The 135193-nt window shown below is 52.5% G+C and overlaps 9 protein-coding genes and 1 long non-coding RNA gene across 27 annotated transcripts; 5 read left to right on the plus strand and 5 right to left on the minus strand.

Annotated features, from left to right (window-relative positions):
- Positions 1–6838: 6838 nt before the first annotated feature.
- On the minus strand, positions 6839–32873 carry KIF1C (kinesin family member 1C). Its single transcript, XM_055255768.2, has 23 exons — positions 32592–32873; positions 30779–30899; positions 30395–30527; positions 29889–29965; positions 29335–29514; positions 28614–28679; positions 28093–28271; positions 27892–28003; positions 27053–27130; positions 26826–26891; positions 26667–26742; positions 26088–26166; positions 25732–25877; positions 23655–23824; positions 23396–23475; positions 23196–23271; positions 17958–18037; positions 16856–16950; positions 11834–11917; positions 11198–11384; positions 10997–11069; positions 9160–9777; positions 6839–8077 (listed from the first exon to the last, which is right to left on the minus strand). The coding sequence occupies exons 3-23, from the start codon at positions 30498–30500 to the stop codon at positions 7394–7396; spliced, it is 3312 nt and encodes a 1103-aa protein (XP_055111743.1). The 5' UTR covers positions 30501–30527; positions 30779–30899; positions 32592–32873; the 3' UTR covers positions 6839–7393.
- A 210-nt stretch (positions 32874–33083) lies between these two features.
- INCA1 (inhibitor of CDK, cyclin A1 interacting protein 1) lies at positions 33084–42372 on the plus strand. Of its 4 annotated transcripts, none has more exons than XM_055255802.2 (7): positions 33084–33252; positions 36312–36398; positions 40261–40374; positions 40597–40636; positions 40902–41098; positions 41558–41723; positions 41948–42372. In XM_055255802.2, exons 2-7 carry the CDS (start codon positions 36355–36357, stop codon positions 42095–42097), a joined length of 711 nt encoding a protein of 236 aa, XP_055111777.1. In that variant the 5' UTR covers positions 33084–33252; positions 36312–36354; the 3' UTR covers positions 42098–42372. The 4 variants fall into 4 exon arrangements, with proteins under 4 accessions (XP_055111777.1, XP_055111778.1, XP_055111780.2 ...); XM_055255803.2 differs by having other exon boundaries at positions 33249–33372; XM_055255805.2 differs by lacking the exon at positions 33084–33252 and adding an exon at positions 33388–33763.
- LOC134735278 (uncharacterized) lies at positions 37275–42031 on the minus strand. The gene is made up of 3 exons (XR_010118300.1): positions 41910–42031; positions 40245–41815; positions 37275–38885 (listed from the first exon to the last, which is right to left on the minus strand). It is a non-coding gene; the product is annotated as an uncharacterized lncRNA (long non-coding RNA).
- Positions 42373–43028: 656 nt separating the features above from the next.
- Positions 43029–63892, plus strand: CAMTA2 (calmodulin binding transcription activator 2). 6 transcript variants are annotated; one of them, XM_055255764.2, is made up of 23 exons: positions 43429–43550; positions 44211–44305; positions 44514–44617; positions 48254–48321; positions 48405–48540; positions 49122–49208; positions 49462–49615; positions 49933–50067; positions 50973–51910; positions 52955–53081; positions 54391–54525; positions 57393–57508; positions 58124–58308; positions 58641–58719; positions 58905–59127; positions 59358–59662; positions 61350–61546; positions 61801–61984; positions 62187–62258; positions 62368–62388; positions 62553–62740; positions 62908–62982; positions 63070–63892. In XM_055255764.2, exons 1-23 carry the CDS (start codon positions 43546–43548, stop codon positions 63131–63133), a joined length of 3693 nt encoding a protein of 1230 aa, XP_055111739.1. In that variant the 5' UTR covers positions 43429–43545; the 3' UTR covers positions 63134–63892. The 6 variants fall into 6 exon arrangements, with proteins under 6 accessions (XP_063485638.1, XP_055111739.1, XP_055111740.1 ...); XM_055255765.2 differs by having other exon boundaries at positions 49137–49208; XM_063629568.1 differs by lacking the exon at positions 62368–62388 and having other exon boundaries at positions 43029–43550; positions 49137–49208.
- Positions 63893–63895: 3 nt separating this feature from the next.
- On the plus strand, positions 63896–73514 carry SPAG7 (sperm associated antigen 7). The gene is made up of 7 exons (XM_055255808.2): positions 63896–64170; positions 71553–71620; positions 72192–72280; positions 72421–72505; positions 72628–72717; positions 72823–72979; positions 73096–73514. The coding sequence occupies exons 1-7, from the start codon at positions 64086–64088 to the stop codon at positions 73203–73205; spliced, it is 684 nt and encodes a 227-aa protein (XP_055111783.1). The 5' UTR covers positions 63896–64085; the 3' UTR covers positions 73206–73514.
- Positions 73515–75597: 2083 nt separating this feature from the next.
- Positions 75598–82590, minus strand: ENO3 (enolase 3). Of its 2 annotated transcripts, none has more exons than XM_055257565.2 (12): positions 82040–82590; positions 80717–80803; positions 79720–79815; positions 79501–79559; positions 79273–79342; positions 78769–78902; positions 77320–77542; positions 77013–77210; positions 76584–76785; positions 76046–76154; positions 75838–75896; positions 75598–75749 (listed from the first exon to the last, which is right to left on the minus strand). In XM_055257565.2, the coding sequence occupies exons 1-12, from the start codon at positions 82062–82064 to the stop codon at positions 75680–75682; spliced, it is 1332 nt and encodes a 443-aa protein (XP_055113540.1). In that variant the 5' UTR covers positions 82065–82590; the 3' UTR covers positions 75598–75679. The 2 variants fall into 2 exon arrangements, with proteins under 2 accessions (XP_055113540.1, XP_055113541.1); XM_055257566.2 differs by lacking the exon at positions 82040–82590 and adding an exon at positions 81451–82027.
- Positions 82591–83567: 977 nt separating this feature from the next.
- Positions 83568–86998, plus strand: PFN1 (profilin 1). The gene is made up of 4 exons (XM_055256503.2): positions 83568–83715; positions 84103–84395; positions 85833–86025; positions 86649–86998. The coding sequence occupies exons 1-4, from the start codon at positions 83640–83642 to the stop codon at positions 86744–86746; spliced, it is 660 nt and encodes a 219-aa protein (XP_055112478.2). The 5' UTR covers positions 83568–83639; the 3' UTR covers positions 86747–86998.
- Positions 86999–87424: 426 nt separating this feature from the next.
- RNF167 (ring finger protein 167) lies at positions 87425–92537 on the minus strand. Of its 6 annotated transcripts, none has more exons than XM_063629605.1 (11): positions 92408–92537; positions 91912–92150; positions 91645–91765; positions 91481–91561; positions 90162–90287; positions 89965–90052; positions 89688–89778; positions 89357–89462; positions 89122–89215; positions 88015–88095; positions 87425–87938 (listed from the first exon to the last, which is right to left on the minus strand). In XM_063629605.1, exons 3-11 carry the CDS (start codon positions 91726–91728, stop codon positions 87634–87636), a joined length of 1056 nt encoding a protein of 351 aa, XP_063485675.1. In that variant the 5' UTR covers positions 91729–91765; positions 91912–92150; positions 92408–92537; the 3' UTR covers positions 87425–87633. The 6 variants fall into 6 exon arrangements, with proteins under 6 accessions (XP_063485675.1, XP_063485676.1, XP_055112468.1 ...); XM_063629606.1 differs by lacking the exon at positions 92408–92537 and adding an exon at positions 92277–92372; XM_055256493.2 differs by lacking the exon at positions 92408–92537 and adding an exon at positions 88186–88257 and having other exon boundaries at positions 91912–92044.
- On the plus strand, positions 92020–95340 carry SLC25A11 (solute carrier family 25 member 11). Of its 4 annotated transcripts, none has more exons than XM_055256500.2 (8): positions 92020–92232; positions 93426–93578; positions 93663–93869; positions 94049–94139; positions 94222–94312; positions 94398–94497; positions 94577–94628; positions 94755–95340. In XM_055256500.2, the coding sequence occupies exons 1-8, from the start codon at positions 92201–92203 to the stop codon at positions 94908–94910; spliced, it is 882 nt and encodes a 293-aa protein (XP_055112475.2). In that variant the 5' UTR covers positions 92020–92200; the 3' UTR covers positions 94911–95340. The 4 variants fall into 4 exon arrangements, with proteins under 4 accessions (XP_055112475.2, XP_055112473.1, XP_055112474.1 ...); XM_055256498.2 differs by lacking the exon at positions 92020–92232 and adding an exon at positions 92476–92822; XM_055256499.2 differs by lacking the exon at positions 92020–92232 and adding an exon at positions 92591–92789.
- A 2750-nt stretch (positions 95341–98090) lies between these two features.
- GP1BA (glycoprotein Ib platelet subunit alpha) lies at positions 98091–100181 on the minus strand. Its single transcript, XM_055256492.2, has 2 exons — positions 99009–100181; positions 98091–98906 (listed from the first exon to the last, which is right to left on the minus strand). The coding sequence occupies exons 1-2, from the start codon at positions 100179–100181 to the stop codon at positions 98091–98093; spliced, it is 1989 nt and encodes a 662-aa protein (XP_055112467.2).
- Positions 100182–135193: the final 35012 nt, after the last annotated feature.

Below are 135193 nucleotides of genomic sequence, written 5' to 3' on the forward strand. Positions count from 1 at the left end.
GGATGGGGCTCTGGACTTGGAGAAAGGAGAGCCGCTTCTCTGCAGCTGAAGCAGCTCTGCAAGAAGCCCAGAACAGGCAGGGCGCTGTAGCTCATGCATGTAATCCCTAGCACTTTGGGAGGCTGAGGTGGGAGGATCACTTGAGCCCATAAGGTTGAGATCAACCTTGGCAGCATAGCAAGATCACTGTCTCTACAAAAACAAAACAAAACACGGCCAGAGTCAGGCATGGTGACGTGCACCTGTAGTTCCAGCTACTGGGGAGAGTGAGGCAGAAGAATCCCTTGAGCCTAGGAGTTTGAGGCCTCAGTGAACTATAGACCCATCTCTGCACTCCAGCCTGGGTGACAGAGCAAGACCCTGTCTTTAAGAAACAAAAAACAAAACAAAACAAAACAAAAACAAAAAAACAGAACAGCTTCCCTGGTCATTTGTAAAGAACCTTTAAGGGATTGTACCACAGGGCAAGACTTTCCCAGGTATCTCAAAACATATTCCTTCTCCAGAGATTAAGGTGGGGAGGGCAGGTGGGGGAAGGAATAGGAGGAGTTGCGGTGGAAATTCTCATTGGTGAGGCTGTTGGGGACACAGCAGAGTTTGTTTTTTATTTTTGTTTTTCTTTGAGACCGAGTCTGGCTCTGTCACCCAGGATGGAGTGCAGTAGCACAATCTCGGCTCACTGCAACTTCCGCCTCCCGGGTTCAAGCAATTATCCTGCCTCACTCAGCCTCTCGAGTAGTTGGGATTACAGTCATCTGCCATTATGCCCGACTAATTTTTTTTTTTTTTTTGTATTTTTAGTAGAGATGGGGTTTCACCATGTTAGCCAGGCTCATCTCAAACTCCTAACCTTAAGTGATCCACCTGCCTCGGCCTCTCAAAGTGCTAGGATTACAGGCATGAGCCACTGCACCCGAACTTTTGTTTTTTTTGTTTTTTTGTTTTTTTTTTTTTGAGACTGAGTCTTGCTCTGTCACCCAGGCTGGAGTGCAGTGGCGCCATCTCAGCTCACTGCAACCTCCGCCTCCCAGGTTCAAGCAATTCTGCCTCAGCCTCCTGAGTAGCTGGGATTACAGGTGTGCGCCACTATGCCTAATTTTTATATTTTTAGTAGAGACGGGGGTTTCTCCATGTTGGCCAGGCTGGTCTTGAACTCCTTACCTCAGGTGATCCACCTGCCTTGGCCTCCCAAAGTTCTGGGATTACAGGCATGAGCCACCACGCCCGGCCACTGGGGGCACGGCAGGTTAGTGTCAGCTCCTACAACTGTGAAATTGTTGAGGGATGAGAGAAACAGTTTCTACAACTCACATCTGGTGACCAGGCCTTTAGATGAGACATATTATCCTGATGATGCCACAGTATCCTCCTGCCTTTCAGTAGAGACAGAAGTGGGTAGCAGGAGTGAGAACACTCCTGTACAAGGCAGAGGCTGCTGGCCTTTGACCTGGAGAGATGGACACTAAGCCAACCTTAACTGAGTAGCCAGAGATGTTGAGGCAGCAGAGTACCAGAGGTGCAGGGAGAGCCTGTGAGCCAGATTAAGTAAGATATTTAAAGCCAGCCCGCCTTAGGTAGTGTTTAAAACCCTACTGGTACAGGAAGCAGGACCTTAGTGACATCCAGGGGCCCACAGACTCTGTTTGAAGGAATAAGATGATGGTGCAAGCGTTGTTGTGACTCGTCAGGAGTGGCAACCTTTGGGCATGATGAGTGAAACCTATTTACGGTCCACCTGAACCACAGCATCCAGTAGCTGTGGACCTAACTCTTTAAAAGGGAAAAGAAGGCTACCTTTAGGGCCAGGTGCGGTGGCTCACGCCTGTAATCCTAGCATTTTGGGAGGCCGAGGCGGGTGGATCACGAGGTTAAGAGATCAAGACCATCCTGGTCAACACGGTAAAACCCCACCTCTACTAAAAGTACAAAAATTAGCTGGGCATGGTGGCACGCGCCTGTAATCCCAGCTACTCGGGAGGCTGAGGCAGGAGAATCGCTTGAACCTGGGAGGCAGAGGTTGCAGTCAGCCGAGGTTACACCACTGCACTCCAGCCTGGCGACAGAGTCAGGTTCTGTCTCAAAAATAAAATAAAAATAAATTAATAAAAGGGAAAAGGTTACTGGCTCACGCCTATAATCGCAGCATTTTGGGAGGCAGACATGGATGGACTGCTTGAGCTCCGAAGTTCCAGGTCACCCTGGGCAACATGACAAAACCGTTTCTAGAAAATTACAAAAAATTAGCTGGGCATGGTGGCATGCACCTGCAGTCCCAGCTACTCGGGAAGCTGAGGTGGGAGGATCACTTGAGCCTGGGAGGTCGAGGCTGCAGTGAGCTGTGATGGCACCACTGCACTCCAGCCTGGGTGACAGAGTGAGATTCCTTCTCGAAAATAAATAAAAGTAAAAAAAAAAAAAAAAAAAAAAAGGACCAGGCGTGGTGGCTCATGCCTGTAATCCCAATACTTTGGGAGACTGAGATGGTCGGATCACTTGAGGTCAGGAGTTCGAGACCAGCCTGGCTAACATGCCAAAACCCCATCTCTACTAAAAATACAAGTATTAGTCGGGCATGGTGGCACGTGCCTGTAATCCCAGCTACTCAGGAGGCTGAGGCCGGAGAATCGCTTGAACCCGGGAGGCGGAGGTTGCAGCGAGCGGTGATCATGCCACTGCACTGTAGCCTGGGCGACAAGAGCAGAACTCCATCTCAAAAAAAAAAAAAAAAAAAAGGTTGGGGGGAGAACAATTTCAAACCAAACCAAATTTGAAGCTCTGAATATAGAAAGGTATAAATAAGACTGGTGGAGAAAAAATGTATTTGATCCCCAAATTTATTCAAGATACAAAAGTTCCAGGTGACAACAAAAAAAAATGTCTAAAAGAATAACCAACATATGTCGGTATGGTGTGGGAAGCTAAAAATAAAATAGTAACCAACAAAAGGAAAGAAGCTCCAAAGACAATGAAGAAAAGCAAATTAATTTCCAAGAAAACCAAGGATGATGTTGCAGAAATGTCAAGACTGAGTGAGCTAGAAAACTGAGATCGTTTGGGTGACTTCTCATGATGCCAGAGGAGGCCCACGAAATAGCTGCTCTCACTCACAGGACAACTTGGGCAATTTGAGAGGGAACAGAAACTAGATGCAAATTCATGAAATGCCTGGGAAGATTTAATTTGAGGAGAAGGCCCCATGGTTTCTAGGAGAGGCGATGGTGATGTCTGATGTTCTTTTTATTTATATATATATATATATATATATTTGAGACAAGGTCTCCTGGTGGTGCAATCACAGGTCACTGCAGCCTTGACCTCCCAGGCTCAAGCGATCCTCCCACCTCAGCCTCCCAAGTAGCTACAGGTGTGAGCCACTACACCCAGCTAATTTATGTATTTTTTGTAGAGACAGGGTCTTGCTATGTTGCCCAGGCTGGTCTGAAACTCCTGAGCTCAAACAGTCCTCCCGCCTCCGCCTCCCAAAGTGCTAGGATTACAGACATAAACCACCGCACCCAGCCAATATTTGATGACCTAGAGGGGTGAGATGGGGTTTGGGCTGTAGTTATGTTGACCTGGGTTGGAATCCTAACTTTGCCACTTAAGAACTGTCTGAATTTGGTCAACTCATTAATCTAAACCAACCTCAGTCTTCAGGAGCCAAGCACGGTGGCACATGCTTGCAGTACCAGCTGCTTGGCTTGGGAGGCAGGATTGCTTGAGCCCAGGAGTTCGAGTTCAGCCTGGGCAACATAGCAAGATCTTGATTCTAAAAAAATAAATAGGCTGGGCGTGGTGGCTCACGCCTGTAATCCCAACATTTTGGGAGGCAGAGGTGGGTGGATCACCTGAGGTCAGGAGTTTGAAACCAGCCTGGCCAACATAGTGAAACCCTGTCTCTACTAAAGATACAAAAAATTAGCCGGGCGCCGTGGTGGGGACCTGTAATCCTAGCTACCCAGGAGGCTGAGGCAGGAGAATCGCTTGAACCCAGGAAGCGGAGGTTGTAGTGAGCCAAGATTATGCCATCGCACTCCAGCCTGGGAAACAGAGCGAGACTCCATCTCAAAAAATAAATAAAAATAAACAAAACCTGTCTTCCCATCTGAAAAATGCAGACAAAAGACCTATTTTACAGGGGTACTTTAAGGACTAAATGAAATGCGTATGGAATGCTGGCACATGTAGCACAGATAAAAGATAAATAGGCACTACTCTGAATAAAATCTCAGTAAGCTTGCCCACATTATTATTTTTGATTTTTATTTTTTGTAGAGATGGGAGGGGGTCTTACTGTGTTGCCCAGGCTGGTCTCAAATTCCTGGCCTCAAGTGACGCTCCCACCCGAATATTCCAAAGTGTTGGGATTACGGGCGTGAGCCACTGTGCCTGGCCCATGCACATTATTAAAGACTGACTTGGAAGGCTGGATATGTGGAATTTTTTGGTTTTTTTTTAGAGGGTCCCACTCTTGCCCAGGCCGGAGTGCAGTGGTGCCTTCACGGCTCACTGCAGCCTCAATCTCCATGGGCTCAGGTGATCCTCCTACCTCCCTAGTAGCTGGAACTACAGGTACACACCACCACACCCAACTAGTTTTTGTATGTTTTGTAGATACAGGGTTTCGCTATGTTGGCCAGGCTGGTCTCGAACTCCTGGACTCAACTGATCCTCCTGCCTCAGCCTCCCAAAGTGCTGCGATTACAGGTGTGAGCCTCTGTGCCCAGCCATAAGTGGATTTTTAAAATTATGGATAATATACATTTATATAATGCAAGGTCTTTAGGGAAAAATCATCCATCTTTTTTTTTTTTTTTTTTTTTTGAGACGGAGTCTCGCTCTGTCGCCCAGTCGCCCAGGCTGGAGTGCAGTGGCGCAATCTCGGCTCACTGCAAGCTCCGCCTCCCGGGTTCACGCCATTCTCCTGCCTCAGCCTCTCCGAGTAGCTGGAACTACAGGTGCCCACCACCACGCCCGGCTAATTTTTTTTGTATTTTAGTAGAGACGGGGTTTCACCGTGGTCTCGATCTCCTGACCTCGTGATCCACCCGCCTCGGCCTCCCAAAGTGCTGGGATTACAAGCGTGAGCCACCGCGCCCGGCCAATCATCCATCTTTTAAATTAGCAAGCTATTTTTCTCATCTCAAACCCCACAGCATTCTCTGTAACACTCAGCTCAGCTCCCTCTGACCTCCAGAAAACTTGGTATTCTATCATTTTCTTGCTCACATTGAGTCTCCTGGCCAGATTTTAAACTGCTCAAGCAAACACTGTTGCCAAACCATCCATTACATTCTAGATCTTTTTCTTTTTTTTTTTTTTTACATTCTAGATCTTGAGTCACTGTCAACAGGTCTGTGAAAACCTGGCAGTCAGAGGTGTCAAAATAAAGGCAGGAGCATCAGGGTGTGGAAACCTGGAGTAAACCTAATCGTTCCTTCGCCCAGAGCCGTGGTTTGGCTGCAATTGGGATATCCATGGTTTTGGCTGGAGACTGACCTCAGGAAGCTGTGAAGCAGTAGCTCAGAGCTTCAAGTGGGTCCAAGTGTTTTCCTGAGAACAGGATGAAAATGTGGGGACTCCAGAGTCTGGCAAACCAAAGGCAGTGCTGGAGTAATCTAACCTGCAAAATCCTGGCAATGTGGCATCGTCAAGGGCTCGCTGCCTCAAGCCGGAACATTAAAACAAGCAGGTAAGTCTTTTTTTTTTTTTTTGAAACGTAGTCTCACTCTGTCGCCCAGGCTGGAGTGCAGTGGTGCCATCTCAGCTCACTGCAAGCTCCGCCTCCCGGGTTCACGCCATTCTCCTGCCTCAGCCTCTCAGAGTAGCTGGGACTACAGGCACCCGCCACCACGCCCGGCTAATTTTTTTTTTTTTTTTTTGTATTTTTAGTAGAGAGGGGGTTTCACCGTGTTAGCCAGGATTGTCTCGATCTCCTGACTTCATGATCCACCCGCCTTGGCCTCCCAAAGTGCTGGCATTACAGGCACAACCAGCCAACCGTCTTAACACAAATTAAGTAACGACTGGGAACAATGATGTACCTGCCAGAAGGCAGGTAACACAACCAGGATGAAAATAATCAGGTAAGCACAGTAAGCTTGCCCAACCCATTCACTATCAAGAGAAACTGGCTGCTTGGGAGACCTTTCAAATAATTTAGGTGACTTAAAGCAGAACTCCTCTGTACCCCACAAATCCTTCTGTATCTGTCAGCAACAGCCAGTTAAGCATTGACAGGCTGGCAGTCCCTCTACCTCCCCTCGCATCCCCCCTTCTATGCTTTGTCCATAACAGACAATGGTGTTGCTGGCACAGATTGAGACACTGGGTAAGCAAAAATGAAAGCAGGGGAGGCCGCGCATGGTGGCTCACACCTGTAATCCCACCACTTCGGGAGGCCAAAGTGGGCAGATCACTTGAGGTCAGGAGTTCAAGACCAGCCTGGCCAACATGGTGAAACCTCATCACTACTAAAAATACAATAATGAGCCGGGCATGGTGGCGCATGCCTGTAATCCCAGCTACTCAGGAGGCAGAGGCTGCAGTGAGCCAAGACTGTACCTCCAGCCTGGGCAACAAAGCAAGACCCTGTCTCCCAAAAAACAAAACAAAACAAAAAAAACCAGGGGGAAAAGATCGGGCTGCGCACCCTGAAGGAAGAGACAGGACATTGAAGTTCAGGAAGACAAGATGGAAACATTCTTATATCCAGATCTGGGTGGTGCCTGCACAGTGCACACATATAAAACTTCACTGATAAGTATGCTTAAGACCTGTGCCATTTCCTTATATAACCTACACCTCCATGAAAACCCAAAACAAACAGGCCACAAGCTCCCTGTTTGCTATCCTTTATTAAAGGGCCCACATCCTCATGGGACTCCAGCCAAACCAGTCAGGTCCCCCAAATATAGCAGGAGGCCTGGAAGGGGAGGGGAATGACTTATGATCCTACCATGCCTCCCTAGAAACAGAAACCACCACAGACAGACAGACAGACAGACGGACAAGGGCTGGGGAGAACTTGCCTCACTCTCAGTCCTCTCCCCCTTTCCCCTGCCCAAAAAGAAAGTCAAACACTGGCTACGCAGCCCCCCAGCCCCCCACCCCACCCATAGCAGCGTTTGTGGGACACACTCCCTTGCAAGGGATGGCCCCAAGGCAGCTTCCTATCTCTCTCTTCACTTTGGTTTGCTCCTGGCAGCTCCGTGCCCTCTTCCTTTCCTCAGCCTCCGGCTCGGTCTCCCCCTCGTCTTCTATCACCTACCCAGACCTTCTCTCTCATCTCCTGGGCCTCCCTGCCCCAGCGCTTCTGGGGAAGCAGCGTCTCGGGCGTCTTCCCTTCTCCTAGCAAGGGGCCCCACCAGGCCCTCTACCCAGGATGTGGGACTCACACAGCCGCCCCACTCTCCTTGAGGTCAGGGGCGGAACGCTGCCGTCTCATTCGTGGGGGAGTAGTGTATGGGGGGTAGCGGGGCCCTGGGGGCCGCTGGGCTGGGTAGGGTTGGGGTGGCTGGGGATAAGAGTTGTGCTTTTTGGGCTGGAAGTGCTGGGGTTCAGGCTGTGCAGAACCCGCTCCCCGGGATCGGCCCCCTCCATCCAGGGAGTTCCTGCGGGGATGGTGGGACCTTCGGGGACTCGGAGGCCTGCGGGCAGGGGTGGCTGGAGGGGGAGTGACCTCCTCAGGGGGTTGGGGTGGAGTTGGAGCCTCCCCGCTCCCCATCCCTGGCCAAGACTCCCGGTGCTGGGGGTTGCTCTTGAAGGGGAAGCGTAGCTTGCAGTCGTGAGGGGGCACAAAGCGGGCTGGGGGCCTGCGCAGCCCCCCGCCCCGGCCCCCAGAGCCCTGCAGTCCCTGCAGCCGTAGCTGCTCCTGCTTGAGCCAGCGAAGACGACCACGACGGAAGGCAGGGTCCTCCTCCATGAGCCGTGACACCCGCTCCCAGCTTGACAGTGGTGGCGAGGGGGGCCGGGCTGACGGCATGCGGTCACTGGGGGCTGCCTCCTCTGCTGCCTCTGATCCTTCAGGCGGGGCCCAGGGGACCTCACCACCTTCTTCATGCTCATCCTCATGATCCTGGGAGGGAGGAGTGAGAGAAAAGGGGAAGGGATGTGAGGAGAGCTGAATCCTCAGGACATGTGGATTCAAGAGGGACCTGGAGTGGCTGGATGTCAAAGGGTCCAGAGAAAAGCCTGGAGATAAGGAAGCTCGAAAAATAGTGGTTTAGGGCCGGGCACGGTGGCTCACGCCTGTAATCCCAGCACTTTGGGGAGCTGAGGCGGGCGGAGGTCCAGAGATCAAGGCCATCCTGGCCAACATGGTGAAACCCCGTCTCTACTAAAATACAAAAAAAAAACTTAGCCGGGCGTGGTGGTGCGCGCCTGTAGTCCCAGCTACTCAGGAGGCTGAGGCAGGAGAATCGTTTGAACCTGGGAGGCGGAGGTTGCAGTGAGCCGAGATTATACCACTGCACTCCAGACTGGCAACAGAGCGAGACTCCACCTCAGAAAAAAACAAAACAAAACAAAACAAAATTGCACACTTCATATCAGTGGGTCTTAGACTTCACTGTACTTCAGAAACACCCAGAGCTTATTATAAATACAGATTTGTCCCCAAAGATGGGGATTCAGTAGGTCTGGGGTGGAACCCAGGAATCTGCATTTTTTTTTTTTTTTTTTTTTTTTTTTTTGAGGTGGAGTCTCGCTCTGCTGCCCAGGCTGGAGTGCAGTGGCGCAATCTCGGCTCACTGCAAGCTCCGCCTCCCGGGTTCACGCCATTCTCCTGCCTCAGCCTCTCCGAGTACCTGGGACTACAGGCGCCCGCCACCACGCCCGGCTGATTTTTTTTATATTTTTAGTAGAGACAGGGTTTCACCGTGGTCTTGATCTCCTGACCTCGTGATCCGCCTGCCTCGGCCTCCCAAAGTGCTGGGATTACAAGCGTGAACCACCGCGCCCGGCCGGAATCTGCATTTTTAATTAGCAGCCTGGTGACAGTGAGGCATGTGGTTCATAAACGATATTGAAAAACACTGTGCTATACATCAATGCAATTTTTTCCAGACTTGGGGAAGGTTAGGCTCTGAGATGGAAGGTTCAGACTCCTAAAGGGAAGAGCTGAGGGAGGAGAGAAGGGAGGGAGAAGGCCGGGCCTACCTGGGCCAGGGGGATGACCCTCTCCATGCGGAGCATGCGGTCCCGCAGGGCCTGCAGCTCCCGGTCCTTGCTGCTGTTCTGCAGCTTCACCTCCTGCAGAATCCCCGTCAGCTTGTCGATGTGGGCCCGGAGGTCCTCCACCTCCGCCCCTCGGGCTCCCTCCTCACTGCCACCACCACTGCCAGCTCCACCTCCTTCCTCCTCGCCTACAGTGTCCCAGACATCCCGGGCCACAGCCCTCCAGGCGTCTCCGGGGCCCTCTGGCTTGCCATAGGTGCGACACAGCTCCCGCATCTTGAGGGCGGCCAGGGCCTCAATCTCAGCCCGCCCATGGCGGAAGTCAGCCAGGGCCACCTCGTAGCAGATCTCCTTCACCGCCTGCATCTTCAGGTCAGCCATGGTGGCCCAGCGGGGGTCTTTGCCCTGTAGCCTGCGTCGCTGGGGGATCTGATAAACCCTGCGAGGGGCCCTGCGCTTGCCACTGCTGGGCAGACCACAGCGTTTGACAATGGTCTGGACTGTGGTGGGCGGCAGCTGCTCCCGCAAGGAGGAGATGAGCCTCCAGCTCTCTTCACAAGAGCGCTTGTCAGAGTCATCCCCGCTGTCCGAGTCCGCATACTGGGGCCAGAGAAAGAAAGAGGAAGAGAGGGCTAAAGACATCCAGAGCCCACATGTCTTGGCTCAGTGTGTCCTCAGGACGCTGGAAAGACGCCCATCAGGGAGCCTGGGTTCAAGTCCTGCTCCACCCCAACAGCGCACCCTTGGGCAGACTGCTTAACGCTTCTCCTCTAGACAACAGAGATAATGACGGGATCTACCTCCCAGATCCATTTGGAGTACTTAGAACCATGGCTGGCACCGAGAAAGTTACCGTAAGTATCAGTTGTAGCTAATCAAGTGTGGAACTTTGTGCAAGACTTAAAAGACCATTGAGGGGTGGTGGCTCGTGCTTGCAATCCCAGCAAGTTGGAAGGCCAAGGCAGGAGGATCACTTGAGCCCAGGAGCTGAAGACCAGCCTGGGCAATGTAGTGAGACCCTCATCTCTACAAAAAATAAAAAATGTAGCCAGGCATGGAAGTGCACACCTGTGATCCCAGCTACTCAGGAGGTTGAGGTGGGAGGACTCTTTGAACCCAAGGAGTTCGAGGCTGCAGTGAGCTATGATCAGGCCACTGCACTACAGCCAGGGTGGCAGAGCAAGATCCTTCCTCAAAAACAAAACAGAAAGTCCATGGCCGGGTGAAGTGGCTCATGCCTGTAATCCCAGCATTTTGGGAGACTGAGGCAGGCGGATCACCTCAGGTCAGGAGTTCAAGACCAGCCTGGCCAACATGGCAAAGCCCTGTCTCTACTAAAAATACAATAATTATTAGCCAGGCGTGGTGGCACATGCCTGTAATCCTAGCTACTAGGGAGGCTGAGGCATGAGAATTGCTTGAACTCAGGCGGAGGCTACAGTAAGCCGAGATCATCCCACTGCGTTCCAGCCTGGGTGACAGAAGGAGACTCCGTCTCCAAAAAGAAAAAAAAAAAAAAACACACACACAACAACAATCTTAATACCAACACAGGTGGTACTTGGATATGGTGAAAATCAGAAACTTGGCACGAGAAACTGGAGTATGGGAAGTCCTGTTCAACTGGAGGAATCTTCCTTCCTTCCTCACAATGGATTCCTCCTGTAGTCACATCTCTGTCCTGGCTTTTTCCTCTTGGACCCTTCCCGTTACCCCCATGCCCATTTCCCACTCTGGCTCAGCAGTGAACACTGCACTCAGACTCAGGCTTGCGGCTCATCTGCCCGTCAGCCCATCCCCAGCCCCTGCTGCCCCTCACCAGTCGCTGCTGCTCCAGCAGAAGATCAGCTTCTTCCTTTTCTTTCCGGTACTGATTCTCCAGATCCTGCAGCCTGGGATTGGACAGGGAGGGAAGGAAGAGCAACCTTGGTGAGGTATCTGACAAGAGGAGAACACGGGCCCAGAGGCCTGGGAGGTACGGCCTAGACGGCCATGGGGCATGTGGGTATCCGCCTCGCACCTCTTCTCCATTTCCAGCTTGATGTCGATGCCTTGCTGCTCCAGCAGCTCCTTCTGGGCAAAGTTCCAGTCAACTGGCTCAGAGGGCGGTCCTGGGGGTGGGGGGACCCCTCGTTCCCGTTCCAGCCTCGCCTGCTCCGGGTGGTTGAAGCGGAAAACATGGTTCTTGCCCATCACAATCCTATTCCCTAGAGATGGGAGGAGGGAAAAGTAAACTCACTCCCCAACAGCACCAAACCCATCCCTACACCCAAGGCATAGAGAATCTGGCGCAGGGGCTATGACACCCTCTCCTCCGTCATCCCAAGTCTAGGGCAGTCGGAGCCCATGCTCCCCTGGCAATGTAGTGAGACCTCCATCTCTACAAAAATAAAAAATGACAGGAATAGGACCAACCCCATTCCTGTCAACCAAAGGGAATTGCGAGAGCTTGGCATCCTCTTCCTGCTCCCTGGGGTGGAAGGAGAAACCAAGACCTGACTCCTTGACCTTCACTTCCCAGTTCCTTCTTCATATCCCCGTGCTATTTCTGACATATTTCAGGGTCGTCCTCTAGGATGCACCCAGAAGGCCCTCCCTTGAGACTTCCTACACACAGCCACGCCCCAGAACCCTCACTCTGCGACACATCTTCTACCTGACTTCAGCACCAGCGGCTCCGTCACAAGCTTCCCATTCACGTATGTCTCAGCTCCTTCACACGGCTCCAGAGTGACCACCACTGAACGGAGAGGCAGAGGAAGGGGAAATATTAGACCCTGGAGGAAGGTGGGTCATGGTCACAGATTCCCACCTTGCCTTGCCCCGAAAAACCACACATGCACCACCAGTCCCACCCCCAGTACCTGTGGGGGGTGCCATGGCCCCTCTGGTGGCAGGCAGCACAGGAAAGGAAGAGCAGAAGGAGGGTTAGAGCCCCAACTACAATTCCCAGAAGCCTCTGCAGTGGCTCCTGACTCACCCACCTCTACCTTCCCCAGCAGCAGCTTACAAAACCAGTAATTGGCAAAAGGATTCATTCCTCATGTTTAACTGCTCAGAGGCCCTGTCATTTCTGCCTTCCAGATGTCCATTCCTACCTTTCCCACTGACATTATCCCTGGTGGGGCCTGGGCTCCTCCAGCAGGCTTCTAGCCCATCTCTCTGCCTCATGCATCTTGCAAACTGCCACCTGACTCATCTTCTCAAGCCACAGCTGACATATGACGAGAAAGTCAACCCAACCCAAACATGCATCAAGCTGCTCCTCAGTACAAATCACTGAGCCTGCCAGTTTCTGGGACATGAAGATGCACGAGGCAGCTCCCTGCCCTCGAGGAGCAGTGGCCATTGCCACAGAGGAACCCTGGTATCCCAAAGGCCCAGGCTCTGTAGCTCCTTAGCCAGGGATGCTGAACAAGTCAATTTAACTTCTGTGATATTCTATAAGATGGGATAATGAAGTCTGAATGAAGAGTGGTTAGAAGGCCCAAATAAGTAAACCAAAAAATAACATGCAAACATGTGTTTTATTATTATAATACTTATACTAGAAGTAATAGAGAAACACGGAAACTGGGATGAACTATAATATCAGGCAGGGATGGGGACAACAGATGCTGCTGGGAGAACAAGGAGAGCAGAGGACTCAGCTTAGGAGCAGAGGGAGACAGAAGACCATGGGGAGAGAGGCAGCCAAGGGCATCACGGTGGGTCGGGGAAACGGCAGCAGCAGAAGTGGACAGCGTGGGGGTGCCATCTATCCCCACCTTTTCTTCATTTCCCATCATGCCCCAAAATTCATTTATTGATTCAAATCCAGATATACCACACTCAACTATCTTCCAAACACTATTTTATTAGGTCTCAGAAATACAGTGGTGATATAAAACAAAAAATCCCTGCTCTCATAGAGCTTACTTCTATCTGGTAAGACAGACAATAAACAAGATAATCTAAAGTCATTTAATCGTGATGGATGGCTTTTTTTTTTTTTTTCCTGAGATGGAGTTTCACTCTTGTTGCCCAGGCTGGAGTGCAATGGTGCGATCTCGGCTCACTGCAACCTCTGCCTCCTGGGTTCAAGCAATTCTGCCTCAGCCTCCTGAGTAGCTGGGATTACAGGCATGCGCCACCACACCTGGCTAATTTTGTATTTTTAGTAGAGACGGGGTTTCTCCATGTTGGTCAGGCTGGTCTCGAACTCCTGACCTCAGGTGATCCGCCTGCCTTGGCCTCCCAAAGTGCTGGGATTACAGGCATGAGCCACCATGCCTGGCCAGATGCCATTTATTAAAACTAAAAGAAGAGGGGAAAAAAGGCATTGAATTCTATTAATATTTTTAAAAGCAGATAATCTGAAGTCCTCCTAAAGAAGGGAATAGGGTTGGGCGCAGTGGCTCACGCCTGTAATCCCAGCACTTTGGGAGGCCGAGGCAGGTGGACTGCTTGAGCTCAGGACTTTGAGACCAGCCTGGGCAACACAGTAAAACCCTGTCTGTATGGAAAGTACAAAAATTAGCCAGGTGTGGTGGCACAGGTCTGTAGTCCCAGCTACTCAGGAGGCTGAGGTGGGAGGATCGCTTTAACCTGGGAGGTTGAGGCTGCAGTGAACCATGATCATGCCACTGCACTCTAGCCTGGGTGACAGGGCAAGACCCTGTCTCAAAAAATAAAAATGAAAATAAAAATAAAAAAGGAGGGAATAGGTGTTATGCAGGGAAAGTGGGGCTGGGTGAGAAGGCTGCTCCAGCTTGGCCCAGGCAGCCTTACCCTGAACCCATGATAATCTGACAGTCTAGGGCAAAGCTCACAGCACAGCCCCTGGTGCCTGCCATCCTGTGTCTGAATCCAGTTCTGCCATTTTGTGTGGTCTTTTGCAAATCACCTAACCACCGAGAGCCTCAGTTCTCTCACCTGTGAGCTGTGTGAGAAAATGCGGACGCACGGAGTAGATGGTCAGTAAAAACCATTCTTTTACACCCATACCTGTCTGTGCTGCCCCCGTCCTCTCTGCCTGTCTCTGGCCAGGTCTTAAATCTGCTGTTAAGAACTGAGGCCCAGGCTAGGCACGGTGGCTCATGCCTGTAATCCCAGCACTTTGGGAGGCCGAGGCAGGTGGATCACGAGGTCAGGAGATTGAGACCATCCTGGCTAACACAGAGAAACCCTGTCTCTACTAACAATACAAAAAAATTAGCCGGGCGTGGTGGGGGGCAGCTGTAGTCCCAGCTACTCGGGAGGCTGAGGCAGGAGAATGGCGTGAACCCGGGAGGTGGAGCTTGCAGTGAGTCGAGATTGCGCCACTGCACTCCAGCCTGGGCGACAGAGCAAGACTCCGTCTCAAAAAAAAAAACAAAAAAAAAACCCAAGGCCCACAGGGACTAAACCATCACAATCCCCACCCTTGGCAGCACAGAATCACCGGCTGCCTCTACTGTGACTCATGTCAGTCTTGTACACGGGTGTCATCTCCCCGCACTGTAGCTCCTTGCCCGTGGGCTGGCTCTGCTGAGGTGTATTTTTGGTGGCTTGCATGGCTTTCATATCTCCCCCAGCAAATGGCTTGAGGCAGCCGCATAACAGGAACTTGGCAATAACTCACTGGGCTGAACTGATTCAACAGCTTTCAACCCAAAATGCCGGAAGCATTTGCTGTCACTGAGGACTTGAACCAGACCAGAACAACTGCCTTGATTGGCTGACCCTGAACCACATGGAAACCCAACAGGTATGTCTTTTTTTTTTTTTTGAAACAGAGTCTCGCTCTGTCACCCAGGCTGGAGTGCAGTGGCGCAATCTCAGCTCACTACAACCTCCACTTCCCAGGTTCAAGCAATTCTCCTGTCTCAGACTCCTAAGTAGGTGGGATTACAAGTGTTAGCCACCACGCCCAGCTGATTTCTTTGTACTTTTAGTAGAGACAGGGTTCCACTATGTTGGCCAGGCTGGTTTCAAACTCCTGACCTCAAGTGATCCACCCACCTCAGCCTCCCAAAGTGCTAAGATGACAGGCATGAGCCACCACACCAGCCCCAAGAGGTATGTCTTAAACCTCACTGTAAGACGCACGCGACAGCGTCTTTTGTTATTTTTTAAAACGTGCTGGCCCGGTGCGGTGGCTCACGCCTGTAATCCCAACACTTTGAGAGGCCAAGGCGGGCAGATCACGAGGTCAGGAGATCGAGACCATCCTGGCTAACACGGTGAAACCCCGTCTCTACTAAAAATACAAAAATTAGCCGGGCATGGTGGTGGGCGCCTGTAGTCCCAGCTACTCAGGAGGCTGAGGCAGGAGAATGGCGTGAACCCGGGAGGCGGAGATTGCAGCGAGCCGAGATCGCGCCACTGCACTTCAGCCTGGGTGACAGCGAGACTCCGTCTCAAAAAAAAAAAAAAAAAAGTGCTGACTACACGCCCCACGTCCCTTGTCCCCTGGAAGGTGTTAGGCCAAGCATTCCTAGGTCTCTGAGGCACAACGCACACACCAGATCCAAGCTGACAGACAGCACATGTGTACCATGTCCTTCCTCCCTGCCCAACTCATTTTCATAGAGACTTTGCCTGAGCTTACGTGAACCCAAATCATTCTATCTTTTTTTAAGTGTCAGAACTAAAACAAACTGGTGACCTCAAAAATACACCTCAGCAGGTGCAGTGGCTCACGCCTGTAATCCCAGCACTTTGGGAGGCCAAGGTGGGCGGATCACCTGAGGTCAGGAGTTCAAGACCAGTCTGACCAACATGGTGAAACCCCGTCTCTACTAAAAATACAAAAATTAGCCTGGCGTGGTGGCGCATGCCTGTAATCCCAGCTACTCAGGGAGTTGAGGCAAGAGAATCACTTGAACCTGGGAGGTGGGGGCTGCAGTGAGCCAAGATCATGCCATGCACTCCAGCCTGGGGGAGACAGCGAGACTCCATCTCAAATGAAAAAAAAAAAGGCTGGGGGCAGTGGCTCACGTCTGTAATCCCAGCACTCTGGAAGCCTGAGGCAGGCGGATCACCTGAGGTCAGGAGTTCGAGACCAGCCTGATCAACATGGTGAAACCCCGTCTCTACTAAAAATACAAAAATTAGCCTGGCGTGGTGGCACATGCCTGTAATCCCAGCTACTCGGGAGGCTGAGGCAGGAGAATCGCTTGAACTCGGGAGGTTGAGGCTGCAGTGAGCCCAGATCGCGCCATTGCACTCCAGCCTGGGCGACAAGAGCGAAAACTCCGTCTCAAAAAAAAAAAAAAGAAAAAGAAAAAGAAACCTCGGCAGTCATAGCTGGATAGAAACAGGTTTTCCACAGGGATAAGTTCCAATATTCAAATACAGGTTTTTATTTAAAAAGGACCAGAGTGCTAGTTTTGGTTAACAAGATCAAGAAGGGCAGGGTCTTCTCTTCAGCAAAATCCCACCCTCTGGCTCACCAGTGTCCCATTTCTACCTTAGAACCCTCACCAGTGCCTGACCACACAGTAGTCTGCCTTCTCAGGGTGGGTGCAGAGGGCCAGGCCTGTGGTATTCCTCCATTCATACCCATGAGCCCGAAGCCCCTCTGAGGACAAGGCCACATCCCCTCTTTATATGGCTGCACTCCCTGGTGCCCGACCTAGACCTCTGTGTTCAGTGTGTGGGGTGGAACATGGGGCCTCTCTCCCTGTCTGGCCTCTCTCACCCCCTCAGCCATTACCTTCTCCATCTGGCTGGGGGATGCTCCGGAACAGACAGTGTTGCTCCCGAATGAACTGTCCGGTCAGCTTGATGTCCATATCTACTTGGCCGACCCTGGGGAAGCAATGGCCAACGTCTGTGAGCATGTGCCAGACTTTAACCAAGCCCCTCCTGAACACCAGTTTATCCAACTCAATGAGCCAAGCCAATTACTCCCACTTCACAGATGAGGAAGCAGAGGCTCAGGGAGGTGAAATGGCTTGCCCGGGGTCATTCAGGTGGGCAGTGGTGATGCTGGGATCTGAGCCCAGGTCTGCCTGACTCTGAAGCCATGCTCTTAGTCACCATGCTATACAGCAGGCTCACCAACTTCTCTTGAAGCTGGGAGAGCATGCAGGGCTGTGGAGGCAGCTGTTTAGAGATCCGAGGTATCTCCAGGGACCACCAGGGAAGGAAGCAATGTGGCTAACCCTCAGCAGCCACACCCCAAAAGTAGAGGCTGCCCCCCAGGCCGCTGGGTACATGCTACCTGGGTACATGCAAACCTGGGAGAAACGGGCACCCTCAGCCACAGGCCTCCACCCGTCCTTAGGCTGATGATCCTGAGAGCTCACTCCCTACCCATGATGATTACCAAGGACAGCCACAAATGCCTGTGGTGGGAGGGGAAGGGCACCCTCACCCCTTTAGGGGAGGCACCGAGCCCCCAGGACTTCATAATACCAGCCCAAGGAGCCACATGCCCTTAGCTGCCCCCTCAACCGCACAAACCAGGCTGTGTTTCCCTTCTCGCCCCCCCAAGGAAGGCCCCACCAAGGGAGGCCAAGGCAATGGCATCAGGGTCTAAGAATGCAGGGGGTCTATATTTCCCAACTCTCCTGCCCCAGTAAACAAGGATGTCTCGCCCTAACCAAACTGGCAGGTGGAGGCAAGCCACTGAGCAGGAAGGCTCACCAACTTCTCTTGAAGCTAGGAGAGCATGCAGGGCTGTGGAGGCAGCTGTTTAGAGATCTGAGGTATCTCCAGGGACCACCAGGGAAGGGAGACACCAATGTGGCCAACCCTTGGCAGCCACACCCCAAAAGCAGAGGCTGCCCCCCAGGCCACTGGGTACACGCTACCTGGTGATGCCATCTTTGATGTGGTAGAGCAGACACTCAGACATCAGAGGGTCTTCGTTCAGGTTCACCAGGTGGGGAGTCTAAGCGGGGAGAGAAAGGTGGTCAGGGGAGCCAGCCGGGGGGGCTATGGAAAGGAAGAAAGGGAGCAGTGGGAGGAAACACCCCTCCAGGCCTGGCACTGCCAGCTGTACCCCCTCACTCTGGAGAGCTCTCCTGCCCTCTGTACTCCTCCCATCGTCATCCCTCCACCCTGATGACATTCTTTAGTTCCCACCTCTCACACCAATCGCCTTCGGGACAGCCTGATCCACCCTCTCCTCACACAAGGGGCCTACAAAAATTGCCCCACCCATCCTGCTGCATCCAGGTCAGCAACCCTTCCCAAGGCCTGTCTCTTCAGAAGCACCTCGACCCACCAGGCTCCCTGACCAGAAGCTCCAGACCCCCTGCATTCTCTTCTTCCTCCCTATATTCCTCTGTCTCAGGTCCCATCATTTCTTTCCTCAAAATGTACCTTGCAGCTTCTGGAGAGTTGGGGGAGACTGAGTGAGCAGACTGGTACTCCCCACCTTTCATCAACCTTGAATTTCCTACATACATGAATTACTTTCACAATTTAAACATAAAAAGTGTCACTTCAACTCAAAAGCAAATGGAACAAACATGTTTCTTGAAGCAGACTCCCTGACTCTTCCCCAGTGACTACCCCTCCCTGGGCTGCTTCACCTCAAGACTGGGTCCCTACAGCACCCACCTGGGGCTGTCCCTGCCTAAGGCCCCCGGCCAAGTCCATCCTGAACACCTGAGTGATTGTTAACGCTGCTCTGCGCTGAAAACCCGGCCCATTCCCTTCTCCCAAAGCACCTTCTCCTGACTTGTTTCTGTTACAACAGCCCTGCCCTTGCTGGGCAGTACTCTGGGTGGCGTACAGGCCATGCTGCCTCTGTACCCCCATTCATGCCACTGCTGCCACGCCTGGGGAAGTCTCCCTTCCCGCCAGCTGCTGCCCCACCACACACCTGTCCATCCCTCGGCACCACCCTGCCCCAGGCCCACCTGCCTTCCTGCCACCCCTCAGGTCTCCCAGCTTCCTGCCCACACATTGCTATGGCCATGTCTTTGCTTCTCTGCTGAGACCTCTCCAGCTGGAACCCCAGGCCCACTGGACTTGAGCCTACTTTTTCCCCTGGCATCCCTGGGCCTCCTCCATGTCCTGACTCCAGTCCACCTGTCCAAGCCCCGCTCCCAGGCCTCTCTCCCGGACTCTGTACTTCCACTCAGCGGACCCCTGACCACTCCCTCCGAAGCAGGCCTCCTGTATCCCTGACTGCCAATGTCCCCAGCAACAGCCCCCCTCCCGCCCCGCCCCCACCTGCCAAAATCATTCACTTCCTTCACGTTCCTCCCAGTCTGTCTGAAATGCAACTTCCTCCAGGAAGTTTTCCTAAGCCTTCCATCAGAACACAAGACCCCTGCCTCTGCTGCAGAAGGACTGACTGTGGCCTTTCTACCTCACCCTGGTGAAGCGCTAGGCGGGGTACAGAGATGAGTCAAGCCCAGGCACTGCTGTCCAGTCAGTCAGGAAATGAGAGTCAGTTAGGGGAGGTGAGGCTTGGCGTGGAAACACCATTACAAGTGGGAAACGGATGCCTCATGGAGGAGTTTCTGATTGTCTCATGCCCTTGCTTAAGTTCATTTATTCATTCATTTGTTCCCAGGGGGTTGAGTGCCACTGTGTTCTGGGAGGGACTCACATGCAAAGAGGAACAAAGTGAAGAACTACAGGATTTCAAGGGGATCAGGAGGACTTAACGGAAGGGTAACACGGGAGCCAGCCTTTGAGGATGAGGAGGGCATGGACATGCACAAGGAAGAGCGCTCCGGGTGAAAGCAGCCTGGACAGAAGCACAGAGGCAGAAAGCACAGGGTACAGAAGGGAAACAGCATGGAGTCGAACCTCTATTTCTCTGGGAGCCACCTAACACTCAGAGCCCAAACCTGTGTCCCCAACAGGTGTCTGTGTATCTTGTGCATCTGCCCTTCACCCAAGTGCTCCAAGGATCACTCCTTGAGGGACTTCTCCTGAGGGACTCCCATGCCCCTCCCTACACTGCAGTGTCAGGCCTGCTCTGGGACTGGCAAACACCGATGGGCTCCGGAAGCAGAAAGCAATCTATCCCTGGGGAGAGGGAACACGATTTGAGGCGGTGCTTTTCAACTTTTTCTTCAGCCCTATAACTCTTTGTTCAAAATGAAACCTTCTCTAGGAGCCTAGGACATCAAGCAGATAAGCAAGAAGCGCTCAGGCCCAGGCTGGGGGTGAGAGCCCCAGGGTCTGGTCCTGTCCCTATCCTCAGCCCCTGAGAAGGTAGCTCAGAACCAGGTTTAAATACCACTGATTTAAGCAATCCTTAGCCCCGGCGGTGGGGGTCTTCGCAAGAGGGGGCTCCCTCCAAGACAAACTGTAGTTTTTTCCTCTAGGACCCAACCACTCCGTATTGGAGCTACTCACACCTAACCCATTTCCCCCATGAGTCTAACAGTTCACTCCTCTGGCTTCAGACCACACGGCTTTTAAACATGAGAATAGTTCATCCTCACTACCTTGAGAAAAATGTAAAAGTGAACTACCCTAAGACACCTTCTCACCAATCACACCGGCAAAGAGAAAGTCTTACTAAGCCAGAATGTGGAAAAAGGTGAGGGTAAATGGGCTCTCTTGTATGTTACCCTTGGGAGTATAAATTGGTATGGTTCAAAAAATTAGCCGGGCGTGGCGGTGGGCGCCTGTAGTCCCAGCTACTTGGGAGGCTGAGGCAGGAGAATGGCGTGAACCCAGGAGGCGGAGCTTGCAGTGGGCAGAGATTGCGCCACTGCACTCCAGCCTGGGAGACAGAGCGAGACGCTGTCTCAAAAAATAAATAAATAAAACAAAATAAAAATTAAAATAAATTGGTATGGTTATAATCTTCAGAGGGCACTTTGGCAATATAGATTAACATCTTTTATTTATTTATTTTTTTTGAGATGGAGTCTCGCTCTGTCACCCAGGCTGGAGTGCAGTGACACGATCTCGGCTCACTGCAAGCTCCGCCTCCCAGGTTCACACCATTCTCCTGCCTCAGCCTCCCAAGTAGCTGGGACTACAGGCGCCCACCACCACACCCAGCTAATTTTTTGTATTTTTAGTAGAGACGGGGTTTCACCTTGTTAGCCAGAATGGTCTCGATCTCCTGACCTTGTGATCCCCCCACCTCTGCCTCCCAAAGTGCTGGGATTACAGGCATGAGCCACTGTGCCCGGCCCATTATGAGTTCTTACTATATTCTCCTTGGGCCAGGGGTTGTGGCTCACACCTGTAATCCCGGCACTTTGGGAGGCCGAGGCAGGCAGATCACAAGGTCAGGAGATTGAGACCATCCTGGCTAACACGGTGAAACCCTGTCTCTACTACAAGTACAAAATATTAGCCGGGTGTGGTGATGTGTGCCTGTAATCCCAGCTACTTGGGAGGCTGAGGCAGAAGAATCGTATGAACCCGGGAGGCAGAGGTTGCAGTGAGCCAAGATTGCACCGTTGCACTCCAGCCCAGGTGACAGTACGAGACTCCGTCTCAAAAAAAAAGAACTCATAATGAAGGCTGCCTCTGAGAGGGGAACTTAAGGGTAGGAAGGATGGAGAGTTACTTTTTTTTTTTTCTATAACAAAATGCTGTAAACTGAGAGACATAACTTTTCACTGTACACACCTTTTAGAACTATTAGAGTGTTCTCTCTGGTGTGTATTACCTTTATAAGAACAATTAAAACAAGAACCCCCTCCTTTGGTCTCCAGGCTTTGGCAGGTGGCATCTCTGCAAGCTCTCCAAGGAAGAAACCTCCACCCCACCAGTCTCCCCACTCCTTTCTGCTTTTTCTCCATCCTTGCAACCGTGGTGGAAGCGGCCCAGCTCCAGGTATACAAAGGTGGCTGGAAGCCATGCTGAGGGCATCTGTAGCCCCTCTTTCCACCGAGGTGTGGCTGGGTCCCAGAAGAGTCTGGCTCCCTCAGAAGGACCCCAAAGCCCCAGACAAGACCCCAGACAAGCAGCCTGGCCTGCTGCCCACAGCTCTCTCACTCCCTCACTGTGGCTTGGGCCAGGCAAGACAAAACCCCTCTCCTCTTTTCAGAACAGGGGTTCAGTGATCCCTGCTTGCTTAGTCCCCCAAATGGACCTGACTTTACAAAATAGAGAGAAGCCTTGTTCTGGTAACCCATCACCTCTTCCAGGCAGCCCCCAGTGATCCTGTCTGGCTCAAAGCACAGTGTATCTGACTTAGGGCCTGATCCTCTGCTGCTTCACACCATGGTCCAGACAGGCTGGGCTGGTTCCCTGGTGGAACTGGAAGTTCAGGCTCTGCTCAAACTGGCCTCTGCACCATCTCTTCATTGGTATACACCAGTACAGTGGTACTGGCTCCCTATAGCCAGTGTCCTTTCTGACTGGTCAGTTCCTGTGCCGGATGGTTATTAATATTTGGGGTATCATTTCTGCCTCCACCTGAGCCTGACCTCTCCTGCCCTGCTCCTTCCTTCCTTTCAGCAAAGATTTATTAAGCACCTAAAACCTGGCGGCAGACACGTGTCAGGCACTGGCGTGTCCCACTCACTCCAACACATACCCCAGGCTGTTCAACCTCATGTTGGCCCTACTCCTCCATACCCCCTAAGTCTTGTCCATCTTTCAGGTTCCACTTTCCAAAACACCTTCTCTAGGAAACCGGTTGCGGCATAGCTCCAAGCTACACGGGTGCCTCCATCTATAACCAACCTCTCGCTGCACTGGCAACCACTGTCTTACAATGTAGTGCTCACGCCTCCTCTATTCCCTTTAGTCTTGTCTTCCCAAGTTATCCTTTTGAAAAACAGATTTCTTTAGCTATCTTTTTGAGTATGCACAGAATACAAAACGCAAATGATACAAAAGCATGCACAGTGCCTCAGTCTCTATCCCAACCAACCTCCGATTTCCCAGGTCCTCTCCCTCTCCTGAGGCTGTCAAGTGGCTGGAGGGAGAAGGCAGGGATGACTAGACAACACAGAGAGGAGGTGGCAGCGGAGGGGACAGAAATGATGGAGGGACAAGCCGGGGACCTCAAGGGGAGTGATCAGGGACAGCACTCACTACCCTGCACCTGCTGCCTCTTTTCTAAGCATCCAGGGAGCTCTCTAGGCCTCCTCACCCGATTCCTCACTCACCTTCTTTGGAGAGAAGACGCCCACAGTTCCCCCATCCTCCCGGACAGCCACCCCCATCTCAGCCAGCAATGCTTCTCTGTGGGCAGAGGAGAGGCAAATGTCAGTCTTACCTTCACTGCCCGTGACCTCCTTCCCTGTGGGGCCTGACCTCCCTCGCAGCCTCCAACTCCTCCCAGGACCCCAGCTGTCGGCCCTCACACCTCTCCATCCTCAGGGCTTCTGTCTTGCGTAGCTTCTCCTCCCACGTCTCGTTCAGCTCAGCTATAATCTTCTCTGTCTCCTGGGGGTGTAAGGGTGGGTAGGTTTCAGGATGGTCTGGGACAAGCAGACCCACGGTAGGGACAACCTACCCTGTGGCCATGCTACTCCTAGAATTCCTTCTTTCTCAAGCTTGACTTTGGAGAAGTAAACTCCCAGGAACGCCCAGACCCCCAGCCCTTGCCAGCTCCAGCTTCCCACCTGCAGCCTCTCCATGGCTTCCTCAGGCCCAATCTGGGGCTCCGTGTTGGGGGAGAATGACGGCTCCAGCTCCCCATTATGTGTGGTGGGTGATGAGGGTGAAACTGGAGCCGGGGGAGATGACACAGCTGGCAGGGCGCCTCTGACACTCCCTTCTTCCGTCTTCAGGCCTGGGAGGGAGATAGAGGAAAAAGAATGAGGCTAAGGAAAGGAGCTGATGAGAGACATCCAGGAGACCAAGAGCTTCACAGAGGACCAGTCTATAAGGACTACAGAAGACCGCTGGTCAGCCTCCTACCAGGCAAGGAGCCCTCCTACTACAGCCACGACAAATGGGCACCCAGTCTCTCTGCTTTAATTCCAGGGGTGGAGAGCTCGTTACTGAAGGAGGTGGCCAGTCCTTTCCACTATTAGATGACTTGCACCATCAGAAAATTCTTAGGTGGGGTTAGGTGTAGGGGCTCACATCTGTAATCCCAGCACTTTGGGAGGCCGAGGTGGGGGGGATCACCTGAGGTCAGGAGTTCGAGACCAGCCTGGCCAACATGGTGAAACCCCATCTCTACTAAAATACAAAAATTAGCCTGGTGTGGTGACGGGTGCCTGTAATCCTAGCTACCTGGGAGGCTGAGGCAGGAGAATCGCTTGAACCCAGGAGGCAGAGGTTGCAGTGAGCCGAGACCACGCTATCGCACTCCAGCCTGGGCAACAGAGCATGACTGTCTCAAAAAAAGAAAATTCTTAGCTGGGCCGGACGCAGTGGCTCACACCTGTAATCCCAGCAATTTGGGAGGCCAAGGCAGGCACATCACCTTAGGTCAGGAGTTCAAGACCAGCCTGGCCAGTCTAGAAACCTCTGTGTCGAACTTTTCTTTTTTGAGATGGAGTCTCCCTCTGTCACTCAGGCTGGAGTGCAGTGGTGAGACCTTGGCTCACTGCAACCTCCACCTCCTGGGTTCAAGCGATTCTCCTGCCTCAGCCTCCTGAGTAGCTGGGATTACAGGCGCGTGCCACCACACCTAGCTAATTTTTGTATTTTTAGTAGAGGTTTCACCACGTTGGTCAGGCTGGTCTTGAACTCCTGAACTCAGGTGACCTGTCTGCCTTGGCCTCCCCAAATGCTGGGATTACAGGCATGAGCCACTGTGCCAGGCTAAAACCCCCATCTCTACTAAACATACAAAAATTAGCCAGGTGTGGTAGCGGGCACCTGTAATCCCAGCTATTCGGGAGGCTGAGGCAGCAGAATTGCTTGAACCCAGGAGGCAGAGGTTGCGGTGAGCCAAGATCGAGCCACTGCACTCCAGCCTGGTGACAGAGTGAGACTCCGTCTCAAAAAAAAAAAAAAAAATTCTTAGCTGTGTTGAGCTGAAACTGGCCCCACGTCATGTGTGCTGGTGTTTCTAGTTCTGCCCTCTGAGATAAAAAGTCCTTACTGCTTTCTCTTCTGCAAGAAAATCCCTCAAATGTTGGAAGGCAAACATCCTAGCTACCTTATCCTTCTCTTTCCAAGAACACTCATATTCCCCACACTGTGCCCCTCAGCACCCTATCCTCAATGAGATGATCTCAAGACTGAATGCAGGGTCCATTCCTGACCCAGTCAACATGGATTACACATCCTCTGATTTGGACACTATTTCCATCAGTGAGGCTGAGGCTGACATGCTAGAAAGCACTCCACTGAGATCTGTTAGGCTATGGTCCACTTCGACTCTGACGTTTTGCAAGAACTTCTGTCAAGAAAGTTACCCAGTAGCCTAGCCTCTTCTTAACAATTTACTGTTTGACCTGTAAGTATACATTGCCATTTTTTCCTGTAATGGTCATTTTATTAGTTCCAGGAACCTGACAGGTCCCTCTGGATCCTGATTCTCCCCTAGAAATTAGTCTCTCCCAGCTCTGTAACATCTGAAGACATACGTCCCCTCTGCACATCTGTGTCCACGTCACTGAGCACACGAAGGGTTTCATAGTGCATCGTCCCTCCCTGGCTCCAGGACTGGGCAAAGGCAAGTGAGGAGGGATGGGGTGGGCCAAGGGGCATCCCTGAGCTGCCCCTCCCTGGAACCTCGACCTTCCAGAGCAGAGGCTGACAGTCCCTGAGCCATCAGCAGTTCCCGCAGCCGGGCTACTTCCTCCTGCAGCTCTCTAATCAGCCGGGCATTAGGGTCCTCATTGATGATGGCATTGCAGCGGATCTGCTTGGTGCGGTCAGCATACCTGGGTGACAGAGGAGCAGGGTCGGTGAGGCCTGGGGGCAGGGGACCCTTGGTCTGCTGTTTCTCCTTCTCCCTCTCCCAGGTCTCAAGATATTGTGGCAGGGCTCCGGCATCTCCCCCGTCTCACGAGCAGGGTCCTGAGCAACTCGCATCTGAACTCCTGGCACTTTTCCTATTGCTGCCCCATCCCTGCTAGAGCCAGAAGCCCCACCTGAGGGTGCTGAGAGTCTCCTCGTAATTGATGTCAGCAGGGCTCAGGGCTGCAATCATTGCTGTGCGTGAGTTCCCACCTGTGAATGGAGTGTGGGGAAAAGCTTTAGCTGAGGGAGGGGCTAAGAAAAGTCAGACCAGGTGATGGGGCTGGGGCCCACTGCCCAGGCGGGGGTCTTATAGGGTCATGGTCTGATGTAGGGGAATCTAGGGTGGTGGAACTAACAATGACATCTGGTTATGGGAGGGAATGAGGTCAGGGAGATATATCTGCAGGACAGTCACAGAAGCATGGAAGGGGGATGAAGTCTGCAGTGCAGCAGTGGGTGTAAGATCAGGGATCAGGGATCAGGCAGGGGTCATGAGTAGCCAGGTCAGTGAGACCCTTGGCTTGACAGCAGGGTATGGCCTTGTTCTCAGCATCAGGAAATCTTCAAAGGATGTTCCCTTTGAAGCGTCAGGGGGAGAAGGAAGACAATGGGATTTGGGATTCTCGGCATAGCATGGGGATTTGTCAGACGTATCGAAAGAGTTTGTGGGATGCGTCAGGGTCGGCAGAGAGAGAGGAAGAGGCCCTCACCCAAATTTTCCTTGAGCAGCCAGGTGAGCACAGAGTCCCTGTAGGGGATAAAATCCGACTTCCGCTTCTTTGATTGCTGGGGGATAAAAGGGGGAAGGAGGTTAGGGTGGGTCACCCCCCTTTCCCAAGCCCCTTCTCTTTCCAACACCCAGGTCTCACCATATCTGCAAGGGCCGAGATCACCTTCCCTAGTGTAGTCAGGGACTTATTGATGTTGGCTCCCTCCTGGAAAAGAACGAGGAATGTGGGGATGAGACCCTCCTCTCCCAATCTGATCCACTTTCCCTTCCTACCTCCCCAGTGAGAGTCTCAGGTTCTGACTGGAGACCTCCACACACAGCCCACAACACTGCCCCACAACAAACCACCCTCTGAAGCCCCCTCACCTTCAGGCGCATGCCCCGGGCCCCTGAGGAGTCGGCTCGCTCACTCCCAGCAAGGTCCACCAAACTGATCTTACTGACCTGGGGTCAGAGGAAACAGGCAGGAGATAAGGTGCGGGTGGGGGACGGGGCAGGCAAATCAGGGAAGCACCCAGCAGGAATGTGGGCAGCTGGCAAGGGCTAGAGAGAGCCAGGAGGAGGCGAGGGAGGAGGCCAGGGGAAACAGAATACGTGACAACAGTGAGACGGTGGTTACTCACTCAATTACAAATAGCTACAGGCCCACCGCAGGCATGGACAACGGACACACAGGGGATCCAGGCCCTGTCCTGGGTCTCATAAGAACAGCCGGGTGCGGTGGCTCACGTGTGTAATCCCAGCACTTTGGGAGGCTTAGGCGGGTGGATCACCTGAGGTCAGGAGTTCAGGACCAGCCTGGCCAACACGGCAAAACCTCGTCTCTACTAAAAATACAAAAAAATTAGCCGGGCCTGGTGGCACACGCCTGTAATCCCAGGTACTTGGGAGGCTGAGGCAGGAGAATCACTTGAACTCGGGAGGTGGAGGTTGCAGTGAGCTGAGATCGCACCACTGCACCACTGTACTCCAGCCTGGGTGACAGAGCGAGACTCTCTCTTAAAAAAAAAAAAAAGACAAGCAAACAGTAGACGGGGACAGACTGATCTGATGGAAAAACAGGGTGGGGGTGGGGCGCGGTCACGGAAGTCCTGAGGAGGCACTCAACCCAGCATGGGCAGGGAGGGCCCAAGACCCTTCTACCATGTCACTGTCCCTGTTGTCAGGGGAGGTTGGGTCCGGCGCGGGAGGGGGGGCGATCCCACCTTCTCCGAGTCCAGCCCCGTGAGCTGGTCATGGCAGCGCTGTGTGAAGACGATGGTAAAGACGGCATGGGAACGGCTGCTGGTCTCATTCATGTTGGTGGCAGCCACAGTCCTTAGGGGCAAAGGAAGCAGTCACTGGATCCTGCCTCTCACCTTCCCGACCCTGGCCCCCTTGCCCTCTGCTCCATCAGCCTGCCTCACCGTGCTTTATTTCCACAGTCCATGAGGTCAGCAATGTCTGCGTAGGAGGTCACAGCCAATTTGGACAGGTCCTGCACGTAGGGGCCCAAGATGGGGTGCTCCCGGACCCGCAGAGAACCCCGACTCTTGGGGTTCAAGAGGTCTCGTACCCGCTCACAATAGATCTCCATATAGCTCACCTGAGTGGGAAAAGCAAATGAGAAGTAACAAAACTAGCAACAACAATGACAACGAAACTTAATCTGACTCCATTGGACATGATCCAGGTGACTGCAGCTAATACACAGTGCGAAGCATTTTGCAGATGCTAGCTCAGCGACCTGCCCAACAAGCCAGGATGTGCATCCGATCATTAGCATCTCCCAGATGAACATACGAAGCTGAAGGATAGAATCACTGCCCCAAAGTCACAGTCAGTAACCAGCAGAGCCAGGATTAGATCCCAGGCTGTCTGATTCCCACGACGGCCCTCAGCAGTCTGGACCCCTCTCAGCCTCGCCACCATCGAGACCCAGGCTTACCTCCACAGAGTAGGATAGCTGAGCACTCTGGTTCTCATTAACGCGAGAGAAGAGGTCCTCACAGAGCTGGAGGGGGACACGGAGATACAGAGAAGCTCCTGTTCAGGGCACACCTGAAGTGTCCAGCCACAGGCCAGGGCCAGTCCCAAGTGACCCAATTTAACCCTTGCCACAGCCCTGAGGGAGGGGTTATTCCCATTTCACAGATGGGAAAACAACCTCAGAGAGGTTCCCACTTGCCCAAGATCACAGGCTAGCATTCAGCCAGCCAGGGTGCAAACCCCAGGAGTCCTGACTCCCAAGCCTGTGTGCCAGGTTGCTATGCTGGACAGCCAGGGACAATTATGGTTAACTCTGTTATCCCAATGGGCATTTCTATACTTAACACTCTGCTGGTGGTACACAAGCCTGCAGGAGAGCTATACTCACAAATTATTATGAAACCGAGTAAAATAGTAGTAAGTTGTAAAACTGGCGCTCGAACCCAAGGCTCACTGATGCCAAAGCCTTGCTCTTCTCACTGAGGCTCATTGCCTCTGATAGGGGCAAAGACCCTCCCACCCCAGAGGGTTGTCCAGCTTGCAGTCAACCTCTATCTCCCACCACCAATGGCCTCAGAGCCAGGTCTCTGTTCCATAATCCTTAGACCCTGGGCCTTCCTTCCTCAGACGGCAGCTAAAGATGCTCCTGCCCTGGCTGCCCCACCAGGTCCTAGGCGTACCTGGGGCACGATGCCCTGCTGCCCTGGCTCCTGCCGTCCCATCATGGTATAGGATTTCCCAGCCCCGGTCTGCCCATAGGCAAAGATGCACACGTTGTAGCCTTCAAAGGCGTGGAGCAGCATCTCTTCTCCAATGTCCCGATACACTTGCTGCTGAGATGCAAACTGGGGGTCCTCCGCCTAGGAGAAAGTGGGGGCAGATAAAAACAGAGGAACCCTGGATGTCTTTATCCTTCGTGTCTCTGTCCCAAGGGTCTTGCTTCCATCACTGATGATTCCCCAAAGGACCTGTGTGCCCTCTCACCCTCATCATTGTCCTTATCACCCCAAGGATCCTATCCAGCCCCTGCTAGTCCTAATTACCCCAAGGGATTCTGCCTTCCTGTCGAGGCCTCAATCATAGCCTAAGGGTCCTACCACCCCCCACCCAGGATCATTCTCCCAATTCAGCTTGACTAATTCCCTGAGGGTCCTATTTCTTAACATGTCCCCTCCCCAGGATCTACATCCACTGTCTCTCACTGCCTTGCTCTTCCCCCAGCCCAACAACCCACCGAAGTGTGTGACCAGTAGGAGTAGTCAAAGGTGAAGCTTTTGGGGGCATCCTTGCTCTGCTTAGGGTTGATGATGGCTGAGGGGCAGGAGAGGGTAAAGGAAGGAAAGTCAAGGTCAGGTACTCCCAGTCCCTGTCCATACCCCCACCAGCCCCTGGAATCCAAGCATCCCACTCCTCACCACTGTCCTGAGTCATCTCTCCCCTTTAATATTCCCCACCCCCTCCAGCCACCAAAGCTAATTTTGGCTTCCTAGGACCCGCCCCCACTGAGCTGCCTCCCTGGATTGGGCAATGGAGGGCTCCAGGCCAACATTCCCCCTCCCAGGGACTGGGAACACGGGAAAGGCCAGCCTGCCCCAGCCCCCGCCCTTATGACTAGCACCTGCTCTGTGCCCAGCATAACCCTCCTCTTAGTTTGGCCCAGCAGGACTGGCCTGTGTGGTGGGCCCGGCTGGGCCCGGCCTTCCCTGCCTGTGCCCAGCCAGGCCCCGGGGACTCACTCACAGGTGGTGTTGCCCTGCATGCTGACCACACACTTGGCATCCTGGCTGGTCTCGCGGGCGTTAAAGGGCCGAACCCTCACTGCCACTTTCACTGAGGCACCAGCCATGGCTCCAGACACTCCTGCCCTCCTCAGCTGGAGGACAGAGAAAGGAGTGGTGGGGTCAGAACCACTGCCGGGACCCAAACATTGCCTCCCAGCTTCTTCCCGGAACCAGTCACTTCACATCTCCCCCAGAGCCACCCAGCCTCTCAAGGACCCAGCTCTTATTCCCTTGGCTTTCCTCCCAAATGTCACTGTCTTGAGAGACTCCCAAAGGTATTTCTGCCTCTCTCCCCAGCTATATACCAGCTTGCAGGAACCCGGGCGGTCTCCCCCAGAGTTACCTGGCGTCCTGGCCCCAGACCAGGAGGGATGTATCAGTTCTGGCTGCCACCGGCCCTCGTAGGGGGAGCCCCATTCTACTCCTGGGGCCTGGCCACACCAGCTGGGGCTCTGGGAGATACCCTGGTTGTGGGGGAAGAGTTGTTAGGAGGCACCTGTGGTTCCAGAGACCTGTCTGGGGTTCCCAGGTTGGAGGCCAACGTTATGGGGGGAATAGTAGGAAAAGTACAGACAGCTGACCCTCTGGAGTGGCTGAATGCAATGTGAATCCAAGGGCAGGGACGGTGATATTTTTATTCCTTGTCACTTGCAAATGTACTGAACGTTCAGATAGAGGACAGAGAGAGAAGGAGACTGGACAGAGGGCAATTCAGAGAGAGGGGCACATGGGCAGAGACATGAGGGTGGCGGGAAGAGAGAGAGGGGGGCAGAGTCACAGACACCAAGAAAATTAGAGAAATAAGACAAAAGGCAAGCCTGAGGTCATGCTATGAAAGAAAGAATGGGAGAGGAAAAGAGGAAGACACACAGCACAGCAAACACAAAGTGTTAAAGAGGCAGGATGGGGAACTCCGGGGCCAAAGCATAAACTGGGAGCCCAGAAAAGAGACCAGAGAGGAAACTGCAAATGCAAAACCTGTCCTAAAATTCCCCCACAGGGTCGGCAAGGGAGAATCCAGTTCCCACCTGAGGCCCACAACCTCCATACACCAGGCCGGTAGTGTGGATGGGCAAAGTCCAAGGACTTTAGGTAGGGCCCAGGACTGGGATCCACAGGGCCAGCTGTGCGGGCTCTAAGCCCCTTGCCCAGCCCCCAGCACTTCCTCCTCAGGATCCAGGACAATGGGCAGGGGAGGGTGGGGTCATCCTGTAGCCATCAGACCAACCCTCAGGGCTCCACCCTTGGGGCACCCAGAAATACCTGTGTTTGAGGGTAAAGGGTCCCTGGGGCCTCCCTGGAAGGGAGAAAGAAAAGGAAGCCGGCTGGCTGGTGCCAGCCCCAGCCTGGGGCTAGTGCTATGGCGTCCACTGCCCTGGGGAAGGTGCCAGGCTGGAGCCCAGGAATGTGGGTGATCGGGTGCCCACACCCTGGGAGGAGAGGCTGAGCAGCCCACGCCCACGGACAACAGGGAGGAGGACCGCGAAAAGGGATAAGGGATGCTGAGCCCCCTCCTGTGGCCCCAGTGGGCCCCAAACTCCTGTCACACTGGGCCTCCCCTCATCAGTCTTCCTGGGCAGAGCATGGGAGGGTGAGGGGCTGGTCTGTCCCAGGACAGGAAGGGAGTAGCTGGAATCACAGAAGCTGGCTCAGGAAGAACACCCTGACCCCCTAGACCCTGACCAGGGGAGGGAAGGACACTGGTGGGGACAAGCGATGGTGACGCCGTTGCTGCAGCTAATGGGACAAGGAATGGGGTGGCACGGCTGGGGGCCAGCGGGGTAAGGGAATAGAGGTAGGGACAGGGGTCGGCCGGTGCAGCTGTGAAGCAGCCGTGGGGTACAAGGAGGATACTGGGCGGCTGGGGTGGGGCCAACCGGCCCGAAAGCGGGTCTTGGGCCACCTGCACCTTGCCCACCAGGCGGTTCTCACACAGGTCCCCGCCCGGCCTCTTAGGGCGGCCATGCGGACCCGTCCTCCTGTCCAGCCAGCCGGCGGCCGCCCGGGCCTGGCACCTCTCTGCGCCTCCGCGGAACAAACAGCACATGATCCCAGCTCTTGAGCCTAGATCGCGCCGCCGGACCCCGGCTCCCCGCCCCCCAACCCGGCACATTCCTCCGCGGGCGTCCCTTCCCTCCCCCTTCCCCAGCCCTCACCTCGGCGCGGCGGGGCTCCCGGAGCAGCTCGGCGGAGACGGACAAGCTTTCCGGGAAGCGTGAGGCGGGAGCGGGAAGGATCCGGGGCCGGTTAGGAGCTGCCCCCGCCCCTCGCCGGGTGCCCGGGCGGCGGGCGACGGACTCGCGCCCCGGGGGCGGCAGCAGTAGCAGCGCCAGCGGCCGGCGCCCGCCCGGGCAGCGCGAGCTGGGGCGGGAGCAAGGGGCGGGGGACGCGCGGGCGCGCGCGGAGGGGCGGGTGCGCGCCGTCCCGGGAAGGATCCGGGAACGACCCGGGCTACTCTTGTTAAAGGGGCAACGCTCCCGGCCTGTGGGGCCCAGCGAGCGGGAACGTGGGGACCGAGCTGCGGACGCAGAAGGGCGAGTAGACACCGCAACCCAGGAGGGTTGCAGACGCCTGAGGAACAGGGAAACGTCGGGGCCTGACCCTCGAGGGCACCCAGGCCCCGGCCCAGCGCACGTCGCCGCCGTTGGAGGCGCGTCCAGGGGGCGGAGCCTCCCGTCGAGGCCCGCCCAAAAGGCGGCTCCGCTCAGGCCCCGCCCCCAGGCGAGCACCGCCCGCCGGCTCCTCCCTCGGTTCGAGTCGCCGTCTCTGTGCTCTCCGCCCCGCCGAGTTCTAGATTTCGCCGCGCAGCTGCTTCAGGTGTTGGGGCCAAGTGCGGCCGGCCGTGGCGCGGCTACTCGGGTGCTCTGTCCCCGCCTGGCCCTCAAGTTCGTCCGCTCCGGACGCCGCCTCAGGCCCAAACAACCCCTTCAGGCCCAGGTGCCGCCTAAGGCCGGAGCTACCCTCTCAGACCCGGGACTCCCCTCAGGCCCCAGCCTGCCCCTCAGCCTGGGCCCACCACCTCAGGGCCGCTCTCGAGGGACGCAGCCCCCAGTCGTGCCCTCGGGATGGGCTGCCCGGAAGGTCCGGCCACGCCCGGTCCACCTGTCGAGGGTTCCGGTCGCCCTTTCAGGCGCAGGCCGCGCCCTCCGGCCTGGCGCTTCCCTCCAGCGGGGCTCCAGGCCGCCCCGGGGCTCCAGGCCGCCCCTCAGCCCCAGCCGGACCCTCGGGTCCTCATCCACCCTCGCAGGCCCAGGCCGTGGCTACCCCGAAGTCAACTGTGGAGGATCCTTCCTGGCTTCCTTCAGCTCCATCCTGCTCTTGGATCTAGGTCACCCGCTTGGACCCAACTATCTGAGGCCCGAATGCCCCGCAGCTCCCGCTGCCCCCTTGCGTTCTGCTGACCCCCCTCCGAGTCAGCACATCCCCTGTAGACCCCACTTTAGGCCCTTTCAGCCCAACTCCAACTAGCCCCATCTGCCGCTTCCGCACGGTATACTTCTCTCCGCTTTCGACCTCACCTGCTTTCTCAGCCCATCCCTAGTTCCCTTGGATAAATACTAGTTCACCTCTACAGTTCCAGCTGGCTGCTTCTGTCCTTCGGGAGCCTACGTGCACTCTCTCCTAACTTAGCTAGTATTCTTTTTTTTTTTTTTAGACGGAATCTTGCTCTGTTGCCCAGCCTGGAGTGCAGTGGCGCGACCTTGGCTCACGGCAACCTCCGCCTCCCGGGTGCAAGCGATTCTCCTGCCTCAGCCTCCCGAATAGCTGGGATTGCAGATGCCTGCCACCACACTCGGCTAATTTTTGTATTTTTAGTAGAGACTGGGTTTCGCTGTGTTGGCCAGGCTGGTCCCAAACTCCTGACCTCAAGTGATCCGCCCGCCTTGGCCTCCCAAAATGCTGGGATTACAGTCTTGAGCCACAGCGCCCGGCTTTTTTTTTTTTTTTTTCTTCTTAGAGACACGGTCTCACTCTGAAGCCCAGGCTGGTGTGCAGTGGTGCGATCTTACCTCACTGCAGCCTTGACCTCCCCGGCTCAGATGATACTTCCACCTCAGCCTCTCGCATACAAGCGCACACCACCACGCCTGGCTAAATTTTTTTGTATTTTTGTAAAGAGGGGGTTTTGCCATGTTGCCCAGGCTGGTCTCAAACTCCTGGGCCCAAGCGATCCACCCACTTCCGCCTCCCAAATTGCTGGGAGTACAGGCGTGAGCCACTGTGCCCAGCCTTAACTGCCCTTTCTCCCCACCCCAACTGGCCTTCAGGTCATCTTTGGCTGTCCCTATATGCAACTGACCTCCCTGCTCACCTTCCTATCCACAGGGATTCCCAACTGCCCCCTCCTTCCCTGTCACCAGTTGACCATTATGTCCACACTTCACTTTTTTTAATTTATTTTTTTATTTTTTTTGAGACAGCGTTTCGCTCTTGTTGCACAGGCTGGAGTGCAATGGCGCGATCTCAACTCACTGGAACCTCTGCCTCCCCGGTTCAAGCAATTCTCCTGCCTCAGCCTCCCGAGTAGCTGGGATTACAGGCATGTGCCACCAAGCCCGGCTAATTTTTGTATTTTTTAGTAGAGACAGGGTTTCTCCATGTTGGTCAGACTGGTCTCGAACTCCTGACCTCAGGTGATCCACCTGCCTCAGCCTCCCAAAGTGCTGGTATTACAGGCATGAGCCACCACACCCAGCCAACTTTTTTTTAAAATAGACATGACGTCTCTCCGTGTTGCCCAGGCTGGTCTCCCACTCCTGAGCTCAGGCAATTCTCATGCCCCGGCCCCCCAAAGTGCTGAGATTACAGGTGTGAGCCACCGCACCCGGCCCACACACTTAACTTTCAGTAATCACTCATAGTCGATTCATTGAGAACTCTCAATTCTGTCACTTCTCTTATCCCCAAATGCCTCCGCCCCATCGAGTCTCCATTGTCATCATTTTTCAATTTCATTGTCCCATATTGCCAGTTGTCACTTAACTGCCATCTGTAAATTTCACTTATTCTGCACATTTAGCTTCAGAAGATTTGCTTTCTCCTTTATCTTTTTACCACATCCACTTTTCCTGTGCTCACTGTCTTCAATGTAAATGTTCAATTAATAGTCCAGCACTACAAATACCTTTTTCTTTTTTTTTTTTTTTTTTTTGAGACAGAGTTTCTCTCTGTTGCCAGGCTGGAGCGCAGTGGTGCAATTTCAGCTCACTGCAACTTCCTACTCCCTGGTTCAAGCAATTCTTCTGCCTCAGCTTCCCAAGTAGCTGGGATTACAGGCATGTGCCACCATGCCCAGCTAATTTTGTATTTTTAGTAGAGACAGGGTTTCTCCATGTTGGTCAGACTGGTCTCGAACTCCCAACTGCAGGTGATCTGCCTGCCTCGGCCTCCCAAAGGGCTGGGATTACAGATGTAAGCCACCGCACCTGGCTGCTACAAATACCTTTTAAGCTGTCTCTTTTTTCAGCATCCATACCTTCTTTTTCCAATCTCTAGATCTGCTACTGGTCTCATCCCTACAGACATTATATGAATGAATGCCTTTTTTTTTTTTTTTTTTTTGAGACAGAGTCTTGCTCTGTCGCCCAGGCTGGAGTGCAGTGGCGTGATCTCGGCTCACTGCAACCTCCGCCTCCCGGGTTCAAGCGATTCTTCTGCCTCAGCCTTCTGGGTAGCTGGGACTACAGGCGCGCACCACTACGCCAGACTAATTTTTGCATTTTTAGCAGAGATGGGGTTTCACTGTATTGGCCAGGCTGGTCTGGAACTCCTGACCTCCTGATCCGCCTGCCTTGGCCTCCCAAAGTGCTGGGATTACAGGCGTGAGCCACCATGCCCAGTCCGAATGAATGACTTCTTTTCCATTATCCTCCCAGCACCAAAAAGGAGACTAGCTACCCAGCCCAGTCCAGTCCAGTCATGCAGGTGCAGGATGATGGAGGCAACCTCATCCCCTTTGCCAAGTGAGTCCTCCCACTGGGTGGGGAGCACGGGAATGGGATGGAGGGAATATTGCATGCCTGGGTCCTTCCCTAAGAAGATTAGGAAATAAAGAACAGGAAATGCAATGCCTGGTCTCAGAGGACTGATGATTCATTAATTTATTCAACAAGTAGTTTGAACACTACAGTGTTCCAGGGACTGTATTAGGCACTGGGGATTCAGCATTTAGCAGGATAGGGGTCCTGCTCTTGTAGAGCTTACATTCTAGAGAGGGGAACACAGAATGTGTAAACAAATACAATTTCAGCTAATGATGGGTACTATTTAAAACATAAAACAGGGGGCCAGGTGTGGTGGCTCACTCCTGTAATCCCAGCACTTTGGGAGGCCAAGGCAGGCGGATCACCTGAGATCAGGAGTTCGAGACCAGCCTGGCCAACATGGAAAAACCCCATCTCTACTAGAAATACAAAAATTAGCCAGGCACGGTGGTGCTCGCCTGTAATCCCAGCTACTTGGGAGGCTGAGGCATGAGAATTGCTTGAACCCAGGAGGCAGGGGTTGCAGTGAGCCAAGATTATGCCACTGCACTCCAGCCTGGGTGACAGAACAAGACTCCATCTCAAAAATAAATAAATAAATAAATAAAAAGGCCAGGCGCGGTGGCTCACGCCTGTAATCCCAGCACTTTGGGAGGCCGAGGTGGGCGGATCACCTGAGGTTGGGAGTTTGAGACCAGCCTGACCAACATGGAGAAAACCCCGTCTCTACTAAAAATACAAAATTTGCCAATCGTGGTGGTGCATGCCTGTAATCTCAGCTATTTGGGAGGCTGAGTCAGGAGAATCGCTTGAACCTGGGAGGCAGAGGTTGTGGTGAACCAAGACTGTGCCATTGCACTCCAGCCTGGGCAACAAGAGTGAAACTCCGTCTCAAAAAACAAACAAACAAAAAGACGAGATCAGGTGTGGTGGCTCACACCTGTAATCCCAGCACTTTAGGAAGCCGAGGCGGGTGGATTACCTTAGGTCAGGGGTTCAAGACCAGCCTGGCCAACATGGTGAAACCCCATCTCTACTAAAAATACAAAAATTAGCTGAGTGTGGTGGCAGGTGCCTATAATCCCTGCTACTTGGGAGGCTGAGGCAGGAGAATCACTTGAACATGGGAGGCAGAGGGTACAGTGAGCCGAGACTGTGCCATTGCACTCCAGCCTGGGCAACACGAGTGAAACACCATCTCAAAAAACAAAAACAAAAACAAAAACAAAACACTGCGCTAAGTGTTGTGGCTCATGCTTATAACCCCAGGACTTCGGGAGGCCAAGTTGGGAGGACTGCCTGAGCCTAAGAGTTTGAGTCTACAGTGAGCTATGATTATAGCACTGCACTCCAGCCTGGGCAACAAAGCAAGACCCTGTCTCTAAAAAGAAAGAAGGGAGGCAGGGAGGGAAAGAAGGAGAGAAAGAAAGAGAAAGGAAGAAAGAAAAGGAAAGAGAGGGGAGGGGAGGAGAAGAGAGGACAGGAAGAAGAAAGAAAAAATAAATAAAACAAGTATAGGCCGGGTGTGGTGGCTCACACCTGTAATTACAGCACTTTGGGAGGCCAAGGCAGGAGGATTGCTTGAGCTCAGGAATTGGAGACCAACCTGGGCAACATAGTGAGACCTCATCTCTGATAAACATTTAAAAGAATTAACCAGGCATGGTGGCACACACCTGTAGTCCCAGCACTCAGGAGGCTGAGGCAGGAGGATTGCTTGAGCCCAGGAGTTTGAGGCTGCAGTGAGCTATAATTGGGTCACTGCACTCCAGCCTGGGTGACAGAGTGAGACTGTCTCAAAAAAAAAAGAAGAAAAAAAAAAGTTTGGATTTTATTCAGTGGAAAAATTTTAAGGCAGAGAATAACATGACCGGCCTTTTTTCCTTCAACTTTATTATGGAAAATTTCAAACAAACACAGTAGAGAAAGTAGTATCATGAACCCCATGTACCCTTTTCAGTCAGCTTCAATAATCATCATTATATGGATAATCTTTTCATCTCTATACCCATCTAGCCCCCTACTTCTCAAATTCTTTCGAAGTACATCTTAAACCTTATATTATTTCATATGATCATCTCTCACAGTTCTGTGCAGAATATATTGTTGGGGGATGGGAATGGAAGCAGAGAGAGGGGGAAGAGACTATTGCAACAGTCCAGGAAGGAGAAGATGACCTGAAATATATGGTGGTAGGAGTGGGAATGATGAGGAGTGGTCATATTCAGGTACACGGTATTTTAGATGTAGAACTGACAGGAACTGCTGATGGATTAGATGTGGGAGATGAGGGAAAGTAAGACATACCATGTTTTTGGTCCTAGCAACTGGGCATTTGAGTGCTTTTCATTGAGAGGAGGAAGGTTGGGGAGGAGATGTTGAGTGGAGCCCAGAGAGGAACCAGGGCTGGATATATAGATTTGGGAGTCATCAGCTTATTGACAGCATGGTACTGGGTGAGATCACCTAAGAAGAGATGAAGACAGAGAAGATAAAGGACCCCAGGCCTAAGCCCTAAGATACTCCATTTCTTAGAGATCAGGAGGGCAATCGTCATTCAGCCTGTGGGGTTTGGAAGTGATGAGCACTGTTCTCAAACAGCTCTGCACACTCCTCCCTATTTACAAGGATATTAGTCCTTCTGAGATGGGGAGACAAACGAGGTAAACAGAGGTTTATCTCCCCTGGATCCTTGCACTGACCTAAATGAATCCTATCTGTCATATAACCTGAGTAGCAAAGGCCTTCCGCTGTAACAACTCTGCTTGCTAAATATTAACTTCTCTAACTATGACGTATAAAGCAATCTTGTCCAACCTGCGGCCTAGGATGGCTTTGAAGCAGTCCAACACAAATTCGTAAACTTTCTTAAAACATTATGAGATTACGCTGGGCACAATGGTTCACACCTGTAATCCCAGCACTTTGGGAGGCCGAGGCGGGTGGATCACCTGAGGTCAGGAGTTCAAGACCAGCCTGGCTAACATGGTGAAACCCCGTCTCTACTAAAAATACAAAATTAGCCGGGCATGGTAGTGGGCGCCTGTAATCCCAGCTATTCGGGAGGCTGAGGCAGGAGAATCGCTTGAATCCGGGAGACAGAGGTTGCAGTGAGCCAAGATCGTGCCATTGCACTCCAGCCTGGGCGACAAGAGTGAAACTCTGTCTCAATAAATAAATAAATAAAATAAAATATGAGATTTTTTGCAATTTTTTTTTTTTTTTGAGACGGAGTTTCTCTCGTCGCCCAGGCTGGAGTGCAATGGTGCGATCTCGGCTCACTGCAACCTCCGCCTCCCGGGTTCAAGCAATTCTCCTGCCTCAGCCTCCCGAGTAGCTGGGATTACAGGTGCCCACCACCATGCCTGGCTAATTTTTTGTAGTTTTAGTAGAGACGGGGTTTCAACATGTTGGCCAGGCTGGTCTTGGACTCCAGACCTCAGGTGATCCACCCACATCAGCCTCCCAAAGTGCTGGGATTACAGGTGTGAGCCACCATGCCCGGCCAGTGTTACTTTACTTTATGTGTGTCCCAAGACAATTTTTCTTCTTCCAATGTGGCCCAGGAAGCCAAAAGATTGGATATCCCCGGTATGGAGCTTAGACTCAGTGAGATCTGAGGGTCAAACTATAGCCAATCTCCACCCTCAACCCAGCTTCAATTTCCTTTCAAAGCAGAGGCCTTACCACCTTCTTCAACTAAAGTGGTTAAGAGAGGATGTGGCCCGAGGGAACCCGGGCAGCTTTACAGTCCCACGGAAAGATGGCCCCTGAATCCTTGGGGTGAGTAGATTGCTGTAAGGGAAGAGCTAGACCCCCGCCTACCTTGTCCTCACCTCAGGTGTTCCAGTGTGGTCAGCCGATCTCCACCCCCAAGGTTGCCTTCCCAGAGCCTCAGACCCATGCCCCAGCGTTATGGAGATGTCTTCTGGAAGAACCTTAGTCAAAGGCCCAGGTGAGTAGAGGAGAAAATGGAAACTAACTGGATGTGGTCTTAACTGGATTAAACTACCATAAACCCATATAGCAATAGGCCCTAGTCTGAGGTTAATTTCCCACTGGCTGGTGGATACTGTAGCTCCTAATGACAGAAAGGAGGTTGAGAGAGATTATTAAAGAAGCAATATGGATGGACGTGTCCCCTCTGCACTTATAGCCCACTTTTTGTTCTTCACAGCCCCACTTGGCTGGAGGAGCAGCACATTCCACCCATGCTGGTAAGACAGACCCTCTGCCATTCAACACTTCTCTGTTAAAATTGCACCCACTGCTATCCTGTCGCAAGCTCTCCTTATTACCGCTTCCCTCTGTTATTCCCCAACCAGTGCACTGACCAGGCCTTCCTTTCTATGAATCAGTCATCATGTTTTCGAGATCACAGCCGTCTTCCCAAGACCCCGGACTCCCTACCTAGTTCAATCCAAGCTCCCTTGAGAGAGCCAGTTCTTTTTTCTAGCTCTTTTTCCCCATTCTCTGGCACAGAGAGCCACTGGTTGCTCCCAGCTTGGTCCGTATCCTCCTGAGCAGCTCCCACCCCCTGAAATGCTTTGGAGAAGAAAGAAGAGGAGGCCATGTTTGGAAGGAATGCAGCAGCAGGGGCTTGGGGGAGTCCCCGCCCGGGTGAGGGCTGTCACTTACCACCTGGAGGACCTAAGAAGGCGTCAGAGCATCATCAACAAGTAAGGAAGGGAGACATCTGGGTTCTGGGAGTCATGCAGGATTTGGGGGAAGAACAATTTGAGCTAAGGAAGGGGTTGAGAGCTTTGAGGGGAGGTTGCTTGGGAGGAAGCCGTGGGCTTTGGTGTGATTGAAACAGATTTCTGTAATATGGAAAGAAGGAGGGAACTGCGGTAAGGAGGATGAGCCACATGAGCTAGAAGGAGTGGAAACTAGATCACTGAAGACAGGAAAGCAAACCATAGAACTGGAGGACAGTGGGGAGGCTGGGGTCACCTCTGGGTTCCTAGACAATATGCTTCAGTCTGAGGGGAGCAGAAAATTGGGAGTGGAGAGTTAAAGGTCAAATGACAACTCCCTGGAGTCCCAGCAGGAGGCATTTCAGAACAGAAAGGTGAAGAATGGAGAGACAGGAAGCCTGGCCTCCAGGCACTTCTCTCCTCAGCCTAAAGTCTCCACAGACTGAAGAAGGCCCAGTGGGGCAGCTCTGGAGCTGCATCTGAGCCAGTGGTGCTTGGCGAAGAGGGCTGTGGATTCCCCAGCACCAATGAATACCCTGATCTGGAAGAGAAGAGGGCAACCTATCCACAGGAAGAGAACCGTTTTCTCACTCCTGGCAGGGCCCAGGTATTGTTGGAGTGGAACTGGGTGGAGTGAGGGAGTGATGTGGGTCTCTGGTCTTGCATGGAGATGCAGAAGCTGAGAGCCAGGTTGGAGAGCTGGATTTGAGAGGAACAAAAATAATGTAGGTGAGAACCAGAGACTTCGAGGTACCTAAGCTTGGGTACTAAGAAATCTGGAAAGAAGACCTACTTTTCCTTTCTCTTTTTCAATTTCTCTCATCTTTACAGCTGCTTTGGTCTCCCTGGAGTCCCCTGGGTCAGGAGGAGGCTTGTGCCTCCAGGCAGCTGCACTCTCTGGCCTCCTTCAGCACTGTCACAGCCAGAAGGAACCCCCTTCACAATCCCTGGGGGATGGAGTTGGCAGCGTCTGAAGAGTAAGGAGAAACCACCGATGCCGAGATGCTAGTGGTGCCCCAGGGACCCAAGACTAGTTCCGTCACTAGAGTCACCCCCATTGCTGACATGAAGGCGTTTCCCCTTCCTTAGTCTCTCTAACTGCCTTTCCCATCCTCTGAACTAGGCATTAACAGCCCTCCTGGGCTCCCACCTCAACCCACCGCTCTCCCAGGAGCACGCCAAGTCCTGTTTTCCTCCAGGCCCCGCTCCTGGCCTTGTGTTCTCTCTGCTCTGTTATTAAAAAGCAAGCAAGTACAGCCCGAGTTGTCTTTCTTCTTGGGATGCAGCGATGGAGAGGCCAATGGGGAAGGAGGGCTCCTTTCGCTTTCTCGAGGACTCAGCTACAATGAAGTCGGGCTGGGTCCCCAAACAAGGAGTCTTGTCCGAGGCGAGAAGGGTCCTGCTCCCAGTCCAGCGTTCCTCGCCTGGTCCCTCGGTTTCCAGCACTGGTCGGCTGCCCCCGCCCGGTTCTCTCGAACTGGGAGTCAGTCGGCCGAGCTTCCGCCTCCAGGACCCTGGAATCCTGCCCCTCAGCGCTGCTGCCCTTTTGGGGACTTCCCAGCAGTCTGTCCCTCGACCTGCCTCAGAGCCCTAGAAGCCGAGTCCCTCTGCCCAGCGCCCCACCCAGAACCCCACGTGTGCTGACCCCGGTTCCCTTCCTGACCCTCTTCCCCTTAATTGGGAGGCCCCGCCCCGTGCGCAGTGACGTCGGACGCCGCTGTCAGCCGGCGCTGGGAGGGGGATCGGTGTGGGGTAGAATGGCCGCTGCCGCCGTCACCCGCGGGACCCCGGGAGGTAAGAGCCAGGGCCTCTCGCCCGCCTCTCCGCCCCCGCGCCAGGGGGCGCAGCTCCTCCAGGTCCCGACGCGGAGCGCCGCGCCGGGGACCACCGTCCCTCCTCCCCGTTCGCCCTCACCTCCCGCTTCCGTCCTCCTCCCCCGCGCCAGGGGGCGCCGCTCGCTGCAGGGCCCCACGGCGGACCAGCGCGTGCCGGGGACTGTCCCGGAGACCCCCGCACCGGGCACCTGCACTGTCCCTCGCCCACCGCGTGCCCGCGGACTCTCCTCCCGGCTTTTCCAGAACATCCCTCTATGCGGGCGGGACCCTCCCACCTCGGAGGTTCCCCTGGGACCACCACTCCGCCGGGGGGGCCGCCCAGAGTGCCAAGCGTCCGATCCGGCGCCGCCCAAGTGCAGCCCAAGGACCCGCTCCCGCTCCGCACCCTGGCAGGCTGCCTAGCCGGGACTGCGCACCTGCGCCCTGGGGCGGAGTCCTTACCCCAACCCCAGCTTCACTGCACATAGCCGAGCCCGACGGGCCTCCTCCCATCTCCATCCTGGACACCTGGCGGAGCCCGTGCTGGGAGCCTCCTCCAGCTCCCATCTGTTCCCCGAGGAGGGCGGGGGGCTCAGGCTGGAGCCAGAGCGGTAGATGGGGTAGGCTAGGCCTGGAGGCCAGGGGAGGCAGAGGCGTTTGGGGAGAGGGAGGTAGAGAGGGCTGTCAGCCGAGGGCGGGTTGTCCTGAGGGTGGGAATCTGGGTGTCTGGCCCAGATTCTATCAGGTCCTAACCAACCTGGAGGAGAGAATAGGTTAGGTTCAATTATCAGATCTGCCCTTCCCCTTGGAAAAATCAAATAGAGAAGGAACTCAGGGTGTGTCTTCTAAAGGCCTAGCTTCTACCGCAGGTAGAATCTCCTGCCCTGCCCCCAGGATCCAGGCTCTCTTGCCAAACCATCCTCCAACGACCGGATGGCCTGAGTCCCAACCCCCGGGACCTGACCCAACCAGAGCCCCAGTCTGTGCAAAAGCTCAAGCTTTAGGGCCTCTGAGGCCCCAGCCCTGCCAGTCTTCTCCCCTCCCCCACCCCAACCCATTTCTTCCTGCTCACTCTTTTTGTCCAGTCTCCTCACTCATATTGGCTCCGGGCACCATGTGTGGTTCTCTCTTCTACTGTCACATCACAGTCAGCCCCTCCCTCCCTTTCCTCATCCTTCTCAGATACTATGACCCAGTTCTATACTCACTCCCTACCTCATACTTCTCATCCTGGATTAATGTGGGGGCTTCTGTCATGACCTTGTTCTCTCCCTTCCCAGCACAGACTCCCCCTCCCCCCGGCCCCTCAGGCCGGGGGTGACCTTGCCCCCTGGAGCCCTCACCATGAATACCAAGGACACCACCGAGGTTGCTGGTAAGTTCACAAACCAGGTTCCCAATGTAGCCACAGCTTTTCATTCTCCCCATGCTTTAGTGGCCCTCTAATTCTTGGATTCTCTGTTCTGCTTAGTGAGGTTTCAGTTTTCCCCAGTGCTCTGTATTGCCTTCAGCCCTTTCCCCTTGGACTATCACAGGGATGCCCCAGGGTAGCATACTAAACCCTCCCTTCTAATTCCCTTTAGAAAACAGCCACCACCTGAAGATCTTTCTCCCCAAGAAGCTGCTGGAGTGTCTTCCTCGCTGCCCGCTGCTGCCTCCAGAGAGGCTACGGTGGAATACAAATGAGGTTTTCTAGGGAGGCTGGGGGTTGGGGCCCAGCAAGACCTAGTAGGCTGGAGGAGGGTGAGTGGGGGGGTCTTTCTGTGTCTGTCAACACTCCTAAGTGCACAGCACCATTCTAAGCTCTTTGGGGATCATAGGAGAGGTATAAAAAACATGGATCTTGGCCGGGCATGGTGGCTTATGCCTGTAATCCCAGCACTTTGGGAGGCTGAGGCGGGTGGATCACCTGAGGTCAGGAGTTCAAGACCAGCCTGGCAAACATAGTGGAACCCCGTCTCTACTAAAAATACAAAAAATCAGCCAGGCATGGTGATGTGCGCCTGTAATCCCAACTACTCGGGAGGCTGAGGTGGGAGAATCACTTGAGGCAGGGAGGCGGAGGCTGCAGTGAGCTGAGATCACGCCACTGCGCTCCAGTCTGGGCAACAGAGCCAGACTGTCTCAAGAAAAAAGAAAAAAAGCCAGGTGTGGTGGCTCACGCCTGTAATCCCAGCACTTTGGGAGGCTGAGGCGGGCAGATCACGAGATCAGATCGAGACCATCCTGGCTAACATGGTGAAACCCAGTCTCTAATAAAACTACAAAAAATTAGCCGGGCGTGGTGGCAGGCACCTGTAGTCCCAGCTACTCGGGAGGCCGAGGCAGGAGAATGGCGTGAACCCAGGAGGTGGAGCTTGCAGTGAGCCGAGATGGCGCCACTGCACTCCAGCCTGGGTGACAGAGCGAGACTCCGTCTCAAAAAAAAAAAAAAAAAAGACACGGATCTTGAAGGAGCCCTCTTTTCTGTGGCATAGCCACCTGGGTAAAAACAAAAGCTACTGCCAATAAAGTATTCCTTACATACTGGGCACTGTGCTAAACACTTGGCCTGCCCTGTCTCATTTAATCCTCCAATGGTGCTATAGAGCAAGCCTTGTTATTGCTCCTATGTTATTGATGAGGAAACTGATTTACCTCATAGTTTATGTAACTTACTCCAGGGCCTTTTTTTTTTTTGAGACGGAGTCTCGCTCTTGTTGCCCAGGCTGGAGTGCAATGGCGCGATCTCGGCTCACTGCAATCCCCGCCTCCTGGATTCAAGTGACTCTCCTGCCTCAGCCTCCCAAGTATCTGGGATTACAGGTGTATGTCTCCATGCTCGGCTAATTTTTGTATTTTTTTTTTTTTTTTTTGACATGGAGTCTCGCTCTGTTGCCCAGGCTGGAGTGCAATGGCGCGATCTCGGCTCACTGCAAGCTCTGCCTCCCAGGTTCACACCATTCTCCGGCCTCAGCCTCCCGAGTAGCTGGGATTACAGGCACCCACCACCAGGCCTGGCTAATTTTCTTGTATTTTTAGTAGAGACGGGGTTTCACCGTGTTAGCCAGGATGGTCTCGATCTCCTGACCTCGTGATCTGCCCACCTCGGCCTCCCAAAGTGCTGGGATTACAGGCATGAGCCACCACGCCTGGCTAATTTTTGTATTTTTTAGTAGAGATGGGGTTTCACCATGTTGGTCAGGCTGGTCTCAAACTCCTGACCTCAGGTGATCGTCCCGTCATGGCCTCCCCAAGTGCTGGGATTACAGGTATGAGCCACCGAGCCTGGCTTTTTGTTTTGAGAGGGAGTCTCACTCTGTCGCCCAGGTTGGAGTGCAATGGTGCAGTCTCCGCTCACTGCAACCTCTGTCTCCCAGGTTCAAGTGATTCTCCTGCCTCAGCTTCCTGAGTAGCTGGGACTACAGGCGCGCCACCACACCTGGCTAATTTTTGTATTTTTAGTAGAGACAGGGTTTCACTATGTTGGCCAGGCTGGTCTCGAACCCCAGACCTAGTGATTTGCTGTCTCGGCCTCCTACGGTGCTAGGATTACAGGCATGAGCCACCATGCCCGGCCGGAACCTTTGTTTTTAACCACCACTGATACTGGCTCCTTCTGGAGGGGGCACAGTCCTTGTGTTACACATTTTCTGCATTCTGCATACTTACTGCCTAGTATGTAGTTGGTTGTTGATATTTATCAATTTGATGTCAGAAGAGGACTGTCAGGAAAAGGATGTGTGTATGTGTGATTGTTGTAAGTGCTATAGAGCCTTTAGGAAAGGCCAGTGTGGTCAGCAGGGCTTCATGGAGCATCTGAAAAGGGGTTTGGTTTATAAAATGGCTACGATTTCCAGATATGGAGAGGTGTGCACGTGGCACCTGCCTTGTAGGGCACTAACATGCAGGAGGTAACTATTCAAAGCATGTTCAGGAAGGAATCAGTGGATCTATCTGGCAGGAATTGTAGGGGCAATATGGGTAAATAGTGGGAACAGTGAAAGTTTGATCCTTTGTTGGGGAGAACCTTGGAGTCAGGCTAAAGAATCTGAAATTCTTGCCAGGCGCAGTGGCTCACGCCTGTAATCCCAGCACTTTGGGAGGCCGAGGCGGGTGGATCACGAGGTCAGGAGATCGAGACCATCCTGGTTAACACAGTGAAACCCTGTCTCTACTAAAAATACAAAAAATTAGCCGGGCGTGGTGGCGGGTGCCTGTAGTCCCAGCTACTCAGGAGGCTGAGGCAGGAGAATGGCGTGAACCTGGGAGGAGGAGCTTGCAGTGAGCCGAGATGGCGACACTGCACTCCAGCCTGGGCAACAGAGCGAGACTCTGTCTCAGAAAAATAAATAAATTAATTAATAATCTGAAATTCCTGGCAGTGTCAAACCACTGAAATTTTTTGAGTCAGGAAGGGGCACAGACGCCAGGAGTGGTGGCTCACGCCTGTAATCCCAGCACTTTGAGAGGCTGAGGTAGGCAGATCATCTGAGGTCAGGAGTTCAAGACCAGCCTGGCCAACATGGTGAAACCCCATTTCTACTAAAAATACAAAAATTAGCCGGGTGTGGTGGCAAGTGCCTGTAATCCCAGCTACTCTGGAGGCTGAGGTAGGAGAATCGCTTGAACCTGCGGGGCGGAGGTTGCAGTGAGCCGAGATCATGCCATTGCACTTCAGCCTGGGTGACAGAGTAAGACTTTGCCTCAAAAGAAAAAAAAAAAAAAAAAGTCCGGGCGCGGTGGCTCACGCCTATAATCCCAGCACTTTGGGAGACCAAGGAGGGTGGATCACCTGAGGTGAGGAGTTCGAGACCAGCCTTACCAACATGGTGAAACCCTGTCTCTACTAAAAAAAATACAAAATTACCCAGGCGTGGTGGCGCATGCCTATAATCCCAGCTACTCGGGAGGCTGAGGCAGGAGAATTGCTTGAATCTGGGAGGCAGAGGTTGCAGTGAGCTGAGATCGCTCCATTGCACTCCAGCCTGGGCAACAAGAGTGAAACTCTGTCTCAAAAGAAAAAAAAAAGGGGCACAGGAATGAGATTTTTGGAGAGTAAAATAATTCACAGTATGATGAATGTATGATGAAGAATGTGGACCTGCCCCCAAGATCAAGGCCCCAGGTGGGAGTAAGGGAAAGATAAAATGTTAGACTTTTGTCTTAGGACAAAAGAGGGTCCTTAGGAGGGCAGTGGGTCTTGCTGGGTCCAGATACCTGGAAGCATCCTCCACTAGCTGCCAGAACTCAGCAGAGAGTGAGACACTGACAGGATGACCAAGAGGCCAGGCTTAGACTCTCTATGAAGGAGACGCCCACCTGAGTGCCTCCTCTCCTACAGGAGATTGCATCCTACCTGATCACCTTTGAGAAGCATGATGAGTGGCTATCTTGTGCCCCAAAGACAAGGTGAGAAAGTTTGAGAACATGGGGGAGTGGCAGGGGTCCTGGGTTCTGCTCACAGAACTCCAGGGCAACACTTCCCTTCCCAGGCCTCAGAATGGCTCCATCATCCTCTACAATCGCAAGAAGGTGAAATATCGGAAGGATGGTTACCTCTGGAAGAAGCGGAAGGATGGGAAGACCACCCGAGAGGACCACATGAAGCTGAAGGTCCAGGGCATGGAGGTAAGAGAGTCAGACGTGCAGCTCATCGTCCCGAGCCTGCCCTCCTCCACCCTTAGCTGGGCTCTAGCCCGACCAGGGCTTGGTGGCATTGTCCACCTCAGCCCCCTCCCAGTTACTCTTCCCTTCTCACTCACTTTGGGCCGGCTGACATTGCTTTGGCCACTCTCCACTTCCCATTTCTCTCCATGACTCAACTCTCCAGGCTGTAGGCCATGCCTCCCTTCCAGAACACTGATGCCCAGGCCCCTCACTGCTCTTGTGTTTCCCTCAGGGATCCCAGCAATGATGCTCTCAGCACAGGTTTCTCTTCCCCAAATCATTGCCCCTCATCTCAGAGGCATTCTTGCTCTGCCCTCTGGTTTCTAGATAGTCCCATATCTCAGATCTGGTCCTCACTATAAGGCCCCAGCCCCACTGCTCATCTATGACTCAGGGCTGCTGGGATTCAAAAGGGGTGGGGAATAGGTGGGGGTGAGGGTTGGGGAAGGGTTGAAGAGGAACTGGTGGAAAGATTGGGATTCCTGCAAAGGGACTGAACAGAGGAAGAGTTGGGGAGCAGACTAGCCCTCCCCCCACCCCAGCCTGTCTCCTGGCAGTGTCTCTATGGCTGCTACGTTCACTCTTCCATCGTCCCCACATTCCATCGGCGCTGCTACTGGCTGCTCCAGGTAAGGACGGAAGAGCCCAGGGAGCCACACTCTTCCTGACTCTTTGAGGGACATGGGTCTGAAAGAAGGAAGTGAAAGGATGGCTAAGTTCTGAGTGAGGAAAGGAGCCTGGGAAGAAGAGAAAGGGGCTTGGGGATGGAGAGAGTCAGAAATTGGGGGTGAGGTTAGGAGGGTGCCCAGGAAGAAAGGATTAGGAAGCTGAGCCCCTGGACCTCAGGACCCCATGGCTCTGTGTGTCCCCTTATGCTCTCAGAACCCTGACATCGTCCTTGTGCACTACCTGAACGTCCCAGCCCTGGAGGACTGTGGAAAGGGCTGCAGCCCCATCTTTTGTTCCATCAGCAGCGACCGTCGAGAGTGGCTGAAGTGGTCCCGGGAGGAGTTGTTGGGACAGCTGAAGCCCATGTGTAAGGCAGCAGGGTGGGGATAGAGCTCCAAGGGGAGAGTAGAAACAGGGCTCCCAGAGGGGCCATGGTTCTGGACCCAAAGCCTGAGGGCTGATCATCTCCCTCCAAGCTGGGAGGGTGCTAGGATTCCCGGTGTGTTCTCAGGTATTAGAATACGGAGAAAGGACTAAAGCGACATATCTGAGCAGTCTTGAGGCTGCTGGCCTCTGTTCACCTGGCCAGAAGTCTTGAAGCATGTCAGGTGCTTGGAGGAGCCATCAAGGTACTCTGGGGCCTGTTTCTTGGGGATCCCACAGCACTTCCCCTAACTTCTCTAGTTCATGGCATCAAGTGGAGCTGTGGGAATGGAACAGAAGAGTTCTCTGTAGAACAGCTGGTGCAGCAGATTTTGGACACCCACCCAACCAAGCCTGCGCCCCGAACCCACGCCTGTCTCTGCAGTGGGGGACTTGGTAAGTTACTCCCTGACCTTTTGGCTGCCTTCCCACCTAGCCACACGGCTCTTACGCAAGCCAGGGGGATATCCATCTTGATGGGATTTGCATGCTGATTTGCAAGTCTTTTGCATGTCCCAGGAAGATGGGCCAGATGAACAGAGACGTTCCCATCTGGGTGCACACTGGCTCGGAGCCAGCCTTGCACTCAGCTGTCATGGCAGCCTCTGCCCTTCCTGTCTTCTACCTTCAGCAATTGCTGTCCCCTCAGCACCACCAGTGACACCCAGCCTTAGCCTTCCTCCTAGTTGCCACCCCCTTGGTTCTGTTCTTTTGTCCTTTTCCTATGCCTTTAGCTTTTGCTTTTAGCTACTCTCCCAAGCCCTCAGTTCTCTGCAGCGTATCTCTGGTCCTGCTTGTTTTGAGGGGAAATGGAGAGGGGGAGGGGCAGTGAAGGGTAGGGGTAGAGAACAGACATTTCTGATGCCTCCCAGTGGCTACAATCAGTATTACACCTCTGGTTTGTTTTTTGTTTTTTTTGAGACGGAGTCTTGCTCTGTCGCCCAGGCTGGAGTGCAATGGCGCAGTCTCAGCTCACTGCAAGCTCCGCCTCCCGGGTTCACGCCATTCTCCTGCCTCAGCCTCTCTGAGTAGCTGGGACTACAGGCGCCCGCCACCACGCCCGGCTAATTTTTTGTATTTTTAGTAGAGACGGGGTTTCACCATGGTCTCGATCTCTTGACCTCGTGATCCGCCCGCCTCGGCCTCCCAAAGTGCTGGGATTACAAGCGTGAGCCACCGCGCCTGGCCTACACCTCTGGTTTATAGGGACGTCCCAGGAAATACTTTTAAGGGCTTCAAGGTAGAGAAGGTGCAGAATGATGTGTCTTATCTCCTCTCCTTCCTACTCCTCTCCACTCCAGGTTCTGGGAGCCTTACCCACAAATGCAGCAGCACGAAACACCGCATCATCTCTCCCAAAGTGGAGCCCCGAGCTTTAACCCTGACCTCTATCCCCCACCCTCACCCCCCAGAGCCTCCTCCACTGATAGCCCCACTTCCCCCAGAGCTCCCCAAGGCACACACCTCCCCATCTTCTTCTTCTTCTTCCTCCTCATCAGGTTTTGCAGAGCCCCTAGAAATCAGACCTAGCCCTCCCACTTCTCGAGGGGGTTCTTCAAGAGGAGGCACTGCTATCCTCCTCCTGACAGGACTGGAGCAGCGGGCTGGGGGCTTGACGCCCACCAGGCACTTGGCTCCCCAGGCTGATCCTAGGCCTTCCATGAGTTTGGCAGTGGTTGTAGGCACTGAGCCTTCTGCCCCACCGGCTCCTCCCAGTCCTGCCTTTGACCCCGATCGTTTTCTCAACAGTCCCCAGAGGGGCCAGACATATGGAGGGGGGCAGGGAGTAAGCCCAGAATTCCCCGAGGCAGAGGCCACTCATACCCCCTGTTCTGCCCTAGAGCCTGCTGCTGCCCTGGAGCCCCAGGCAGCTGCTCGGGGTCCCCCACCACAGTCAGGAGCAGGTGGGAGAAGAGGAAACTGCTTCTTCATCCAAGATGATGACAGTGGGGAGGAGCTCAAGGGTCACGGGGCTGCCCCACCCATACCTTCACCCCCTCCCTCACCCCCACCCTCACCTGCCCCCTTGGAGCCATCAAGCAGGGTAGGAAGAGGAGAGGCCTTGTTTGGAGGACCTGTTGGGGCCAGTGAACTGGAGCCCTTCAGTCTTTCATCATTCCCAGACCTTATGGGAGAACTCATCAGTGACGAAGCTCCAAGCATCCCTGCTCCGACCCCCCAGCTCTCTCCTGCTCTTAGCACCATCACAGACTTCTCCCCAGAGTGGTCCTACCCAGAGGTGAGACTCAGGCTTATCTCCTCCCGTCTCCCTCCCACTTGTTTTCTGACTTCCCAAAACAAATTGTATTAACTCTTACCCTGTGGTCCTTGACCTAGTTTCCCTGTTTTCGTGGCTTTTTAGGCTTCTTAGTCCTCTACCTAATCTTTTTTTTTTTTTTTTTTTGAGACAGAGTTTCGCTCTTGTTGCCCAGGCTGGAGTGCAATGGCACGATCTCGGCTCACTGCAACCTCCGCCTCCCGGGTTCAAACAATTCTCCTGCCTCAGCCTCCCAAGTAGCTGGGATTACAGGCATGCACCACCACGCCCAGCTAATTTTTGTATTTTTAGTAGAAATGGGGTTTCACCATGTTGGCCAGGCTGGTCTCAAACTCCTGACCTCAGGTGATTGCCTGTCTCGGCCTCCCAAAGTGCTGGGATTACAGGTGTGAGCCACCGTGCCCAGCCGCCAATCTCTTTTTTTATGTAGAATGAAGCTGCTTTCCTGTTTCCAGAGTCCTCAGCAACTTGACCTTTTTTCTGTTCCTCTCCCTTCCACGTGTTAGCATGGTTTCTGGAGTCTCCTAGGACCTCATTCCCTTCCTGACTGTTTTCAGGGGTAGGGAACTGGGGCTGTGCAGCCTGGAGAAGAAAAGAAACATCAGGGATGTGATTGCAGACTTTGAATAGCTGAAAGACTGTCTTCAGCACTGGAGAAGTTCTGTTTTATGCTGCCTTTGAGAGGAAAAGGAGGAAGTACAGTGGGGGTGAATTAGCCCAAGAACAGAACTTCCTTCTGGTGACAGCTCTGTGGTAGCTTTGGGGGAGGCCCTGAATTCCCAGCTGTGGCAGATTCAGGTAGAGACCAGGCAACCACTTGGCAGGAATGTTGGGGAGGGATAGACTAACTGACCTCACCCCACTGGGTCCTGTCCATCCCTGGACCCCCAGACTCTAGCACAGGACCTGCCATATAGTAGATACCCTCTAAGGGTCTGAATAAATGAATGAGTGAGTGGATGAAAGCCCAGCTCCAGTCACATTGTCTCTGACTTCTGTCTGCAGGGTGGGGTCAAGGTGCTCATCACAGGTCCTTGGACTGAAGCCGCCGAGCATTACTCGTGTGTCTTTGATCACATCGCAGTGCCAGCCTCACTTGTCCAGCCTGGTGTCTTACGCTGCTACTGTCCCGGTATGAGGATTGGGAACCGTAGGGGGAGGGACTGACATGTGGGCAGTTAGGACAGATCAGGACCTCCAGGTTTCCAGAAAGCACTGGGAACAAATGGGTTGTTTTAAGAGCACAAGGACTTCATCCAGTCCCGAGGTTGAGCCCCAAGCTCTCCCAGCAGGCAGAAGAGCCCAGACTTGGGTGTCAGAAGATCTAGGTTCTGGTCCAAGAAATCTACTCTTTAGCTAACCAGTGACCTCAGATGAGTCTGATCCTTCCTGAGGTCCTTGGCCTCCCCTCCTGTAAGGTTAGGCATTGACCAGAGGGATTTCTAATGTCTGTCCAGGCTTTCTGGCTTAGAGCCAGAGTCTCCAACTCCAATCCAGGGGGAGTGAGAAAGAAGAAATGTGGGTTTCCTCTAACCAGTCTTGGGACTGAAGGATATTGGCTTTTAGAACTGTGCTGTCCAGTATGGTAGCCATTAGCCACATGTGCCTATTAATTAAAGTTAAAGAATACTTAAAATTCACTTCCCCAGTCTCACTGACGACATTTCAAGTGTTCAGTAGCCACACATGGCTCATGTTACCCTATTGGATAGTGACGATATAGAACATTTTTGTCACTGCAGAAATGTTCTATTGGACAGCACTGGCCTAGACTTCATTGCCAAGGTTTGTCTCTGCCCTTTTGCCACCAGCCTTGCCCTTACCCTACACTCAAAAATCAGCCTTACTAGGGGACCTCAAGGACCACCAAAGTGACAGGTTGGCAGCTTTGCTGTCTACGAGTGTGTTCTCCCCCAGTCTCTACAGCAGCATCCAGCATGTGTGTAAGGAAAGGGGATGAGACCAGAGAATCTGGGGACTGGGAGAAAAAGTCTCAGCACCTGGTCTTAGGATCAGGGCCTGCTGGTTCCATGCTTATGGCCACTGGACACTGTCCATGAGCAGCTAGCTCCCCTTTCCTCCATCTCAGTAACAGGGTCATAACTTCTGGACTCCGATCCGGGGATCAAGAGGATTTTCCAACACCAAATTGTTCACAACTAGTCTCTTAACCCTCAGTTTCCAAACCTTCTTGCTGAATAACAAATATCATCAACTACAGGGTCTAGAATCCAAGGGATCTCTAGCCCATAGTATGTATTAAGTTCTCAAACGAATAGACTCCTTTCCCAGTTAGTGCCAAGGCCACCGAAGCCAGGGGCCTCTTGGCCCACAGCAGGGCAGTAGGGGAAATAACTATGGAATAATTGTCTGTGGCTGACACAGGTAGCCCGAGAAGGAGCCAGGGAAAGAGCCCTTCTCGCTGATCCTGCCCTCTCCAGCCCATGAGGTAGGGCTGGTGTCTTTGCAGGTGGCAGGGCGGGAGGGGCCCCTTTCTGCTTCTGTGCTCTTTGAGTATCGAGCCCGCCGATTCCTGTCTCTGCCTAGTACTCAACTTGACTGGCTGTCACTGGACGGTGAGTACCCAGCCCTCTGAACCCAAGTATCAGGCCCACAGCCTTAGAGCATGACATGCTCCTAGACCACTCAGGGTTCGGGTGGCCATCACTGAGCCCCCACTTTACCATTCTTTTTTTTTTCAATTCCTGTTTCATTAGTGATTTCTAAATGCGGCAGCAAACTTCCCTCACCTCCTCTTCCCCATAAATCTTGGGGTCATTTTTATACCAGTTCTTGACCTGCCGTCTCCATCCCAAAGGGTGGAATCTAGACAAGGAAGGCCAAGAGGCAGGGCAGGGACAGGGTCTAGAGCAATATATAGGTGCTATGCACAACTTTATATATTTATTTATTATTTATTTTTCTCTTCTTTTTTGAGACGGAGTCTTGCTCTGTCTCCCAGGCTGGATTGCAGTGGCGCGATCTCAGGTAACTGCAACCTCCACCTCCTGGGTTCAAGCGATCCTCCTGCCTCAGCCTCCCGAGTAGCTGGGATTACAGGCGCCTGCCACCAAGCCTGGCTAATTTTTTGTGATTTTTTTTTTTTTTTTTTTGAGAGGGAGTCTCGCTCTGTCACCCAGGTTGGAGTGCAGTGGTGCGATCTCGGCTCACTGCAAGCTCCGCCTCCCAGGTTCACGCCATTCTCCTGCCTCAGCCTCTCCGAGTAGCTGGGACTACAGGCGCCCGCCACCACGCCCGGCTAATTTTTTGTATTTTTAGTAGAGACGGGGTTTCACCGTGGTCTCGATCTCCTGACCTCGTGATCCGCCTGCCTCGGCCTCCCAAAGTGCTGGGATTACAAGCGTGAGCCACCGCGCCCGGCCCTTTTTTGTGATTTTAGTAGAGATGAGGTTTCACCATGTTGGCCAGGCTGGTCTCAAACTCCTGACCTCAAGCAATCCACCCCGCCTCGGTCTCCCAAAGTGTTGGGATTACACGTGTGAGCCACCACACCTGGCTGTACTTACATATTTAAATGTCTATTGTTTTTCCTCTTCTGATTATAAAGACGTGTTCATTAACAGAAATTTGGAAATTACACAAAAGCACAAAATAGAAAATAAAAATTTCTGGCTGGGCGAGGCGGCTCATGCTTCTAATCCCAGTACTTTGGGAGGCCAAGGTGGGTGGATCACCTGAGGTCAGGAGTTTGAGACCAGCCTGACAAATATGGTGAAACCCAGTGTCCACTAAAAATATAAAAATTAGCCAGGCGTGGTGGTGGGTGCCTGTAGTCCCAGCTACTCGGGAGGCTGAGACAGGAGAATTGCTTGAACCCGAGAGGTGGAGGTTGCAATGAGCCAAGATTGTGCCACTGCACTCCAGCCTGGGCGACAGAGCGAGACTCCGTCTCAAAAAAAAGAAAAAAATTTCCTATACTACTACTTCTCAGTGATATCCATTGCTAATAACATGGTGTACTAACACAAACACAGAGGCACACACATACATGTATCTATGTGTGTGTGTATTTATTTATTTAAATCTGGGATTGTTTTTGTTCCTGTTACTGGTTCTCTCTCTTGTGGCCTTGAACATTGTTTCTGTCTGCACCTGCTGCTTTCTGCTTTCTCAAGGTTTGCTTTTTTCTCTCTCTTCCTCCTGGTGTCTTTGTTGTTGCCTCTTGGTTTCTCTCAGTTCTGCTGCCGTCTGTGTTATCTTAGTCTCCCTCTGTCCTTACTTCTCTCTCCGGAGCTCTGGTCCCTAGTTTTGCCTCACTCTTGGAGCTGGCCCCCACACAAAGCCTGAGTGTGTTGGGTTGCTTGTCTCTGACTTGAGTCTGCCTACTTTGGGATCTGGCCAGGTCTCTCAGTCCTGTTCTGTCTCTGTCCTGCCCTGTGACTGTTCATCACCTTATTTCTCTGTCCCTGTCTAATCCGCGTTTTACCATCTCTCCTACAAGTCTTCCATCCCTCTTCTTTCCATTTCTTCTTGAACCAATCTTAACTTGCCTGTCTTTTATCGTCCTTTCTTACTGCTTGTTTGGCACTTTCCCCCAGCCCCCCTTTGTCCTTTCTCTCTTCTCCTTCACTTTATCTTTTTTGCTCTCTCTCCTCCCTTTGCTTTCCTTGGGTTTCTGTTAATCATCCTCTGTCTTCGTCCCTTATTATCACCTGTGTACCTTCATCCCTTTCTATCCTGGCATCTCAGAACATCTCTAACCTCCACCCTGTTTCTATGTCTGTTTTCCTACAGCTCTGATGCCCTCCCGCCTCCCCTTCTTGTCCTTGTTTGATCTCAGGAGGGGACAGATATAGCTTGGGGGGATGTGTGTACGTGTGTATGTATTTGTGTATGGGGGGGGAGGAGGAGGAGGAGAAATGGACATGGCTATATGGCTATCCATCCCTGTCACCTTCCGTCCCCCACCATCGTCTTTGTGGACAGCTGTGGGGGGCTGGGAGGAAGGGGAGGTGCTTTTCAAATCACAGTCCCTGAGCTTTTGGGGGCAGTGGTTATTAAAGGGGAGGGACCCTGGAATCCTTCACCTTCACCATGGGGGACAAAGGTAGCATCTGCTGCAAAAACTGACAGAACATTTTACCTAGGAAAAGGCTGGGGGGAAGACTGTGTACAGGTGGGATTTGGGACAGCTGGAGGCTGGATGACCATTGGGAATTCCTACTACCTCTGTACCTTGAAGGAAACAGTTTTGGTTCCAGATCCGGGTTCTAGGTCGGTGGGTAGTATTAACAGCCCTAGTTTAAGGACTGAGTCCTGGTGGGCTTTATTTAGGTGAAGGGGTAAAGGAGCTGTTGTTTTGGGGAGGATAAAAGAATATGGTTGTGTCCTCATCCCCAGATCTTGGGACAAGTCTACTTTTGGTGTTCAGGGCATCACCTAGACTCTGCCCATTCAGCCTCCCATACCCCTTCCCCCTCAGACAACCAGTTCCGGATGTCCATACTAGAGCGACTGGAGCAGATGGAGAAGCGGATGGCAGAAATCGCAGCAGCTGGGCAGGTGCCTTGCCAGGGTCCTGACACTCCTCCAGTTCAGGTACTTCTGCGAGGAGGGAGGTGGTCTATGGCGGGGAGCAAGGGGAGGACACAGCTAAAGAAAACGTCTAGTGCCCGTGACTCTCTTCCCTCTCCTGTCCCCAGCCTCCTCAGCCTGTCTTCCCTCTCCCTGACGTCGCCCTGTTCCCATCCCCACCTTGTGGCGAGAGTGGCTATTCTGGGCACCCTCTTGGCATGACGGGCTTCAGACTATTTCTGGTCTGAAGAAGGGTGGAGGGGAAGGAGAGGGTGGGGGAGGGGTCAGGAGCACTGGGGCTCAGATCTCTGTGGGTCCCAAGTTTCTGAAAGAAGAAGGCTAAGGCTCAGAGAAGGCTCTGGCTTCTGAGGGGGAGAAGCCATGTGTGAACATGGCACTAATCTGAGCTGATGGGAAGGCACATGGGCAAGATTGTGTGAGGTCTGGCTGCTGGAGGAAGTGGCTGTGGGAGCAAGAGACACAGGCCACAGAGGAACTTCCACTGATGGGATCCTAGAGTGGGACATGTGGGGAGGAGGCAAAATTAGAAGCTGGGAGGACAGATGTGAGGTGGCCAAGGCCATCTCAAGCCAGGGGAGTAGATACCTGGGTCTCTGCCTAAGAGTGTGTATATCGCAGGATGAAGGCCAGGGGCCTGGGTTCGAAGCACGGGTAGTGGTCTTGGTAGAAAGCATGATCCCACGCTCCACCTGGAAGGGTCCTGAACGTCTGGCCCACGGAAGCCCCTTCCGGGGCATGAGCCTTCTGCACCTGGCTGCTGCCCAGGGCTATGCCCGCCTCATCGAGACCCTGAGCCAGTGGCGGTGAGCAAGGGCAGCTGGGTGAGGGATGGGCAGCCTCTGGGACAGAAGTGTCAGGGGACTGAAGAGGAACTGGAGGACCTGGGGCCCTACCAAGAGGGAGCTGGGGTCATTGTGGGAAGGGAGGGGGTTGGGAGAGGACTTAATATTTTGGGTAACTTTCATATCCTGACTTACAACACTTTGACTTTTTGACCTCCTTAAACTTGTGTCCTTGACTGCCTCTTCCCACCGTCCCTGTACAGCTTGCCTCCTAGTGCTTTTACTTCTGATGTTCCTACTTTGCCCACTTTTTCCCTCATTGGGCTCTGCTGTCTCTCTCCCAAACCCTCCAGGAGTGTGGAGACTGGAAGCTTGGACTTAGAGCAGGAGGTTGACCCGCTCAATGTGGATCATTTCTCTTGCACCCCTCTGGTGAGGATGACGATTTCTGAGCGCACGTGGGGCCGTGGGCAATGGGAACTGCCCTTGAAAAGGAAGATCCTGAGGAATGCAGGGAGTGGGGTGGGCTGGGGTCAAGACCTGACTACCTGGAGGAAGAGCCCCCGGCCTCACCTCACCTCCACCTCCCTCTCCTCTTGTCCCGCCCCCCTCCTCAGATGTGGGCTTGTGCCCTGGGACACCTGGAAGCTGCTGTGCTCCTTTTCCGTTGGAACCGACAGGCACTGAGCATTCCTGACTCTCTGGGCCGTCTGCCATTGTCTGTGGCTCATTCCCGGGGTCATGTGCGCCTTGCCCGCTGCCTTGAGGAACTACAGAGACAGGAAGCTTCGGTGGAGCCCCCACTTGCCCTATCCCCACCCTCCTCCAGCCCAGACACTGGTGAGGGTGGCCCTAATCTTTTGGAGAGGGATGTAGATAGGAGGATAGGCCAGGGCAAAGCCAAAGGGTGTGGGAAATGAGTAAGAGAGGAGACAAACCACAGAGGCAGGGATGGGAGATAACAGAAGCAAGAACAGACAGGGGGACTGAGAACAGGATGGGGGAGGCAGGAGACTAGCGAGGGATGGCCGTGGCTCCGGCTGCCCTCACTCTCTTCCCTCCCCACACAGGTCTGAGCAGCGTCTCCTCGCCCTCGGAGCTGTCGGATGGCACCTTCTCTGTCACGTCAGCCTATTCTAGTGCCCCAGATGGCAGTCCCCCCCCTGCGCCTCTGCCAGCCTCTGAGATGACTATGGAGGACATGGCCCCAGGCCAGCTTTCCTCTGGTGTCCCAGAGGCCCCCCTACTCCTCATGGACTATGAGGCTACCAACTCCAAGGGGCCCCTCTCCTCCCCTCCTGCCCTCCTACCAGCCTCAGATGATGGGGCTGCTCCAGAGGACGCTGACAGCCCACATGCTGTGGATGTGATCCCGGTACTGCTTATATTGACGGAGTGATGGGGGCTAGAAGTGGAGTAGGAAGGGTGAGGCCGACTTCCATGAAGCAGAATCAAAGTCTGGCTTCAGTTTAGGAAGGGCCTATTTACTTCATTTTGGGACAGGCAAGGTAGCCTTTTGCTTAGCTCCTTTCAGACCATGTGACTTGGAAGTCATGAGGCAGCAGAGGTTGAAAATTCTGGCTGGTCCCACAATACAGATGTTGGAAAAAAAAAAAATTTGGCCAGGCTTGGTGGCTCATGCCTGTAATCCCAGCACCTTGGGTGGCTGAGGCGGGTGGACCACTTCAGGCCAGGAGTTTGAGACCAGCCTGGGCAACATGGCGAAACCCCGTCTCTACAAGAAATACAAAAATTAACTGGGCACTGTGGTACGTGCCTGTAATCCCAGCTGCTTGAAAGGCTGAGACACAAGAATCACTTGAACCCAGGAGGCACAGGCTGCAGTGAGCCGAGATTGCACCACTGCACTCCAGCCTGGGTGACAGAGTGAGACTGTCTCAAAAAAAAAAAAAAAAGACAAAATAGTAAGATTTAAAATATAAAAAGCATTTAAAAACATTCTGGCTGGGTGTGGTGGCTCACCCCTGTAATCCCATCACTTTCAGAGAACGAGGTGGGAGGATCACTTGAGGCCAGGGGCTTGAGACCAGTCTGGCCAACATAACAAGACCCCATCTCTTCACAAAATAATTTTTAAAAAATAGGCATGATGGCACACACCTGTAGTTGCAGCTACTTGGGAGGCTGAGGTAGGAGAACCCCTTGAGCCCAGGAGTGTGAGGTCGCAGTGAGCTGACTGTGCCATTGCATTCCAGCCTGGACAAGAGACCGTGTCTCTGTAACAAAAATTCTGGGGAATATCTTCAGTTAGAGTTGGTTTGTAGGAGTTACCTGTTGATCTATGTAGGGACAAGGTTCTAGGAGAACCAAGATGACGGAGGGCTGCTGGGAGTTATGTGGAGAGGTAAGGTTGGCAAGATGAGGGTATTTGGCAGTGATCTGATGCAGGAAGGAGGCTTGCACATGATAAAGCTAAGAAGGTCTTGTGGAATGAAAGTGAATCTTCAAGTATAGCCTTGTACTTCTCTAATAGTTAGACTGGGGACATACCTGCTTTAGAGAGACTAATGGGGTAAGTGGGTGGCACTTTAAGTACAAAAAACTTAAGGAACTACACAAGTAGGCTGTGTTGAGTGTGTCCAGCAGGAAGTGCTGGAGTACAGGCTTCAGGGCTGGAGCAAAGGCCAGACTGGAGCCATTCATCCGGGTAGTAGCTGGCAAGTGTTGGGATGGTTCTTGGAGAGTTGAAGGTGGGCACAGCCAAGCCTATGGGGAGCATGTGCTGGTCAGCTGGCATGGGGCAGGCCCAGGTAGGACAGTGGATGGTTGGCCTGAAAGGGTGTCAAGTCCTCCATTTGTTCAGCTTTGAATCCCCACTTGGAGTATCTCCTTTTTGTCCTATATTCTCCATAGCGTCTCAGCACAGAGGGACCCCCAAGTGGGAGCCCCATCAGTATAAATGAATGAGTCTAGAACAGTGGCCCAGAAAGACAGGGTCAGCAGCACCTGGCAGGGAGAGAAGGAACAAGATAGGAATGGGCTGAGGTTACAGCTGGCAGTTGGGGCCCCTAAGGGCTCACTCAGTTTCTCCCGTCATCCAGGTGGACATGATCTCACTGGCCAAGCAGATCATCGAAGCCACACCAGAGCGGATTAAACGAGAGGACTTCGTGGGGCTGCCCGAGGCTGGAGCCTCAATGCGGGAGCGGACAGGGGCTGTGGGGCTCAGTGAGACCATGTCCTGGCTGGCCAGCTACCTGGAGAATGTGGACCATTTCCCCAGCTCAACCCCTCCCAGGTGACTAGCTCAGGACAAAGCCTCCAGACCCTTCAAAGGAAGATGGGAGGAAGGGAGAAAGCTGGCTTTCCCACAGCCAAAGCTCCATTTTGGCTGAGGCCCCAGGGCCTTGGAGAAGTGAACTGAACTGGCTGATGAACTCTGAAGTCACTCTCCAGACTCAGTTGCTGGTGGTTTTCCTTCGTAGCCATCCACAGGTGGCAGAGGAAGGACTTCGGATGCTTCATGACATCCTCTTTCCCTACCCCCTACAGCGAACTGCCCTTTGAGCGAGGTCGCCTGGCTGTCCCTTCAGCACCCTCCTGGGCAGAGTTTCTCTCTGCATCTACCAGTGGCAAGATGGAAAGTGATTTTGCCCTGCTGACACTATCAGATCATGAGCAGCGGGAACTGTATGAGGCCGCCCGAGTCATCCAGACGGCCTTCCGAAAGTACAAGGTCAGAGGGGCAGGGGTCTTGGGATGAATTACACAATCTCCAGTCAGGGAAGACTGGGCTCCCACGGCTTTTGGAGGATGAGTAGTCGTGCAGACAGGCCTTGGATGGGGTAAAGGGTCAGGGGAACCCCAGGAAAGTTGGAGGGACAAGTCAGATATCCCATTATGTGGGTCATGAGGTGCTGAGACTTCTCTCCCTTCAGGGCCGGCGGCTGAAGGAGCAGCAGGAGGTAGCAGCAGCTGTAATCCAGCGCTGTTACCGGAAGTACAAGCAGGTGAGACCCTTCTCCCTCAAAAGTGTAACCACCAACCCACCAACCCACACCCACGCCTAACCATTCCAGAATGTTTCCAGAGCCCTAACTCCCCTTCTCTCTCCACAAGCTGACCTGGATTGCACTTAAGGTATTAGGCATGAGCTGTGAGTGTGAGGTCTGTGATGATTCAGTCTTTCCTTGAGTGTGTGGGTTACCGAAAGAGCCTTGCATCAGCCTAACTTGGGTGAGCCTCAGGGCTTTGGGTCTCCATCCCTCTATTTCAGCCCCTGTCCCTCCTCCCCACCCCTGCAGTTTGCACTCTATAAGAAGATGACCCAGGCGGCCATCCTGATCCAGAGCAAGTTCCGAAGCTACTATGAACAGAAGCGATTTCAGCAGAGCCGCCGAGCGGCTGTGCTTATCCAGCAGCACTACCGCTCCTACCGCCGCAGGCCCGGCCCTCCCCACCGGCCTTCGGCCACCCTGCCTGCCCGCAACAAGTAGGGCCCAGCCCCAGCCCTCTGTGCCCACCCACTGCGTCCACGCCATTCCCCCTTACTCGTCCTCTTGATCATCATGCCTCACTGCCATTCCGTGCCTAGGGTTCCTGCGGGGCCTAAGGCATGCGATGCCTTCTGTGAGGTCCATCTTTTGTTTCTTTCACCAGAGGCTCCTTTCTCACCAAGAAGCAGGACCAGGCAGCCCGGAAGATCATGAGATTCCTGCGGCGCTGCCGACACAGGTACTCATCCCTTCTCCCCCTGGGCTTTTGCCCTGCCACCCGTCCTGATCCACCAGTCTCCTCTGACTCCTATCTTTCTCTCTGCAGGATGAGGGAACTGAAGCAGAACCAGGAGCTGGAAGGGCTTCCCCAGCCCGGACTGGCCACATGACCTGGCCACCGCCTTTCTCACCACCCTGGGGGCGCCTCGTGCAGTCTTAACAGGGAGAGGGCTTTCTGGGGCAGGGGGAGCCCCTGTCGGCAGCTTTCCTGTTCACCTTTGTTGGAGCCCTTTGTAGGCCTCCTCCCTCCTCCCCACGCCTTGCTCCCACACCCCTCTCCTCGTCCCTCCTGGTCGTGCCCCGTCTCTTTTGGTCCTGGCTCCAGAAGACCCGCGCCCCACATACCTGCATCTTCCGCTGTGACCTCCGGAGCCCTGCCTGCCCCTGCTCCCCAGCTCCTCCTGCCTGCACCCGACTCGGCCCCCTCCTGACTTGCCTTATTTATTTGTTCGACGCGTCTCTGAATGTATCCGCCTCGGTTCCCACCACTGCCTTCGCTGCGCACGCCCCTCGTGTTTCAGGGCTGACCCTGTCCCCACCCGACTCCGCATGTTTGCGTCTGTTTCCTCCCTCTCTGGCCCTGTCTTACCCCATCACCCGACTCTGGCCACCGACCTCAGGGCCGAAGGGGAGGTGGTGTACATAGGAACGCGTTGCGGAGTCCGCCCCGTCCCCCGAGGGGAGGGGTCTTGTACATACTGTAACATACAGAGTATAGTGAAGAATCTATTTAAGGCGCCGCGGGGAGGGCTGCACGGCCGGGCTTGTGGTTCTCTAGCGCGGCGGGGGCCTCCTGCCGGCTCCACGGGCACTTTCTACTTGTGCATGGGCTTGGTTTATACGAATTGCCATTAAACATCGCTGCACCAGCCAGCCTCCGGCCTCTGTCTGCGGGGGCGGGGCGGGGCCTCGGCCCGCTGGAGGCCGCCACGCGCCGCGGGCCTGGGATCTGCGCCCAGGCCAGGCGGGCTCGGGGTTTTCCGCCTCCGACGTGTTTCCGGCCTTAAAGGCATTCCGCCCCTCCCTTTAAGACGCACCGCCCCCCTCTCAGTCACTCCCAAGATGGCGGACCTACTGGGCTCCATCCTGAGCTCCATGGAGAAGCCACCCAGCCTCGGTGACCAGGAGACTCGGCGCAAGGCCCGAGGTGAGGATCCCAAATTCACAACCGCCTTCCTTCGCCCGGTTCTCAGGACCGCACTTTTCCCTCTTTGGACGATGCCGCCTCCACAACCTTGAAAGACCCCTCACAGGCCCCTTCCGAGACCCTCAGAGTCCCTAAAAGGGCTGCTGACACGCCCGTTGTTCTTAGCGCACAGTGATTGGCTATCTGAAAGATAGCGCCAGCCTCCTGCTGCTTCTCCCGACCCTGGCCTTCCGCAGTCCTTGTTTCCCATTAGCCGGCCGGCCCGCCTGTCCGCTGCTGACCTGGTCTGATTGGTAGGGTGCCTCCAACCTGCCGCATTCCTGCCCCGCCCACCTGTAGCTCTATTTCGATTGGATTTAGGACACGCCCATCTACTGTGCCTTCATCTCTATTGGCTGTCTCCACTTAAAAGCTCTGCCTCCTCAGGCCTGTTCGACCTTCCTTCTGAACCACCCCAGCCTCAGAACTCCCATTGGTTGCTGGGTCCTCTGTGTGTTCTTGCCCCTCCTGCTTGATTTAACCCAGTCCCTTCTGTCGCCTTCCGACAACCTTTTTCCCATCTGTAGCCTTAAATTCCCGAGCTGCCCGGGCGGATCGTAGTGTTGATTGGAGGGATGAGGATACCCGCCGGGTCCGATTGGCCACTGTCTCCGCCTGCGTTCTCGGAGTAGCTTCCCTGCGGGTGGGCTGGAGTTCGGCAGCCTGCATAGGGCGCGACCCAGCAGGGCGGTGGGAGCCTCCCCGGGGCTGCTCGTGTTGCGGCTTGGGATGATCCTGGCGGAGCGCAGGACCCCAACTCCCAAACCTGCGGACCTTGACCACGGACGAGCCCTGTCCCGGCTCCCCACGTGCCCCAGGGGGACCAGGGCAGGCAGGACGCCTTCCAAGTATTCAAGGGCCGCTGGATGCCTACGCTTCGTCCCCTTATTTCCTGAACAACCGTTAGGGGCCGGGGTACCCCTCAGGGAGGCCACAGTCCTGGGCTGGGGCGCTCATTGATGCAGTGATCACACGGAAGTTTAATAACCAACTTGATAAGTGCTCTGAGAGAAAAATAACTGTGAGAGCCGCCACCTGAGGTTCTCCCCCAATCTGCAGTGAGCCGAGATCAGAACAGGTAATTCCGTAAATGAGAGAGAGAAGCAAAGCGTTACAGGCAGAAGAGTCTATTTGAAATCTCTGAGGAAGGAGGAAGCATGATGGGATGGGGAACTGGAATTCTTTAATGCTCCGATGACTGTCGAAGTGGGGGATCACCCGGCATTGACAGACTAGGAAACTTAAGTGAGTCACTCGCCTGAGGTCACATGGTTAGTTTGGTAAGTGGCAGAGTTTCAAACCCAGGTATGACTGGGCTCGAAGCCTATGTTCTTGACCATAATCTTGTGCCACTTCTCTAGATGCAGAGAAGACTCAAAAACCAGTTAAAGAACAGTCAGTGGGGCCCGGCCTTGTAGCTCACACCTGTAATACCACCACTTTGGGAGGCCGCGGCGGACGGATCGCTTGAGCCCAGGAGTTCAAGACCAGTCTGGGCAACATGGAGAAACTCCATCTCTACAACAAATACAAAAATTGGCTGGGCGCTGTGGCTCACGCCTGTAATCCCAAAACTTTGGGAGGCCAAGGCGGGCAGATCACGAGGTCAAGAGATCGAGACCATCCTGGCCAACATGGTGAAACCCCGTCTCTACTAAAAATAGGAAAATTAGCTGGGCGAGGTGGCGCGCGCCTGTAATCCCAGCTACTCAGGAGGCTGAGGCAGGAGAATCGGTTGAATTGGGAGGCGGAAGTTGCAGTGAGCCAAGGTCGTGCCACTGCACTCCAGCCTGGCGACAGAGCGAGACTCCGTCTCATAAATAAATACATATTAGCTGGGCTTGGTGGTGCGCTCCTGTGGTCCTAATTCTCGGGAGGCTGAGGTGGGAGAATCGCTTGAGCCTGGGAGGTTGAAGCTGCAGTGAGAGGTGATTGCGCCACTGCACTACAGTTTGGGCGATGAAGTTGAGACTCTGTTTCCAACAACAGAAAATGAAATGCGCTGATGGTCAGTGAGGACAGAGGGATGAGAGCTCCTAGGCTGTCAGGCCCTGGGGCTCCAGAGGATAACTGAACAGTAGATGAACAGGGTCCCTGCCCTCCAGGAGCTCATACTATGCTGAAGGAGACAAAAAAAAGTTATGATATGTTAGTTCTCTGTCTATGCTATGCTGGGTGTCTGAGCCAAAGGAGCTTGGAGCCCAGGGGAAGAAGTTACTGTGACTCACGGTAGATCTCCATGTTTGCAAGAGATGGAAAAGCATATTCCAAGCAGAGGAACAACGTGTGCAAAGGCATGGAGTTATTTGAAAAATGGGGAGAGGGCTCATGCCTATAATCCCAGCACTTTCGGAGGCTGAGGTGGGCAGATCACTTGAGGTCAAGAGTTCAAGACCAGCCTGGCCAACATGGTGAAACATCGTCTCTACGAAAAATACAAAAAAATGGGCGGGCGTGGTGGCTCACGCCTGTAATCCCAACACTTTGGGAGGCTGAGGCGGGCGGACCACCTGAGGTCGGGAGTTCGAGACCAGCCTGACCAACATGGAGAAGAAAGCCCACCTCTACTAAAAATAAAAAATTAGCCAGGTGTGGTGGCACATGCCTGTGATCCCAGCTACTCGGGAGGCTGAGGCAGGAGAATCACTTGAACCCAGGAGGCAGAGGTTGCAGTGAGCCAAGATTGTGCCATTGCACTCCAGCCTAGGCAAAGAGAGCGAAACTCCATCTCAAAAAAAGAAAAAGAGGCCGGGCACGGTGGCTCACGCTTGTAATCCCAGCACTTTGGGAGGCCGAGGCGGGCGGATCACGAGGTCAGGAGATCGAGGCCACGGTGAAACCCCGTCTCTACTAAAAATACAAAAAATTAGCCGGGCGTGGTGGCAGGCGCCTGTAGTCCCAGCTACTGGGAGAGGCTGAGGCAGGAGAATGGCATGAACCCGGGAGGCGGAGCTTGCAGTGAGCCGAGATTGAGCCACTGCACTCCAGCCTGGGTGACAGAGCAAGACTCCGTCTCAAAAAAAAAAAAAAAAAAAAAAAAAAAAAATTAGCCGGGCGTGGTGGCGGGCGCCTGTAGTCCCAGCTACTCGGAGAGGCTGAGGCAGGAGAATGGCGTGAACCCGGGAGGCGGAGCTTGCAGTGAGCCGAGATTGCGCCACTGCACTCCAGTCTGGGTGACAGAGCAAGACTCTGTCTCAAAAAAAAAAAAAAAAAAAAAAAAAAATTAGCCGGGTGTGGTGGTTCACACCTGTAATCCCAGCTACTCAGGAGGCTGAGGCATGAGAATCACAGGAACCTGGGAGACAGAGGTTGCAGTGAGCCGAGATCGCGCCACTGCACTCCAGCCTGGGCACAGAGCGACACTCTGTCTCGAAATAAATAAACAAATAAATAAGTGATGGGGAGAGGTTCAGTGCAGCTGGAGAGGATTCAGATCCTGGGGAAGAAGGAGGCCTTAAAGATGTAAAGGATTTGGCCGAGCGCGGTGGCTCATGCCTGTAATCCCAGCACTCTGGGAGGCCGAGGAGGGTGGATCCCGAGGTCAGGAGATCAAGACCATCCTGGCTAACACGGAGAAACCCTGTCTCCACTAAAAATACAAAAAATTCTCCGGGCATAGTGGCGGGCGCCTGTAGTCCCAGCTACTCCGGAGGCTGAGGCAGGAGAATGGCATGAGCCCAGGAGGTGGAGCTTACAGTGAGCGGAGATTGCGCCACCGCACTCCAGCCTGGGCGACAGAGCGAGACTCCGTCTCAAAAAAAAAAAAGATATAAAGGATTTGAAATGGCAAAATAGAAAAAAATTTCAGGCTGAGGAGCAGGAATAGGAAGAAGCATGCACCCAAATCTCTAGAGGTAGTAAAATCACATCGTGGGGAAGACAGGCAAGCGTGGAGGGCCCGGGTTAGAAATTCTTCCTCCTCCTCCAGAGGCAGAGGGGATCTGGCGCAGAGGCAGGATCTAAGGAAGAGGAAGAAGGTTAAATAAGACCCTTAGCCAGGTGAGGGGACTCACAGCTGAAATCCCAGCACTTTGGGAGGCTGGTCTTGAACTCCCAGCCTCAAGTGATCCTCCCACCTCGGCCTCTCAAATTGCTTGAGAAGCTTGAGCCTCTGCACCCAGACCTAGCTAATTTTTTTTTTTTAAAGTTTTCTGTAAAGATGGGGTCTCAGGCATCTTCAGGCAAGAGGCAGGCAGATATCTTGAGCCCAAGAGTTCAGAAAACAAAGACCCTCCACAGCTAACCTTGGACACCTACACTCCCAAAGGAGAAGGGTGTCAGATTATCTATTTCGGCTTCATCCTGTCTATAAGCGGGAAGTGGGGGATTTTACAAAATATAGGAAGTTAAATAATTTCCCCTTTTCAGCTGCGCGCGGTGGCTCAAGCCTGTAATCCTGGCACTTTGGGAGGCCGAGGCGGGTGGATCACAAGGTCAGGAGTTCGAGACCAGCCTGGCCAATATGGTGAAACCCAATCTCTACTAAAAATACAAAAATTAGCTGGGCCTGGTGGCGCGTGCCTGTAGTCCCAGCTACTCGGGAGGCTGAGGCAGAAGAATTGCTTGAACCCAGGAGGCAGAGATTGCAGTGAGCCAAGATTGTGCCACTGCACTCCAGCCTGGGCGACAAAGTGAGATTCCGTCTCAAAAAAAAAAAAAAAAATTCCCCTTTCCTGTGTAAACAAAGAGATGATAGACTCTTTGAGGCCAGGGTCTTAGTCTGTTTTCCTCACCTTCCCAGATGCATTATGGTTTGTTTTTGTTTTTGTTTTTGACAGGGTCTTGCTCTGTCACCTAGACCTCTCAGGCTCAAGTTATCTTCCTACCTCAGCCTCCCGAGTAGCTGGGACTACAGGCATGCATCACCATGCCTGACTAATTATTTTTTGTAGAGACAGGGTCTCACTATATTGCCCACACTGGTCTCAAACTCCTGGCCTCAAGCAGCCCTCCCATCTTGGCCTTCCAAAGTGCTGGGATTACACACGTAAGCCACCACGCTCAGCCCAAACATGTATTTAATGCCCACAATGTACAAAGAACTAACTATACTCCAGGCATGGTGGCTCACACCTATAATCCCAGCACTTTGGAAGGTCAAGGTGGGAGGATTGCTTGAGGCCAACTGGAGACCAGGATGGGCAACAAACTGAGACCCCATCTTAACAGAAAACTTAAAAAAAAAAAAAATTATCCAAGGCTGGGTGCAGAGGCTCAAGCCTCTCAATTTGAGAGGCCCAGGCGGGAGGGTTATTTGAAGCCGAGTTCGAGACCAGCCTGGGCCCATACTTGTAATCCTAGCACTTTGGGAGGCTGAGGCGGGCGGATCATGAGGTCAGGAGTTCGAGGCCAACTTGACCAGCATAGTGAAACCCCGTCTCTACTAAAAATACAAAAATTAGCTGGGTATGGTGCCACATGCCTATAGTCCCAGCTACTCAGGAGGCTGAGGCGGGATAATCTCTTGAACCCGGAAGGCGGAGGTTGCAGTAAACCAAGACCACGCCATTGCACTCCAGCCTGGGTGACAGAGTGAGACTCCGTCTCAAAAAAATAAATAAATAAAAATAAAATAACATCCTGGGCAACATAGACCTCATCTCACAAATACTTTTAATTATTTTTTAAAAAGTAGCTGAGCATGGTGGCACACATCTGTGGTCCCAGCTACTTGAGAAGCTAAGGTAGGAGGATCCCTTGAGCCAGGGAGGTCAAGGCTGCAGTGAGCTGTGATTGTGCCACTGCACTCCAGCCTAGGCAATAAAGTGATATCTTGTCCCAAAAATAAATAAACAGGCCGGGCGCGGTGGCTCATGCCTATAATTCCAGCACTTTGGGAGGGTGAGGTGGGGGGATCACTTGAGCTCAGGAGTTCAAGACCAGCCTGGCCAACATGGTGAAACCCCATCTCTACAAAAATACAAAAATTAGCTGGGTGTGATGGCACATGCCTGTAATCCCAGCTACTTGGGAGGCTGAGGCAGGAGAATCGCTTGAACCCGGGAGACAGAGTTTGCAGTGAGCTGAGATCATGCCACTGCACTCCAGCCTGGGTGACAGAGCGAGACTCCGTCTCAAAAATAAATAAATAAATAGATAGATGTTTGTTAATTGGTTTCCCCAGTGGAGCTGGAAAAGGGGGTTAAGCCCTTTTCTGATCTTTGTCACTCCCACTAAACTGCGAGCTCTTGAAGGGCCACATTGTGTCTTAATCATCTCAGTACTTCAGGGTCCCACCTGGTGCCAGATACAGTAGTCCCTGCTTCTCCCTTATCCAAGGTTTTGCTTGCCAAGGTTTTAGTTAGCTACAGTCCAGAACTGTTATATACAATAAGATATTTTGAGAGAGAGAGCACAGCCACAAACTTTTATTTCAGTACGTTGTTATAATTGTTCTATTGTATTATTGTTATTCTTAAGCTCTTTTTTTTTTTTTTTGAGACGGAGTCTTGCTCTGTCGCCCAGGCTGGAGTGCAGTGGCACCATCTCTACCCACTACAAGCTCCGCCTCCTAGGTTCACGCCATTCTCCTGCCTCAGCCTCCCGAGTAGCTGGGACTACAGGCACCCACCACCATGCCCGGCTAATTTTTTGTATTTTTTTTTTTAGTAGAGACATGGTTTCACCGTGTTAGCCAGGATGATCTCGATCTCCTGACCTTGTGATCCACCTGCCTCGGCCTCCCAAAGTGCTGGGATTACAGGCGTGAGCCACCGCGCCCGGCCATCTCTTTTTTTTTTGAGACGGAGTTCACTCTTGTTGCCCAGGCTGGAGTGCAATGGCGCGATCTCAGCTTACTGCAACCTCTGCCTCCCATGTTCAAGCGATTCTCCTGCCTCAGCCTCCCCAGTAGCTGGAATTATAGGCGCCCACCCCACACCCGGCTAATTTTTGTATCTTTAGTAGAGATGGGGTTTCACCATGTTGACCAGGCTGGTCTCGAACTCCTGACCCCAGGTGATCCGTCTGCCTCGGCCTCCCAAAGTGCTGGGATATAGGCGTGAGCCACCATGCCTGGCCTATTATTCTTAATCTCTTACTGTGCCTAATTTATAAATTAAACTTTATCATAGGCATGTATGTATAGAAAAAGACATAGTATATATAGGGGTCAGTACTATCCACAATTTCAGGCATCCACTGAGGGTCTTGGAATGAACCCCCCTGGATAAGGGGGACTATTAGATAGAATAAACATCAATAAATGCTTGATGAATAAACGCTAATCCTACCTTCCCAGCCTGACACCTCCCAGTGGATACCACACTTCACTTTGAAGCCTTAGAAACCTTTCCCACCCATGCTTCCAGCCCTGGCTTCATGCTGCCATTTCTTACCCCCAGAACAGGCCGCCCGCCTGAAGAAACTACAAGAGCAAGAGAAACAACAGAAAGTGGAGTTTCGTAAAAGGGTGAGAACAACTGGAGTGATCAAAGGCAGACTCAGGAAGGACTTCTAATAAGTTAAAATTGCGCCGGGCGCGGTGGCTCAAGCCTGTAATCCCAGCACTTTGGGAGGCCGAGGCGGGTGGATCACGAGGTCAGGAGATCGAGACCATCCTGGCTAACACGGTGAAACCCCGTCTCTACTAAAAATACAAAAAAATTAGCCGGGCGTGTTGGCGGGCGCCTGTGGTCCCAGCTACTCGGGAGGCTGAGGCAGGAGAATGGCGTGAACCCAGGAGATGGAGGTTGCGGTGAGCCGAGATCGCGCCACCGCACTCCAGCCTGGGGGACAGAGAAAGACTCCGTCTCAAAAAAAAAAAAAAAAAAAAAAAAATAATAATAATAATAAGTTAAAATTGGAAGGTTGAGGACTCAGTTTTGCTGAAAATGTCTTGAGAGAGGTGACGCCTGGAAGCCAGTGGCATGGAGGCTGGGGAGGGTGCTGGGGAGGCATAGAAGGGCCGCGGGCTCAGCTGGGGAGAAGGGTACTTGGGTGGAGCCATTGTCTCATATCTGCTTCCTTTCCCCTCTCCCAAGATGGAGAAGGAGGTGTCAGATTTCATTCAAGACAGTGGGCAGATCAAGAAAAAGTTTCAGCCAATGAACAAGATCGAGAGGAGCATACTGTGAGTGTCTCTGGGCTGGGGGAGGAAGGAAATGGGTGGCTAGCGGCGCATGAAAGGGCCAGCAGGGAGCTCCTCCAGAGGAGGGCACCAGGCCCACTCCTGGCTCAAGATACTCTTTCCCCTCTGCCATCCCATCCCAGACACGATGTGGTGGAAGTGGCTGGCCTGACATCCTTCTCCTTTGGGGAAGATGATGACTGTCGCTATGTTATGATCTTCAAAAAGGTAAAAGGCCTGAATTCCTCATTCTCTCCTCTCCCCTTTGGAGCCTTATCCCCCGTCCCCGACCAAGGAATGAAATGAAACATTTGTGTGGACTCTGACCCCGTCATTCTGCTCTTCTCCAGGAGTTTGCACCCTCAGATGAAGAGCTAGACTCCTACCGTCGTGGAGAGGAATGGGACCCCCAGAAGGCTGAGGAGAAGCGGAAGCTGAAGGTGAGCTATGCTTGGCAGCCCTTGGGGCCCAAAAGCCCACCACCTGGGAGGGGTGGGGGTTTAGGCTGGGGCCCTGAACACCAGTGCCCCCACTTTCACCCCTAGGAGCTGGCCCAGAGGCAAGAGGAGGAGGCAGCCCAGCAGGGGCCTGTGGTAGTGAGCCCTGCCAGCGACTACAAGGACAAGTACAGCCACCTCATCGGCAAGGGAGCAGCCAAAGATGCAGCCCACATGCTACAGGCCAATAAGACCTACGGCTGTGGTGAGGCCACAGTGCGGCTGGGGGTGGCTGGGAGAGGAGCATAGGATGTGGCGGGAGGGCAGTGGAGGCTGAGGTACGGATTTCTAGGCCGTCCCTACCCTCCTCTCTGCCCCTAGTGCCCGTGGCCAATAAGAGGGACACACGCTCCATTGAAGAGGCTATGAATGAGATCAGGGCCAAGAAGCGTCTGCGGCAGAGTGGGGAAGAGTTGCCACCAACCTCCTAGGCGCCCCGCCCAGCTCCCTTTGACCCCTGGGGCAGGGCAGGGGGCAGGGAGGGACAAGGCTGCTGCTATTAGAACCCATCCTGGAGCCCCACCTCTGAACCACCTCCTACCAGCTGTCCCTCAGGCTGGGGGAAAACAGGTGTTTGATTTGTCACTGTTGGAGCTTGGATATGTGTGTGGTATGTGTGTGTTTGTGTGAGAGTGTGAATGCACAGGTGGGTATTTAATCTGTATTATTCTCCGTTCTTGGACCTTTTCTTCCCCATGGGGCTGGGGTACTTTACATTCAATAAATACTGTTTAACCCAATGTCCTGGTTTGTTTATACACAGAAAGGTGGGTCCTGCAACCACTGGTAGAGAAGAAGGGGAATAATTTTCAGTTGAACAGCATAAAATTGCTGTTTGTATCGGTTAAATAAAGATGGCCAGTTGGAACTATCAGAGGTTTTTTGTTTGTTTGTTTTGAGATGGAGTCTTTCTCTGTTGCCCAGGCTGGAGTGCAGTGGTGTAATCTCGGCTCACTGCAACCTCTGCCTCCAGGGTTCAAGCGATTCTCCTGCCTTAGCCTCCTGAGTAGCTGGGATTACAGGCATGTGTCACCACACCCGGGTAATTTTTTGTATGTTTAGTAGAGATGGGGTTTCACCGTATTGGCCAGGCTGGTCTCTAACTCCCAACCTCAGGTGATCCGCCCGCCTCAGCCTCCCGAAGTGTTGGGATTGCAAGAGTGAGCCACTGTGCCCGGCCCAGAGGGTTTTATAAGATGCTGTATTTTAAGAGTGCAATCGGGCTGGGCACAGTGGCTCACACCTGTAATCCCAGCATTTTAGGAGGCCAAGGCTGGAGGATCACTTGAGGCCAGGAGGTCAAGATCAGCCTGGGCAACATCGTGAGACTTTCTACGAAATTAAAAAATTGGCTGGGCGCAGTGGCTCACACCTGCGATCCCAGCACTTTGGGAGGCCAAGGCAGGAGAATCGCTTGACTCCAGGAGTTTGAGATCAGTGTAGGTCACAAACCTTCTCTACAAAAAGAAAATAAAATATACAAAATTTAAAAATTAGCCATGCCTGGTGGTGTGCACCTGTAGTCCCAGCTACTTTGCAGGCTGAGACAAGAGGATTGCTTGAGCCCAAGAGTTTGAGGCTACAGTGAACTATGATCGCATCACTGCACTCCTGCCTGGGTGACAGATCAAGAAGCTGGCTCAAAATAAATACACAAGAGTAGAATCGCTGGAGTCAAATACCTTGGCTTTGGATCCTAGTCCTGCCAGCTGCCAACCGTTACCTTGGGTAAGGCATTTAACCTTTTGTGCCTCGGGTTTCCTCACCTATAAAATAAGGATAATTATGGCAGCTATCTGACAGAGTTGTTTAAACAATTGCACAGGGCAATATATGTCAAATATTTAGAACAGTTTCAGGTCCTGTAAGTTCTTTTATTTTTGGAGACAGAATTTCGCTCTTGTTGCCCAGGCTGGAGTGCAATGGCACGATCTCGGCTCACTGCAACCTCCACCTCCCGAGTTCAAGCGATTCTCCTGCCTCAGCCTCCGAGTAACTGGGATTACAGGCATGCACCACCACGCCTGGCTAATTTTGTATTTTTTAGTAGAGATGGGGTTTCTCCATGTTGGTCAGGCTGGTCTTGGAACTCCCAACCTCAGGTGATCCGCCCGCCTCGGCCTCCCAAAGTGCTGGGATTACAGGCGTGAGCCACCGCGCCCTGCCAAGATCCTGTAAGTTCTATAGAAGAGGCAGTCACTGTCATTATCACTCTCATCCTCACAAAGCCCTTCATAGGACTGCAGCCTCACTCTAGCATCCTCTGCAGAACCATTTACTTCACAGCCAGCTTCCTCTTCATGGTGGTGGCAGGACCCCAGTCCCCACACTGCTCCCCTCTCCTGGAGCTGGTTTCTTATTCCCTCTGAAACTCTTTATTTAGTTTTTTGTTTGTTTTCATTTTTTTTGTTGTTGTTGCTTTGAGACAGGGTCTTGCTCCGCAGCCCAGGCTGGAGTGCAGTGGTATGAACATAGTGTACTGCAGCCTCAACCTCCTGGGCTCAAGCAATCCTCTCAACTCAGCCTCCCAGGTATCTGGGACTACAGGCTAGCGCCACCATGCCCAGCACGATTGGCAACTCTGCAGCTTCATTTTACTATGTAGCATCTGCTTCCCCTACCTCCTTTGGAAATGTGAACACTTTTGTTGTTCTAGATCCACCCAACTTCCTCTCTGAGTCCCTCACCTCCTCTTTGTCCTAGCAGGTTACACATCTATTTGCCTCCCTTCCCTGCCCCCATCTCTCCACCGCTTGTCTTTCCCAGCTCAGCCCAGAAACCAGCATCCCTCCCCTCGCTCCCACAAAGAAGGACACAGCTGTCTTGGTTGGCACCAGTGTTTATTTCAGGAAGCAGGTCTGGAAGACCTGGGTCTGTCCAGTGGAGTCCTGGAGCCTCCAGCTTCTCACTTGGCCTTCGGGTTACGGAACTTGCGTCCAGCAAAGATTGCCTTGTCCCCAAGAGCTTCCTCGATCCTAGAAGGCAGGCAAGGTCAGGGCTGCTGAACTTCCAACCTAACAGCCTCCAGTACCCCAATGCCCAGGCCCACTGTTCCCACTGTACCTCATGAGTTGGTTGTATTTGGCCAGACGCTCTGAGCGGCAGGGGGCGCCAGTCTTGATCTGATGAGGGAAGAAGGATTTGGAGGGTTGGGTGAGGCTGGAGAGGAGGGGTTGGACCTGGCCCCGAGGGAGCATTAACCTCAAGGGCAGGAGTCCAGGGACCCCAAGAAAACTTGGTGAGACACTCAGTAGAGAGAAGCTACAAGTACCTGTCCTGTGCAGAGCCCCACCACAAGGTCAGCAATGAATGTGTCCTCAGTCTCCCCAGAGCGGTGGCTCACCATCACCCCCCAGCCATTAGACTGAGCCAGTTTGCACCTGAGTGGAGAGGACATTTGATGTGGCCTTCTAGAACCTCCTCAGTGGGAAAGCAGGGGTTGGGTGGGGCCTCTCCCTTCTGTTTTGGGTAGCAAGCACTCTGCAGGGAGGGCAGTGACTAAGTTCTCTGGGAAGCAGGAGAGGAAAAGACTTCTCATCTTGATTTCGGGCTCTTGAGATGCTGGTGAGAACAGCGGAATCTGAGAGAGGAATGGTGTGGGCTGGGGGTGGGGGGTCGTGACAGGGCCACGGTGACAAAGCTCTTGGAGTCAGGCCAAGGATTAGTCAAAGCCTTGAGATCAAGGTGTGGGTAGGTCAGGTGCCAGCGGAAAGGTAAGTTTGGAGTTGGTGGGTGAGACTGTAGCTGGAGTGGGCAGAGCTGGGGCAGAGGGAGGCTATGGTGAGCCTCAGGGTCAGGGGGGCACTCACGCCTGGATCGATTCGGTCACCGAGCCGATCTGGTTGACCTTCAGCAACAGACAGTTGCAGGCCTTCTTCTCAACGGCCTGGGCAATCCTCTTGGGGTTGGTGACTGTCAAGTCATCCCCCACAATCTGGATGTTCACCCCCGAGAGGAAGGAGGTCCAAGTGGCCCAGTCATCTTGGTCAAAGGGGTCCTCGATGGAGACCACTGGTGGGGTTTGGAGCAGAGACAGGGCAGAGACAAAGCAGAGACAGCGCTAGAGGTCAGAAGGAGCCTCGTGGAGCAGTGACAGGGCAGAAGAGCTTAAATGGGGATTTCAATGGGGCTAAGGATTGGAAGGATGCAAGTCGATGGCAAAGCAGCTCACTGAAATCAGTATATTAGGCAGCTGCACGGGATTCGGGCAGGAACACTGGGACACCTGAACGCCTCACCAGGATAGTTCTTGATAAAGCTCTTATACAGCTCTCCGAGCTTCTCCCCAGTGATGTGCCGTGCGGGATCATCGGGCGACTTGAAGTCAAGATCGTATTTCCCATTGCGATAGAACTCAGATGCTGCCACATCCATGCCGATCACCACCTTGTCTGGGTAACCAGCCGCCTGGATGGCCGTCTTCAGCAGCTCCAGGGCTGGGGGAGGACCAAGAAAGGACCTGAGACTCCAGTGCCCCTTGTCTGCAGCCTCCCCTGCCCATGTGGAGATCCAGGGGGTCTGCCCCCCAGGGTGCTCAGCACTGACCCTCATTGTTCTCCAGGATGTTGGGTGCGAAGCCACCTTCATCACCCACATTGGTGGCATCCTTCCCATACTTGGCTTTGATGACCCCCTTGAGGTGGTGGTAGACCTCAGCACCAATGCGCATGGCTTCCTTGAAGGAGCTGGCGCCCACAGGCAGAATCATGAACTCTTGCATGGCCAGCTTGTTTCCAGCATGGGAGCCCCCGTTGATCACATTGAAGGCCTGAGATGGGGAGAGGGTGTCTGGACCTGGGCCGGGGCATGAGGGCTCAAGAAGGGATGGGGGCGGGGGGTGTTGGGGTGGAAACCTGGCTTCCCTACTTACTAGCTCAGTGGTCTAGGGTGAGTAATTCTGCTCAAGAGTCTCTTTCCTCATTTCTTTCTTTTTTTTTTTTTTGAGACGGAGTCTCGCTTTGTCACCAGGCTGGAGTGCAATGGCACAACCTCTGCCTCCCGGGTTCAAGTGATTCTCCTGCCTTAGCCTCCCCAGTAGCTGGGACTATAGGCAGGCGCCACCATGCCTGGCTAATTTTTGTATTTTTAGTAGAGACGGGGTTTCACCATGTTGGTCAGGCTGGTCTCGAACTCCTGACCTCGTGATCTGCCCGCCTCGGCCTCCCAAAGTGCTGGGATTACAGGCGTGAGCCACCGCGCCCAGCCTCTCTTTCCTCATTTCTATAAAATGGGGTAGCACCTACTTCCCTGTAGGATCTTTTGCTGAAAATTAGAGAAATTGAATGTAAAGTTCTTAGCATGTGCCTAGTATATAATAGCTAACACTTTTATATAGCATTTACTACATGCCAGGCACTAAGTACTTTATATGTATTAGCCCATTTCATTTTCAAAACACCTCTATTCATCGGTATTGTTATTGCTCCCCATTTTGCAGATGGGGAAACCAAGACAGAGCAGTTAAAGAACTTGCCTAAAATCATACAACTAATAACAGGCAGAGCCAGGATTCAAACCCAGCAATTTATCTCTAGAGACCATGCTCTTATGCAATTCTCCTAGTAAGTAACAAGAAATGGTAACATTATTATTGAGATTAAATTCAAAGAGTTTCCATTCATCAAGAGGGCACTGGTTTAAGAAGGACTCAAGAAGATACAAAGAAATGCCAAGATCTTTGCCTCAGAGAAACTCTCAATATGATTTGGGTGTAGGGTGCGGGGGTTGGAACGAGGCTGGAGTTATGGAGCCTAGGATTGGAATGGGAAGGAACTGGGTTATATGGCAGGGAAGAAAGCACATAGAGGCTTAAGGGAAGGTTTGGATTGTGGAAAAGAGGGAGGGGCAGGACCACAGCAGGAGAGATTCAGTTTCAGGAAACTGCTTCTTGGGAGCTGGTCTGAAAGGTGGATTTTTCCAGGGGTGCAACCCTGGCTGGGCGGGGTTGGCTCTGTCCAGGCGAGATCTGGTGGGGGGGCGGGTAGCTGCACTCACTGGCACTGGGAGTATGAGGTCAGGGTTCCCAGCAAGATCTGCGATGTGGCGGTACAGGGGGACCCCCTTCTCGGCTGCTCCCGCCTTACACACGGCCAAGGACACACCCAGGATGGCATTGGCCCCAAACTTGGCTGGAAGGAGGCAAGCAGGAAGAAAGGATGAGAGCTTCTGCAGGGTTTGGGGTGGCTACTCCAGGAAGACGCCAGAGCTCCAAACCACTGAGCATGAAGAATTGGTTAACAGATCTCTCCCCAACAGCCTGAGTAGCCCTGGGAACCCCCACTCCGGGGGAACGTGTCAGTTGCATGTCTGTGTCCACAGCCCGTCCCAGGCCTGGCAGAAGGCAGGCATAGGAAATGCCTGTGGAATGAACACAAATCCATCCAGCTGCGGTGTGACCCATAATGGGGGACCCAGAAATAACCCATCAGGCCTCACCCCTATGGCCTCTCGCCATCTCTCCCACACTCATCCCTTCCCCACCGTTAGCCCTTCACTCACACTTATTCTCGGTCCCATCCAGCTCAATCATAAATTTGTCAACCTTTTCTTGATCCACAACACTTAGTTTCTGGAAGGGTGAGTTTGAGAAGGGAGAGCAGAGGTCAGATTTCTCAGAAGTCAGGGCACATGCTGGGGAAGGATAAGTGAAAATGGGGAGAGGCCTGTCCGGAGTGAGGGAGCAGGGGCATGGGGAGGAGGCTGCAGGGAGCAGGCTTCCCCACTTGCCTTTTGCAGCAGAGCAGGGCCCAGAGTCTGGTTGATGTGCTCCACAGCCTTCAGGACTCCTAGACAGGCCAGAGGACGAGGTTTGGATCTCAATCAACTGGGCCTCTTTCTGTGGACCCCAGCTCCTCAAGAGCTTTGGGGGTTCCAGTCCTCTACCCATTGTGCACCCATGTCCTAAAGCCACCCACACAGGCTCCTTCTGCACTGGTGTCTCCTCACCTTTCCCCAGGTAGCGGCCTTTGTCCCCATCTCTTAGTTCCAGAGCTTCATAGATACCCGTGGAAGCCCCACTGGGCACAGCTGCTCGGAATCGGCCTGGGACAGGAGGAATTGGAAGATCACAGGGATGGCTGGGCGCAGTGGCCCATGCCTGTAATCCCAGCACTTTGGGAGGCCTAGGCAGGTGGATCACTTGAGGTCAGGAGTTCAAGACCAGCCTGGCTAACATGGTGAAACCGTCTCTACTAAAAATATAAAAATCAGCTGAGGCTGGGCGTGGTGGCTCATGCCTGTAATCCCAGCACTTTGGGAGGCTGAGGCGGGCGGATCACGAGGTCAGGAGATCGAGACCATTCTGGCTAACATCGTGAAACCCCGTCTCTACTAAAAATACAAAAAATTAGCCGGGCGTGGTGGCGGGCGCCTGTAGTCCCAGCTACTCAGGAGGCTGAGGCAGGAGAATGGCGTGAACCCGGGAGGCAGAGCTTGCAGTGAGCCAAGATCGTGCCACTGCACTCCAGCCTGGGCAACAGAGTGAGACTCCATCTCAAAAAAAAAAAAAAAAAATTAGCTGGGTGTGATGGCACGGGCCTATAATCCCAGCTATTTGGGAGGCTGAGGCACAAGAATCACTTAAACCCAGGAGGCGGAGGTTGCAGTGAGCCGAGATTGCACCACTGCACTCCAGCCCGGGCCACAGGGCAAGACTCCATCTCAAAAAAAAAAAAAAAAAAGGACCTCACAGGGAGTCTCTCTACCCCTCAAAGGGCTGAGGTGTCCTCTCTGAGCTCAGGGACAGGGACAGGAGGCGGTGCAGAGAGAGACTCCTGCTTCTCCCAGCTTCCAGCTCTGGTTCCACATTGGAAGAAGGGGGTTTGGGAAGAAGTCTGGGAAACGGAACCCAAGAGAAAGGAGAGGATATGGTGCAGAATTGGGGGGCAAAGTCCAAAGGGTTGGGATCTTCTGAGGCGAGCCTATCCAATGGGCCTTGTGTTACCCTTGGCTGTGTGCAGGTCCACCTCCACTGTGGGGTTGCCCCTGGAGTCCAAGATTTCCCGGGCAAAGATTTTCTGCATGGCCATGGCTGTAGGACAGGAGGTGTGAGTGAGTGTAGACAGTTGATCTCTTAAGGAACCAGAAATCCCTTGCCCTTTAAGAGTCTTCCCCACTCCAAGAAGGCAGGTGCTGGAGCTAAAAATACCCTACAAAAAGGTCACAGACCAAAGAGGCAGGCGCAGCCCCCTCCCCCACTCAGAACAGCTCTTATTCCACCCTCCCATCCTAAGAATCCAGGGGCCTCTCATCTATAGCTCCTGGGATGCCACCACTCACCAAGCCCCCACCTCCCCCAAGCCTCCACTTAGGCCTTCTCCTTCCACCCCTCTGGTCAAGCAGTCTGTTCTCCATGGCTGGTGGCCTTCAAATCCTTTCTGGTTCTCATTTTCCTGCTCCGAAATCTTCTTGGGCCCCCAATTCCCTATCAGGTTCCAACTCTAGCTGCCCGTTTCTATCCATCCCTGCTGCCCCTCCTCACAGCCTCCTTTCCCTAGATCCTTCCGTGTTCCCAGAGTTTGTCCCATCTGCTTGCTCCAGCCGCCCCTTCCCCCCAGCTTTTTCAAGCATCTCCAGTCCCAGTAGGAAAAAAAGAAGAAATGTCCCCCACTTCCTCCAAGGCAACACCATGTGCACCCTTTACTACCTCCACCCCCGGGGCTGGAAGATTCACCCGACCTGGGATGTCTTCGCTGGTGGTTTGGATGGAGCTCCGAGTCTAGGTGGCAGCTGGGACAGTGTCAGCTCACCCCCTCTCAGGCTGCGCATTTATCCCTGAGCCACTCGGTCCCCAGCCAGCCCCGCCTCTCTCTCTCTCCATCCTCCCCCCTTCACACTGGGCTGGCAGCCAAGTGCCCACTACAGCCTAAAGCAGAAGCCTCTGGCCCTGGACACCTGCCCCCTTACCAAAGGTCAACTACTATCCCCCACTTTCTTTCTGTCCCCCAGTAACAGTCCCTATTTTAATTCCACCCTTTGGGAGGAGCAGGGGAGGGGCTTCAGATGAGGGGTCTCCCCCCACCCCAGGATTACATTCCCCTTTTGCAAACGTCAAGAGGAATGAGTGACCTTTAGGAAAGGCCAGGGGTAACCTGAGCCCTGCAAGGCTGGGGAGGGGGCCTGGAAGAGGGTCTGCAGGACTGACGTCCACACATGCTCAGATCGCTGGGCGGGCCTCTGTCCTCAGTGGGGGAAGGGACCGGACTTCTGGGCAAGCTCTGAGGTCTAAAATTGAACCCCCCCACCCCAGAAGGCGAGAGGGTCTCACCTCTTAGGGTCCTCATAACGGCCATTCTCGGCGCCGCCCCATCCTACCCTCTCCAGGGCAGCCAGCGCGGGGATGAGTTAGGGGACAGGAGACGAATTTAGACGGGCCCTCTCGGCTGGCACAGCGCCAGACTGATAACGCTGGGACAGCACTTGTCGCCCAGCGTGGGGACTGTCGGTCAGAGCCCCTTTCCCCTATCGACTGTGGCCGCTCAGCGCACGGCCCCAGCCCATCAATGAATGGGGTTGAATCAACAGTGAACAAAAATGAATGGACCGAGGACGGGTGGCCTTTTGTGAGCTTCTGCACGCCTGGGGCTCTTCCGGCGCCCCGCTTGTAGCACTGCGGGGAGTTGGATCTCTGCTCTCGGTAGAGATCTCCACTTTGCCGGCTCTGGGGCCAGTGCGGGGTCTGCCCCGAGCTCCTTTGCAACCATACCAGCCGACCGGCGGGGGTCACAGGGCGCCTCGGCCCGACTCGGAAGCCCTTCCCGCCGGCGCCGGGGCAGCCCGCGCCCGGTGACTCACCCCCGCCGCCCTCTCCCCACCCCTGCTCCCCGCCCCGCCGGCCCGCGCGGCCTCCCAGCCCCCACCCCAGGCCACCTGCCCCGCCACCCGTCCCGTCTCCACTCTCGCCCCGCCCCCTCATCTCAGGCCGCTCCTCCCGGGATTTTTCCACCCCGGGGTAGGGGTGCGGCGGGACAGGGGTCAGGAGATGGCGGGCGGGGAGCGCCGCCACGTGCCCGGGTGCGGCCCCGCCCGAACCCGCCAGTGACTCAGCCGCGCGACTGTCGAGGAACACGGGCTCGAGGGGCGTCGGGGACTGTGGGGTTCGGCGTGGACGCCAGGGATGCGCGCCGCGCTCGGGAGGAGAGAAAAAACCAAGCCCCTTTCCGCCCGGGCCGCGCTCAGTGACCCCGCGCCCCTGGCCCAGGCTCCGGAAGCGGCCCAGCCCTCGGCGGCGGGTCGGAGGAGGCCGCTTTACCGCGGCCGTCGCACGGCCGCCCCGCCCTCCCCAAGTGGCGGTGAGCGCACATCTGACTGCGAAGAAACCCAAAGGGCCCGAAGTGGGACTTTCCCCTTCTTGAAAAAGTTGCCACTGTTGCAACTTGAGTATTCTTCCGCCTCGAAAAATAGCCCCGCCTGTTAAGCCCTGCGGGTGTCCGCGCTCAGTGACCTCTGCAGACACAGGCCAAGGGGCACGGCCGGTGATCCAGACGTTGCCTGCCCGGGGCGGGCGGGGCTGGGATGTGGGGTGAGGCCCTGGGCTAGAGCCGATCCAGAGAGGGGACAATCCTCTACACTGAGAATGGGCCCTGGTGAACCCAACCTGCACGACCCAGGAAGACGCTGGGGACAGAAGTGGCCCCGGTGGGTGCCTTCAGCTATGAGAGCGACTAGAGGATTTGGCCAAACTCCTCTTTGCTTTATTTCTTGAATAAGTAAAATGAAGGGTGGTGAGGCGGCAGCGCGCACGGCTTCGCCCCCGCCCCTTCCGCCAGGCGGGAGACACGTCCCCAACCCGCCTTCCTTTCCCGGAGGGTCCACAAGGGTCGGGCCGGGCGCGCTCCCGTGCAGCCGGCTCCGGCCCCGACCGCCCCATGCACTCCCGGCCCCGACGCAGGCGCAGGCGCGGGCACACGCGCCGCCGCCCGCCGGTCCTTCCCTTCAGCGGAGGTGGGGGAAGGAGGAGTCATCCCGTTTAACCCTGGGCTCCCCGAACTCTCCTTAATTTGCTAAATTTGCAGCTTGCTAATTCCTCCTCCTTTCTCTTTCCTTCCTTCTTCTGGCTCACTCCCTGCCCCGATACCAAAGTCTGGTTTATATTCAGTGCAAATTGGAGCAAACCCTACCCTTCACCTCTCTCCCGCCACCCCCCAGCCTTCTGCATTGCTTTCCATCGAACTCTGCAAATTTTGCAATAGGGGGAGGGATTTTTAAAATTGCATTTGCAAAGTTCGGTGTCTGGGCTGGCAAGTGGGGGAGGGAGGGAATGGGGAGTAGGCCCCGCCCCTACCGTCCTTTGCAAATAAAAATCTAGCGGGGCGGGGGGGGGAGGAGCAGGAAGTGGCGGTGCGAGGGCTGCTGCACAGCGAGCAGAGCCGCGGTCCGGACGGCAGCGCGTGCCCCGAGCTCTCCGCCTCCTCCCGCCCGCCAGCCGAGGCAGCTCGAGCCCAGTCCGCGGCCCCAGCAGCAGCGCCGAGAGCAGCCCCCGTAGCAGCGCCATGGCCGGGTGGAACGCCTACATCGACAACCTCATGGCGGACGGGACCTGTCAGGACGCGGCCATCGTGGGCTACAAGGACTCGCCCTCCGTCTGGGCCGCCGTCCCCGGGAAAACCTTCGTCAACATCACGGTACTGCGAGGCCTGCGCGGTCCAGGGCACTGCTCGGGCTTGGACCCTGAGGGAGGGACTTGGGTGGGGGCGGGCGCGGTCTAGGGCGCGCAGCGAGAGGCCCTGACTGGGTGCTTGCCCTGGAAGCGGCGCGAATGGCGGCTGCACGTGAGTGGGTCCCTCGGTTGCCCGTAAGTCCTATGCCCCAGGCGGCGGCGCCCATCCCGCTCGCTACCCCGCTTTCCGCGACGGGGCGTTACATCCGGGGCACAGGGCGGGGAGGGGCGCGGCGCCCGGTGCGGCGGCCCACTTCCGCCTCTCCCAGGGCGGAGCGGGGACGCGCTAAAATTTTTACTGGGGATTGGGATTGAGAGGGGACCCGGGGACCCTTGGACCCCCAGCTCCCCGTCCGGCTGCCAGCTCGCGTCCCTCTACCATTGTTTCCCCTGGTGCGGGAGGGAGCCCCAGGCGCATGGTCTTGGTCCCTTGCCCACCCTCTGTGGGCTCCCGGCCCCTCCTAACTCCGTTAGAGAGGGCGAGGCCGCCACACGCCCCTCCAGTTCAGCACGTTGGACTCAACATTCCTGCGAGGCCAATCCCGGAAGTCCCCTCGCCCTCCCTTCCCGCCATCCGGCGGGGCCTGGAGCAAGGGAACTTTGTGAGAAGTTCTGAGACAGCATAAGCGAAAGTATATGGGTTTACTGCCGCTGCTCCCACCACCATCTCCCTGTCCACACTGCCCGGAAGTGAGGAGGGGGAGCGGAAGTTCGAAAGGGGGGGAAGGGGGTTTCCGGGCGGGAGGGGACCGGATGTGGGGGCTTGGGGTGAAAGGGGGAGGGGGGAAAGGTTCCCGGGGTACCTAGACCCGAGAGCTGGCCTGCCGGGTCTAGGCCCTGTCCACCTTCAAAAGTTTTCCAACTTTCCCGGAAAGCCCCCAGGGGTCTGCCTCCTCATCTCAGGGCAGAGATACCTGGAGCTAAACTCTAGGTTACTTGGAGACCCAGGCGTCCGGGCCCTAACAGCTCCTGCAGAACCTTTGACCAAATAAGGGCAAAGTTGCTTCTCTTGCCTCGCCCGCCCCCCTCCCTTCCCCTCTCCGCTTCTGCTTTTCCTGAAGGAGAGTTCTGAGCATCCAAAGGCTCCTCACTTACCTCACTGACTCCCTTTGTTTCCTGGGTTTACTTTCCCCATTAACTGAGATCTAAACCTCTAGAGGAGTATGTCATCCCTTCCTCCCTGGTCCCATATTCTAGGTTTGAGAATCATGATATTTTTCTGCACTAACGTTCCACAGTCCTTAGTTTCTCACAGTTCATTGATGTGTACTGAGTATATAATTTATACTTAGCCCCCACGGCGGGGTGGTTCTCAGAAGTGGAAGACAGGTGGGTCTTTGGAGAACAAAGTGGGAATCTTGGTGCACTGACTAACTTGATGGGCGCTTGGTTCCTCTTCCAGCCAGCTGAGGTGGGTGTCCTGGTTGGCAAAGACCGGTCAAGTTTTTACGTGAATGGGCTGACACTTGGGGGCCAGAAATGTTCGGTGATCCGGGACTCACTGCTGCAGGATGGGGAATTTAGCATGGATCTTCGTACCAAGAGCACCGGTGGGGCCCCCACCTTCAATGTCACTGTCACCAAGACTGACAAGAGTGAGTTCCTGAGTCTTACCCTTCCTTTAGCTCCAAGATCTCTAATGTACCGCCTTCTGGTAATCTTGAGGGTGCTTTTTTGTGTGATTCCCCAACATGAAGGGAGTCAGACCAGTATTGTGCTCCTTGTCTGCTGGATGCTGGAACACGGGATAGTCCCTCCATTTCTGTCTCAGTTCCTCATCTTGTAATTCGAAGTTGTTGAACTGCGTTACCTCTTAAATTACTTGCTGCCTTGAGCTCGGATTAGAAACAGTTTTCTAGGAGTATAGGTAGATTATTGGGGTCCTGAATCATTTAGTTCATCGTTTGAGCTCTTTTGTTGGAACCTGGAGGTGGCATGCACATCCACAGCCTTTTCTAGCCTGAACACGAGTCAACAGTCTATGAGCCTTTGACCCCTAAGTTTTTAGTCTGTTCCTCTCCAGCGTTTAAGCTTGATTTTCCTCTTTTGAAAAGCCTTATTGTTTCAGGGTGACTGACAGCCTGCCTGTGTGTGTGGTGGGTGGGGGGGGAGATGAGGTTGGGTTACAGCCCCCAGGGCTGGACAGCTGCTGAACAGCTGGCAGGGGGTGGAATTGTGACACCTGCGTCCTAGCCTCCTTTCTCTCCTCCTCCTCCAGCGCTAGTCCTGCTGATGGGCAAAGAAGGTGTCCACGGTGGTTTGATCAACAAGAAATGTTATGAAATGGCCTCCCACCTTCGGCGTTCCCAGTACTGACCTCGTCTGTCCCTTCCCCTTCACCGCTCCCCACAGCTTTGCACCCCTTTCCTCCCCATACACACATACACCATTTTATTTTTTGGGCCATTACCCTGTATCCCTTATTGCTGCCAAAACCACATGGGCTGGGGGCCAGGGCTGGATGGACAGACACCTCCCCCTACCCATACCCCTCCTGTGTGTGGTTGGAAAACTTTTGTTTTTTGGGGTTTTTTTTTTTTTTCTGAATAAAAAAGATTCTACTAACAAGGTGCTGTGTGATTTGAGCTTGGGTGTCAGAATGGGGACAGGCACTGTGACTTGCCTCCTTTATCGTGGCTTGGGAGCAGGAAAATTGAGGCACTACAAGGTGCAGGAATTTGAGCTTCTGGCCAGGTGGCCCTGCCCCTCCACAGTGGCATTTCCAGGCATAAGTCCTCAGTGTGCTGGTCAAATTGGTGGATAATGGAATAGAGCCATCTGGACCAGAGAATGGGTGCAGGCCTGCAGGCAAGGCAGGGCTAGTTGAGTCATCCTTGTGGGTGGGGCTCCCCCTCTGAGTCATAGCAAATGCCTGCTGGGGCTGTCCCCTTAACTATAGGTTAGTGTCTCTCAGCATTCCCTTGCTCCTATGGCTAAAGGGGTGATTCCACCAAAGGGTTAAGTTCACCTGTGTGAAAATGATCTTACCCTTCCTTAGTCCACAAAAAAACAAATTTTATTAGCCCAAGAAGTGAAGACCCAGTCCCTTTGCTTGCCCCAGCCCTACCCCAAAGCCCCTCAAAAGGATAGGTGTGGGTACAAGAGAAGCTTGGGATGGAATGTCCCCTATCCCTCAACTTAGAAGACTAGAGGGAAGACGACAGTCTGTGCAAATAGGTCACCAGAAGTGTATGTGTAGGGGGTTAGACCAGGATAACAGGGGAAGAGGGAGGAGAGGGTGGGGGATCTGTTGAAGGCCCAGGAAAAACAAGGGGAGCTGGGGCTAAGGAACCAAAGGAGGTGGGAAGAGTGGGGCTAGAACCCAAAAGTGGGGTCCTTTCTGAGGCAGGGTGGTCCCTTGGCTCCCCTTCTTCGTCACCCTCCTCTTGCCCCTGAGTTTCTTCCTCTTGCTCTTCGTCCCCAGGACCCCGATGAACGGGCTGCTTGCAGATGGGGCAGGTCTTCCGGGTCTGAGTGAGCCAGGGGTCCACGCAGCGGCTGTGGTAGGCTGCAGAGAGGAACAAGGTGAAGCACCTGGTGGCTGCTGGTGGCAGAGGGGCATGGGCGGGCAGTGAGGGCCTCACCATGAGCACAGGGGAGTACCCGCAGCTTGTCCCCATCCTCATATTCATCCAGGCAGATGGCACAGACATCATACTGGTCTCCTAGGACAGAAAGAAAATAATCTAGTCCTTCACTGAGCCACCACGACCCAGGGCTAAGGCTTTTAAAGCCTTGCAAAAATTTTCCCTCACCTACAAAGCCAGTGGAAGAGCTAAGACAGGTAGGCAGGATAAGGTCAGGGCAGAACATGGAAGAATTTAGGGCTAGAAGGGACAAGCAAAGGTAAGAAGGGAAGTGGGTTTTTGGGGAGGTGTGAGGGTGGAGATAGGGAGTGGAAGGAACGGAAATGGGCAGGGCTTCTGCCACAGCCTTATACGGGCATTGGAGGCCCCAGGGCCTAAAGCCCCAGCCCCTCAGTACCAGTTTCTTCCTTCTCTAACTGAATCTTCCCCATTCCTCCCATTTTTCTGCTCTCCCCACATCCCCTATAAGCGAAGTCTGTCCCTCTATTGTTTCCCACAATTATTTCACTTAATCATCTTTGCTTTCCATCTCCTCTCTCGTCTTCGTTGTATTTATGGGTAAAAACAGAAGACAGCATCTCAAGCTGAAATCTTCTTACTGCCATCTTTATTTTTTTTATTTTTTTTTGAGAAAGGGATTCCCTCTGTCACCCAGGCTGGAGCACAGTGATGCAATCTCAGCCCCCCACAATCTCCGCCTTACTGGTTCAAGTGATTCTCCTGTCTCAGTCTCCCAAGTAGCTGGGACTACAAGTGCACACCACCACGCCCAGCTAATTTTTGTTATTTTTTATAGAGATGGGGTCTCACCAAGTTGCCCAGGCTGGCCTGGAACTCCCCGGGTCAAGGGATCTACTTGCCTCAGCCTCCTAAAGTGCTGGGATTTTTTTGTTTCATCATGTCGCCCAGGCTGGTCTCAAACTCCTGGGCTCAAGCGACCTGCCCACCTCAGCCTCCCAAAGTACTGGGATTACAAGCACTTGGGATTACGTGAGCCACTTTGCCCGGCCACTGCTATCTTTGTATACCCTATCTTCTGGGCTCAAAGTCCTTCAGAACCAGGTAAACTGTGGGAAAAGCCCTCTTCTCCCCTAACCCCCTCACCCTTCTGATAGTCATGTGTAGGAATCTGTTTCAGTTGCTCTTTGGTAAGTCGATTCCGCTGGAGCCGTTTCCGGTGCTGGATACAACGAACTATCTGAGGGAAGCGGGGGTGGATGGACAAGGCTTAGGAACAAAACTAGACAATCTAGGACAAGCCACTCCCATCTACCAACTCCAGATCCAGTCTGGCCTCACAGGCCTCAGTGCTTCCCATCATGTTCCCTCAGCTACTCACCATTACTGCTCCCATGGCCAAAACCAGCAGTCCCACAATCCCTGTGAAAGGGATGAGGTAATAGCCCAAGGGGAAGGTATTGTCTGGAACCAGAAGCACCCGAGCCCTGGGGAAAGGACGACCAGTCTCAGCAGGGCGAGAGAAAAAAAGAGGGACAAAGTAACTGGCTCTGGACAAAGCCCATAGGTGGGGACAGGAATGGGAAGAAAGTCAAAGAGGCAGGGAAGGAAGGACAGGAGGCTGAATGGTTTGGGTAAGGAGGAGGCCTGGGTTCCAGGTTGGCATGGAACTGCTTGCTGAAGGAAGAATGGGAAGGAGGCACATGTCCTACCCCTTCTCGTAGACAAAGAGGGCACGTAGGTACTCGGAGCTTCTCTCCCCAATAAATACAGATGGGATCCAGATCTGCTGCTGGATTTCCTCTGCAGGGATCAAGGTGTTACTCTGGGGACTCACAACCTTCTACTCAAATCCTTTGGGAACTCTGGCATCTTGTACTTTGGCCCCACCCCACCTAAAGGATTGGCTTCTTTTCCTGAGGGCTTCAGCCTTCCCACCATCTCTGGGTCCTACTGAAAGCCCAGCTGTATAGATTCTCCCAGCCTTACCACTATTCCACACCATGTTCAGAAGTTCATTGGAATTCACATTGTGGACTACGGCGGCACCATATCCAGCCTTCTGGGCATTTAGGACCTAGGGAGACAAGGCAGAGGACAAGGAGCCATCATGGGCCTTACCTGTCTTCACTCCTGGTGCCTTTTTTTACCCTCAGCTGCCCAGCTCCCTCTCCACATTCAGCAACCTTGAGGTCAAAGTTGCAGTCGAATCTTCGAAGCAGCGCAATAAAGACTGACCCATTGACCGGGGCTGGGGGTGGTGGGGCAATGGGGCTGCAGGCATTGTCTGGGTGAGCCTCCACAAGGAACCCCTGGAGGATGGAAGCAAACAACAGTGAGATTTCTCCTCCCTAGGTTCTGCTCTCTACAGGGGCCGCCAAACACACCAGCCCACATGCTGCACATCCTCTGTCCTCACTTCCTCCTCCCTCCTGGGGTCTGAGCATCCCACCATCACAACCTTCTCTTAGCCTCTTGAAAAGGCAATGACATAAAACTCCCTTCACCAAACTCTCCCATCATCCCTCTCACTGTCCCAGATGGGCTAATCTGTACCCTATACTGCAAGCTAATGCAATTATTTTTGTCTTCTAATATTCCGATTGTAATTCAATTCTCAAACCACCCATGTCACTTTCTCTCAAGTTCTGTTTCACAGTCCCCTCTCCAGCACATACTCATACAGACACACTCCCCTCCCTTCAATTTTCTTTTTGTTTTTCTTTTTTTTTGAGATGGAGTCTCGTTCTGTCACCCAGGCTGGAGTGCAGTGGTGCCATCTCGGCTCACTGCAACCTCCACCTTACAGGTTCAAGTGATTCTCCTGCCTCAGCCTCCCAAGTAGTTGGGACTACAGGCATGCACTATCATGCCCAGCTGATTTTTGTAATTTTAGTAGAGATAGGGTTTCTCCACGTTGGCCGGGCTGGTCTTGAACTGGGATTACAGATGTGAGCCACCGCGCCCAGCCTCTTCAATTTTCTAATTACCCATCTCACAAACAACTCGACTGCTACTAAGTCCCAACTGAGTTCTTGCTATGTGGCAGTCTTTGGGATGAAGTACTACAAAAATTGCGTATCTAATTTGATCTTCACAATAACCCTAGGAAAACTTCTAATATCCCATTTTACAGTAAAACGAACTAAGGCTCAAAGAGAAATTAACTTGCCCAAGGTCATACAAGCAATAACTAGCACCTGAGACCTTCCTGATAAGGACCGTTGATCCTGTCTTCTTTGTCCACTTTCAGTCTTCCTGATAACCTCGGAGTTCCAGGGGTGGACACTTTGTCTTCTCCCTCTAGATTCTGGATTTTACACTAGACGTGCTCAGTTCCTAACTTCATTTTCCTACCTCCAGTTTCACCCAGGACAAACCTCCCCAACCCCAGCCTAGGATGGAGGATCTTGCGAAATACTAAAAAAAGAAAAAAGACAGAAAAGGAAGGAAGGAACGAAAGAAGGAAGGGAGGGAAGGAGAGAAAGAAAAGAAGGAAAATCACCTGGAGGCCCTCCTGGCTCAACGTAGCCCCAAACAGAGCTGGAAGGTCTGCAAAGTCCATGCTGGCATTGTGGTCCGAGGTCTGCGGACAAAAAAGGCCATGTTCTCCTTCAGCCTGCAACCCTTCCCTTCAGCGCCCTTTCCCCATCCGTCCCTCAGACTCACCGCTCGAATGAGCCCCCGGGTCGGGGCCGCTCCCCACAGCACAGCGGCCACAACCACAGGAAGCGGGAAGGCTGCAAGGTGCATGACAGCGGGAGGAAAGAGGCTGGGGAGGCCGCGCGTCCTGGTAGCAAGGAGCAGAAGCGGAGTTCTGCGCCCTCCCTGCCCCTCCTTTAGGATCCCAGGGGTCCAACCACCCCCAGGTCCCACTTCCCAGCTACATGGGGGCGCCGGGGAAGGAACCCCGACTCAAAGAATGAGATATCCAACCCGTTCAGTGGAGCTGGGTGGGAGGCACTAAATGTATCCTTTTCTGGTACGGGATAAAACGGGGAAAGGGGACGGAGCCTAACACAGGTGACAGAAAAACTTCGGGAAGGGTGGCGGAGCTCAAGGAGGTGGGACTTCCTGGCAGGTGGGCCGTGTTCCCAGCCTCTGGAAAAGGGCTTCCGGTAGAGAAAGTCAGGCCGCTTTCAGCATTGGATGCTTGAGATGAAGGACTTCCGGTCCTAAAAGGCCGGTTAAAAAAAGGTTAGCGATAGACGGAGTGCCTGTGAAGATGGAAGGGGCACTGGTGGCCCAGAAGATGAGGTAATAAAGGTACCCGGAAACCCGGAGCCTCCTAGTTTACAAACCTCTCCTCCCTCTGGCCGCCGCCGCTCCTTCAAATCTCGCGAGAGTGCTCACCACCTCCCCCGTCCCCTCGCCGCGGACTGCTTGCTCTGTCTATCGCGATAGCTCTCCTACTCTGGCGAGCCGTACTCACTCGATCTCGCGAGATCTTCAAACAAACTCTTCTCTATTTTCCCGCGATTCTAATTCGGTGAAAACAGCGCCTTTCCTCTGGTTTCCAAATCAGTTACGCCCCTTCTCGCACGCTTCCCTCAAGCTCCTCCTTCAGCTCCGCCTTACTCCCGGCCGCCTTTGCGCTGCGCGCCTGCGCCCGCGCCGGCTTCCAGCGGGTGTCGAACCTGAGAGCTGGAGGGGCGTGCGCGCGCCCTCGCCCTGTTGCGCGCGCGGTGTCACCTTGGGCGCGAGCGGGGCCGCGCGCGCACGGGACCCGGAGCCGAGGGCCATTGAGTGGCGATGGCGGCGACGGCGAGTGCCGGGGCCGGCGGGATGGACGGGAAGCCCCGTACCTCCCCTAAGTCCGTCAAGTTCCTGTTTGGGGGCTTGGCCGGGTAAGCTCAGGCCCCAGGGATGGGAAAAGAGGAGGAAGGGACGGGCACAAGGAACCGGGCCCAGTTCATCTCTGGGTCTGTTGCAGTGAACTGTGCCGGCACGGGGTCAGCGCGATCTCCAGCGTATTGCGAGTTCCCCGATGGGCTGCTAGGGCCCCATTGCAGGACCCTTCTGGACTGCATGCGGGGTCGTTGCACAACCCCCGCCGGGCCAACTGAGTTTCCCAGCGCATTGCTAAGCTCGGCCGGGCGGCAGGGGGTTCCAGGCCATTAAATGGCTCCTGCAGGACTATCTGGAGTCCTAAATCTTGGGTGCCCCTTCCTCCCCTCCCTGTGTCGGACTGCGTGCAGCCCCAGGTCACTGCTTGACTGTCATGAAGCTGCTTGGAGCACTTTCATTGCATGGCCCCTACTGGACAACTAGACTTTTCAGACCCGTTGCACTTGGTGTACATATAGACTCTTATACACATGCTCACCAGCATCCTGATTCTTGAATCGCATGGCAGGCCCTGACCTTTGTAACCTCTTGCAGCCAGGCTCCAGTGGGCACTGGTAGATCTGGAAAGCCTGGCCCTTCACTCCACCTCTGTCTTCCCCCAGGATGGGAGCTACAGTTTTTGTCCAGCCCCTGGACCTGGTGAAGAACCGGATGCAGCTGAGCGGGGAAGGGGCCAAGACTCGAGAGTACAAAACCAGCTTCCATGCCCTCACCAGTATCCTGAAGGCGGAAGGCCTGAGGGGCATTTACACCGGGTATTGGGGCCTCAGGATGGAGGGTAGGCTGTGGGTTGGCAGCTCTAGACCTTGGCCTGATATGCTGACCCCTCTGCTCCTCAGGCTGTCGGCTGGCCTGCTGCGTCAGGCCACCTACACCACTACCCGCCTTGGCATCTATACCGTGCTGTTTGAGCGCCTGACTGGGGCTGATGGTACTCCCCCTGGCTTTCTGCTGAAGGCTGTGATTGGCATGACCGCAGGTGCCACTGGTGCCTTTGTGGGAACACCAGCCGAAGTGGCTCTTATCCGCATGACTGCCGATGGCCGGTGAGTTCCAAGTCCGAACCTAACCCCAGCCCCATTCCCTCGAATCTAGAATGAAAGGACCAGTTTTTTATCCCAGATCTAGAGCAAATGAGTGTTTACCTGTTCTGGCCTTCCTTTCTTTGCACCTGTGGGGCCCTGTGGGCTCTCCTGATCTTGACCTCTTTCTGCCTTCCCACCAGGCTTCCAGCTGACCAGCGCCGTGGCTACAAAAATGTGTTTAACGCCCTGATTCGAATCACCCGGGAAGAGGGAGTCCTCACACTGTGGCGGGTGAGTGGAGGGGCTGGAGACTTGGGGGCTGTGAGATCCGGTTTTAGGGGTTTCTGACTCTTCCCCGCTCCCCTACCTCCAGGGCTGCATCCCTACCATGGCTCGGGCCGTTGTCGTCAATGCTGCCCAGCTCGCCTCCTACTCTCAATCCAAGCAGTTCTTACTGGACTCAGGTGAGATCCAGAGCTGGGCCCTTAGCTCCCAGCCTGGCCTGAGCCACCTGTGAGCTGACTGCCACCCCTGCCTCACCTTCCCCAGGCTACTTCTCTGACAACATCTTGTGCCACTTCTGCGCCAGCATGATCAGCGGTCTTGTCACCACTGCTGCCTCCATGCCTGTGGACATTGCCAAGACCCGGTGAGTGTGCAGCCTGGGCCTGGAGGTGGGTGGGAGGGTGTCCTTTCGGTCTCTCATGCCCCTGCCTCCTCTCCTTCAGAATCCAGAACATGCGGATGATTGATGGGAAGCCGGAATACAAGAACGGGCTGGTGAGGAAGCCATTCTGGGGGCCTGGGACGGGGTGTCGGATCCCCTGGAAAAGGGGTGAAGGCAGCTGGGTAAGGGGGACGGGGCCCTAGAGTCCTAGCCCCAGCGCCTTGCCTGTCTGTGTCTAGGATGTGCTGTTCAAAGTTGTCCGCTACGAGGGCTTCTTCAGCCTGTGGAAGGGCTTCACACCATACTATGCCCGCCTGGGCCCCCACACCGTCCTCACCTTCATCTTCTTGGAGCAGATGAACAAGGCCTACAAGCGTCTCTTCCTCAGTGGCTGAAGCGGCCGGGGGCTCCCACTTGCCTGCTGCGCCTACAGCCACTGCGCCCTGGGGGCCTGGGCTCTGCTGCCCTGGACCCCTCTATTTATTTCCCTTCCACAGTGTGGTTTTTTCTTCTGCGGTAAAGGACTTGGTCTGTTCTAACCCCTGCTCCAGCTTGCCCTGCTCGTCCTGATCCTGTGATTTCTCTGTCCTTGGCTATTCTTGCAGGGAGCTGGAAAACTTCCTGAGGATTTCTGGCCTCCCCCTGGGTTTTAGTTTCAGGGCACACAGGACAGCAGAAAATCCCCCTTCTCAGTGGGGAAACCAAGGCAGAGCTGAGGGGACAGGGAGGAGCAGAAGCCATCAAGATGGTCAAAGGGCCTGCAGAGGGAGATGTGGCCCTTCCTCCCCCTCATTGAGGACTTAATAAATTGGATTGATGACACCAGCCCCAAATCTGGAGAGTCTGGGGGGTGGCTAGGAGAGGGGAGGAGACTGGACAAAGAAGCTGGTGACCCTGGAGAATAGGAACTGGAGTTTTTAAGAAAAATTGTTAAAGAAAAAGCAGCCGCTGCTTTTTTGCAAATGCTGTATAAATCTGTCATGCCACAGCAGCTGACAGGACCAGAAAAACTCAAATCCCAGGCCTGGTGTGTTTCCTCCAGCCACTTGCCCAAGACTGCCACAGATGCACAGATCATCTCACATAATCCCCAGGAAAAGCCCCTCGGTCTGATGACTGCTTCTGCAGCCTAAAGAGGGAGGAAATAAAGAGACTCAGAGAGTAAGACCATTGTGGGCTGGAGGCAGTGCAGGTGGAGGGCCAGGGCTTAAGCGGGTGGGCACTGGAAGCTTGAGGAAAGGGGAATGCTGGCCAGAGACCTGATCTGGGTCCTTGGCTGGGGAGAGTGAGAACCTTGTCCATTTCTTTAGAAGATGTGTGGTTCCCAGGCCAGCCCTCAAGGAGCCTTAAAACCTCTTGGGGCATAAAAGAGTTTGGGAAGGTCAAACTGAGGAGTGCTCGCCAGGCTAGGGGACAGGCAGGCAGCAGGTGGGAGCTGTCTCTTTGGCAGAGCCTCATCAGCAGAAGAGGTGGAGCTCAGCATCCTGGCGCCTCTGCTGCTGCCTCCGTGTACACTGTGTCCTGGGCCGTGGTGGCTATCGTGAGACACCTGAAGCCTAGACCTTGTCCTTAAGGAGTTCCCGGTCCAGAAGACAAGATTATACAGGAGCAGTTGCGAAACTGAGTGTAGCAATAGTGTTGCAGGGTAACCTGGAGCACCTGGCCTCTCCTGGGAGTAGTGACTTGCAGACTGAGTGGTTAGACTGGCTGGGGATGGGGCAAGGACAGCACACCTGGCTGGACTGAGGGCAAAGGCTTAGAGTAAAACACTGTCGGGGAGCAGGTGATCTATAGGCTTGTGATAGTTGGAGCACAGACTGTGAGGTATCTCCCTTGAGTGGAAGCTGACTGTCAGATGGGGTCAGTGCTTGGCACTCCCTGACTGCCAAGCTCAGGAGTTGGTCCTCCACCTGGGGAGAGATGCAGTCAGACTTTTAAGTTTGGGAGATGTTCCAGGACCATCTGGAGGGAGTGGGGGTCTCCATAGTCCCATTCTCTGGGCCCCAAGCCCTGGATTGGGCTGGAGACAAGGCAGGAGAGGAAGCCACACCAGTGTGTTTAGGGAATGGCAGGATTTATGAGAAAAGAAATGGGGTTCCATTTGCCTGTATCCCAGCCTGAGAGCAGGAAACCCAAGACAATTCAGTCACACCAAGATGGTGCATGCTGCAGGGCCCACCCCTTGCTGTCCTGCTGACCTGGGCAGTGAGGAGAGCTGCACTTCTGAGGCTGCAGGTGCAAAGCAGGCGCCCACCTTTGCCCCTAGTACTGCAGGCTGCTGCCAGGTGGGTCTCAGCAGTTGTCATTAAGCTCCAGGAAGACAATTTTTGAGCTGGATCTGATGCCTGGGGTGGCCTGGTGGGTGGCCAGCCCTGGAGGAGAGAAGGAGGCACCCCAGGCAGGGGAAGCATAGGCTGTAACTGAAGGTCTATTGGATAAGTAGTTGTGACCAGGGTAGGGGCAGTTGGAGCCTTGTGAATTCTCATGATAGGTGCCCCAACCACTCTTCACCAAAAGAAAACAAGTTGTTTTGAGAGATGCTCTCTGTCACCCAGGCTGGAGTACGGTGGCACCATCAGGGCTCACTGCAGCCTCCGTCTCCCAGGCTCAGGTGATCCTCCTCAGCCACCCAGGTACCTGGGACCACAGGTGCACGCCACCACACCTGGCTAATGTTTTGTATTTTTTGTACAGATCAGGTTTTGCCATGTTGTCAAGCCTGGGTCAAACTCCTGGGTTCAAGCAACCCACCCGCCTGAGCCTTCCAGAGTGCTGGAATTAGAGGCGTGAGCCCCTGCACCCAGCCAGAAGGTTTTTTTTTAAAATTTTTTAGATGGAGTCTCACTCTTACCCAGGCTGGAGTTCAGTGGCATGATCTTGGCTCACGGCAACTTCTGCCTCCCAGGTTCAAGCTATTCTCCTGCCCCAGCCTCCTGAGTAGCTGGGATTACAGGCGTGCACCACCACGCCTGGCTAATTTTTATGTTTTTAGTAGAGACAGGATTTCACCATGTTTGCCAGGCTGGTCTCGAACTCCTGACCTCTGGTGATCCACCCGCCTTGGCCTCCCAAAGTGCTAGGATTACAGGCATGAGCCATCACTCCCAACCCTGAAATTATTTTTTATTATACAGATAATATACAATAATAATGGAAAACTAGAAAATGCTAAACAGGGAAAAAGAAAATAAAACCACCCATATTTGTAACATCCAGACACAATGAGTGCTCACATCCTGATAAATCACTTTCCAGATTTTCTTCTGTGCATAGATGCATGTGGGAACCATGCGGTATTCTGCCAAAATGGTTCACCGTGAGGTGAGGTCTGGCAGTGCCCCATGCAGCGTCGGGAGCTTTGTCCTGTGACCCACCCAATTCCATGTCATTAACCCCTTCTGCTTTGCTGGGACTGAAATTGTGTGCCTGTGATGTGAAGAGAGGACTTCTGATACAGAAAAAGGAATTAAGACCCTTCCCCCATGACCCTGTGTTCCTTACCCCTCCAACCCCCAACTAGATTCCAATAGGAGAGCCCACAGGCTCTTCTCTCAGGGTCCCCAAACCTCCCACCCTCAGAGGCTGTGGCCAGAGTACCTAATGCTCACTGTGCCCAGCAGGTCCTGACCACGACCCTCACTCAGAGCTGAGGGCCTCCTTCCTGCCACTAGAGGCCCCACATGGCCATTAGGCCGTACCCACAGGAAGAGGCTTGAGCGGAAAGTGGGGAGCGAGCCTCGAAGGAAGAGCAGCCAGGCCCGGGGCACTGTCACTTGCCGTCCCCTCTGCAGCTCCAGATGTGTGGTTTGCATGGCTGTGGCCAGAGCAGCACTTTGGCCAGAGCCCAGGGCCTGTGGTTTCACATGCCCGACCCAGGTCAGCAGCAGGATGGGGACCACAGAGGCAAAGAGCAGCCAGAGGAGACCCAAGACATAGAAGCCCAAGGGGAGGAGGCAGCAAAAGTCGGGGTGGAGAAAAGGGTCATTTCTGGAGCTCTCGAAATGCCCTTGGAGCACCCCACGGAGCTCTGGTGGCTGATCAAATTCAGGGAGGGTTTTTTTGGTGGATTCTAAGAGTGATATGGGTTTTGAGGTAGTTAAAAATATGATGCTTTTTGGAGCGATCAGGCTTGTGGCAGACTCCGGGATGGTCGGGCTTGTGGAGATGGTCGGGCTTGGGGCGGGCTCTGGGGTGGGCTGCGGGGTGGTCGGGCTTGGGGCGGGCTCTGGGGTGGGCTGCGGGGTGGTCGGGCTTGGGGCGGGCTCTGGGGTGGGCTGCGGGGTGGTCGGGCTTGGGGCGGGCTCTGAGGTGGGCTGCGGGGTGGTCGGGCTTGGGGCGGGCTCTGGGGTGGGCTGCGGGGTGGTCGGGCTTGGGGCGGGCTCTGGGGTGGGCTGCGGGGTGGTCGGGCTTGGGGTGGGCTCTGGGGTGGGCTGCGGGGTGATCGGGCTTGGGGTGGGCTCTGGGGTGGTTGGGCTTCTGGTGGGCTCCAGGACGGGCTCTGAGGTGGTCGGGCTTGGGGTTGGTTCAGTAGTGGATTTTGGAGTTTTGGAGAATGTGATGGATTCCATGTGAATTGTGAAATCTGGGATCCATCTAGCTGGGAATGTGGGCTGCTCCTTAGTGGATCCTTGTGTTGGATGCAAGGAGGAGGGCATTTGGCTGTCCAGAGAAGCAGTAGACCGTGAGTAGAATAGACCCCGGGGGGTTGTATGGGCTTTGGTGGGGAACTTGACCACAGTCCTTGTGGCATGCACCTTATCATCCTCAGTGTCCTCTTCTGTGTAGTAATCATATAGGTCTGTGTCACCTTCATCACCAAGGGTGGGGCATCCCTTTCCTGGGTATTTGTAGACGGGAACCTTATCTGAATTGTCACACTGCACACTGGCCACGTTAGAGGTCATGGCCTTGACGTCCACACCTTGCTTCCATACGTAGACATTTTCGGCATTGTCCTGCAGCCAGCGACGAAAATAGAGGATCTCACAGTTGCATAACCAGGGGTTCCCGTGGAGAAAAGCAAAAGGCAGGAGGTGGGACCCAAAAAAGCCCTTTGGTATCGTATACAGCGAGTTCTCTTGGAGGAGAAGGGTGTCGAGATTCCCCAGCCCATTCAGGAGCCCAGCGGGGAGCTCAGTCAAGTTGTTGTTAGCTAGACTCAGCTTCTCCAGCTTGGGTGTGGGTGTCAGGAGCCCTGGGGGCAGGGTCTTCAGCTCATTGCCTTTCAGGTAGAGCTCTTGGAGTTCGCCAAGACCACGCAGGGCACCAAGAGGCAGCGAGGTCAGCCGGTTGAAGGAGACGTCCAGGATGGTGAGAGCAGGCAGTGTCTGCCCTAGCAAGGGCAGGCGTTGCAGCTTATTGTGGGATAGATCCAGGGTCCCCAGCGCTGGCAGCGTCCCATCGACCTGGAGCTTGGTGAGCTCGCAGTTATCTAGGTACAGCTGAGTGAGGCGAGTGAAAGGCATCAGGGTTGCCAGGGAGAAGGTGTACAGGAGGTTCTCACCCAAGTGGAGGATGGTTGTGTCTTTCGGCAGGTCTGGAGGCAGCGCTGTCAGATTCCTCTTGTCACAGTTCACTTCTAGGTGGCTGGCCACTTTGGAGACCTCACAGATGGGGTGGGGGTGTAAGGGGCTTGGCAGCAGGAGCAGCAAGAGGAGGAGAGGCATGAGGACCTGTGGGCAAGGGGGCCTTGAGTGGACCCCCCTGAAGCCCCTGGAAGCATTCCCCCAGGTCCCAGTCCCCTTCCCCCTGCAGCTTCGCTTCCAGAAACAGCATCCACACCTCCTGTCCTCCCTCCTCCCATCTCCCACCCTTGCTTGCAGAACTTAAACTACTAGCTCCAGGCCCTTGGTCTTTCCCCTCCCTCAGACCCCTCTCCTGCCCCAGCAGCAACCCTGGCTTACAGGCAGGCAGAAAGACCTCCGAAGGCACAGAGTGTCTTCTAGGGTGCCACTCGACTCCGTCCTTCTCTCTTCTAGCCCCATGGAGGACTAAGCCAGTGGCAAGGAAGGGGATGGGGGTGAGGAGGAAATGCAGGCCTGATAGGGATTCCAGTGACCGGGAATCCCTTGGACACAAGCCCTTATCGCCTCACTCCACAGCTTTCCCCCAAGCCCTCTTTGTGGTTCTCTCTTCCGCTTTCCTTTTACACAGGGGAGATGGGGATGGACTCCTCCAAATGGCCTTCTGCCATCTTTTAAAAACCTCTCCAGGGCCGGGTGCGTGGCTCACGCCTGTAATCCCAGAACTTTGGGAGGCTGAGGTAGGCGGATCACCTGAGGTCGGCAGTTTGAGACCAGCCTGACCAACACGGGGAAACCCTATCTCTACTAAAAATACATTAACCAGGCGTGGTGGCGCATGCCTGTAATCCCAGCTACTCGGGAGGCTGAGGCAGGAGAATCGCTTGAACCCGGGAGGTGGAAGGAGGTTGCGGTGAGCCGAGATCGTGCCATTGTACTCCAGCCTGGGTGACAAGAGCGAAACTCCATCTTAAAAACAAAAAAACCTCTCCAGGTGCCCCCTTATCTTCCTCTTCACAGCTGCGTTCTGAGAGTTGCCTACTTTTAATTCTCTCCCACCTTTCTCTCTGCCTTCTCACCCCAGTCTATGCTGATTTCTTTCCCCTGCTACTCCACTGACTCAGTTCTTACCATGGTCTTTAATGCCCTCCCTCCCCTACATCCATGGGACACTTCTCTGCTGTGATCTTACTTTATTTCGGCAGCCTGCATACCCATGGCCACTCGCCCCTTGGGATTCTCTTTTTGGCCTCTATGACACATGACCCTGTAATTTTCTTGGTTTTCTTCTTACCTGTTTGGTTGGGCTTTCTCAGCCTCCTTCATAGATTCCCCTTCTTGAACAATTAAACTGCCCCCAGAGTTTGTGCTTAGGCTCTCTTCTTTCCCTTTTTTTTGAGACAGAGTCTCGCTCTGTCACCCAGGCTGGAGTACAGTGGCACGATCTCAGTTCACTGCAACCTCTGCCTCCCAGGTTCAAGCAATTCTCCCGCCTCAGCCTCCCAAGTAGCTGGGATTACAGGCGTGCGCCTCAATTCCCAGCTAATTTTTAGATTTTTAGTAGAGATGGGGTTTCACCATGTTGGTCAGCCTGGTCTCGAACTCCTGATCTCAAGTGATCCGCCCACATTGGCTTCCTGAAGTGCTGGGATTAGAGGCATGAGCCACCGCGCCCGGCCTTCTCTTCTTTTCTTATGCTATGCAACCACTTGAGTTTATCCTCATCCATTCCCTTGCCTTCAACCACCACCTACAACCTAATGACTCTCAAATCTATGTCTCTAGTCCAGACCTTTCTCCTGACACACAAGCACATATGTCCAGCTGCCTTCTGGACATCTCTACTTGGATGTCCCACAGACATCAAAACAATATGTTCAAAGCTGAACTCACCATCTCTCTCCAAATGGCTTCTCCTCCTGTGTTGCTCAGCCTGGTGAATGGCACCATCATCCACTCATTTACCTAACCATTCAATCAACACAAACAAAATCCCTAATAGTCATCTCTAACATCTCCCGTCTTTCATCCCCATCACCAAGTCCTGCTGATTTTATCTCGCGTCTCTCTCAAATCTGCTCTCCATCCACACCATCCTGCCAGCATTCGTAGGCCAAGGTTGTAAGGTTGTTGTTATTTCTTCTTCATCCTCCTCCTCCTCCTCTTCTTCCTCCTCTTCCTCCTTTCTTCTTCTTTCTTTCTCTTCTTCTTTCTTTTTTTTTTTTTCTTTTTGAGATGGAGTCTTGCCCTGTCTCCCAGGCTGGAGTGCAATGGCTGCTCAGTCTCGGCTCACTGCCACCTCTGCCTCCCAAGTTCAAGCGATTCTCCTGCCTCAGCCTCCTGAGTAGCTGGGATTACAGGCACCCGCCACCACGCCCGGCTAATTTTTCGTATCTTTAGTAGAGACGGAGTTTCACCATGTTGTCCAGGCTGGTCTCCCTTGCTCTGTCTCCCAGGCTGGAGTGCAGTGGCACAATCATGCCTCACTCAAGGACAAACTCCTGCACCCAAGGGATCCTCCTGCTTCAGCCTCCCAAGGAGTTGGGACTACAGGCATGCACCACCACACCCGGCTGATTTAAAAATTTTTTTCTAGAGACAGAAAAAAATTTTTTTGTTGCCTAGGCTGGTCTCAAACTCCTGGGCTCAAGCGATCCTCCTACCTCGGCCTCCCAAAGTGCTGTGAGTACAGGCGTGGGCCACCATGCCCCACCCAGGACACCATCTTCTCGCTACTGCTTCCCTGCAACAGCCTCCTTGCTGGTCTCTCAACTTCCCAATTCCCTTTCTTCTCTTTATTCTCCACTGGCGTGGTCTTTCAGAACTGCACATTTGCTCATATCCTTCCACTGCTTGAAATTCACCAATGGGCCAGGCACAGTGGCCCACACCTGTAATCCTAGCAGTTTGGGAGGCTGAGGCGGGTGGATCACCTGAGGTCAGGAGTTTGAGACCAGCCTGGCCAACATGGCGAAAACCCCTCTCTACTAAATATATAAACAATTAGCCGGACGTGGTGGCCGGCACCTGTACTCCCAGCTACTAGGGAGGCTGAGGCAGGAGAATCGCTTGAACCCCGGGGGCATAGGTTGCAATGAGCTGAGATCACGCCCCCTCACTCCAGCCTGGGCGAAAGAGCAAAATTCTGTCACTAAATAAATAAATAAATAAATAAATTCACCAATGGCTCCTCATAGATCTCAGGAGAAAGTCTAAAGTTCCCAACATGGCCTGCAGGGTCCTGCAACATCTCACCTTTGCCTGCGTGTCCAGCCCCATCTGTTACCACTCTGCCCTTACTCTTGATCATTCTCTCCTGTGCCTGAACTTTTTCTTCAACCCTATCCCCTTCTGCCTAACTTTTACATATTTGGCAAGTTCCAGCTCAGAATTCCTTCCTCTGGAAAGCCTTTTCTGACTTCCCAAGACCTGGTTAAATGTCTATTGCAGAAAGTTAGACACCATGCCCTGCCTGTTGGTCCACTGCCACTTCTGTGATGAGAATGTGGCCCTGCATTATTCCCCAGTAGGGACTCCATGCAGCCGCCTGAGCCTGCCGCTATCTGCTTCCAGCTGGTGACTGGACCAGGGATAGACACTTAAGCCAGATGCAGTTAATCTATAGATTTGCCATTTATATAATTTGCCAGCTGCAAAGGTATTGGAAAATGTGGGGAAAACAAGGTAGTATAGAAAGTGAGGTGGGAGGTTGTCTAGAGAGAAGCCATGAAATTGAATAAGGAGCCCTAGCCCAGAGGCTGTTGATTTTTTTTTTTTTCTTTTTGACACTCACCGAGGCCGGAGTGCAGTGGCATGATCTCAGCTCACTGCAACCTGTTCAAGCAATTCTCCTGCCTCAGCCTCCCAAGTAGCTGGGATTATAGGTGAACACCACCATGCCGGGCTAATTTTTGTATTTTTAGTAGAGATGGGGTTTCACCATGTTGGCCAGGCTGGTCTTGAACTGCTGTCCTCAAGTGATCTGGCTGCCTCAGCCTCCCGAAGTTCTGGGATGGCAGGTCTGAGCCACTGCGCCCAGCCTGCTGTTGATTTTTGAGGGCATTTTACTGTATCAGAATGTTTACTTGCAAGCAACAGAAAATGGTCTGCCTAATTTAGGCTGCAAAGGAATTCATTAAAAATATGTAGGCCGGGCGTGGTGGCTCATGCTTGTAATCCCAGCACTTTGGGAGGCTGAGGCGGGCAGATCACGAGGTCAGGAGATCGAGACCACGGTGAAACCCCGTCTCTACTAAAAATACAAAAAATTAGCCGGGCGTGGTGGCGGGCGCCTGTAGTCCCAGCTACTCGGAGAGGCTGAGGCAGGAGAATGGCGTGAACCCGGGAGGCGGAGCTTGCAGTGAGCCGAGATTGCGCCACTGCACTCCAGCCTGGGCGACAGAGCGAGACTCCGTCTCAAAAAAAAAAAAAAAAAAAAAAATATGTTGGTGAGGCACATTTTCCCAGGACCTCCTGGGACAGTGTCATGGGTGAAAAAACAAAAACTGAAACAAAACAAAACAACAACAACAACAACAAAAAACCTGGCTACTTCAAAGACTTCCCAGTGAGGTCTGGAGAAGCAGACATGGAGCTATGCAGTCAGGAACAGCGCCCAAAACCAGGCTACAGAACCAGTCCAGTGAGCAAAATTCTGCTCCTGCTGCAAGACCAGGTTATGGAAGCGTGTAGAGCTCGAGCTGCTGAGCCAGAAACAGTGTTATCACAACAGCACCTGCTGCAGACAAAATCCTACACCATCCCTATTCCTTTGAGATACTGGCTCGCAATTCAAAGTCTGGGCCAGGCGTGGTGGCTCATGCCTGTAATCCCAGCACTTTGGGAAGCCGAGGCAGGTGGATCACCTGAGGTCAGAGTTCGAGGCCAGCCTGGCCAACATGGTGAAACCCCATCTCTACTAAAAATAAAAATTAGCTGGGCGTGGTGGCACGTGCCTGTAATCCCAGCTACTCGGGAGGCTGAGACAGGAGAATCACTTGAACCTGGGAGACGGAGGTTTCGGTGAGCCAAGATCACGCCATTGCACTCCAGCCTGGGCGACAGAGTGAGACTCCGTCTCAAAACAAAACAAAACAAAGTCTGGGTGAGTCTGATTGGGCGTGTGCCTGTGACCCAGCTGCAAGAGAGTCTGGGAAAGCAAGTATCTGGCATTTTCAGCTAGGAATGCTGAAGCATGCTCCACTTCTGCAAAGATTCTGAAGTTGAAGGATTTTCCACAGACTCACATGCTTTGGCACCTACTAAAGTGATCCTATGTTTTACTTTCTTCAGATGTCAATGTCCTGGTTTTTTTGTTTTTTTTTTTTTGAGCCTTCTGGCTCTGTTGCCCAGGCTGGAGTGCAGTGGCACGATCTCGGCTCACTACAACCTCTGCCTCCTGGGTTCAAGCAGTCGTCCTACTTCAGCCTCCCAAGAAGCTGGGACTACAGGCATGTGCCACCATGTCTGGCTAATTTTTGTATTTTTTGTAGAGACAGGTTTTGCTGTGGCTGGTTGTGAACTTTGAGTTCAAGCAGTCTGCCTGCCTCAGCCTCCCTAAGTGTTGAGATTACAGGTGTGAGCCATCGTGTCACGCACTGGAGTGCAGTGGCACGATCTCAGCTCACCACAACCTCCGCCTCCCAGGTTCAAGCAATTCTTCTGCCTGAGCCTCCTGAGTAGCTGGGATTACAGGCACACCACCACACCTGGCTAATTTTCTGTATTTTTAGTAGAGAGGGCATTTCACCATGTTGGCCAGGATGGTCTTGATCTCTTTTTTCGCTCTTGTTGCCCAGGCTGGGTTCAATGGCGTGATCTCGGCTCACTGCAACCTCCGCCTCCTGGGTTCATGTGATTCTACTACCTCAGCCTCCCAAGTAGCTGGGATTACAGACATACGCCACCACGCCCAACTAATTTTGTATTTTTAGTGGAGACTGGATTTCTCCATGTTGGTCGGGCTGGTCTTGATCTTCCGACCTCAGGTGATCCACCTGCTTCGGCCTCCCAAAGTGCTGGGATTACAGGCATGAGCCACTGCGTCCAGCCTGCTCACATTTTTATTTAGGACTTTTGCATCTAAGTTAGAATATAGGAGTGGCTTATAGATCTCTTTTGGGGATCCTTGTCTGTTTTTCTGTTTGGTTTTATGATCAGAGTTATGCTAGCCTTGTAAAATAAATTGGAAAACTATATTCTCTGGAACAGTTATAGATAGGGATTTTCTGTTCTATATAGATTGGTGGAGTTCACCTATAAACCCATCTGGATGGCGGGTGTGGTGGCTCACGCCTGTAATCCCAGCACTTTGGGAGGCTGAGGCGGGCGGATCATGAGGTCAGGAGATCGAGACCATCCCGGCTAACACGGTGAAACCCTGTCTCTACTAAAAAATACAAAAAAAATTAGTCTGGCGTGGTGGCGGGTGCCTGTAGTCCCAGCTACTTGGGTGGCTGAGGCAGGAGAATGGCATGAACCCGGGAGGCAGAGCTTGCAGTGAGCCGAGATCGCACCACTGCACTCCAGCCTGGGCGGCAGAGTGAGACTCCGTCTCAAAAAAAAAAAAAAAAAACCACCTGGATGTGGTGCCACTTTGGAGATAGATTTTTGTGTTTTTTGTGTGCTTGGTTTGGTGTGATTTGAGACAGGGTCTCACTTTGTCACCCAGGGTGGAATACAGTGGTGCCATCATGGCTCACTGCAGCCTCAACCTCCCAGGCTCAAGCGATCCTCCCACCTCAGTCTCCGGAGTAGCTGGGACCTCAGGCATGTGCCACTATGCCCAGCTATTTTTTAAAATTTTTTGTAGAGACAGAGTCTCCACTATGTTACCCAGGCTGGTCTCGAACTTCCGGGCTCAAGCAGTCCTCCTGTCTCCACCTCCCAGCCACTCGAAAGGCTGAGGTAGGAGGACTGTTTGAGCCCGGGAGGTCGAGGCTGCAGAAAGCCATGATTGTACCACCGCACTCCGGCCTGGGTGACAGGGTGAGACCCTGTCTCAAAATAAATAAATAAATAAATAAGTTCCTTCCCTATATTCTTCTTGTTATTGAAGCCACCTTTGCAAAATTATGACTGAGACAGTGAAAGGAATCTAACCTAACCAACTCCATCTTGTTTCTAAGCTTTAAGCTGTGCTTGTTCCTTCCTGGGCATAGGCTGAACTAACTTTGAGAGGAACTTAGTTTATTGTTTATAGTTACAGGCATGAGCCATCACACCCGGCCTACAGTTTATAGTTTAAAACAAAGACAGTAATAGCCCTTTCCCAAAACAAGCCTACTTCTTGCCTGGGAACTAGACTGCCTTTGTAGTACTAACAAACTAGCCACGAGATTAGCAATTATGGTTTAGGAGCCCGGGCGCCTGTAATCCCAGTACTTTGGGAGGCCGAGGTGGGCAGGTCACCTGAGGTCAGGAGTTTGAGACCAGCCTGACCAACATGGTGAAACCCCATCTCCACTAAAGATACAAAATTAGCCGGGCATGGTGGTGGGCATCTGTAATCCCAGCTGCTCGGGAGGCTGAGGCAGGAGAATGGCGTGAACCCGGGAGGCGGAGGTTGCAGTGAGCCGAGACCGCACCATTGCACTCAAGCCTGGGCGACAGAGCAAGACTGTCTCAAAAAAAAAAAAAAAAAAAAAAGAAAGAAAGAAAGAAAGAAAGAAAGAAAGAAAGAAAGAAATTATGGTTTAGGAGTCATGCAGCTGGAGGCAACAGGATTCTGACCCTCCCTGGACTGCCCCTAAGATCAGTGCTTGAGATGTTTTGCAGACCCTGCACTTGATGGATCAGCTGGCGCCACCCAGATCAATAAACTGGCTCATCTGATCTTGTGGCCCCCACCTGGGAACTGACTCAGCGCAAGAGGACAGCTCCAACTCCCTCTGATTTCACCTCTGACCTGATCAATCAGCACTCCCGGCTCACTGGCTTTCCCCCACCCACCAAGTTGTTCTTAAAAACTCTGATCCCTGAATGCTCAGGGAGACTGATTTGAGTAACAGTAAAACTCTGGTCTCCCACACAGTCAGCTCTTTGTGAATTACTCTTTCTCTATCGCAATTCCCCTGTCTTGATAAATCGGCTCTGTCTAGGCAGCGGGCAAGGTGAACCCATTGGACGGTTACCTTACTACCTGAGCCTAGCCCAGGGGTGTGACCTAATCATGGACAACTGTACTCCTCCTAGGATTTCACGTGGTGGATAAGGTGATAAGAGAAGAGGATGCAGAACTGGTCTTCATTCATTTCAGCAAAGTGTTCAGGAAAAGCTGTAGAGAAGTTCCTGCTACTAAGGTCCCCGAAGTTACCTGATTCCTGAGCTGTCCTGTGTTGTCAGTGTTCTCTTGCATCCAGTGAGCTCCTGTATCTCTTTCCAAGAAATTTTTGTTGGATTAAGTTAGCTAGAGTAGATTTCTGTTACATGCATTTGAAGAAACTTAATCCGGTTCTTGTTTTTGTTGTTGTTGAGACAGTCTCACTCTATCGCCCAGGCTGGAGTGCAGTGGCACAATCTCGGCTCACTGAAACCTCCTGCTCACTGCAACCTCTACCTCCCGGGTTCAAGTGATTCTCCTGCTTTAGCCTCCCGGATTACAGGCACACGCCACCATGCCTGGCTAATTTTTGTATTTTTGTAGAGACGGGGTTTCACCATGTTGGCCAGGCTGGTCTTGAACTCCTGATCTAAGGTGATCTGCCCACCTCGGCCTCCCAAAGTGCTGGGATTACAGGTGGGAGCCACCGAACCTGGCCCCTAATCCAGTTCTCTAGTGTAGTTCATTTATTTTTCCTTCCTTCCTTCCTTCCTCCTTCCTTCCTTCCTTTCTCTTTCTTTCTCTCTCTCTTTCTTTTTTTTTTTACTTTTTTTTGAGATAGGGTCTCACCCTGTTACCCAGATGGGAGTGCAGTAGAGTGGAATGATTGTGACTCACTACAACCTCCACCTCCCAGGCTCAAGCGATTCTCCCACCTTGGCCTGCCTGGTAGCTGGGACTGCAGGCATGTATCACCACGTCTGGTTAATTTTTGTTTTTGTTTTTTTGTAGAGATGGAATTTGCCATGTTGCACAGGCTGGTCTTGAACTCCTGGACTCAAGTGATCTACCTGCCTCAGCCTCCCAAAGTGCTGGGATTACAGGCCTGAGCCTATGCGCCCACCCTAGTATAGTTCATTTCTAAAGAATTTGTAGGCCGGGCGCGGTGGCTCACGCTTGTAATCCCAGCACTTTGGGAGGCTGAGGCGGGCGGATCACAAGGTCAGGAGATCGAGACCACGGTGAAACCCTGTCTCTACTAAAAAATACAAAAAAATTAGTCGGGCATGGTGGCGGGCGCCTGTAGTCCCAGCTACTTGGAGAGGCTGAGGCAGGAGAATGGCGTGAACCCGGGAGGCGGAGCTTGCAGTGAGCCGAGATTGCGCCACTGCACTCCAGCCTGGGCGACAGGGCGAGACTCCGTCTCAAAAAAAAAAAAAAAAAAAAAAAAAAAAAAAGAATTTGTATAGAAGATGCCGGGCGTGGTGGCTCCTGCCTGTAATCCCAGCACTTTGGGAGGCCGAGGTGGGTGAATCGCGAGGTCAAGCGATCGAGAGCATCCTGGCCAATATGGTGAAACCCTATCTCTACTAAAAATACAAAAAATTAGCCGGGAGTGGTGGCGGGCGACTGTAGTCCCAGCTACTCAGGAGGCTGAGGCAGGAGAATCACTTGGACCCGGGAGGCGGAGATTGCAGTGAGCCGAGATTGCGCCATTGCACTCCAGCCTGGTGACACAATGAGACTCCATCTTAAGACAAAAAAAAAAAAAAGAATTTGTATAGAAGACATTAGTTGGAGATCTATCAAAAATCCATTCAACCTTTACTCCTTTTTTCTTTTGAGAAACTACTCTTACCTCATCCCTAGAATTTTTGGTGACATTGACTCTCAGCTGCAAAGTGGGTCTAAGCCACTCAATAGACTCCCTCCTCTTTGACACAGTTTAAGGACCCAACAAGTACCCTGACATAAGCTGATTAGGGTGTTCATGGTCATAGTGATTGGCCCAGGGATAGAAATAGGAAGTAAGTTGGTCCTTTCATAATGAAACCCAAGACTCTTGTTTGATGGTTAAGGTATACAAACCTTCTCTGAATGTGGACGAGGAAATGTGTAACTCCAGGTGAGCTGTCAGCTGTTGGCATTATTCTGTGATTATGATGGGGTCTGGCCTTCGGATGAAGCTATCATCAGAAAAGGTATGTGTTCATCAACAGTTGACTGGATAAAGAAAATGTGAGGTCAGATGTGGTGGCTCCAGCTTGTAATCCCAGCACTTTGGGAGGCCGGGGCCGGGGTGGGAGGATCATTTGAGCCCAGGTGCTGGAGGCTGCAGTGAGCTATGATCATGCCATTGCACTCCAGCCTGGGCGACAGAGCGAAACCCTGTCTCTAAAAATTAATTAATTAGGCCGGGCACGGTGGCTTGCGCCTGTAATCCCAGCACTTTGGGAGGCCGAGGCGGGCAGATCACTTGAGGTCAGGAGTTTGAGACCAGCCTGGCCAACATAGTTAAACCCCGTCTCTACTAAAAATACAAAAATTAGCTGGGCGTGGTGGCAGGCGCCTGTAATCCCAGCTACTCAGGAGGCTGAGGCAGGAGAGTCGTTTGAACCCAGGAGGTGGAGGTTGCAGTGAGCTGAGATTGCGCCACTACACTGAAGCCTGGGTGACAGAGTGAGACTCCATCTTAAAAAAAAAAAAAAAAATTAATTAAAATGTGATACACACACAAACACATACCATGAAGTGCTATGCAGCCCCTAAAAATAATGAAATCATGTCCTTTGCAGCAGCATGAATGGAGCTGGAGGCCATTATCCTAAGTGAACTAACTCAGAAACAGAAAACCAAATACTACATGTTCTCACCTATAAGTGGGAACTAAACAATGGTTACACATGGACATAAAGATGGAAATAATAGACATTAGGGGCTTGGAAAGAGGGGAGCTTGGGAGGGAAATGAGCATTGGACAATTACCTAATGGGGCCAGGCATGGTGGCTCATGCCTGTTATCCCAGGAGGCTGAGGCGGGTGGATCACCTGAGGTCAGGAGTTCGAGACCAGCGGGGCCAACATGGCGAAACCCCGTCTCTACTAAAAATACAAAAATTAGCCAGGCTTGGTGGTGGGCACCTGTAATCCCAGCTACTTGGGAGTCTGAGGAAGGAGAATCGCTTGAACCCAGTAGGCAGAGGTTGTAGTGAGCCGAGATCGGGCCACTACATTCCAGATTGGGCGACAGAGCAAGATTCCGTCTCAAAAAAAAAAAAAAAAAAATTACCTAATGGGTCCAGTGTTCACTGTTTGGGTAATGGGTACACTAGAAGCCCAATCCTCACCAGGATGCAATATATTCATCTAACAAATATGCACATGTACCCCCTGAATCAAAAATAAAATAAACATTTCAGGAAAGAACTTGGGGATGGTGGCTCATGCTTGTAATCCCTGCACTTTGCGAGGCCTAAGCTCAAAGATTGCTTAAGTTTAGGAGTTTGAGACCGGCCTCGGTAACACAGTGAGGCCTTATCTCTACCAAAAACAAAAACAAAAACATTAGCTGGACTTGGTGGTGTACTTTTTTTTTTTTATTTTGAGACAAAGTCTGGCTCTGTCCCCCAGGCTGGAGTGCAGTGGCACGATCTCGGCTCACTGCAAGCTCTGCCTCCCGGGTTCACGCCATTCTCCTGCCTCAGCCTCCCGAGTAGCTGGGACTACAGGCGCCCACCACCGCGCCCGGCTAATTTTTTGTATTTTTAGTAGAGACGGGGTTTCACTGTATTAGCCAGGATGGCCTCGATCTCCTGACCTCGTGATCCGCCCACCTCAACCTCCCAAAGTGCTGGGATTACAGGCGTGAGCCACCGCACCCAGTCTGGTGGTGTACTCTTGTAGTCTCAGCTACTGAGGCAGGAGGATCGCTTTAGCCCGGGAGGCCAGGGCTGCAGTGAAACATGATCGTGTCACCGCACTCCAATCTGGACGACAGAGCCAGACCCTGTCTCCCTGTCTCAAAAAAAAAAAAAAAAAAAAAAAAAAAAGATGGGAGGCCGAGGCTGACTGCTTGAGCCCAAGAGTTTGAGACCAGCCTTGGCTACACGGCAAAACCTGGTCTCTACCAAAAAATACAAAAAATTAGCCGGGCATGGGCATGGTGGCTCTTGCCTGTAGTCCCAGCTACTCAGGACACAGAGGTGGGAGGATCACCTGAGCCCGGGAGATCGAGGGTGCAGTGAGCTGTGATCTCAGCACTGCACTCCAGCATGGGCAACAGAGCTAGACCATTTTTTGTTTGTTTGTTTTGTTTCTTTGTTTTGAGATGGAGTCTCGCTCTGTCGCCTAGGCTGGAGTACAGTGGTGCGATCTCGGCTCACTGTGACCTCCAACTCCCAGGTTCAAGCGATTCTCCTGTCTAAGCCTCCCAAGTAGCTGGGACTACAGGCCCACACCGCCTTGCCTGGCTAATTTGTTTTGCATTTTTAGTAGAGACGGGGTTTCACCGTGTTGCCCAGGCAACACGCCCAATCCAACAGTTTTGTATTACCTTATGAGTCTCTAGGTCTTATTTAAACCTTCTCTTTTAGCTAGCTTTCCCTGGTACTGCTCTGGCAGTTAAAGGGGAGGTACTGCCAGGTGGAGGTAGAAGTCCAGATTCCCCCTTCAGCCTCTGTTGACAGCTGATGGACAGCAGGGACAGGAGATCGTCTTTACTCCAGGTGAGAGCAGGCGTTCCAGTTCCCTACATAAGCTCCACTGACTGCAGCACAGGAGGTCTCATTCCCAACTGGCAAGGATGGAAGTCCACACTCCCTTCTTGACATTCTCTGGAAACACTACAGCAGGTAGCTTAGTCCATTTTTGCACTGCTATTAAGGAATACCTGATACTGAGGAATTTATAAAGAAAAGAGGCCAGGTGCTGTGGCTCATGCCTGTAATCCCAGCACTTTGGGAGGCCAAGGTGGGCAGATCACCTGAGGTCAGGAGTTCGAGAGCAGCCTGGCCAACATGGTGAAACCTCATCTCTACTAAAAATACAAAAATTAGCTGGGCGTGGTGGCACTCACCTGTAATCTCTGCTACACGGGAGGCTGAACCAGGAGAATCAGTTGAACCTGAGAGGTGGAGGTTACAGTGAGCTGAAATCGTTTCACTGCACTCCGGCCTGGGTGGACAGAGTGAGACTCAGTCTCAAAAAAAAAAAAAAAGAAAAGAAAAAGAAGTTTAGGCCAGTGTCTCACGCCTGTAATTCCAGCACTTGGGGAGGGTGAGGCAGGAAGATCGCCTGAGGCCAGGAGTTCGAGATCAGCCTGGCCAACATGACAAAATGCCGTCTCTACTAAAAATACCAAAAAAAAAAAAAAAAAAAAAAAAATTAGTCAGGCATGGTGGCGGGCACCTGTAATCCCATCTACTCCAGAGGCTGAGGCAGGAGAATTGCTTGAACCAGGGAGGTGGAGGGTGCAGTTAGCCAATATCATGCCATTGCACTCCAGCCTTGGTGGCAAAAGTGAAACTCTGTCTCAAAAAAAAAAAAAGAAAGAAAAAAACTATTTATTTACTTTTGTTAGGGAGAATTCAGGGAAGAAATGAGTTGGGTTTGTTTGTTTTTTCTATTTTATTTATTTATTTATTTATTTTTTGAGACAGAGTCTCACTCTGTCGCTTAGACTGGAATGCAGTGGCGCGATCTTGGCTTACTGCAACCTCCTCCTCCCAGGCTGAAGCGATTCTCCCGCCTCAGCCTCCTAAGTAGCTGGGATTACAGGCACATCCCACTACCCCCTGGCTAATTTTTTTTGTTTTGTTTTGTTTTGAGATGGAGTTTTGCTCTTTTTGCCCAGGCTGGAGTGCAATGGCGCAATCTCGGCTCACCACAACCTCCGCCTCCCGGGTTCAAGCGATTTTCCTGCCTCAGCCTCCTGAGTAGCTAGGGTTACAGGCATGCGCCACCACACCCGGCTAATTTTGTATTTTTAGTAGAGATGGGGTTTCTCCATGTTGATCAGGCTGGTCTCGAACTCCCGACTTCAGGTGATCTGCCTACCTCTGCCTCCCAAAGTGCTGGGATTACAGGAGTGAGCCACTGCGCCGGCTCTGTATTTTTAGTAGAGACGGGGCTTCACCGTGTAAGCCAGGCTGGTCTTTAAACTCCTGACCTCAAATGATCCACCCGCCTCGGCTTCCCAAAGTGCTGGGATTACAAGTGTGAGCCACCACGGCTGGCTCTGTATAGATTTTTTTTTTTTTTTTTTGAGACAGAGTCTCGCTTTCTCACCCAGGTTGGAATGCAGTGGTGTGATCACAGCTCACTGCAACCTCCGCCTCCTGGGCTCAAGTGATCCAAACACCTCAGCCTCCCAAGTAGCTGGGACGACAGGTGTGCACCACTACACCCGGGTGATTTTTGTATTTTTGGTAGAGATGGGGTTTCCTCATGTTGGCCAGGCTAGTCTTGAACTCCCGACCTCGAGTGATCCGCCTGCCTCCCAAAGTGCTGGGATTACAGGCGTGAGCCACTGCGACTGGCCTAGACTAGTGTTTGACCAAACAACTGCCCACTACTATTAGTCTGGCCAAGTTGACATAAAATTGTCCATCACACCATACCTTGGATGTTTATTGTAAACTGCAATAAAGTTTAAAGTTTACAATAGGCCAGGCATGGTGGGAGGATGGCTTGAGCCCAGGAATTCCAGACCAGCCTGGGCAACAGAGCAAGATCCCACCTCTAAAAAAAAAAAAAGAAAGAAGAAAAGTTTGTATTAAAAAAAAAAATCTGGCCAGGTGCGGTGGCTCACGCTTGTAATCCCAGCACTTTGGGAGGCCGAGGCGGGCGGATCACGAGGTCAGGAGATCGAGACCACGGTGAAACCCCGTCTCTACTAAAAATACAAAAATTAGCCGGGTGTGGTGGCGGGTGCCTGTAGTCCCAGCTACTCGGAGAGGCTGAGGCAGGAGAATGGCGTGAACCCGGGAGGCGGAGGTTGCAGTGAGCCGAGATTGTGCCACTGCACTCCAGCCTGGGTGACAGAGCAAGACTCCGTCTCAAAAAAAAAAAAAAAAGGCCGGGCGCGGTGGCTCACGCTTGTAATCCCAGCACTTTGGGAGGCCGAGGCGGGCGGATCATGAGGTCAGGAGATCGAGACCATGGTGAAACCCCGTCTCTACTAAAAAATAGAAAAAATTAGCCGGGCGTGGTGGCGGGCGCCTGTAGTCCCAGCTACTCGGAGAGGCTGAGGCAGGAGAATGGCGTGAACCCGGGAGGGGGAGCTTGCAGTGAGCTGAGATTGCGCCACTGCACTCCAGCCTGGGCGACAGAGCGAGACTCCGTCTCAAAAAAAAAAAAAAAAAAAAAAAAAAAAAAAAAAAAAAAATCCATCTGAGAGACTTCTGCTTCTGGGAAGATGGAGTACACTTTCTTTTACCTATTCCACCTGCTAAGTACAACAAAACCCTGGATATTATACATAAAACACAAAAGCTGAACACGGTGGCAGGTTCCTGTAATCTCAGCTACTCAAGAGGCTGAGGCAGGAGAATCGATTGAACCTGGGAGGTAGAGGTTGCAGTGAGCTGAGATTGCACCACTGCTCTCCAGCCTGGGCAACAGAGCAAGAGTCTGTCTCAATAAAAAGAAAAGAAAAGAAAAAAAAAAAAAAGAAAAATGAAAAAACAACCCACTATTCTAGATGTTCTAGGTATTTTCAGATGTGATTAACATTTAAATCAGTATGCTTGGAGTAAAGCAGATTATCTTTCATAATGTGGGTGGGCCTCATCCAACCAGTTGAATGGCTTAGGAGGAAAGACTGAGGTTCCCTTGAGAAGGAAGGAATTCTGCCTCTAGACTACCTTTGGACCCAGGATTATGTAAACTCTTCCCTCGGTCTCTAGCTTGCTGACTCACTATTCAAGGTTTTGGACTTGCTAGAGCACATAATCATGAATCATGTGAGCCAATTCCTTAAAATAAATATTTGTCGTGTGTGTGTGTGTGTGTGTATACATCCTATTGGTTGTATTGGGTCTCACTCTGTTGCCCAGAGTGGAGTGTAGTGGCGTGATCATGGTTCACTGCAACCTCCTGGGCTCAAGCCATCCTCCCACCTCAGCTACCCAGGTAGCTGGGACTACAGGCGCATGCTACCATGTCTGGCTATGCTCCTGTTTTTGTAGAGTGCCCTGACTAGTACCCATGATTTTCACTTTCTGGAATTTTTTTTTTTTTTTTTGAGACAGGATCTGTCTCTGTCACCCAGGCTAGAGTGCAGTGATGCGATCACGGCTCACTGCAACCCCCGCCTACCAGGCTTGAGCAATCCTCCCACCTCAGCCTGCCCAGTAGCTGGGACTGCAGGCACACACCACCACACCAAGCTGATTTTTGTATTTTTAGTAGAGATGGGGTTTCGCCATATTGCCCAGGCTGGTCTGGAACACTCTTGCCTTGGCCTCTCAAAATGCTGGGATTACATCAGCGAGCCACCAAGCCCGGCGTCTGGAATTTGTTATTCTCTTTATGTTCTACGTGCATTTTAAAATAATATGTATTCCCTGTTGAGATAATATATACTCTCAAATCCTGTATACTTTTTCTTATTTTTTGTGTACTTGATCTGTCCGTTTCCGAGCGAGGTATGTTAAAATCAAGCACCCCAATTGTGGATTGTTCACTTTATTCTTTATTTCTATACAATTTTACTTTATTTTAAAGCTATGTTTTTAGATAGACAAATGCCTATGACTATTAGCTAGTCGACTTGCTGGCTGTTGTAACATATTACCACAAATCGAGTGGCTTGCAAAAATAAAAATGTATCCTCTTACAGTTCTGGAGGCCAGAAGTCTGAAATCAAGGAGTCCCCATGGCCACACTTCCCCCGGAGTCTCTAGGAGAGAACGCTTCCCTGCCTTTTCCAGCATCTGGCAGCTGCCAGCATTCCAACGCTTTCCTTGCTTGGAGCTTTATCATTCTAATCTCTGCTACTGTTTTTATGTCAGTTTCACTTCTGTCTATCTGTGTCTTCTCCTCTCCTGTCTCTTATAAGGACACTTGTCATTGGTTTTCGGGCCCTCTTGGATAATCTAGAATCATCTCCTTATCCAGGTCCTTAATTCATTTACATCTCAAAGATCCTTTTTCCAAATAAGATAACATTCACAGATGTCAGGGATTAGGACATGGACGTATCTTTTGAGGGGGGCCATCATTCAGCCCACTACAACTATTATAGCTTCTTGGTATATTATACCTTTTATAAAGATGAAATATTCCCCTTGGTCCCTTTTAATGCTTTCTGTTTTGAATTCTTTTGTTTGGCATTAATATTGCTATATTTGTTTTCTTTTTTTTTTTTTTTTTTTTTTTTGAGATGGAGTCTTGCTCTGTCACCCAGGCTGGAGTGCAGTGGCGCAATCTCGGCTCACTGCAAGCTCCGCCTCCCGGGTTCACGCCATTCTCCTGCCTCAGCCTCTCCGAGTAGCTGGGACTACAGGCGCCCGCCACCACGCCCGGCTAATTTTTTTTTTGTATTTTTTAGTAGAGACGGGGTTTCACCGTGGTCTCGATCTCCTGACCTCGTGATCCGCCCGCCTCGGCCTCCCAAAGTGCTGGGATTAAAAGCGTGAGCCACCGCGCCCGGCCTGTTTTCTTTATATTAGTATTTTTATGCCTTAACTTATTCTCTTATTTTCCAGCTTTTTTTTTTTTTTTTTTTTTTTTGAGATGGAGTTTCACTCTCGTTACCCAGGCTGGAGTGCAATGGCGCGATCTCGGCTCACCAAAACCTCTGCCTCTTGGGGTTCAGGTGATTCTCCTGCTTCAGCCTCCCGAGTAGCTGAGATTACGGGTGCCCAGCTAATTTTCTGGTATTTTTAGTAGAGATGGGGTTTCACCATGATGGCCAGGATGGTCGCGAATTCCTGACCTCAGGTGATCCACCTGCCTGGGCCTCCCAAAGTGCTGGGATTACAGGCGTGAGCCACCATGCCTGGCATTTTCCAGCTTTTTACCAATTTGTTTTTGTTGTCTCTTGCAAACAGCATGTAGCAGAATTATTTTATTTACTTATTTATTTGTTTGTTTATTTATTTTTGAGACAGAGTCTCGCTCTTTGTCCAGGCTGGTGTGCAGTGGTGCAGTCTCAGCTCACTGCAACCTCCTCCTCCCAGGTTCAAGCGATTCTCCTGCCTCAGCCTCCCGAGTAGCTGGGACTACAGGTGTGTGCCATCACGCCTGGGTAATTTTTGTATTTTTAGTAGAGACAGGGTTTCACCATGCTGGCCAGGCTGGTCTTGAACTCCTGGACTCGTGATTCTCCTGCCTCAGCCTCCCAAAATGCTAGGATTACAGGTGTGAGCCACTGTGCCCGGCGAGCAGAATTATTTTATAATATAATCTGCATATGTCTCTTTAACAGGTGAGTTCAACCCAATACATGATGTCCTTCTCAGATATCTTTGAGCTTATTCCTGTAATTTTATTCTCTTTTTTCTCTGTTTTTCCATTTTTGTTTATTTATTGAGACAGAGTCTCACTCTTCTTGCCCAGGCTGGAGTGCATTGGCATGATCTCAGCTCACTGCAACCTCCGCCTCCTAGGTTCAAGCAATTCTCCTGCCTCAGCCTCCTGAGTAGCTGGGATTACAGGCGCCCACCACCATGCCCGGCTAATTTTTGTATTTTTAGTAGAGATGGGGTTTCACCATGTTGGCCAGGCTGCTCTTGAACTCCCGACCTCAGGTGATCCACCCGCCTCGGCCTCTTAAAGTGCTGGGATTACAAGCGTGAGCCACCATGCCCAGCTACCATTCATTGATTTTTAACATAACATTTAAATGTAACTTTCTATCAAAATCTAGAACAAATAACTATTGATTGGCCCCAAAACAAGATGAGGTTCTTAGAATGTGTTTAGTTTTCTATCCCTACCCCTTCATCTTCCATGAGATATCACCAAGAATTTTAATTATAGATTACTACTTCCATTGTATTTTATGTATTTGTTTACTTATTTATTTATTTTTTGAGACAGGGTCTCGTTCTGTCACCCAGGCTGGAGTGCAGTGGTGCGATCATAGTTCACTGCAACCTCCAACTCCTGGGATCAAGCAATCCTCCCAACTCAGCCTCCTAAGTATCTGGGACTACAGGTGCCCACCACCACACCCAGCTAATTTAAAAATTTTTAGGCCAGGCGCAGTGGCTTACGCCTGTAATCCCAGCACATTGGGAGGCTAAAGTGGGCAGGTCACGGAAGGTCAGGAGTTCACAACTAGCCTGACAAACATGGTGAAACCCCATCTCTACTAAAAATACAAAAATTAGCCAGGTGTGGTGGCGGCCGCCTGTAATCCCAGCTACTTGGGAGGCTGAGGCAGGAGAATCGCTTGAACCCAGAAGGCGGAGGTTGCAGTGAGCCGAGATCGTGCCATTGCACTGTAGCCTGGGCGACAAGAGCGAGACCCCGTCTGAGGAAAAAAAAAAAATTCAGTAGAGATGAGATCTCACTAGGTTATCCAGGCAGAACTTAAATTCCTGGGCTTGATTCTCCCACCACTTCTTCCATTTTAAAACGTCAGTTAGAACTTTCTTAGACTTACCAGTGCATTAGCTGGTTTCCTTGCTTACTGTTGCTTCGTGAGTCTCATGTCTTCTGGGATTCTGGGATTACATCTGTCACTCTTTTCAGCTGCTCAGCACCCGAAGGCCTTTTCCTATGCTCCAGACACCCCACATCATGAGCAAGACCCTGCCTCTCACTAGCAAATGGGAAAGCACCAGACCCTTGGTTCCTTTGCAGCCAGGCCCCAGGCATCTCACTGGGGCTTCTCCAGGCAGGCTTTCCTGTTTGCCTGAAGGGCCACACCAAATCTGAACAGGGCACCAGGAGGCAGTTCCTCTTGGTCTCTACCTGCGGGATGGGCCTACTTCTAAGAGCAGCAACCATTTAATACAATATTTTTTCCCCAGTGTCCTAAACACTTTTGTGTTAACATTAGTTGCCTAGGCTAGAGTGCAATGGTGTGATCTTGGCACACTGCAACCTCAGCCTCCTGGGTTCAAGCGATTCTCCTGTCTCAGCCTCCCCAGTAACTGGCGCGCCCAACCACACCCAGCTAATTTTTCTGTGTTTTACTAGAGACGCGGTTTCACCATGTTGGCCAGGCTGGTCTCAAACTCCTAATCTGAAGTGATCCACCCACCTCGGCCTCTAGAAATGCTGGGATTGGCCAGGCACGGTGGCTCACGCTTGTAATCCCGGAACTTTGGGAGGCCGAGGCGGGCCGATCACGAGGTCAGGAGTTTGAGACCACGGTGAAAGCCCGTCTCTACTAAAAATACAAAAAATTAGCCAGGCGTGGTGGCGGGCGCCTGTAGTCCCAGCTACTGGGAGAGGCTGAGGCAGGAGAATGGCGTGAACCCAGGAGGCGGAGCTTGCAGTGAGCCGAGATTGCGCCACTGCTCTCCAGCAGCCTGGGCGACAGAGCAAGACTCCGTCTCAAAAAAAAAAAAAAAAAAAAAAAAAGAAATGCTGGGATTACAGGTGTGAGCCACTACGCCTGGCCAAACATTATATTTTTAAGACATATTCATATTGATGTACCCACAGCTATAATTCATTCATTCGCAGTGCTTTATTGTATTTAATGAGTAAAAGGCATTTTTCCTCTCTGTTGTTTATGATCATTTGCTTTGTTTCCACTTTTTTCCCCCATTATAAATAATAGCCGGGCGCAGTGGCTCATATCTGTAATCCCAGCACTTTGGGAGGCTGAGACAGAAGGATTGCTTGAGTGGAGGCTTGAGACCAGCCTGGGCAACATAGTGGGACCTCATCTCTGCTAAAAATGAAAACGAAAATAAATCAGCCAGGTATGGTAGCAGGTGCCTGTGGTCCCACCTACTCGGGAGGCTGAGGTGGGAGGATGACTTGAGCCTGGGAGGCAGAGGTTGCAGTGAGCTGAGACTGCACCACTGCAGTCCAGCCTGGGTGACGGAGCAAGACACTGCCTCAAAATAAATAAATAATTAAAATAAAATAAAATAAGATAAAATAAAATAATGAATAAATTAAAATAAGAAACTGGGGGTGTGTGAGTCCCAGACATTAGCATTTTTGCTAAGATTTTATTTTTATATAATTTAAAACTTACAGAAAAAGTACCAGAATAGTACAAAGAACTGCATGCCCTCTTCCCAGATTCACCATGTGTTAACATTTTGTCTTATTTGCTTGATCATCCTGTCTTTCTCCCTCTTAAGTGTTTTTTCCTGGAACCATTTGAGAACAAGCTGAAGACATTATGTTTCTTTACCACTAAATATTTCAGTGTGTGTTTCCTAAAACAAAGACATTTCCTTATATACTACAGTGCAGTTATTAATTTTAGGAAATATAACATTGATACAATACTAATATCCAATCCACAGTCCATAATCCCATTTGGCCAATTGTCGTAAAATGTCCTTGATAGTTGCTGTTTTTTGCTTTTTTCTTTCCTGTCCAGAATCCAATCCAGGACCATATCACTTTAATTTGCTTTAGTTCCTTAACCTGTCTTTATTTTTCATAAGTTTGACATTTTTAAAAATTATAGTCCAGTAATTACCCGTAGAGTTTCCCTCAATTTGTCAGATGTTTCCACAAGATTGTATTTGGGTTATGTTTTTCTGGCAGGAATATTACACCAGCGATCTTTCTTGGTGCGTTGTATCAGGAAACACATTATATCAATTTCACCCTTAATGGGGATGTTAACTTTGATCCCTTGGTTAAGGTGGCATCCACCATGTTTCTCCACTGTGGAGATTCTGTTTTTTTACTTTGTAACTAAGGAGCACTTTTGTGGAGAGATACTTTGATACTATGTAAATATCTTGTTCCTTCTCAATCTCTGGCCTATATCCTGCAGCATCCACTGATAATTTTTTTTTTTTTTTGAGACAGAGTTTCACTCTTGTTGCCTAGGCTGGAGTGCAATGGCGGGATCATGGCTCACCACAACCTCCGCCTCCCTGGTCCCGGTTCAAGCAGTTCTCCTGCCTCAGCCTCCTGAGTAGCTGGAATTACAGGCACGTGCCACCACACCTAGCTAATTTTTGTATTTTTAGTAGAGACAGTGTTTCACCACGTTGGCCAGGCTGGTCTCGAACTCCTGACCTCATGATCCACCCACCTTGGCCTCCCAAAGTGCTGGGATTACAGGTGTGAGCCACCGTGCCTGGCTATCCACTGATAATTCTTACCGGAATTAATTACTGTCATGATGACAGAAAAACTTTCCTTTAAAAAAAAGTCATTTAGCTGACTCTGGGCACATTGTGGGTTAGCTCTGTTCTTCGAGAAGCAACAAAAAATAAAAATTAAAAAAAAAAAAAAGGCTGGGTGCAGTGGCTCACTCCTGTAATCCCAGCACTTTGGGAAGCGGAGGCAGGTGGATCACTTGAGGCCAGGAGTTCAAGACAAGTCTGGGCAACACGGCAAAACCCTGTCTCTACTAAAAAATATTTTAAAAAATTAGCCTGGTGTGGTGGTGCATGCCTGTAATCCTAGCTACTCAGGAGGCTGAGGCACGAGAATCTCTTGAACCTGGGAGGCAGGGGTTGCAGTGAGCAGAGATCTTGCCACTTGCACTCCAGCCTGGGTGACGGAGCAAGACTCTGTCTAAATAAATAAAAATACAAAAATTAGGCCTGGCATGGTGGCTCACGCCTGTAATCCTAGCACTTTGGGAGGCTGAGGTGGGTGGATCACCTGAGGTCAGGAGTTCGAGACCAGCCTGGCCAACATAGTGAAACCCCATCTCTACTAAAAATGCAAAAATTAGCCGGTCATGGTGGCACATGCCTGTAGTCTCACCTACTCCGGAGGCTGAAGCAGGAGAATCGCTTGCACCCAGGAAGCAGAGATTGCAGTGAGCCGAGATCGCGCAACTGCACTCCAGCCTGGGTGACAGAGCAAGACCCCATCTCAAAAACAAATAAATAAATAAATACAAAAAATAAAAAGTGATTTAAAAGCCAAGGGCGATGGCTCATGGCTGTAATTCCAGTACTTTGGGAGGCTGAGGTAGGAGGATTGCTTGAGTCCAGGAGTTTAAGACCAGCCTGGGCAACACAGTGAGACCCCGGCTCTACAAAAAAATTAAAAAATTAGCTGGGTGTGATGGTGTGGACCTGTAGTCTCAGCTACTCAGGAGGCTGAGGTGGGAGGATCGCTTCAGCCTGGGAGGTCAAGGCTGTGGTGAGCTGTAATGATGTCATTACGGCCTTGGCATTACAGTGCAATGGTGGCACTCCAGCCTTGGCAACTCTATGAGACCCTGTCTCAAAAATAAATAAATAAATATATAAATAAATATATACATAAATAAATAAGTGATTTAAGTTTATTCCTTTTTCTTTGTAACCAAAAGAGTCCACCTAAAACTAAACAAAAGTTGGAATCAAAAGTGGGGTTCCGTGGAACTGATCCTGAGTCCGATAAGGGGCCTGGGCAGTTGAAGTAGAATGTTTCTATCCAAGGTTTGCATGACAGAGTCACTAATTAATCTGTCACCTGGGGGATCCTGGACTTTAAACATGGGCCCTGTTAGTAGGCATTTGGTCAATTGGTGGCTTTAGCTCTGGGTCAATTCCAGGAGAGAAAGTGTATTTTGAGCTTTCTAGACTGGATTAGTTACTGTATTATAAATTCCTAGGGCACCTTGCCAAAGCTGTTCTGCCACTTTGTTTTAATGTTTGTCTGTCCCTCTGGATGGCAGACTTTGGAACAGCAGGCACTCAGAAGCATGGCCCATGTTCTAAGAGGCAGGAGCTGCTCCATGGATTGGGAGAGGATTGAAAACATTAAATAAGGAACCTCCTTGGGCTTCTCTCTCTGTCTCATGTCTCACTTTTATAAGCCTCCTCTGATGTCTTTTTTTTTTTTTTTTTTGAGAGAGTCTTGTTTTGTCACCCAGGCTAAAGTTCAGTGGCATGATCTTGGCTCATGGCAACCTCCACCTCCTGGCTTCAAGCGATTCTCCTGCCTCAGCCTCCCGAGTAGCTGGGATTACAGACACCTGCCACCACGCCCAGCTAATTTTTGTATTTTTAGTAGAGACGGGGTGTTGGCCAGGCTGGTCTTGAACTCCTGACCTCAAGTGATCCACCCGCCTCAGCCTCTCAAAGTGTTGGGATTACAGGCCACTGAGCCCAGCCTAAAACAACGTTTGAACATTAAAATTAAGAATCTTTTTTTTTTTTTTTTTTTTGTAGAGATGGGGGTCTCACTATGTTCCAGGCTGGTTCAGAACTCCTGAGCTCAAGCTATCCTTCAGCCTTGGCCTCCCCAAATGCTGGGATTACAGATGAGAGCCACCTAACTCAGATACCACTTTCTTTTTAAATATAGACTTCCCGGGCCGGGTGCGGTGGCTCATGCTTGTAATCCCAGCACTTTGGAAGGCCGAGGAGGGTGGATCAGCTGAGGTCAGGAGTTTGAGATCAGCCTGACCAACATTGAGAAACCCTGTCTTTACTAAAAATACAAAATTAGCTGGGCATGGTGGCATATGCCTGTAATCCCAGCTACTCGGGAGGCTGAGGCAGGAGAATCACTTGAACCCAGGAGGTGGAGGTTGCAGTGAGCCGAGATTGCACCATTGCACTCCAGCCTGGGCAACAAGAGCGAAACTCTGTCTCAAAAATAATAATAATAATAAAAAATAAAAATAAAAATAGACTTCCAGCTGGGCGTGGTGGCTCACGCCTGTAATCCCAGCAATCTGGGAGGCCGAGGCCAGTGGATTGCACGGTAAGAAGATCAAGACCATCCTGGCCAACATGGTGAAACCCCGTCTCTACTAAAATACAAAAAATTAGTAGGGCGTGGTGGTGTGCACCTGTAGTCCCAGCTACTTGGGAGGCTGAGGCAAGGGAGTTGCTTGAACCTGGGAGGTGGAGGTTTCAGTGAGCTGAGATCACGTCACTGCACTCCAGCCTGGGCAACAGAGTGAGACTCTGTCTCAAAAAAAAAAAAATTAAAAATTAAAAAAATAAAAATGGACTTCTATTTACTTTTAGTATTAACAGTATAAATAAGTATTGGTAGTAAGAGCATTAAAAGTCAAGCCAGCCATGGTGAAGTGAGGCTGCAGTTGATGCTACTCAGGAGGCCAAGGCAGGAGGATCATTTGACCTCAGGAGTTTGGGACCAGCCTGGACAACACAGCATAGCAAGACCCTGTCTTGATGAAAAGTTAAAAAATTAGCCAAGTATGGTGGTGTGTGCCTGTGATCCCAGCTATTCAGGAGGCTGAGGCAGGCAGATCATTGAGCCCAGCAGGTCGACGCTGCCATGAGCCAAGATTGCACCACTGTGATCCAATCTGGGTGACAGGTATACTTCCTTTTTTTTTTTTTTTTTGAGACAGAGTCTTGCTCTGTCACCAGGCTGGAGTGCACTGGCACGATCTCGGCTCACTGCAACCTCTGTCTCCAGGGTTCAAGATAGTCTCCTGCCTCAGCCTCCTAAGTAGCTGGGATTACAGGCACGTACCATCACACCCAGCTAATTTTTGTATTTTTAGTAGAGATGGGGTTTCACCATGTTGCCCAGGCTGGTCTCGAACTCCAGACCTCAGGTGATCCGCCCACCTTGGCCTCCCAAAGTGCTGGGATTACAGGCGTGAGCTACCGTGCCCAGCTGTAATTACTTCTTGCCTCCTTTCTGTTTGGGATTCCCACCTCATCAAACTGTTTAGGTACTAGGAGTTCTTAGTAGTTTTTCTCTGATTTTGAATCCATTCCTCCTGAACTTTCAGGATCAGCTGGACCCTCATCTGGCTTCTGCAGTGGCATCATCTCTGCCACCACCTTCTCACTTTCTGAAGGCAAGCCCACGATGTGGTGGAAACTGCCGGTGAATGCAGCGTCCATTCTTTGCTGATATGGGGACTCTCCTTCTCGATTCATTCTCGTCTCCTGCCTCTGCGCTGAAGTGAGAAGCAGATTCGAGGTCTTGTCTTTTCTGTTTTTATTTTTCATTTGTTTTATTTTTTTTTTAATTGCAGCAGAGGCTCACTCTGTTGCCCAGGCTGGAGTGCAGTGGCGCAATCTCAGATCACTGCAGCCTCCACCTCCCAGGTTCAAGCAATTCTCCTGCCTCAGCGTCCCGAGTAGCTGGGATTACAGGCACGCACCACCACGCCCAGCTAATTTTGTATTTTTAGTAGAGACGGGGTTTCTCCACGTTGGTCAGGCTGGTCTTGAATTCCTGACTCTCAGATGACCCACCTGCCTCGGCCTCCCAAAATGCTGGGATTACAGGCGTGAGCCACCGCGCCTGGCCGAGATCTTTTTCTAACAAGATGACCGGTATGGACTCTCCTTCCTGTACTGGTAAGTCGCAAGGACTTTTGTTTTCTCTTCTTTACCCAAGTCTGTAAAGAGCTTGCCTCCTGGGGAGGGTGAGTGCTTAGCCCTGGCCCTGGGGCCACCCTGGTGGCCCCCCTCTCCTCTATCTCTCCATCTCCCCCTCCCCCACCCTCCACATTTTTATCCCTCTTTGAAATCACTTTGGAGTTTTTACCATTTTTGTTCATCTCTTTCCCAGGCGCCAGCCCCCCTTCTGCTCTGGTGTGCTGTTCTTCCCCAAGTCCAGGTCTTCCTTTCTCCCGGGATTTCTCACTGTTTCCCCACGGTGCTTTTACATCTGCCGGCAGCCCAGGTTTTGTCAGCTCTTCATGGCTTTCTGTGAGGGCTTCATAAATACAGCAGAGAAGTCACTGGTTACAGACATTTTCTCCCAGTTTGTTGTTTGCCTGCCTTTCGCTTTATAGTTTTTGCCCTACAGAAGTTGATGTATTTTTTTTTCTTTGTGGTCTCTGATTTGGGCGCCAGGGAAAGGAAGAAAGGCCTTCTTTCCTCTGAGATACTAATTAGTTCATTAATTCTTGTTTTGCTCTATGACTTTCTTGGCTTCATTTTTTTTCTTTTTCTTTTTTTCTGGTCTCAAACTCCCGACCTCAGGTGATCCGCCCGCCTCAGCCTCCCAAAGAGCTGGGATTACAAGCGTGAGCCACCGCACCTGGCCTCAAGTGGAAAGCTTTAATTTTCTTTATGTTTTTATTTCTGTAGAGATAGGGTTTCGCCATGTTGCCCAGGCTAGTCTCAAACTCCTGGCCTCAAGCAACCCTCCCACCTTGACCTCACAAAGTGCTGGGATTACAGGTTGGAGCCACCACACCTGACCTGAAATTTTTTTTTTTTTTTTTTTTTTTTTGAGACAGAGTCTCACTCTGTCACCCAGGCTGGAGGGTGCGATGGTAGGATCACCACTCACTGCAACTTCTGCCTCCCAGGTTCAATTGATTCTCCCCCCTTTCCACTTCAGCCTCCTGAGTAGCTGGGACTACAGGCGCATGCCACCAACTGGACTAATTTTTTTTTTTTTTTGAGACGGAGTTTTGCTCTGTTGCCCAGGCTGGAGTGCAGTGGCATGATCTCGGCTCACTGCAAGCTCTGACTCCCGGGTTCACGCCATTCTCCTGCCTCAGCCTCCCGAGTAGCTGGGACTACAGGCACCCGCCACCATGCCCGGCTAATTTTTTGTATTTTTAGTAGAGATGGGATTTCACTGTGTTAGCCAGGATGGTCTCGATCTCCTGACCTCGTGATCCGCCCGCCTCGGCCTCCCAAAGTGCTGGGATTACAGGTGTGAGCCACCGTGCCCGGCTTTTTTTTTTTTTTTAAACAGATGGGGTTTCACCATGTTGCCCAGGCTGGTCTTGAACCCTTGGGCTCAAGCGCCCGTCTTGGCCTCCCAAAGTGTTGGGATTACAGGCATGAGCCACCCTGCCCTCCCTGAAAATCCTCGTATATTCAGCCAAAAAAGGGGGATTTATTGGAAAGAGGCCGAGGTACCTCATTCAATCAAAGGACGTGTGGGCAGCCAGCCTGTAGCAGCTCTGCTGGGCCTCAGGTATTCCTGGGGCGGGGCGGAGCGGGGCGGGGCGGGAATGCTGAGGCGAATTGTCTCTGCTCGTCTGCGTCTTAGCTGCATTCTCTCTCACCCACGTAAAAGACGAGGAATGAACATGGTGGCCCATGCATCCAGGTTTCATAGCTTGTGGCAGCAGAGACAGACTGCTTTCCTGAGTTTTGTTTGAGAACATTCCCAGGGAAGGGACTTTCTTTGGCCTGGCTTGGGTTAGGTGTCCTCCTGAGACCAGTCCACTCTGGCCAGGGGTGGGCTGTCTCCGTTCCAGGCAGATCCTCTGGACCCACAGGATTGGAGACGGACAGTTCTCGGAAGAAGGGAAGGTGCTGGAAGATAAAGCACCTATGACTTCATGTATTTCCCTCATACAGGCTCGTGCATGTAATTCCAGCACTTTGGGAGGCCGAGGTGGGTGGGTCGCCTGAGGTCAGGAGTTCGAGACCAGCCTGCCAGCATGGTGAAACCCCGTCTGTACTAAATATACAAAAATTAGCTGGGTGTGGTGGTGCGGCCTGTAGTCCCAGTTACTCGGAAGGCTGAGGCAGGGTAATTGCTTGAACCCGGGAGGTTGCAGTGAGCTGAGACCACGCCACTGCATTCCAGCCTGGCCAGAGAGGGAGACGCCGTCTCAAAAAAAAAAAAAAAAAGAAAAGAAATCCGGGTCTACTACACCTCCCTGCTCTGGTTCAGCTGAACCTACTTCTGTTCACAAATCAAGGGCGGGTCTTTGTGTGGAGTGGAGAGGGGGCCCTCCTCTGGCCAGCCTGGGGATATTTGTGCTGTGAGGGCACTGAAGGCAGAGAGGCCGCGGCCTGGCAGCCTGGCCACTGGGGGCAGCTGCAGCTGTTCCTCGCTGCTAGCCAGAAGCCGGCGGGTGATGGGAGTGGCTTCCTGTTGAGCTGAGTTCTTTGGGTCTAAGTTGGAAGTCAAAGCATCCCGGGGTGTGTGTGTGTCTGTGTGTATGTGTGTATGTGTGTGTCTGGGTCTGTGTGTGCATGTGTGTCCGCGTGTGTGGCTGTGTGTGTGTGTCTGTGTGTGTCTGTGTGTATGTATGGGTGTGTGTCTGTGTGTCTGTGTGTGTAGGGGAATTGTCAGGCAGCCCATTCAGGTTCTGGGGAATTTTCATTATGAAAATACGAACCATCAGCCCTGGCTAGCAGGCCTGTGCCTGACTCCACTAACTCGGCAGGAAGTCTCAGCCCCCGAGGCAGTACTCACTGTGAGCAAACCAAACCTAGACAAAGACGGTGGCTGAGCCTGAGCGTTGCTCCCAGCACTGGCAGGAACGCACTGTTGTGACGTGGGAAGTGGCAAGAGCCCCTTCCGGAAACTCGTCCAGCATGAGGAGCAAGGCAGCAGGTGCAAGCCCCTGGGCTGCACTAGTCACTCACAAGTTGCAGCTCCAGCCCCTGGCTCTCGGGTGAATGCGGTCCATGCGTGAGGCCCATGGCCACTGCAGCCATCCAGGAATGAGGATTTCTACTCACTCCAACCCACCACCCATGAGCACCTCTTTTATGCAGGTTGTTGGCTCAAATGTAGTTTTGTTAACTATTGCATTTTATTATTATTATTTTGAGACAGAGTCTCACTCTGTCACCAGGCTGGAGTGCAATGGTGTGATCTAGGCTCACCGCAACCTCTGCCTGGTTCAAGGGGACTCTCCTGCCTCAGCCTCCCGAGTAGCTGGGATTACAGGTACGCGCCACCACGCTCAGCTAATTTTTGTATTTTTAGTAGAGACGGAGTTTCACCATGTTGGCCAGGATGGTCTCGATCTCCTGACCTCGTGTTCCTCCCACCTCAGCCTCCCAAAGTGCTGGGATTATAGGTCTGAGCCACTGGTCCAGCTTATTGTTTTTAATTATTATTATTTTGAGACAGAGTCTTGCTTTGTGGCCCAGGCTGGAATGCAGTGTCACTATCTCGGCTCACTGCAACCTCCGTCTCCTGGGTTCAAGCGATTCTCCTGCCTCAGCCTCCCAAGTAGCTGGGACTGCAGGCACGCACCACCATGCCCAGCTAAATTTTCTTTTTCTTTTCTTTTCTTCTTTTTTAGAGATGGAGTTTCGCTCTTGTTGCCCAGGCTGGAGTGCAATGGCACGATCTTGGCTCACTGCAACCTCCGCCTCCCGGGTTCAAGTGATTCTCCTGCCTTGGCCTCCCGAGTAGCTGGGATTATAGGTGTAATCCCCCGGCTAATTTTTTGTGTCTTTAGTAGAGATGGGGTTTCACCATGTTGATCAGGCTGGTCCCGAACTACTGACCTCGTGATCCACCCGCCTCGGCCTCCCAAAGTTCTGGGATTACTGGCGCAAGCCACCGTGCCCGGCTAAGTTTTCTATTTTTAGTAGAGACAGGGTTTCACCATGTGGGTCAGGCTGGTCTTGAACTCCTGATCTCAAGTGATCTACCTGCCTTGGCCGCCCAAAGTGCTGGGATTACAGGCATGAGCCACCTTGCCCGGCCCACTATTGCATTTTCTATGTTGTGGGGTGTGTGTGTGTGATGTATTGTTTATACATGATGTAGTTGTGGTGCTTAAGTTGAGGATTTAGCCCATCATTTGGAGAATGGGTAGAAATCAGACCTGAGTGAAACTGCTTAGAGCAGGGAGAACTGGACTCTGGGCTGAGGGTTTTTTTTTTTTTTTTTTTTTTTTTTTTTTTTTTTTGAGACTGAGTCTCGCTTTGTCGCCAGGCTGGAGTGCAGTGGCGCGATCTTGGCTCACTGCAAGCTCCGCCTCCCGGGTTCACACCATTCTCCTACCTTAGCTTCCCGAGTAGCTGGGACTACAGGTGCCTGCCACCACGCCCAGCTATTTTTTTTTTATTTTTAGTAGACACGGGGTTTCACCATGCTAGCCAAGATGGTCTCGATCTCCTGACCTTGTGATCCGCCCACCTTGGCCTCCCAAAGTGCTGGGACCACAGGCGTGAGCCACCGCGCCCAGCCTTTTTTTTTTTTTTTTTTTTGAAATGGAGTCTCGCTGTGTCGCCAGGCTGCAGTGCAGTGGCGCAGTCTCAGCTCACTGCAACCTCCATCTCCCAGATTCAAGAGATTCTCCTGCCTCAGCCTCCTAAGTAACTGGGATTACAGGCACCTGCCACCAGCCCAACTAATTTTTGTATTTTTAGTAGAGACGGGGTTTCACCGCGTTAGCCAGGATGGCCCCAATCTCCTGACCTCATGATCCGCCTGCCTCGGACTCCCAAAGTGCTGGGATTACAGGCGTGAGCCACCATGCCCAGCCGAGAGTGTTTTTTTGAAGGACCCTTGCCATAATCACTTTTTTTTTTAATTCCCCCAATCATTTATCCTTTAAGTTACAAACAATGCAGTTACACTCTAAGTTATTTTAACGTGTACAATGAAGTTACTATTGACTATAGTCACTCTACTGTGCTATCAAATAGTAGGTCTTATTCTATTTTTTTTGTACCCATTAACCATCCCCACCATCCGCCTACCCGCCCACTACCCTTCCCAGCCTCTGGTAACCATCCTTCTATTCTCTGTGTCCATGAGGTTAATTGTTTTGATTTTTAACTCCCACAAATAAGTGAGAACATGCGATGATTGTCTTTCTGTGCCTGGCTTATTGCACCTAACATAGTGATCTCCAGTTCCATTCATGTTGCAAATGACAGGATCTCATCCTTTTCTACGGCTGAATAGTGCTCCATTGTGTATATGCACCACGTTTTCTTTATCCATTCATCTGTGTTTTTCTTTTTTCTTTTTTTTTCTTTTTTAACAGAGTGTTCGCTCTTGTTTCCCGGGCTAGGATGCAGTGGCATGATCTTGGCTCCCCATTCATCTGTTTCTTAAAATTTTTATTTGTTTATTTACAGATGAGGGCTCACTATATTGCCCAGGCTGGTCTTGAACTCCCAGGCTCAAGCAATCCTCTTACCTCGGCCTCCCAAAGTGCTGGTATTATGGGCCTGAGCCACTGCACCCGGCCTATCCACTCATCTGTTGATGAACACTGAGGTTGCTTCCAAATCTTAGCTATTGTAGTGCTGCTTGTTCTCAGCTAGTTCTAGTGCTGCAACAGAGGAGTACAGATACCTCTTCGATATACTGACTGCCCTTCTTCTTTTTTTTTTTTTTTGAGATGGAGTTTCATTCTTGCTGCCAGGCTGGAGTGCAATGGAGAGATCTCGGCTCACTGCAACCTCCTCCCAGGTTCAAGCGATTCTCCTGCTTCAGCCTCCCAAGTAGCTGGGATTACAGGCATGTGCCACCACGCCCAGCTAATTTTGTATTTTTAGTAGAGACAGGAGTTCTCCAGCCAGGCCAGTCTTGAACTCCTGACCTCAGGTGATCCACCTACCTCAGCCTCCCAAAGTGCTGGGATTACAGGCATGAGCCATCGCACCCGGCCTGATTTCCATTTTTTGGGGGCGTGTACTCAGCAGTAGGATTGCTGGATCACATGGTAGCTCAATTTTTAGTTTTTTTTGAGGAACCTCCAACCCGTTCTCCATAGTGCTTGTACTAATTTACATTCCCACCAGCAGTGTACGAGGCTTCCCTTTTCTCCATACCCTCACCAGCATTTCTTGCCTGTCTTTTGGATATAAGCCATTTTAACTGGGATGAGATGGTATCTGTCTCATTGTAGTTTTGATTTGCATGTCTCTAATGACCAATGATGCTGAGCACCTTTTCTTATACCTGTTTGGCACTCGTGTATCTTATTTTGATAAGTGTCTATTCAAATCTTCTGCCCTCTTTTTGATCAGATTATTAGATTTTTTTTTTCCTCATAATCACTTTTGGAAGCAAGATTTCAAGTTTCAATCCTGCTGGGGAGGATGGAGTGAATTTATATTAACTGTATTAATTTATCTATATTTCATATATTTGTATATATTTCAGCTCTAGCAGTGAGAATGGCATCATGGCAGGCCGTTTTGGGAGCTAAACATATAGAAGAAGCGGGCTGGGTTGGTAGAGGGTGAAAGGCACCAGACGTGGTGTCAGGGCCTGCCACACCCCCTATCCATCCTAAACGAGGCAGCCTTAGGCCAACCCCATGACCCTTCTTCAGTGTCGGCACCCCAAGCCCTCAGAGCATCAGGCAGTAGCAATGGGAACAAAAGTGCTGCCTCTGCAGAGAGAAGCCAAGAAGTTGGTCTGGAGCCGAGACCATGGTGAAATGACGCACAGGGACGAGAAAGCAGAAACTACACAGTAGAAAGGGGACATGCAAAGTAGGGGAAATGGGCAGTGCTGACGAAATGAGAGGAGCAGAGAGCGGACAGAGCAGCAGAGACAGATCGGGGGACAGGCTCTGGAGCTGCCTTGGCCTCTGACACTGGTCTAGTAAGTTCCAGTCCATGTGCAAGACTATAGGAAACCTAGGAGAAACTTCATTTTTTTGTTTTTTGAGATGGAGTCTCACTCTGTCGCCCAGGCTGGAGTGCAGTGGCACGATCTCGGCTCACTGCAACCTCCGTCTCCCAGGTTCAAGTGATTCTCCTGCCTCAGCCTCCCGAGTAGCTGGGATTACAGGCACCGGCCACCATGCCCAGCTAATTTTTGTGTTTTTGGTAGAGACGGGGTTTCACCATGTTGGCCAGACTGGTCTCGAACTCTTGACCTCAGGTGGTCCATCTGCCTTGGCCTCCTGAAGTGCTGGGATTACAGGCGTGAGCCACCGCATCCGGCCAGAAACTTCATTTTTTTTTGAGATAGGGTCTCGCTTGTCACCCAGGCTGGAGTGTAGTGCGATCGTAGCTCACTGCGTCCTTGATCTCTTAGGGTCAAGCAATCCTCCCACCTCAGCCTCCTAAGTAGCTGGGACTACAGGCATGCACCACGACACCTGGCTATTTTTTTGTTGTTGTTAATTTATTTTTGTAGAGATGGGGGTCTCACTATGTTGCCCAGGCTGGTCTTGACCTCCTGGGCTCAAGTGATCCTCCAGCCTCAGCCTCCCAAATAGTTAGGATTACAGGCATGAGCCACTGTGCCTGGTCGAAACCTTGCTTTTATGGCAGATCTGATTCACCCTAGCTACGGATTCCATAGCACCTGTTTATTTTTATGCTTCTCACAGTCTGGCATCACTGGCTGTTGATAGGTCTCTGTCATTAGATGATAACTCCTTAAGGCTTGTTTTATCCATCTCAATAACCACAGCACCCGGCCCTGTAAGGGGGAACTTTGTAGGTGTCCATTGATGTTTGAATAAATATTTGCATTTATCACAATTCTTGTCCCAAGCCTTGACCCGGAAGCTCTGGAATAAGCAGCAGCACAGATTTGAGAGTTAGTCCATGTACCAGCCACATGCAAGGAGGTGAGCTGGGTCAAAGAGACCCAGAAAGGGAGTCTGAAATGGAAATCGTGGGGGTGATAAGGCAGCAGTGGAAACAGGCTTTACACATGTGTGGGAAATGGACAAGGAGCCCCATGGACACCCTGTTCTTTGGTGTGTCCTCGCTTGTAACATGGAGGCGATTATGACCTACCTCATAGGTGGGGGGAGCAGACCCAAAAGTGATGGACCTGAAAGTGTTTTGTGAAGGGTAAAATAAACACAGGTGTACGAGATCAATAGAGTTGATTGATAAGTCTCATGCATTATTGCCAATCTGCTTGTGTGACCCTGGATCCCAACCTTAGCATCCCCTTTCGTGTATTCAGGACAGTGATCGTTGCTTTGCTGGACTGCTGTGAGGAAATGAGATGTAAGCAGAAAATATTCTTAGGCCAGCCCCTCTTACCTCACGAGGAACACCTGGACAGTTTCCTAAAAATACAGATTCCTGGCACCCTAGTCCCGAAATCATAATTCTCTGGGAATGGAGCCTAGGAATCTGAATTTAAAATAAGCACCCCTCCAGGTGATTAGAATGGTTCAAGAAGACTTTAAGAAACACTGGGGCCGGGCGTGGTGGCTCACACCTGTAATCCTAACCCTTTGGGAAGCTGAGGCAGGAGGATCTCTTTAGCCCAGGAGTTTGAGAGGCCGCAATGAACTATGATGGTGCCACTGCATTCCTGTCTGGGTGACAGAGTGAGATCCTGTCCCCCCACCCCCTGCAAAAAAAAAAAAAAAAAAAAAAAAGGAACATCGAGGCTGGGCGCGGTGGCTCACGCCTAT

The sequence above is a fragment of the Symphalangus syndactylus genome, chromosome 20, assembly GCF_028878055.3.
Source record: "Symphalangus syndactylus isolate Jambi chromosome 20, NHGRI_mSymSyn1-v2.1_pri, whole genome shotgun sequence".
Classification (NCBI taxonomy): Eukaryota; Metazoa; Chordata; class Mammalia; order Primates; family Hylobatidae; genus Symphalangus; species Symphalangus syndactylus.

What these genes read in the sequence shown, in the direction of transcription:
- KIF1C (XM_055255768.2), bottom strand. Translation starts at nt 30,500, where the DNA reads ATGGCTGGTGCCTCAGTGAAAGTGGCAGTGAGGGTTCGGCCCTTTAAC. An exon ending in GCGTCTTCTCTCCAAAGAAG is followed by an intron (nt 18,038 to 23,195) that starts GTGAGTGAGGAA and finishes CTCCCCGCTTAG; the next exon opens with ACTCCCCACCTGGTGAACCT. An exon ending in GCCGCTGGTGCTGAAGTCAG is followed by an intron (nt 11,385 to 11,833) that starts GTAGAAGATGTG and finishes TCCCATCTCTAG; the next exon opens with GGAATAGGATTGTGATGGGC.
- INCA1 (XM_055255805.2), top strand. Translation starts at nt 33,501, where the DNA reads ATGGGCTGCCCGGAAGGTCCGGCCACGCCCGGTCCACCTGTCGAGGGT. An exon ending in AGCACATTCCACCCATGCTG is followed by an intron (nt 40,637 to 40,901) that starts GTAAGACAGACC and finishes TCTCTGGCACAG; the next exon opens with AGAGCCACTGGTTGCTCCCA. An exon ending in TCACTCCTGGCAGGGCCCAG is followed by an intron (nt 41,724 to 41,947) that starts GTATTGTTGGAG and finishes TCATCTTTACAG; the next exon opens with CTGCTTTGGTCTCCCTGGAG.
- CAMTA2 (XM_055255764.2), top strand. An exon ending in GTTACCGGAAGTACAAGCAG is followed by an intron (nt 62,259 to 62,367) that starts GTGAGACCCTTC and finishes TCTCTCCACAAG; the next exon opens with CTGACCTGGATTGCACTTAA. An exon ending in ACCCTGCCTGCCCGCAACAA is followed by an intron (nt 62,741 to 62,907) that starts GTAGGGCCCAGC and finishes TTCTTTCACCAG; the next exon opens with AGGCTCCTTTCTCACCAAGA.
- SPAG7 (XM_055255808.2), top strand. Translation starts at nt 64,086, where the DNA reads ATGGCGGACCTACTGGGCTCCATCCTGAGCTCCATGGAGAAGCCACCC. An exon ending in AGGAGAAGCGGAAGCTGAAG is followed by an intron (nt 72,718 to 72,822) that starts GTGAGCTATGCT and finishes TTTCACCCCTAG; the next exon opens with GAGCTGGCCCAGAGGCAAGA. An exon ending in CAATAAGACCTACGGCTGTG is followed by an intron (nt 72,980 to 73,095) that starts GTGAGGCCACAG and finishes CTCTGCCCCTAG; the next exon opens with TGCCCGTGGCCAATAAGAGG.
- ENO3 (XM_055257565.2), bottom strand. Translation starts at nt 82,064, where the DNA reads ATGGCCGTTATGAGGACCCTAAGAG. An exon ending in GGACCTGCACACAGCCAAGG is followed by an intron (nt 79,816 to 80,716) that starts GTAACACAAGGC and finishes CTCCTGTCCCAG; the next exon opens with GCCGATTCCGAGCAGCTGTG. An exon ending in TGGGGCTCTGCACAGGACAG is followed by an intron (nt 75,897 to 76,045) that starts GTACTTGTAGCT and finishes TTCCCTCATCAG; the next exon opens with ATCAAGACTGGCGCCCCCTG.
- PFN1 (XM_055256503.2), top strand. Translation starts at nt 83,640, where the DNA reads ATGCACTCCCGGCCCCGACGCAGGCGCAGGCGCGGGCACACGCGCCGC. An exon ending in AAACCTTCGTCAACATCACG is followed by an intron (nt 84,396 to 85,832) that starts GTACTGCGAGGC and finishes TTCCTCTTCCAG; the next exon opens with CCAGCTGAGGTGGGTGTCCT. An exon ending in TGTCACCAAGACTGACAAGA is followed by an intron (nt 86,026 to 86,648) that starts GTGAGTTCCTGA and finishes CTCCTCCTCCAG; the next exon opens with CGCTAGTCCTGCTGATGGGC.
- RNF167 (XM_055256493.2), bottom strand. Translation starts at nt 91,728, where the DNA reads ATGCACCTTGCAGCCTTCCCGCTTCCTGTGGTTGTGGCCGCTGTGCTG. An exon ending in CCCGGGGGCTCATTCGAGCG is followed by an intron (nt 91,562 to 91,644) that starts GTGAGTCTGAGG and finishes TTTTGTCCGCAG; the next exon opens with ACCTCGGACCACAATGCCAG. An exon ending in GGTACTCCCCTGTGCTCATG is followed by an intron (nt 87,939 to 88,014) that starts GTGAGGCCCTCA and finishes TCCTCTCTGCAG; the next exon opens with CCTACCACAGCCGCTGCGTG.
- SLC25A11 (XM_055256498.2), top strand. Translation starts at nt 92,728, where the DNA reads ATGGCGGCGACGGCGAGTGCCGGGGCCGGCGGGATGGACGGGAAGCCC. An exon ending in GAGTCCTCACACTGTGGCGG is followed by an intron (nt 94,140 to 94,221) that starts GTGAGTGGAGGG and finishes CCCTACCTCCAG; the next exon opens with GGCTGCATCCCTACCATGGC. An exon ending in GCAGTTCTTACTGGACTCAG is followed by an intron (nt 94,313 to 94,397) that starts GTGAGATCCAGA and finishes CACCTTCCCCAG; the next exon opens with GCTACTTCTCTGACAACATC.
- GP1BA (XM_055256492.2), bottom strand. Translation starts at nt 100,181, where the DNA reads ATGCCTCTCCTCCTCTTGCTGCTCCTGCTGCCAAGCCCCTTACACCCC. An exon ending in GCCCGACCACCTCAGAGCCC is followed by an intron (nt 98,907 to 99,008) that starts GTCCTGGAGCCC and finishes ACCACCCCGCAG; the next exon opens with CCCACCCCAGAGCCCGCCCC.